Genomic DNA, 115,361 nt, shown 5'->3' on the forward strand with positions numbered 1-115,361 from the left:
TAATGAAAAAAAACATGTTGGAGAGCGACTGTGCTGTTTTGTTATTCTCATACCGACATTACTGGCATGTGTGTGTTGATGTGTGTCCCTGTGCTGACAAATTAAGCACAGCTTGGGGTGTTGCACAGCTTCATCTGAGAGATATTCAGCACCACGAGAATTTCTCATGAGTTGTTTTCTGCAGGGTGTAATACAAGCAACAGATTACTGCTGCGGATGAGGTGACTGCATGCAATGTGAGCGAGCAAACAGAGAAAATCGTCTGTTTACAAATATCTTGTGCAGAACCAGGTTTTGGCTCTGTCCTGATTTGTTTTTGTGTTTTTTTTGTGGCATGTGAAATGAAGAATAACTCACATAATTAAAATTGTAATTCTGTTAATTTTATTAAGAAGAGAAAAAAAACGGTGAAAACGTGTTTCTTTTGAAAAAGTAGTTCCCTGCCAACCTAATAATTATTTGTTTTGTGCTTGGAAGGCAAAAATAACAATCTAGTGCTGACTTAATGTTTCTAACAACTTTGTGGTGCAGAGCTTCACACAAACCATTTAAATGTGTACATATTGGAGCATTTTCCATCTAAAGGACTTGCGAAACAGAACTTCAGTCCACAGACTTTCACTGGAGTACTCTAGAATGATGTCTTCTTACAGTTCACCAGTTGGGTTGTACCAGAGTCCCCAAAGTATGTATTATTTGGTAGTCGAGATCAGTCTGGTCCCTGGCCACAAGATCAGGATAGCACTGCTGCCATGACGAGTCTCACTGTTAATAGAAGGAGTACACACCGCCCTCTACTGTAGCTGCATATATGTTACCAGTGTCTGGGCACTGATGGCAAAAAGAGCCTAGGAAGAAAGGGATTGCGAGCAATCAAATCCCTGTGGCGAAGTCGGTACACCACAGCCCAACTGCAGTACTATTAGGAGACCCTTAGACTACTTTCTCCATTTACACATATCTTCCTCGTGTGTTTGGATCATAGTTCAGTTCATAAGTAGATTGGTTGCAGGTTCTATTTCCTCCTCACCTGCCCATGAGTCCTTGACTAAGACACAGAACCTCACATTGTTCCTAATAGTTACAGGTTTGTGCCTTGCATGGCAATGCAATTGAGCTGTCATTGGTGTGTGGATGTGTTTGTGCATGGCTGTGCAGTGCCTTGAGTCTTCATCAAAGTAGAGAAGCTAAGTATACAAAGAAGTAAATGTATTTTAGCACCTTTTTCTGCTAAAAACCCCAAGAGAATCCCGCAGATCTTTCAAAGTTCTGCTTCTTTCATGACCTCCTGGATGACTCCTTGTTTGGAGTCACATTGGTTGGTTATCCCTGAAGGTTCTCCACTCTTACAGGCTTTTTCTTGATGTTCTTTTTTCTCGTGGAATTTGAACACACGCTGAGGGGTTAAACCACTTGAATTTGACCAAGCAGGGACTCGGTTTAGGTACGAACATATGAGGATTGTCCTTTTCAAAACACAGAAGTGCCAACAGGTTGAAAAATCAATTGTGAAAGAGACATTATTAAGTGTTGTTTGTGCCCGGCTGGAATTAACATAACACCAAGTTTTAAATTTATCGGAAGAGAGCTGTGAAAGAAAAGGCCTGCAGTCAGATTCACCAGATTTGCACCTCTTTGACTTTTTTGCAACTGTAGGGTGACATACATCAACTAGTAAACAGTAGCAAAAGAAAAGAAGAACAATCCCCTCCCTGCATGCCCAGTGTAAAGTGTGAATGGCGTATACTTATATAGCGCTTTTCTACCTACAAGGCCCAAAGCACTTTACAGTCACAGACCCATTCACCCAGTCACACACACATTCACACACTGGCTCTGCTGCCGAACACAGGCGCCGGCCTACCACCAGAGACAAGGTGGGGTTCAGTGTCTTGCCCAATGACTAATCGACTCATGGGCGTGCAAGGTGGGAATCGAACCTACAATCTTACGATCATGGGTCGACCGCCCTACCTGAACACCGTGGGCTAAATGTGCATTCAAGAATGTGTATTTACACATGCTCACATGCTCAGCGTGAGCGTTGCATTACTGTGGTTCTCTGAAAGCTGCAGAAATCGTGTTGTCCCTTTCAGACTGATGCACGCTTAAACATTTTTTGGTTTGACAGTGATCAATCATATGAAGACCTCTTTTATCTTTGTGTCAAATTTATCAAATTTGATAAATATGATTTTAGCCAAGTGTTGTTTTTTTCTCTCACTACTTTAGTGTCAAGAGCTCAGAAATACAATGGAGTACTGTGGCATGTGTGTGTCTGTTTAGTTTAGTCTTCAAGATGTAATGCTGCTGTTATACCCAAAAGCATTACAAAGCTGCAAACTGCAGCTCCAAGGAACTCTGGGAGAAAACAGCAATGATTTAGATTTTATTTTTTATTTTTTGCCAACAGAAGCAGCAAAGCCTTGACACACTGTGTACACACATCGACCTGTTCTGCATCTGATCTTTACTGCTTTTTCAGTTAGGGATGGGGGTGTCATTCTGATCCCACAAACTGATTTTTGTGTATGTTCGTCATTAAAATGTTGAGTTGGATTCCATGTGTTTGAATAGTGTGCTTTTGTGTCTCCTTCATCAGTGGGCTTGAGTACACAGACTACTCTTACTGTCTCAAACACACACGCGCATGCGTGCGTGCGTGAATGCCTGGATACAAGGCACAGGATAAAGGAGACCATTTCCGTATCCAGGGGCAACGCAGGTAACAGGAGGATAAGCAGTGAGTGGAGGACACCTTTTTGCGGTAAGGTCTTTAAAGACATTGAAAGATTGTTATTGACTGTTTTTAGCGTTATGAAGCATTTCTCGTGCTTCAGTTGTTAGCATGAATTCAGAAAACTGCAGCTCTGGCAGTGCCTGAATGTGCTTCCATTCATTTTTCATTTCAGTCACACATAACAGGCGACTTTTTTCACTGATTAGTTTGTCCTGCCTGTGCCTTAATCACCCACATCAGCTGATGCTCCTGCAGGCAGGAGTTCAAATATGCAAATTTGTGGCAGCATGGCACACTGAAAACAATCTGCTAATGACATTCTTTCAGTGCTTTATGGAATAGAAGACCTTCAGTTAAGACCTTACAGTGAGCAGGCAGATGGAAAGAAAAAGAGAAGAAACGTACAGAGAAAACTGCAAAGAAAGGCACTTATCTAGAACCATCAATCAAATAATAGAGCAGATCTGGAGACTGTGCATCCACTTATTTATCTTAAAAAAACAAGATAACTACAATGCATGAGGAGAGTGGATAAAACAATAAGGATTTAGTAACTGATAAAATGAATCATTGGTTTCTTGTGAGGAACCTAAAGAGTTTTGACAGACTTTCAACACACAAGTTCATTAAGTGGTTTAGACAATTTGGAATTCATCCATTGTTTCATGACCTGCAGCAGTGCTGGTTTTTGCAGCTGTTCAGTAGGAAGCCACCGTTAGACTTAAACCTTTTTATGTAAGAAACTGAAAAAGAAATGGCAGGTGACTTACTATTGTCATCATTCTGCAATGCATGAGTATGATTTTGATTCATACAAGAGTGTCCTTAAAAAAGTCTTCATAGAATTTTTGTACGCACAGATTTGATCATGTGTATTTTCTAGTGCATTCACACTCAAGTTTGATCTACTCCTCCACCCAAACTCTGGCAAAGACCAAACATGAATATCCTGATCCTTCTGAGAACAGGGGGCTTGCTCCCCTCACAAATTAACTGTCTTCTTCCTCATGCTTTTTGTCTCTTCTTGTTTGGAGCTTCTTTCAGGTAGTACCATCTCAATTCTGGGGTTTTCCAAGTCAAAGTGTAAACTCAGAGGTGTGAAACAAAACCAAACAGGCATACAAAGAAAAGTACAAAATTGGTCTGTTCGAGTTGGGGAGAACTTTCCACAAAGTACAGAGATTTGTCAATTTAATTTTTGTTGTTTCAACAAAAAAGCTTCAAAACGGTGATTGTTGTCTGGACCAAATCACATTTTGCTTTTGCATACAGAAATCTTGAGTTTTTCTCTTCCGCTTCTGAGAACCGTTTTTACACTCTCCGTACCGTTCCTTTCTCACCGACCTTTCTACCTGTTTGTAGACACACCAATGTGCTTCTGCCTGCTCCACCTTTATTACCCATTCAGAATCCACAGATTATTCCTGTATTCATGTCTCTGGACGCAACAAGGACCTACTTGTGCTTGTTAAGTGATTCTCTAAATATTGAAGCTGGAATCAAAGCATTGTTCCACAGCCATTCTGCTGTAGATCAATACTGAGTCCTGCAGGTGTGTTCAAGTATAAGTTCAAAAGTGGTAGTGATTTTTTTTTTTTTTTTTTTTTTTGTGTATAGTCAGCAGAAAAGAGCAATCATTTGCTTTTGAGCCATTCAGTCCCATTTTGGTGGGTCACACTAAATGTGATTCGCACGTCAAAGGCACCATCACAACTCCTGCAAAACGTTTAAAGCATCAGGCACGGCACGTCAGTCTGGCAGCAGCATGATTTGAGTGTTGTGGCGCGTTTTGGGCGATGCAGTGCATCCAGAATTAAAAAATGTGAACTTTGAATGATGACGCCGGTTGAACTCAGCCATGATTCAGATGCAGCTCCTGCTACAAGGGGCTCACCGTTATGGGACGGTGAGCACATTTCATCACAAATGAACACATTTTTGGATGGGTGTCGAGCAGTGAATTTGTCCCCCGTCCAATTAGTGGAGGCCAAGGCGAATTTTTACGTGTAAATCGTGTTAGGTGTGAACACAGCATTAGGCAGCCGGAAATAAAGTCTACTTTTATTTTGTTTAAAAATATCAGTGAACTGCTTACATGTTGTATTTAATTCTTTTTGCAAAGCATTTTAAATCTGGATTCAAAATGGCTGCTGGTTTTGCACGGATGTTCCTCATCAGACCTACTCGGGACAAGTTGAACAGCTGTTTGAAACGGGATCTTATGTTATTTAGTTGCACATGGAAGATTGAAATGACTTACCAAAAATCTGCTCTGTTTGGATTTCAATTGGATGAAGATGGTCTTGTTTAACCAGATGGACTTTTAGAAGCCACTATACTATCGATGTGTTCCTTCATATCCCAAATCAAAGGTTAATACCTTAAAGCTCTGCCCTGGATTTCATAGACTGTTGGACTATTTTTTTTTTTTTTTTTTTTTTTTTTTATAAAAGCAGACAAAGGGCTATTTTGCTGCTCAAATCTTACAGAATGAACAATCCTGCTTGACTTCTAATAATAAATCATCTTCTTACAACTATGACAAGAAATAGTAAAAGGAATATTTTAGGATTTTAGTTTTTTTTTTTCAGTTCAATGAATACATCTCCCATCAACCTCCCCTTTTCTTCTTCATGGTCCATTGAAAGTAGTTGTGGGAAATTAGCTGCAAATCATAGCTGCACAATTTGAAGCTGTTGTATAAGGCAGATGGTGGAGAGCACAAAAGCTTTAAGTCGAGCATACATGTCTGAGAAAGTTATTGATCTGTTCTGAATACAAATTGACATTTTTGCCCATCTCAAGGTAAGCAGGATTCATTTGCTCCCACCTATTAGCAGACAAAAAAAGAGACCAATCCATATTTCTAATTGAACATTTAAAAACAGTGATTGATGTCCGAGTCATCATCAGTGGCTTCTAAATAGGAAAACAGATAGAAAAATAAGGACAAAAACTACCAAGATTAAAATGTAACTCATCAATGTTTGATACTTAGAAAAGCTAAAAGGGACAAAAAAATAAACAGAAAGGATAAAAAAAAAAAAAAAATAATAATAATTGACACACACTAGAAAGGAAAATTTTGAAAAAAAAATAATGGAACAAAAATGTAATGTAATTAAAATCAATAAAACATAAAAAATCATCTTATTTAAATAAATTTTAAAACTTGTTAAGATGCTCCCTACTGTCTGAAATAGCAGCGACAGACTCCTGAGTGGTTTTTATACTGTTCAAGCGACACGATTGTCTTTGGAATTAACTTTCAACATCATCGCACAGGTACATGATGAGGCAGAGGAGGAAGTGGTATGTTTGTCCACTAAACTGAAGCAGGCAAAACACAGTTCACCCTTGTGCTATCCTAGGCACTTTAACATTGGGAGTTGGGTCATCTAGACCCATTAGACAGTGCTCTGAACCTTTTTTCTTCAATGATTTGTGATCTTCACTGGTGTCCATGGATTACATGAAATCTTTTCACCTTTATCCACCTTTGTCATGGTAGGAATAACGCGTCAATGTAAGGGCAGGTTAATCTAAGATAGCACATGGGTTACATTCTTCTTGAGGAAGGTATCCCAATAATACAAGAAGACCAAGTGCACCTTAGGTATTTCCTTCCGCATGTCAATTAACAGGTTTGATGATCTCCATAGAGTAGGTCCACTTCTTTCCCAAACTGGGACACATAGCATACCTGTTTCTACCGCGGTACAACTTTTGCTCTGTATACTAGTGGGAATTCACAGCAGTGGGAATCAAAGTGGAAATAGCCTTTGTCACAAATGGACTTTACTAATATTGAAAACACTCAGTTGTAGCCCAATAATTCTGTGTTGTGGCATTTGGCAGACTCGCTTCTATGTGGATCTACTTGATATATCTGCCAGGCATACTTGAAGTTGATGGCAGTTCACTCTCACTTTCTGCTCAATTTCATACAGGACAGGGTAAATGTTCAACTTCTCAAGTCCTCTGTTCCGTCTTAACAACTCTGCAAGTGAGGTTAAAACCATCTTCCCAAACATTACTACTGGATCTGTTTCTTCCTCCAACTGTTGAGGACTTGGCTTGGCATATTTCAGGATAGCATCATCTACTAGATCCAAGGGAGCACTGTTTTTCTTTTTCTTCTTCAGCCTGGATTAGAAAGTTTTTTTCTGCTGCAAGCAAGCTCTACAAGCTACCTGCTCCTCTCCATTCTGATGCCTCCACTTGTAAATGACTAGATCCTTACGTCTTTGCTTTCCTTGTCAGAGTTGGGATCTGGCTCAAAACTGTATGGCTGGATAGCTCTTATATTGCTCCACATTTCCATTGCACCACTAATGTTAGCTCAGGGTTTTGAGGGGCTGTAAGCTAGCGGGAGAGAATGTTAACAAAGTAATCATGAAAAGTCAGCGTAGGCTTACCCTGCGCAAGCAGTCCCACAACTCAGAGATTTCATTTCTAATGAATTAATACCACTTTGCAGAAACTATGTCCTGAAAAACTACACAGGTTTTTTATTTTTGCTAAAAAATGCAAAGTCATAATTAAAATACCACTGGGAATGATTTTAAAATAGCTCAAAAGATAACTGTAGTGGGACTTTAAGATTATTGTAAGGCTATTATAAACATTTAAATTTTGTAATTTGGATGTGTCTCAGAGAGTTGACATAAATTAAGGCATTCAATGGCCTATTTCATGCTTTTATTAAACCTTTTAAAGTAAACTATATGATAATACATTCCCTTTAGCACATTAAAGATTTAAAAAGAAAAAAATATATATATATATATGTATTAGTTATCATGCCCGTAAGTATGACGACTTGATCTCTGAGGCTCCGCCTTTGGCTCCTTGTGGGTGCCGCCCATTTCATGACATCTACCTGGAGGCCTCAGCAGCATGTCTGCTTTTCGCCCATGAAAACAAACAACATTCAAACTTTTGCAAATGTGGATGTGCATACTGCGCAAGCTCTTCCTGGAAGGAGCTGCTCCTCACTTCTTTTCATCACAATGTGAGAACCCACTCATTTTCATGGATTTGAAGGGGCTGGAGCTCAGAGTGTAGGTTTTTAAAGGAATGCTGAGATGCTTTAAAAGTAAATGTAGCTTTGGGGTTATTTTTTTGTAAATAATTCATATTATATTACATTTAAAAGCTCAACAAGATGATTCTGCATGATGTAGGCCCTTCAAGGTGAATTTGAATTTGTTAAAAAAAAAAAAAAAATGAACATCCTGTAACTTTACATGGTTAAATATTACACATTTTTGTTGACATTAATATGTAACCCGTACCAATGTAATGTCAAATCTTTTTTTTTTTTTGGTTTTTCTGAACGTGTTTGTCCCAACTCTCAACAATCAGTATGTACCTTGATACACTGTTTCCATTCGGACAATGTTGATAAAGGGTTCCAGAAATCAACTGGTTACAAGCAGACTTCCAGCCTTCATGACAGTTCCTTCTTCTCCCTGGTAAAAATGTCCCGCAGATTTTTCCATCTTGTTTTCAAGTCACCTACGATATTTCCTAACTTCTTCAATTATGTTTTCGTTATTTCCAATGTTAAAAAGACACAATTTTATGGATTGTTTATCCTCCGCCACTATGTATTCTAATCACTTGAAATAAGTTCAGGTTAAATGTCACGATATGCACGTAATAATACTATGCACGTAAAATACCAATCGCGGATGATGTCATCAGCTTGTGCCACATTCTGCAAAGACCAGTGTGATTCCCTATAAATGGCCTTGGAACCAATCCAACCCAATCAATTCATGAATTGCTATCAAGTATACACTGGGCCTAATACTTTCCTTGGCAAAATCTGCTGCTTATTCTACGTGTTTTAATGTAATATTTATACAGATTCCATGTAAATATGTGTATACCTTTAAAAAAGTCAAGGTTCAAATTCTTTGCATCCCATTTTGATGCTGTAGGATGCATGATGCTGAAATGAGCTGCAGCTCCACTTTCAACTCAAAAGATACAAGCAGGATGAGATTGAAAAATGATTCCCGTTGGGTGTGTCTAAAACCTCTCAAAATCCCTTTTTTCACTCCCCAACGGTGTCCTACTTTTTGCGAGATTGATGTCAGCGCAGATGCAGGGTATTTTTTGAGCCGAAGGATGCTGTGAAGCAAAGGTTTTTTCCCTTCCTAAATAGCAACTTCAAAGGTATGAAAGTTTTGACCGTGCCGCAATCACAGTCACATCTTTAATGTTTAATACCAGGAATCTTCTGATCATAATTATATGAACAGGTCTTTCACTTGTGTACCACTTTTGCTGAATGGCGTGTTGATTCCGAAACACAACCTTTTTCCATTTCACTCAAACAGTTCACATTGTCAAACACACAAAAATGAACTCAATATTTTCTGAAAGAGGTTCAATCTGAACTCCTATAGCTGTTCGTAGAAAATGGATGTTAGATAAAAACTAAAAACTAAACTTTTAGAAGTTTGCATCAAATACTGAGAAAGAAAATAGTTTTATATGTTGCTGCAAAGTTTTATGTTCACAAATGAACCAGAGGGATCTTTTCCGAGATCTCAAAGCTAACATTTGTACATGTAATGGTACATTTACACCAGACGCGTGTGGTGCAATCAAGAACACACTCTAAGCTGTTTCGAGAACGTGCATTCAGCTGGAGGTGTTCACACCAGACACGCAGGTATAACGGCAGGCAGGGTGATTCTTCTTTTTTTGTGTTTTTACTGTTTTCTTTTACTGTGTTGCTCGTCCACCACTTACAATTTGTAGAGACTCGGTGTACAAAGTCAAAGCAGTTCAAATCTTCCTCCAGGCTTTTTTGGTTTCGCAAATCTGTTCCGTTAGTTAGAGTAATTTTAATCAGACAGAACCCAATTATTAATTTCTCCCTTGTGATCAATTTTACAACGGTTGGCATGCTGTGCACACGTCACTATCAAATCTGAGTCCCTGATTGGTCACAGTGTTACATTTCCGCCATTAAGTGTGAAAAAGTTCAAACAGTTGATGGGATCAGTGAATGCCCAATTTGTACGCAACCAGACTTAAAAACTTGCTTTGCAACACGTGAGCATAAGCCTTCATGACGCGGAAGCCTGGAAATCTGGTGTACGCACATTTGCTTAAACCTTCATTTAAACTGGCTGCTTAAACATGAGTCCATGAAGCCAGTCTGAATGCACCTTTAGGGACCTGATCAGTAAGTCTGTGAGTAAACTACCATGTTTTCCGCACAATAGGGCACACCGGATCACGAGGAGCAATTTGAACCAAAGGTCTATTTTAGAACTTACGCCACTGCATTAAGTGAGAAAAAAAAGAGTCAAAAATAAATGTATCAGTTAGTCAGACTTAATTAACTCACAGTAATATTAGAACTTATCTGTAACATGCTAACCGTTTGCCTAAATAGCACATTCACAAAACCTGTATCTCTCAACCAAGTTTGTGACACATACAAAAAGCAGACTGATACCACTAAAACAAACCTGCGGCAACTCCCTACCTTGCTAGGAACACACAACAAGAAAGGGACCATTCGAATGTAGATTTCAAAATACGTAGGGCCAATGCTGAACTTTTTCCTGAGCCGCACAGAGGAAGGGGTTAGAATTACGGGTTAGTGTTAGGTTAAACCACAAAATGATTTCTAAGCGAAACTGTGTCCCCAGTAGCGGTTTTAGGCACGGGCCATACGGGCGATCGCCCGGGGCGGAAAAATGACGGAGGGGCGGCGCCAGCGGCTCAGCTCTTGTAAAATACTTTATGAATCACTATTGGTTTACTTATATCACAGAGTTTGTAACAGCCTGAAACCTGGCGGCGCCCCCGCCCCGCAGCTGCGCTCTCTCCTGTCTTTGAGAAGTAGACGCAAATGTGTTTGAGAAGGAGAAGGGAGGGGGCGCGGGGTGAAGAAGGAGAAGGGAGGGGGCGCGGGGTGAAGAAGGAGAAGGGAGGGGGCGCGGGGTGAAGGATGCAGGCTGAGAGGTGAGCACGGAGCGCAAAACGCATGCGCAAACCTGGCTGGATCTTCTTCCAGGGGGGCAACGGTCGCGGGCCGCGGCTCAGTGCTTGATGAAAAAAGAAAAATAAAAATTGCGCCGCCATGTAGCGAATTGGCGCCCCTGGGTGCAGCTGCACGCGCTCCTTCTGGAAATGTATGACGAACGGGGGGGGGGGGGGGGGGGGGGGGGGGGGGGGGGCTGCGGGTATAAAAAAGGTATAAAAAATCATGCTTTTTTGGTTATTTTTGTGTGAAATGCCCAAATAAAAAATGGGAAAACAAAAAAAATTCTTCACTTAGATGACAGTTGGTTTAGTCGACAGACTTGATACCTATTTCAGGACATTTATGCTAAATGCAAAAACATCTGAAATATGGAGAAAAAAGGTCAAAGCTGGTGCCCAATTTAGAAAGAAAAGAGAAGAAGAGGAGAAAAGAGACAAAGAAAAGGGTATTATCACATAGCTAGATGCACGTTTTCTAAATTCGAATGCTACCTGCCCTACAACAACAACAACGTTGCAGAGGAAAAATCTCTTGTTTGGTCTATCATGACCAAAACTGAAGTAGGCCCAAATATTGCAAATAACGTCATTTTTAAGATATTTATTCTTAAATGTTTGTTCTGCCTTAACTTGTAACATTAGTTATGATTCGTGTGTCTGTCTGCTCTGCTGTAACACAAAGTTTTTGTTGTGTTTTATTGTTGTATATTAGTTCATAATGTTAAATAAGCTGTGATGGTAGCATGCTGCTGCTGCTGCTGATGCTGCTGCTGCTGCTGCTGCTGCTGTAGCTATAGCTCCTGCTGCTGCTGCTGCTGCTGCTGTAGCTATAGCTGCTGCTGCTGATGCTGCTGCTGCTGCTGCTGCTGCTGTAGCTATAGCTGCTGCTGCTGCTGCTGCTGCTGCTGCTGCTGATGCTGCTGCTGCTGCTGCTGCTGCTGCTGCTGCTGCTGCTGATGCTGCTGCTGCTGCTGCTGCTGCTGCTGCTGCTGCTGCTGCTGTAGCTATAGCTGCTGCTGCTGCTGCTGCTGCTGCTGCTGCTGCTGCTGCTGCTGATGCCGCTGCTGCTGATGCTGCTGCTGATGCTGCTGCTGCTGATGCTGCTGCTGCTGCTGCTGCTGCTGCTGGTGCTGCTGCTGCTGCTGCTGCTGCTGCTGCTGTAGCTATAGCTGCTGCTGCTGCTGCTGCTGCTGCTGATGCTGCTGCTGCTGATGCTGCTGCTGATGCTGCTGCTGCTGCTGCTGCTGCTGCTGGTGCTGCTGCTGCTGCTGCTGCTGCTGATGCTGCTGCTGCTGCTGTTAGCTTTTCAAAACTCCAGTTGATCAAGTCATACCTGAGATCACCAATGTCTCAGGAGCAACTCACTAACCTGCTGTTGTTAGTATCAATCATTCAGGGGGGGAGCAGATTTCATATGATGACGTTATTGACAAGCTTGCATCAGGAAGGCCACAAAGGTTAGGTTTTAGTTAGTGTTTTCTGTTCTTAGTGCTGCAGTCACATTTATTCTAGTGTATTATTTGTGTGATTTGTAGTTTATAATATTTATTTCAGATTATTTGTGTTTATTAAATATTTCCTAACTGTATTTTCAGTTACAATAAATGGACAAAGTGACTCTATTGGGGGGGGGGGGGGGGGGGGGGCGCCAGAGGAGGGTCTCGCCCGGGGAGTAATTCAGGGTAGAACCGCCACTGTGTGTCCCCCAGGGAGTGGGTCAGAGAACAAATTTCACACACCTAGGTGCCTGACACCTAATGGGATTTAATTATCACATAATTTTGAATACATGCAACTAACAACATTTAGCCTTGGACGCACTTAAAATACGTGCAGCCAATGCAGCAATGTGCATTTTGGCCACACTTATGTGTGGCCAAAATGATTGTAAGGCGCAATGGGTTACAAGCCAAAATGTTGTGGTTTGAGAAAAAAATAATGCTTTCAAGGGAATAAGCAACAAAAAAGGCAAAAACTGACTTTTGCCTTAAAATAATTTACAGAATGATAGTTTTTTTTTTTTTTACAGTAAAGCAAGACTCAAGTGGTCAATCCACTCAAATGACAAAAGCTAACATCAAACACTTTGCTCCCTGCTTGGTATATTTGGATTAAAGATAGGTGATGTTTTTGATAATTTTATTATTTTTCCATTGCTAAAGCTATATAAAACCCAAGACCAAGAATCGTTCTCACATTCTAAACAAAATAAAACATCCCTTCAAAATCTGTTGTATAAAAAACAAAACTAAACGCTTTTTTTTTTAAATATATCAGTCTTAGAAAAATGAAAATTTTGTAAGGAACTGGCGTTGTAGGAGATAGGCTTGGTGGGGAAAACTTAATCATTTAATAAATAAACTTATACTTGACAAAACCAAAGGAGCGACAAAAGTACGAAAAAGCAGATCACCTGAAAAACAAAACACTTATATAAGTGGGCAATTACCAGATATGAAAACAGCTGTGGATGATTACTAACATGAAGCTGGAGTGACTGACAGGGAGACGAGTCAAAGCAAAACCTGACTAAAATTATTACTGAAAAACCAAACAAAAGAGCACAAACCTCATAATTTTTAAACATTTAAATCACTATTTTCTGGATTTGTCTTCAAAGTTGTTAAAGGGAAAACAAACTGTGACACAGTCAAAATAAGACAGAAATATAAAGCAGCATGTTTTTGTCCACTGTGTCTCTTAAACCCACAATTTTACTGTCCTCTGGTGTCTGCGAGTGAAAATGTAATACTTTCATTTTCCTTCCGCTCCGGTTTTATGTTACTGCCTGAAAATGAAATTAAAAATAATCATCTCCAGAGTCTTTCATGTCTCACTGCTGTTGTTCTCCTCTGAGGACTCAGCAATCTGCAGTCAGAGACACCTCACCTGCCAAGAGGAAGTGACAGCGGGGTAAACACACTCCACATCACTTCCAGTGAACAACATTAGAGCACAATGCACCGTGATGGCTGAAAACAAGATGACTGCAGCCACCGGATCATTACTAGCACAGACCATAAATCAAGGTGAAAAGGAGAGACGTACTTAAATAAAAACGTCTTTCTATGTTTAGAGGACCAAAATGATCTCCTCAATAAAGTTTGATATATGCAAGAGTCACAACAGTAATTTAAAGATCTTTCAAAAATATAAAGTACATTAGCGTCTCTGTTTTATTACCAAACAAAAGCAACATTTATTCCACTGACTCTGTTGTTAGCTCTACATCTATTAGCCACAAAGAGGTGTTTAAGGATGGAGTTACAGCTGTATGTGTGTTAAAAAATGGAAATGTGCAGCCGTTTGAAATCTGCCGTGACTCACTGATTAAACCATAGGATCTTTTCTATTCCTGACATTTTCCAGGCAGTCATTTTAATTCCAGGGTGATCATCAAATGTTTTGCTACTTTAGGTCTGTCACAGCGAAGCAGGCTTGTCCTTTCTCGGGCTGAAATGTTTCCAGTCTGAGAAGACCATCCTGTTATCCTGAAGGATGCGTGGAGTCCCTCAGTATGCAAACCTTTGTGCTGCTGGATGAAATTATTTACAGATTATTTCAGAAATTGTTTACTGCAATTCATCCAATTCACTTGTAGCCATTGCTGTTGGAGATACAGTGATTTAAAACTGCCTCCACAGGGCCGAGGAGACTACACTGCTAAAGAAAGTAAACAATGATTAGATGGAGGGATGGTTATCAGGAAAAAAATGTGTAGAGAATTGAGGGATGGATCGACAAATAACTGAAATGATTTTAAAAAGCTGCACCGAGGAGGAGCATACATAAACAGACTGATGCATGTGCTGAAACAAAAGTCTGTGCTTTTGAGTTTTCTTTTTTTAAGTCTTTTTTTTTTTTACTCTAAGACTGTGAAGAGGAGTTTTATTGTTTGAGTCTGAGTCCAGGCTCAGTGATGGAACTGCACAAGAGATCACAGTAAAACAACATGAACATTTCTAAATGTTGGGATGTGTCAATAGGAGAGCAGGCAGAGTTTGTTCACCTTTTTTTTTTCAAAATGATATACTGCCCTAATAAAAAATAAATAAAACATTGGGCACGAATATATATTTTTTTATATTAAAAATTTAGCTTAAAAATAATCTAAAAGCACATATACCTGAAAAATAACACGAGAATACCTGTTACTTAACACTTTTTTAACATAGTTGGACTGATGCCATTTTGGTTAGTTATTTTCATGTCTTTTACATTATTAAATCATGTGTATAAATCTTTCCTTTGCTTTTCACAATAAAATATACTTGACCTTTTATTTTCCTTTAATCGAATTTAAACAAAAATGAATCATACGCAAGACTTTTTTTTTGCTTACTAGTTTGACGCACAAACCAAACACACACGTGCACACACAAACACTCAAACAAGTCAGCTGCACTGATCCATAAACTTATCGAGCAGCTGCTTGGTATTGATCTGAGTTTAATGAGCTGCAGGGACCCCATATGTGCAGCACAGGAGCCCAGCATGATGCATCAAACACAGGGTGACTTTTGATGGACAGGTTGGCACAAAGGAGCATTATGGGAAACTTTACAGATTAAACACTTGAGTCTGATCTATAAATGATTGACAATACACTTTCAATGCATTTGTGTATTGACATGCAACACCAACCCTTCCTTCTGGACTCTTTTATTTTTGCTGAATTCAATTCAGACAGTGTTTTATACAAAGAATTCCCCCGTTAAGATGTTTTTTTACAGGTTTACAGGTCATGGTTTCTTTGAGAAAAAGGTCATTTTCTACCTTCAAACAAATTTCAGATTTTTTTTAAAGGAAAAGATGAAGCATTTTTAGAAGGATTGCTTTCTTTATCTGCAAAGTCTAAAGTTCGATCCCTTCAGAAAATGCTCACAAATTTGGCTCTATAGATGTTGGGTACAATCTGCTAAGAGTTGAGATAGCTTCCTTTTCTAGTATTTTGAAATGTGCAGACAAAGATTGTTAATCCTTTTAAAATGATTTATTAACATGTTTTGCATCTGCTCTATCCAGGAGTAAAACCTACATCTTGATAACCTCCCCTGCTAAGACGTATTCACCCATTCACTGACTTTCCACTAGAGTGCGCCAAATAGAGGTAAAATATTTGGGAGGGCACGTTTTATCCCAGCAGCAGCTTTGAAAGCTCTTTGCTTTTGAGGTTCAGTCTATTTGACTGCTAATGCAAAATGATAAACACTAATGTTATATTTTTTAATGAAATAAACCAAACTGCATGCAGGTGAGGTAAAAGAGTACCTGTTCAGGTGAGGTTCTCTCACTCTTTCACACATAATCATAAATTCTTTTTTTTTTTTTTTAATCATAAATTCAAGTCTAATTTCAAGACTTGAACTGGTTGTTTGCTGAAAATAATTCAAGATTTTATTTATTTATTTATTTATTTATTTTTAAGACAGAACATGTCCTGCTTTTGTTTCTGATAAAACAACAAAGAATGTTGGATCTTCTACAGGTAACATTAGCAGGTATGTCATTTTGAAACAATAGTCTGTGCTTTTGAGTTTTCTTTTTTTTTAAGTCTTTTTTTACTCTAAGGTTGTGAAAGTGAGTTTTACTGTTTGAGTCTGAGTACAGGACTCAGCCAGAAATATCCGGAATGCCCTCTCTGGGTAACTTTCCTCGGAGCAGAAGTTCAGGTGTGTGGAAGCTCTGATCACCAGCGGAGTGAAGATGATGGAGTGATAGACTTTTCTGTTGTGACCTTAGTCAAAAATGTCATCTCTCACTTTTTTAATCAATCTAAAGTCACCTTTGACCATGGACGAACTGTATAGGAATGGAGAGGATTATGTTTACTGGGTTTGAAAGCAGCAGAAGCAGAATAGTGACTGTTGGATCTGCATTTGTTGCAGAAGTGAAAAATAATTCACTTTTACATGTTCTGTATCCTTTTTGTATGTCTCGTCAACAACTCCAATCCCATTGGCTCTCTGGAGTCCAATGCCTTCTACGTAATATTTCACTAAGTTGGAACATTGTCTATTTAGTAATCTAAAAGGAAACTTAAAAAAAAAGAAAAAACCTTCTTGGTGCATGACGGTTGCATCATCAGTCCACCTATTCGTCGTCCTCTGCTTGTTCAGCACACAAACTATGAGGATGTTTGGAACTTTAAGTTGGTAAAAACATCAGTGTTTCATTTTTCAGAAAATTGTCAGCTTAAAAAGATGGGAAACAAGAAACCCCACAGACATCTTTGCCTCAGAGAAATATTACAGACAGCAGTACAGAGGTTGAGTCACAGCTGGAGTCCTGCATATGCAGCAGCTGATGAGCTGAAGCTCTTAAAGGGTTTTGAAAGGTCAGTTTTTACCACAGTCAGTTTTGACTCAGTTCATTTTAACCGGAAACACCTCTGACACTTTATTTACCTGATCACCACCTTAAGCTCTACTTTAAAGATTAAATGTGTTATTTTTGATTAAATGATTCAAATCTCAACATTTTGAACAAGACTGTGAATGGACTTTTTGTGATCCACACACCTGTTCATCAGGTCATTTTCAATCTGTGCACTAAGGCAGCATCTCCCTGTGTTTTCCAGCTGTAAAAAAGGAAATTAACCGACAGATGTTTGTGCATTGCACTGATACATTCTGATGTCAACCATAGGATTCGGAATAAATATAAAGCTTGCAAAGCAGAGCTAGAATAAAGCTTGAAGTGGGATATTGAATTGTTTAAATACATTTTGAGTCATGATAGTCCATGAGCTCTAACATGAGTAAAACATTATGTATTTTTTAATAAACAGAAGATAAAGCAATAAGTTACAAAAAAGTGTAACTTGCTCTTTTCTGAAGCCAGCCTACAGTGGTCATTTAAGGAACTGCACTATTTAATACTTTTACCTAATTTAATTTTGTTGAAGGCTTTGTTTCAATTAAACACTTGTGTTTAGTTTTTTAAAGGGAAAATTGTACTTTTTTGAGTCAGTTGTTGTTGCTTCTGTTGGTGTACAGCTTTTTTTGTCTCACTTTTGTTAAAATCAAAAATACAAGCTAGCTCTGATGAATCAAAGGAGGAATCTGAAGGGATCTGCTGCTTATCTTAACGACCATCTGACCAGAAGGAATGCTGAAACATGCCAGGGTTCTCAGGAAGCGTGAGCAGATTGAGAACACTTGGGGTAACCCTTGTGCTATCCTAGGCACTTTAACATTGGGAATTGGGTCATCTAGACCCACTAGACAGTGCGCTGAACCTTTTTTCTTCAATGATTTGTGATCTTCAATGGTGGCCATGGATTACATGAAATCTTTCCACCTCTATCGTGGTAGGAATAACAAGTCAATGTAAGGGTGGGGTCATCTAAGATAGCACAAGGGTTAAAGGCTGCAGGAGGACTTGGAGAAGTGTTTGATCACGGACGTCTGAACCAACATGCCGTAATAAATCAAAGAGCCAAATAATTTCAAGAAAAATGACGCCTGAATTCATCATTTTCTCCAAAAGTCAGAAGTGACCCTGATTTTAAACAAAGTTCTGATCTGCAGACAACTTGGCCTCAACTTTCAGCGTCACTGATATCAGCTGAAGAAGGATATGGACCTATATCTTATGTCTGCAGACAAAACATCGAAGAGAACTAGAAACTCTGTTTAAAGCCAGAATAATGGCTGTTAATCAGCAAAAGAAGGAATACCAACCTTGGTCATTCGACAGATTATGGACCCTTTTTTATTTTTACTTCACAGCATTACCTTATTATAAAAAGTTAAAATAACAATAATAATAAAATAAATGATTAATCAATTATTGAAAATGGTTAAATTGATTGATTTCCAATGATATTACTTCACTTGCTCCAGGAATTGAAAAATTGATTCATGATTTTTCCTAATGTAACATAATGTTGCACATATTTTAACTTTTGATAATTACATCAAATTTTGCTATGAAAATTTTTAAACAAGTGTTATGTTTATTTTACTGATATAGTATTATTTTTATTAATCATATACATGAATTTTATAAGTAACCTAATCTGCATACATTTTTAGATAAATGATCTGCATTTGCAATGTTGATTTCTAAAAGTTATTTTTTCCAAAATAATTTAAGTAATTCATCTTTGTCATGTGCTTTATTGATACTTCAGGTTTCTTAATTCTGTCTGACAAAAGACGGTAAAACAGGGTTGGGATTATATAAATTTGCTTCCTTCCAATCCCTTTCAGGCAATATTTATTAAAATGTCTAATTATCCTAAGTTTGATTAGTTATTGTATGAATGGATAACTGATGATTGTATTGTTGTTGTGAATTATTCTTATTTGATTGCTTGAAATAAACCATTTCAAATCACAATCCCAAAAAATTAGCTACTGTCTGTCTCCTTGTCTTTTTTTTAAAAGTGTTTTTAAGCTTTTCTTTTTTAAACAATACTGACAAATATTGTGAATCTAAACTTCTGCATTAAAAAAAAAATTGAAAACAGAAATTTAAATCCATAGAAACAGATTTTTTTTATGTAAATCATGGATGACTATAAATTTACAGATTACAAAATTACTTATAAAATTACAAAATACTGTTGAGTTATTTCATGATTTGGTGCTTGGGCTAAAATAAGGATCCATTTCTTCTGCCTTTTGGACAGACAAAACAGGGAAAACATTTGAGTTTCTCAAAGGCAAGAAGTTGAACAGTCCTGAACAGAAGGTTGTCAAAGGAACATCCATCCCTTTCTGGATAATAAAGTGAGTCGGTGTTGGAAAGTTCCCAGCAGAATACAGTGTCACCATGGGAACCGGAGATGGTGTGCTCTAGAGAGACAGGCACTCCTCTCTGGTCAAAACATTTGATGAGTCTGGTGTGCCTTCTGTTATCCTGAGCCAGTAATATTTCTCTTGTTTCAAATTCTTGCAGAAAAATGTGCAAGAAAAATAAAATCTTAAACCTTATTGTTGCACGATTCATCAATTGAATGGACTAAATCCTTTTTGAATTGTTGTAAAACACTTAGAAAAAAAAGGATTTTTTTTTTTTTTTTTGATTGAACTTACCGGTACTTGTCTTTAATTTTCCAAGAATAAAATCAAAGTCTTTATAATTTTTTTAAATCTGTAAATTTCACTGTTATAAAATGCGTAAAACTGAATTATACTTGTATTTATGTTCATCATTAAAAAAGGCTTTAAATCATTTAAAAAAAATGTATGCTTATTTTCTTAAAAAAATAAATAATCAGGAATCTTAAGTTTCAGTCTCCAACTTTCCTGCATTCTACTCACAAAGCTCTCAAGTAAGGAGATGTCTGCTGCCAGCTAGTGGAAGCACATGGTCACTGCAGCTGTAATTTATTCTTTACATTTTTTGTGATCATTTCTGACTGAAAGGTCAGCATACAATTACGCATTTATAAATATTAACACAAACCCTCAAAAGTGTTATGAATGAAGCTGAAGGGTGGCGCCTGAGTCGGTCAAGCCTGCATCCCATCACATGCGCGCCACAGCCTCTTATCTGTCTGCAGAAGGGCCTAAATGGGTCAGAGCGATGGCAGCCCAGAACACAGATGGGCAGCGGCGCTCTCGCACGTCATAGGTTGGATTTCATAAATGTCATAAGTCTCGTTTGTCATTGCAAAGTTTCCATCACAAATCTGGGTTAGTCATTTTGACAGCAGAAGCACCATGGTGTTTTTTTTTTCTAACAATGCAGAGGCGACAGCTAGAGTGGGCCTAATGCAGCTGCTGGCTTGCATTAATGCATCACAATGAGCAGGGGAAATATTATCCTTCCTTGTCTCTGTGCATGTGTTTTAGTCAAGGAAGTTGCTTGGATTTGGGGGGTGGGGGGTTAAATATAGTCGGTTGGAGGGGAGAAGTCAGTTAAATGCTCCAGGCCCCTTCAGGCCGTGGCAGCCTCTGCCAGCTCAGTGTGGCTCCTGGCGTGTTTCTCACATGAAGCAGAGAAGAAGTGAGCTGCTGCATCACATTTCTATTCTAGGAGGAATCCAAACATCTGTTTTTTTTTTGTTTTTTTTTATAAGGCAGGAGATGCATCCTTCTTGTTATCTAGGATTATGCTCATAACTGGTAATGCCCTTTTTGACAGACAATTATTGTCAAAAGGGGATGTGACATTCCTTTGATCAAGTCCTAAGGTCTGATATGTATGTCTTTTTTTGTTATATAAAAGTTTTAACCCTTGTGCTATCTTAGATGACCCCACCCTTACTTTGACGTGTTCTCCCTACCATGACCAAGGTGGATAAAGGTGGAAAGATTTCATGTAATCCATGGACACCAGTGAAGATCACAAAACCTTGAAGAAAAAAGGTTCAGCACACTGTCTAGTTGAGTCTAGATGACTCAACTCCCAATGTTAAAGTGCCTAGGAGAGCACAAGGGTTACAGGTGAAAATAATCTTTTTTTTTTACTGATTTAACCAATTTAATGTCACACTGTACTGCATATGTAGAGAAAAATATAATATGTGCATTAGTGAATTAAGTGGGAAAAAACATGAATTTATCAGAAGAGAAATGTAAGGAACATGTCTGTCAAAAGAGAACTGCAGCTCACATACGTTTGTAAAATTCATTTTTGGTTAGCATGTCTTTCTAAAGTGAGAACTGTAACCAACACATGTTTGTAAAAATGCGAGAAACTTGTCAAATGAAAGAACATGTATTTGTAGAATAACAAATATAATGGACACGAATCAGTGGGATAAATGGTATAGCAGATTGTGTGGCTCGCTCATACACTCAGTTAAATAAGCAAATGCAACATGATGCTTTTGTTGCCTTGCATCATATTAAACTATTGCTATGACAGTTCATACTCAAAGTCATGAAATGCATTTGGGGGTGAGGGCATGCCCACATCTTATGTAACTCTAAACACGTCAGTGCGCTTCATCTTCCCCTCCAGTATATGATTGCTGCCATATTTCTGTGCAAGTGTATGTGAGCTCTGACAGAGACCCCCCAGGCTGGCCGCTGCTGTCTCCAACAACATTTCAACAAATTAAAAAAAAAATAAAAAAATCACCTTAAAGTGGAAATATATGAGTGCTTTCTGCCCAGACAGTGACATGGTACAGTCTGCACTTACCTGACCTTAAACTTCCTTCTTCACTTCATCAACACGTCTCCCATTGTAAAGGATTCAGCCGTGCATTTCTACTGCTAGTTACTTCCGCACTTTTATAAATTAAGAGGATTCTTGCTGTTGTCCCTTCTGAGATACAGTAAATGGAAGCTGGAAGGATTAGAGGAAAAGAAAAGCCTTCCCAAGGACATAATGCCTCCTTGAAATCTTCATGCAGATGACTATTTTTCTTCTTTCCTTAAATCCTCTCTAGTTTTAAGTCTTCCTCTGTTTCTATCTCACTGGTGGTTCCTTCTTTTTGCTTCAGCTGCTGCTCTTGATGTTTGCGTAAATCCTGTTAATATCCTATGTGATGTTTTTACTCCTGTGAAAAAAATATGTGGATGGTGATATAGGAAGAGAATAAAAAAAAAAAACAGTTCAGTCTAAAAATAGAGAAAAGAAATGGTGACAAAATGACCAGAATCCATTCTGTCAATAAATTTGACAAAGACTAAGCCTCCATTTCATTACTCTTCTCTTGGCAGGCGCTTCGCCGTCTGCTCTCATTATTTTCTCTGTCCTTCTTTCTTGATCGCCTCTCCTTCATGCCCCATTCCCCCACCACCTCCACCGCACGCCCGCCAAAAGACACACACATTCTTTCACATCTACAAAACGATCGCATGTGGTGAACAGGTGAAAATTATTGACAGTTTGCACAGCAGCAACTGTGTTAAGGTGAAACCTTTAAGGACAGCTGATTCTAAACTTTAATAAAAGACAATAAATACAAGATAAAAAGACGGATCTACAGGTTTTTGTTTTTAGGAAATGAGTTTTATGCTGAAGGAAAAGGTTAGAATACAGAACACATTCATTTATTAATAATACCTGTTTAATTTAGGGTTTTGGGGGTCCCTGGAGGCCACCATGCCATTTAAGAGCATGGTGAGGTACGCCCTGGAAAGTGTAACCCTTGTGCTATCCTGGGCACTTTAACATTGGGAGTTGGGTCATCTAGACCCACAAGACAGTGCGTTAAACCTTTTTTCTTCAATGATTTGTGAACCTCACTGGTGTCCATGGATTACATGAAATCTTTCCACCTTTATCCACCTTTGTCATGGTAGGGAGAACACATCAAAGTAAGGGTGGGGTCATCTAAGATAGCACAAGGGGTATTCACTGTAAGTTACCAATGGTTAAGTTACTAACACATTTAACAAGTACACCCAAAGGCCCACTGTTCAAGGAAAATCACAGCTGGTAAACTTTTTTTTTTTCCTTTTCAGAGTCAGTGGTTGCCGTAGCCTCCAGACCAGCATTCCTTTGTGAGTCACTTTTTACCGGTCCACATACAAAGACTAAATAATTTTCTTTTTTAAATTTATTTTTTGATTGTGATCAACATTTTATTTTGAAAAACTACCGATTGTTCCTCACGTCTGTCTTTGACTGACTTGATGTACATCAGCATAGTTGCCTCAGTCCCATGTCTTACCCAAATCTTCTACCTTCTTAAAGCAGCTGCTCCGGTCTGCAACACAAAGAACATTGTTGTTAAATTGAACCACAACCCCCACTCCCCAACTATCAAAGTTAGCAAAAAGCAAACGTCAATGAAAATTTTAGTTTCAGTGAATAAGAGCCAGTAAGGAAATAGAAACAGAGAAAAAAAAACAGGAATTCTACTTAAAATATAGAATTGTTACAACAGTTGTTGCTATTTATTAAATCCACTCTACATAATAATAATAATAATAATAATAATAATAATAATAATAATAATAAAAACTTATAAATAAAATATTAAAAATGCCCATACAGACCAAAGTGCTGTTAAATAGCAGATAATAAAACATGTAAATAATCAGGTAAAAAAAAGATTCAACGTGTACAAGGAAATTGTACATTGTAAAAAAAATCTATCACAAACATTATATAAAAGAGAATAAATTGAAATTAGGTGGGATAAAAGAAAGAGAGAGAACCTCTTCATTGAGTATTAAAAGGTAAATTGAAAAGTGGGTTTTAAGAAAGGACTTAGGTAGTGATGTAGCCTCTCTAACATTAATTGGAACATTCAGTGCCTGGCTCTCTGTGGACACTGCTAATAAAGTTGCACACACTGTGGATTCATAATTGCATGTTTATACATCAGAACTGCACTTCAAAAAATACTTTTTTTTTATGTTGGTCAAATCCTTTTGATTTGTACTTCCTTCAACCCCTTATAAAGACCCACTTCAATAAAAATCCTGTTTTGTTTTGTTTTATAACATGTTCTTCTGGCATTTTTCTGATGATAGAGGACATATATAAAGAAAATTAATATTAAAATATAATTCCGTGATGGATCAGAAGCAGACACAAAAATGGGAATTGGAAAAAGCATGAAAGCTGACGGCACAAGTTCCCTGCGCCACTCCATCCTGATGCATCCATTTGCAGACAAATAGATCCATGTCTGTCTTTGTTTTCCTTGTCCAAACTGACATCTGGCTCAGAACCACACAGCTAGTTAACTATAACATAGCCCCTTATTTTTGTTGCATTGGTAATGTTAGATTGGGTTTGTGAGGGGCTGTAAGCTAGCAGGAGAGCATGTAAATGGACGGATGATGGAAAGGGGGCAGGCTCACTCTGTGCCAGCAGTCGTGCCCGCAACTTAGAGCCAAATTTCTAATGAATTTGTGTTGCTCTGCAGAAACTATGTCCTAGACAACAGGTTTTGGGATTTTGGCTCAAAACAGCATCATCAAAGTTAAAAGACAACTGGGAATGCAAATACAATACATCAAAAGATGAATGAGTGGGACTTTAACCCCTTGATGCCTGAATTTGATTCCAGAATTAAAATAAAATCATCATTTTTTTGCTTTCAAATTCAGGTAACTTTGGAGCCGAAGTGGTTTGATGCATATTTACCTTTATTGGCGTCAATGAATTGGAATAGATGTAAAGGGTTTGAAGATGACGATGCAGAATTAAGGAAAAAACGTCATCGCATGGGTTAAAATTCATCTCTCAACGGAAGTTTAAACCTTCTATAAATATTTGACAGACAGTGTAGATTTTATAAAACTATATTGCTGATTTTTAAAAGCAGGCACAGCCCTATTTGGGCTCCACATGTCTGCATGTTGACAGGATGGCAATCATATATCAGCATGAGTCCCCACATTTCTGTCCCCTCTTTTTACCAACCACATCCACACCCTTTTTTTGATGTCAGATGTATTCTCTCCCTCTAATCTACTTCACTTTCATCCTTCATCTCCTGTTATTTTCCAGGTAGATATGCTCTGATTTACAGTTGTCACAGCAACTGCAAAAATGGCTTTAAAATTTTCCAAACAGAGGCAAATCTGAGGGTGGGTCCAGCCAGCAAGGCTCGCTGCATTTCTTAAGTCTACCGCTATTTCTAAAAGCCTTTTTTTAGAACAATTTAGGAAAACAGTGTTACCAGGAAAACCTATATATATTTTTAGTTCTTTCAGGCAAAAAAAGCGATGACGACACTTTCAATAAAATGCAGATGAAGATGCTCCCTTTTCTGCATTCCATTGATGTAGAAACCCCTCTTTTCAGCACTATGGTGTGCAGATCAATGTACTGCCAACTATTTATAGCTCTCCTCGTGAATTGGATTTCCCTGACAGGGGGCTAAAAATAGCGTGGAGGCAAGAAAGCGGGGGTGGGGAGGGATCCCAAAGGAATGAAGAGAAACCTTGAAGGATGGGAGGAGGTGGAGAGAGGCAATCTATAAAGGCTCTGCTTTCAATGCAAACGCTGCAGGTTTTTTCCTCACCCCCTCTCTAGCATTGACATATTTTTCCCCTTTTTTTGGTAATTAAATTATGGTTAATTAACAGATAACACCTCTAATGTTATTCCACGAGCTTACAAGATGCTTGAATAGTGATGATACATATGCAAACTGAAAAAAAAAAATCTGATGACGATGCTGAGAGACAGAGAAAAGGACAGTTACATTTGTGGATCGTTCCCCAGTTATCCCTTAAGCATCTTGGTGCCAGGAGAGTTTTACTTCAATTACCCCACAGTGGAGCTAAAAAAGGACGCCTCAGGCAGAAGCAGTGGCTTTCTTTGTCCACTGGGAGATGCTTTTAAGAGTTCTGTGCCGATGGAGCAGCTTTGGTCTCACAATCTTTACACACCTAAACACATCTCCAAAGTTGGACTTTTTGTGCACTGACAGAAGCTGTAATATTTATTTATTAATCTATTTTGGTACCAAACGAAGGTTAGAAAGATTTTTTACATTTTAAAAATCAGCCCAATTGAGCTACTCAGGAATACAGCTGACAATTGTTTTTTTATGATGTAACATTCATTTCTTATTTTACTTCCACATGTGTAGCAATAAGGTTGCTGGGTTACATGTTTAGCTGTAAATGTCCACACTTCCGGTTTACTCTCTACTGTGAGAGTTTTAATTTAATTTCCAGAATGTCTTTTATATATTTTTTTTGCTTCTTTGTACACTTTTAGTCTCTGTGATTCAAGCAAAATAAAGACGAATCCCATCTTTCTTTTCAAGGCTCCTCTTAAGTTTTTTCGTGGCTTTTGATATTTTTCTACATTCATTATAAACACCAAGACAAACAAACGATAATTATCTTTTATCCTTGTCTGCATCTAAATGTTGCTTTTATATTAGCTGTTGTCTAATTCAGGACTATTCCTCTTTTTACTTTCTATGTTTTTGCCAAATTCATCTCCATTCGTCATCTTTCAGATCTGCAAAGAATAATACTTAAAGGGAACTTTTTAAGCTTCTAATTCTTTCAGTGTCACGTTTGAGGATTTGCCCGTTTTCCACACCAAAGCTTCACCTTGTTTCTTTTGATTTGTTGTCTCCTGATCTTCAGTCTATTACTACTCTCTGAAGATTAGTGTTTTTTTTGAGTGGATTCTTCTAATGTTTGTTTCCTTTAAGTCAGTTTGCAATCAGCTTGCTTCTGTTTTCGTGTTTTCTGTTTCCTCCCATTAATTCTTTCAGTTAGTCTTTGTCTTTTCCTCTATTTTAAGTGTCCCTTCTTTTTAGTTTGGTGATCTTTGAGTGTGTGTATGTTTGAGTGTGTGTGTGTGAGTTCATGAGCTAGTCTCCTCAAGGTAGATTTTTAACACCACCCTCGTCATCAGCCACAATAGGTTGAACTTCTTTCAACTTTTTTCAAAACTGTCTAGAAGTTTCTCACATTTTTTTTTTGAGTGTGGCTACAAATCTAAGCAGAACTTTGCACTGAAGTTCAAAACACCTGGAGTGGTCTCAACACATTTTGGAAATTCCAAAAAAAATGTACTTTGTAATCATTTCCCAACGGTTGTTGTCCAGCAGAAAAAAGAAACTTCTCTCTGAATGCAGGTTCCCCACAGAGTCCAAATCCATAACTTGACACATGGTCCATACTGCACCATGGTTGTTTATTGTGCCATTATTGTAACTACATAGCAGGAAAACGAAATTGAATCATGGTGGAAAACAGTAAATGTTTTTACATGGCTTTCCGTGTCTTGCCAACATTTTTTTTTCATCACTACAATGAAGGTGTCAGGATTTGACAGCTAAACACAATATTGTTCTTGGGCAGGACTAAAAACCGACATCTACTAACAGTTACCTAAAATTCCCCAAAGTGTACGGAAGCTTTACATTTTTGGATTTCAAGCAGATGTGAATCCATCCCAGTCCTGTGGTGACTGAACTTGTGGGTTTTTTAGCAGTAGAAGGCATTTTGACTCAAGACCAGTTGGCCTGACGCGGGAATAACCACTAAAGTAGGTCGTGTGCTCCCTCGCAAGTATGTTTGCGATGACGAGTCACACATTTCACCAAATTATGCACGAGATTTCTTCACCCTCTAGTGTGGACTCCAGTAGAAAAGTCATAGAATTCTATAGGATATGTGAGTCTTTACCCAATATGAAACATAAGGACATTTTAAGTGTTTGTAAAAAAAAAAAACTCCAGTTATTAATGAAGCACTTTTACCTCCACTGGAAGACGACAGACTTGTAGAGTTGAGACTGAAACGCCCACTTAAAGTGACCCATTTTTAAGCTCAACATGGCTGTTCAAAGATTTCCTTCAAGAAATAGAAATATAGGCCACTGGCAAAGGTTAATGTGTCTCTAAGATGTGACCACCTCTGAATGTGCACCCTATGGAGGCGCACCACCTGTCTGAGCGTATCAGGGGGGTTGCCCCTGACAGGATAAAAGAATGCAGTTACAAATGTTTAATCTAATCCAGACCTGTCCTCATAAACTGTTTTAATATATCCACATTTCATTTTTTTATGCAGATGATACAATTCATTTATTTAAGCTTGTTTGCATTTCTATGTTAGGGCAGGTTTGGTAACGCCATGAGCAAACTTCCTGAAAACATGAGGCATTAGTTGGTTAGATACACAAATTAAACTAGAAGGGGCTGCATTTCCAGAAGAAAATGCAGGATTAAATGCTATATTGCTGAATAAACATAAAACTTAAAGGGTAATAATTAGCAAAAATTAAAAAGTAAAAAAATGTAGAAATGCTCAAAGTAGCTGTATAGCATTCAACCAATTAAATTTAAATCATTAAAGGATTTTATTCAAAATAATAATGTACATCCTTTTTATTCATCTGCTAAAATATTCAACAGACTCAGGATGTCAAAGGTGCAAGCAGTATGTACCTGTGTCTATTTACTGCAAGTGGGATCAGTTTCCATATGGTCTTCACATAAACACATGCAAACACGTGCGCGCGCATGAACGTGCACCCTCTGAGTCACGACCTACTGTATCAGTCTTTGGGTCGCCAGGAGCTGATAGGGCCATTCACCCATGAAAGAGGCAATGGAAGCAGAACAAGCTCTGATAAACAAACAGGCATCACATGCTGGAGCACAGGGGGACACAAGCAAGCAGTGCCTTTTTTGAAGCACATCACTGACCTCCCTTTAGCTCACACAGTATACAGTATCCACTTTGATTCTATAATTTGCTGACAGATTTTACTAACATTTAAAGTGTTTTTTTCTGTGTGTGTTTTCATCTGAATCTTCTGACTTGCAAGATTCTCGTGTGATTTTATTAAATTTTGGTATAAATAATTTAGCTTGATTTCTTTCCAGTTTTCCTATTTATTTATCTACAGTTTGTCTTTTCCATAACAGTTTGTTTTTCAACCAGTTTCCGTCATGAAGGACTAGTCCACTTATTGGGCTCTTGTAAGACATTGCTTTGCTGTGGGTTCATCACAGGGTATTGCATCCCACTCCCTGCCTTCTCCATATTGGTCCTCAGAAGGGTCCCTACGTGCTCGGCTAAGGTTCCCCTACCGGTATTTGCTCTGCCACTTACCTGATCTCTGTATTCTGCACTCCATCTTGGTCTGTGTTTGACATTCTGACCCTCCTCCAGATCATCTTGTACCCAACATTAAGACCTGGAGGATCAAACATTTTTAAACTGATAGAAGAGATCAAAACTTGACTTTTACTGAGATTTTACCTCAGTTTGTTTCCACTGCACATGAGGCTTAGAGAGAGAGAGAGAGAAACGGGAACAAGTGAGCCGCTAAAAATAAATTCCATTCAATTCCATTCAATTCAATTCAAATTTATTTGTATAGCCCAAATTCACAACAACAGTCGTCTTAATGGGCTTCGTACGGGTAATTGTAAAGTAACATACAATCAAAAGGATCATAAATGCATAGAAGTCAATAGGAGAATACTAAAATGTAACTAAACAGACTAAACTAAAAAGGGTATTCCTGCCCTTTGACCCTTCCTTCACGGTAAGGAAAAACTCCTAAAAAAACGGATTCCGGAAAAAACTAAGAAACCTCTGGGGTGTCCACATGAAGGAGGGATCCGACCCCAGGACGGACAGGCGATTACAGGAACTCATAGAGAAGAATTAACTTATCCAACTCTACAACTACATCGAGTGAGAGGTGACCAGACCAACTTTAGAACCTCCAATGCTGGTCACCAAACTGCCATATCTTAACAAAAACAACGCATGAACTAAACCCTGAAAAGAAAAAAAAACAGAAAACGAGAAAACAGAACCTTCATCCCCACAATGTAAAGCCAGGAGTACATGACATCAACTAGATTTTCGTCATGATCAGGACGAGCGCACAGTACATACGCACGCCGGAATACAAGACAGAGCAAGGTCGATCCATGAGCTGAAAGAAAACGCTGCTCAACGTTTTAGAGGAGAAACGGGGATTCCTTCATAACTGGTTCCCCACTGGCAACTATGGTAACCAAAAACTATCAAATCACTATGTGGGGTTTATTTTGTATTTTGAAGCATAACATGAACCTGTGACAGTGAAGAAGGCTTCCCCATTAAATTATCCCAAACTCACTTTTTTAAATTGAGATATGTGACCAAAAAAAGGAAAATAGGAACAATTTATGTGTTCTGAACACCTGAGTTTTGAGGTGTGGCCATTTAGATAAAATTAGGGGGAATCAAGAAACTGTCATGGTGCCTCTGTCAGCTCTCCTCCCCTCCCCTCTCTGCTTGGCTCCTGATTCCTCTCAGCTGTGTCCACTCATCTCATCTACCACCAGACCTTCAAAGGAGATCCAGAACCAGTATTCATCACCAGTTCGTTACCCCTGATGGTGCCTAGTTTGGTCTCATCTCTAGTGCAGTCCATGTGCTCATGTTCTCGTCTAACGTTGTTCATGCCTCGCCTTCAGGACCTTCATATCACGAGTGGACACCTGAGTCGCCTGTTTACCCGAGCCAAAGAACCTCACGGAGCTCCAAGAACCTCAAGCCACGCCACAAGCCAATTCAGACCTCCAGCCACGGCACGAGCCATACTTCCAGCAACTTCACCCGCTGCTCTCAAGCCTCCACCCACATCAAGATCTCAAGCAACTCCGAATAACATTAAAACTTCACTTACCAACTTACTCACCTTGTGTTTACCCTCTGGGTTCCAGCACCTGGGTCTGCCTCGCCTAGCTTGCCATGACAGAAACATTCTTAATCCCCCCAAAAGGTGGAAGCCCAGGCTGATTGTTCTTAGCCTTGTGGTTTCTATCTTTGGTTTCTATCTGATTCAATAAAATAGGCCTGGAGTACAGACCTAAGGTACCTGTTGGACCTGGGTTGGCTGCAGCCAAGTATTTCAATGTTGGCTAAAATGTAAAGTTATGTTATGGTTCGTATCTCCCAATTGTATCCAAAGGTGACGGTGTACTTAGTACTATCTGCCTTTCCTGATGCTTTAAAATGAGGGCTCCTTTTCCCCGCCAGCTTTACAAGATCAGTTTCCATCTTGTAAATGGTATGTATCATGTGGTGAAGAATAATCGTGTTTGCTTGGGTTGCTCGTTAATGAGTTACACGCAGTTAAAAGCTGATGTAGGTCTGAATCAGCCCTGCTGTCATCTCGCATGATGTGTCCTCAATTCCTGCGCTCCCATGCTATGCTTCTTTTAATGCGCGTGTGTGAGCGCGCGGGAGCCTCCTTCTCCCTCTAGCCTACATCACTGCAACCCCACCACCACCCCCCACACACGCACCAGTCCCACCTCCCTGTTCCCAAACTAGCGAAGCCAATTCAAGCTATTCTCCGCAGTGCTGGAAGAGCGGAGTGAAGAAGGAGCAGAAGCAGGAGGAAGAGAAAAGAATCGCAGAGGCGCTCCATAAGGGAGGAGGAAGAGCAGCACATTTTGGTGTTGGGGCTCGTCAGCGCGCACAGCATCTTGGCTGAAGCGTCCAGCTCTTTTGCTCTGCAGAGTGAGTACCTCCTGCTGCTTCATCTTTAAACGCGCCCGCAGCTCCCCATCCCACCAGCGCGTCTTCCATGTTTCACACCTCTGTGCGTTTTAAAAACCCCACTTTCTTGAAGCGTGTTTGGCTGCGTGTGTCAGGACCCCCCTCGTCACGCGCGTGACAGCACAGTCGGTTACCTTCAGTGATGCGCCGTGGCTCGCTTCCAGCTGCTGGCCAGCGTGCGCCTCAACAGTCGCAACTGGAAGGATGAGGTGATACGTAAACGCGGGGAGTCTGATGGGAACAGAGCTTTCCTAGTATGGAAGGGGAGCACAGGAGAGCGTGTCAGGAAGGAATGGTGGCATTGGAGAAGAAGTGCGGGGAATGTTTGTGTGCGCGTTTGAGAGCGTGCGCGCTCTGGAAAATTACCCCTGGCTCAGGATTGTGGGGAAACCGTCCTGTGATCCTGCTCCAACAGACTGCAGCAGTTCTGAGCCTTCGTTTCTTTTGTCCTTCTCTTACATCTTCATAAGTCTGAGGAAACTCCTTTCAGCTCTTATATTGTCCCCAGATCACACCTCTGTTGGTGCTTTTTGATGGTGTTTACAAACTTTTCTCTCCTTTATTTTTTCATAAATGGAGCCTGCAGTCAGACACAGAAAAAATCTCGTCCAGATTTTTTTAACCTTCTCAATTAACAGATGTGCAAAAAATATACAAGAAATTTTTAAAAAATGTATTTTTTAATTCCAATTCCTTGTCTGTTGTAGAAATGTATATTAAAGTTAAAACACAAAACAGTTGTTGGTTTGGTTAGCCGACATTTAATCTTTTCTTGCAAAATTGACACGTTTTTGTATTTGCTTTAGATGGAAAAGGAAACCTTGCAGGTGCAGATGAAATGTGAGGAGCTGCTAATCAGTCCTTGCCATCACAGTCATTACAAATGAACAGTGTAAACAAATATCAGAAATGACCCTCATCATTATTACTCATCCAAAACGTCAAGGTTTTCAGCAAACAAGAACAAGAAAGGATTTTGTTTTTTTTGTTTTTTTACTTTAAACACATGAATATAGGAATAATAGTAATTATGTGAAGCTTTTGGATTCCTGAAACCCTCATTTCGTGTATAAAAGAACATTCATATAGGTAGATAATTCCGGTTATCAGTTTCTTAATAGATGCATCATGTGATGCTTTTAGAGACTATTTTAACTAAAAGGGCTAAACATCACTAGCCTTATTAAGCCAATTGTTCCCAAGTTATACTAACCTCATGATCTAACGAGTGCTGACAGAGACCAGTCCTAACTGACCAGTGAAATATGCAACACTGTTACTGTTATCTAGTATTCTAATTTGATGAAATCCTCTTTTGTAGGCTGCAACCCCAATTTGTGCAAATAAATACATAAAATCAATTAAACAGAGGGCCCTGAATCTATTTTCAGTGAAAGTATTTTTTTATAGAATTGTGAAAATGAATACACCTTCCATCAAATTCAAATTTTCTGGAAATGGTGTGTATTTCAAAGAAAGCAGACGTTTGTTGTGGCGCAACTGAACCCTAAATGTGTAGAGTTGCTAGATACACATTGCCGTTTTTTTTATTTTATTATTATTACTGAAAGGGCAATAAAAAGCTGCAGCATGTATATTTATAATTAATTTTGTCTACTTATTTATTCACAAGTAAAAGTCAGTAGTTTTTGACTATTGATCTGAGTTCAACTAATTAATCAGATGTCAGCCTAAAAGTCCACAATTTATTTGTCCGGTGTTATAATTACATTAATATTGAAAAATAGAGAATAGAATAGGATAGACCTTACTGTTAATGCCAGCAGCAAATAGTAAGTAAAATTGCAAAAATGCCAGGAAGAATGCCAGCAGATATAAAACAAATTCAATCTCTGTCATTTTGACGACACATTTTCAAATGTAGGAAACTGCACCAACATTCGACACATTTTTTTTCCCATGCAGATATTTTATATTAGAACTGTTTAGTTAATACATTTTTATATTATGCACATAAATTAAACCACTAAGGTGGTTGCAGTGATGCCATTTCTTTTTTTTATTAAAAAAAAGAGAAGTAAAATGAGGTGTCTTGTGTAAGGAGTGAGGTTCTGGTGATGAGAATTGAGCAGATGCTGGGGATCCATGGGTCAGGTAAAGTGGACAGCTGTTTACTTAATTAGGATGTTCTCACGTCTGTGAAGTGCTTGTTGAAAATGTGAGCTGCTCCCTGAGGTGAGAACACCGGAATTACACACTAACATTGCTTCTTTTAACAGCTCACCGTCGCTGAAGCTCGATAACAGCGGCGACATTTGTCAGTAATAGATGGGTGAAAAAAGCACCAAGAAATGATGCTGTGCTATAACCTCTGCTAACCTGCAGAACTCCTTTAGAACTCATGGGAACCCTTTCAAATGAGGACATGCATTGTGTTGCTCACAGTATGGAAATTTGACTTTATAAAAAGAAGACTGAAAATAAAGTCTTTAAAGTCATATTTATACATTTGGCCTGTTGATCTTTGATCTCTTTGTGTGTCTGTGATTCAAATTTTCAACATTTTTTTCTGTTACTTGTTATTGCATTCTGATGTTGATGAGGTTTAAATAAAAAGTAAAAGTAAAAAGAAAAATATGAATCATAATTAAGAGAAATGCAGTTAAAACACAAATAAGTTCACAATTGAAAATGTAAAAATTAATGTACTGAGACATTTTGTTGAATTACAACAGTAGTCTAGGTAACACGCATTAGTAATGCATTCAACTTTAGAAATGTAATAAAGATGTAGCCAAACCCACTTCTTCGTGGGTGGGGGAAGTGGATGTGGCTTACACAATACTGTTTTATTGAGGGGTGGAGGGGAAATTATCAATGATAAATGATTTCTCTATTTCTTTGTTTTTTAACTTCCATCTTGCACCTATTCTCCTTTTTTCTACTGTCGTCCCTCACAGATTCGTATCGTTTTTTTTTTTGTTTTTTTTTACTTGTCAAGTCTTGAAATCAAATTTCAGATCTGATTTAAAGATTTTATTTGGGGGTGCAGGTTAGCAGTTAAAGGTCAGCAACTGCAAACCCCACCCCCCCACCCCCACAGGCTTGTTGGAGCCAACTGTGACCTCAGACAAAGATTACACAAAGTGAGTGAAGGTGAAAGAAGGAACTGTTTAAGCCTCTGTTAATGCTCCTGTGCTGCTGTACAGGTATTTAACACATCCTCTGTGTGTGAGTGCGTGTGTTTGTGTGAGGGTACTTGGTCTTTCCTCAGTTTTTGGGCCAAGGTCTTCTCCTGTTTTCTGTCTTTGACAGGCTCATCTGTTTTACCATAAATGTTTTCAAAGTAGCTGTGTGAGCCGATTATCCATCCGGCCGTCTTTGTTCTGATAAGCTTTTGCTTCTTGAAGCTGCATTGAGCTGCTGCTCTGAGAAATGAGACTCTGAAAGACTGATGCTTACTTTTGTACTTTTCCAGCTGCATTATGGAAAGTGTTGATATTTAAATCTTTTATTAAAGTAAATGCCGTTTCTGGTGCTTCAACTGGAAACATTCCCTCTTCTTTTGTCTTTTGCCCTTTGCTGACCTTCTTCCACTCCTCCAATGCCTTCAGCATCCCATTGTTCCCCTGAAATTCTTTTGACTTTCATAGTTTGTTCCATTATTTTCTTTGCTCATAACAAAAATTTTATATATAATTATATTCTACCCTTTTAGCTTTGTAACCTTTTTCTTTTTTTTTTATCATTGGCATCTCTTCATCAGCATTTCTTTAAATACATCCTCACCTCTTCTGCCAGTTGGCAGATGCCCCCCTCCCTGCTGACAGAAGGGCAAACTGCCTTCTCTGCAAGAAAAACAACAACAAAAAACGCCCCACCTCTGATGGCATGGCAGGAACGCCATCTGTGGAACTCCGCCCGGCACCATGGGAAATGTAGTTTCTCTGCAGTTGCTTTAACCCATCCCTAAATTATATTTTTATTTATTATACTTTTTTAAAATCTGTTTTATCTCTGTTGCAGTGACCAAGATTTCATATTTTTAGATAAATTCTCACTTTAGGAAGATACTATTTTTTTCAAGGGATTTAATTCTTTAAGTAGTAAGAGTAGTGTCCTCAAAATTACGGTATTAATGGTTTTCAAATTTTCTTGGTACCAACATCTATGAGTTGGAATAAAATACAAAAAAAATCATAATATATTGAATTTTACTGATAAAATGACTTAAAAATTTTCTTTAAATCAGTTTATCTTTAGGCTTTTTGCTGAAGAGAAAATTACCTTAAAGTAGAAAAACACCAAAAATAAATGTAAATCTACTTTAGTGGAGTGAAAGTGGTCTTAATGGGCATTGTGGGCTTAATGGGCTTTTTTGAGTTGAAAAATTTCAACATACTTAATTATTCTTGCTTTTCAGTTATTTCGTATCAAATTTTTACAATTATTCATTTTGTGTTATAGTTATAACGTTTTTTTTAATAGTTTTTAGGATTCATTGACATTTACAATCATTTAATGGGAAGTCTGTTAGGCAGAAAATGGCCTGGTGTTGCTGGGAATCCTAAAAATAGTAAGAAAAAGCTAATTATTAGAAAGGTAAAACTTTTGTAAATGTAAAACCTGTTAAGATGACTGAATTGAACTCAGTTGTCCTGAAAAACTTGATCAGTTTTTTTATGAAGTTGTTCAGTTAAATATTATTTGCTCAATCGGCTGAAGAAACATTGATCTGTAATAGTAGCTCAATATTGTTCATCTATCGTGAAAAATACAACAAAAATGGGATTTTACAATAATTACTTAGTTAAATTCTTCTTGTTGAAAAGAAATTGAATCTGTTTGAGTGGAAATTTATTAAAATGTCACATTTTGAAAATACTTTCTGAGGATTTAAAGCTTTATTTTCAAAAACAAAAATACCAATAAATGCACTTTACCATTTTAATACATTTTTTGGTATCTTCAGATTAATAAAAAAATAGTTTTACTTAGATAAAAACCTTTAAGCAATAAAGAGCACAGTGAAATGATTTACTTTTCTTCTTTCGAAAGGTTTTAAACAACTTTAACCTGTTATATAATTACCAAATGTTCACAGTTGACCTTAAAAAGCAGCTTAAGTTGTTAGAAAGTCTAAGATGGGTAAAAGTATATTTGATAATGTTGATCAGTTGTGTGATGGAGTCAAAGATTAAATGGTTTTGGTGTCACTAGGTTATTGATTAATGTTCTTGATCTATATCTCTGTTCTAAAAATTGTCCATTTTAATGTTCTTGCTATTGCAGCATTAATCTGTGTATTCTGTTATAGTTGTGTAATTTAATTTAATACTGGTTAGCAAAAACCTAGAAAGGTGTGGTTGGGATTCAGTTTCAAAGGCTATGGGTTTTGTGAAGTCCAGATGGGTCTTAATGGGTTTTTTGAAGCTCACTTTTCTCTTTTCTTGCTCATTTTCTTGGAGCACTGTTGTAGCTCAGTGGCGGCTGACGAAAACAACTAAGTTTCACTAATCAATTTTGAATGAATGGCTGGCATTTGCTCTTTTGAGGACACTTTAAAGGATATTGATTGCCATATGCTAGAAATCAACATGACCTAGTTCAGAGAGTGATTTGAGAAAAGGCCAGCAGTAGATCTGGATGCCAGCTAAACACCACACAATGCAGATTGACGCTCGGAGCAGATGCAACATCCTTTGAGATGCTAATTTTGAGATGTTCACCAATTCACTGCTTCCCTATAACAAAAAAAAAAAAAAAACAGCATTTTAGACCCTTAAAATTCATAAATCCTGTCTTTTAGGGAAGCTTGTGTCTCATTAAGAGAACCCATGTGTCGCTCGGTGTGCCCAGCAGCCTCAGGCGGGAAGTCGCCCTGCTGTGCCGACTCCACTTAGTTGAGCACACAAATTGACCAAAATTTACGAAGACAATTACCAAACAGAATTACCGCAAATCCTTCCATTTCCATTTGAGCTGTCTGCTGGCTCTGTAAAACCAACAGAATGTTGCAGATTTCCGCCTTAGTTCCAACCATTGGAACCTGGATCCATTTTAAGGCCCCAAAAAGAGAGTCTTCATATTACTGCACTACTTTATGGTGTTTGAAAGCTTTGAAAGGATATTACATTTGTTAAAATACATAAGGGATAATGTCCGACAAGGTGTCTAATATCAGAAATTAATGGATGATGCGGAGGCTTTAACCGCCCGACGCAAAGCAGATTATCACTTTTTAATGAACACCATGCAGCCAATAAGAGTTGAGTATTCACCCGAACCATGGTATACATTTTTTTAAAATAAAATCGTATGAACTTTTTATTTTGCTAACAGCAATCACAACATGATTCATTTGTTTGAAGATCAAGGGGACACAATTACATCAACTACAGTCAGAAAAAGCTGTCCTCCAAAACTGGATGATAGTCTGGAAGCATTCACCCTGTAGTGAACCACGGCAGGGTTCACTTATTGGGCCCTCTTATTCTGACGGCGGACAAAACTGTTTAGTTTAGTTTTCATTGTAGTGCAGATTAGCTTTTTTCACCAAGTAAAGTGGACAATCCAAGGAAATTACCTCTGGTTTGAAATTTACATATACATGTTCACGTGAAGATCTTAGCTTGTAGCCCCAGTTGAAAAGAAACAGTTATTTTGTCCAAGTAAACAAACACTGCTGATGGACCATTCGTCCTAATTTGGTCAGTCTACTCATTTTTTCCACTTACGTTTTTCAAATATTGGAAGTGACGTCCTATAATAGTATGAATTTTGTCAGAAAGAATCTTTTCCAACTTTTGTTTTCTGGCTTGAACTGCATTAGTATGCATAAAAACACACAGCACAGTTTGTGGCACATGTGCCAGAAACTGGGGTGGAGATTTTTCAGTGAAGGATGTTTCACTAAACAAAACACTTGTAAGTGACTCTTGTCTAAGTGAGACAATCCTCTGTGACACTGCTGAATGTGCTTTGCATCATTTAGCTTGACTGACAAGGTCACGCCTCACTCCTCTCCTGCCTGACAGCCCTTTCTTTGTGCTCACTTGTGATCTTGTCAGCCAAAGTTGCACTGCTCCTGACTGCTCTTCTGTCAGCTTCTCCTCGCACCGTTCTCTACCGGTAAACAACATTTTTGAAGAATTCCTGAGATTCCCTTAATGCACCAGAGTTGAAAAATTTTTGGTGTTTTGGACTTTGACTTGTGAATTTCAGAGACAGAAGAAATGTGTTGGGATTCAAATTTGTCAGTTCTGAAAAAAACATGATTCCTTAAGTGTCCAAACATTTTTTCACCAACAATGAAACACAATTTCCTGTTTGTGTTTTGTTTGGTTTCAACATTTTCTTCCAACAAAACAACAGTTTTAACAGACTTACTTCGCTTAAACGCAACAAAAAGCGCCATGCCTCTCTCCGTGGTGCTGAAATCCCTCTGAAATTGTGTTTGCTTTTCTTACTAATTTTGTTTGGATTGTCTTCAAATGTGTGAAGTATTGAACTAAATAATGTTAATAAGGTTTAAAATAATTTAAAAAAAAAGCACATAAAGTAGAATAAGGTGACAGGACCTGTTTGTAGTTGCTTCGATGTTCGGTGATCTGCAACGTTTGGCATAGAGTTAGAAGGTGGTGGTGTTCAGGGTGGATCCACTGACATTCCCCCGTCTTACGTCCTGACTCCACGCAGGCACAGGTTCTGTACTTGGAAAAGTCCATGCTGGTAGTCTCCTTCAGGTGTTGGGAAATGATTGAACCCAGGAATGTAATGTTTCTGCTGCCAAAAGTGGATACTTAGAGGCAGCCCATCTCCCTTCATCAAGCAAGCTCTTGCTCCAGGTTGTTCTGACAATATGTAGGACCTCTGTGTCCCCTGAATTTCTTTAAGCATCTCCATCACACGTTAGACTGATCTAAAAGATGCCATCAGCATATTTTAGATTAGGCACCCCACTACTCCCCCTGTAGTGTGAAAGAAGCTTTTAATGAAGTGTATTTTCTGTAATATGTTGTTTGTAAAGATAAAACTGTGTTCACTGTATTCCACTTCCAGGCAATATGTCATGCATTATGCTCTCCATACATGCACAGAAAGCCTCTGGCACGATCCAATTAACAGCACTGTTAGTGTTCAGCTGCAGTTGAAACTGTTTGTTTTGTGTACTGCTGTAGGTAGTCCCAACCTGCTAAATAAAAACAGAACAAAAAGGAGGAAATCTGCTTCTTTTCTTGCAGACAGAGGTAAAACATTATTGGTGAATAATCAGAGGATTTGTTTTGGTTTGAAGTTGTTTCCCAGCCTTCTGAAAGGATACTCAGCTTCCTGAATGCCCTGGAAGCATCAGATCCGCATCACCTTGGAATTGTCACTTTCGACAGCCCTGTGAATGAGACCTCCATTTTGATTGGCTGGATGAGGCTTCCTGTGTGTGTTTGTGTGTGTGCATTTATGTGTGTGTCAACAGTTAATGAAATGGAAGACAGAAACTGCTCTTCTGCCACCAAGTGAGTGAAAATGTGAACTGCATTGGAGTCTGTCTGCTGGATTTTAGAGGAGCCCATCCAGAATAATTTATCCCAAATCAGAATAGTTCCTGAATGAGCTCTGCTATGATTTAAACCGAATGTTTGACAAACTGAAACTCTTCTTTTTTGCCATTACTTGTACTGAGAAACTTTGAGGTGGACTTCCAAGTCTGCTCTATGTTGCCTGTGTAGAGCATCATCCATCTGAGAATTAGATTTCCCCCAGGCTGCATGTCTGTGAAGATTCTCAGTCATTGAGATTGTGTCATCACAGCATTGTGTTCTTCAGGACAACTGGAATTTCAAAGGTTGATCTAGAAGATGTTTGTTTGCTTATCCAAATAGCTTCTTCAGTTCAAGCCTTCTGTCTTTTACCCTCTTTGTTGCATTTTTTTTCTATGTGTTCACCTTTAATAGCTGCTGCTTATCCTTTCAGAACTTGATTTTGCCTCCTTTAAATCTTTCCTGTGACATAATCTTATGGTATGCCCTGATAGAACGTGAAGAAGTAAAGATGCCACTGAATGTTCAGGATTTCAACTTCACATCATCTTATCCGGCCAATGTGGAGCAGGGGTGGCCAGTGAAGGCCCCAACCATAATAGTTTTCTAACAGAATCAACCTCTGAATCTCTTATTTGACTGAACACAAAGGAGCCGGGCGAAGATATCTGATAATTATGTGCAAATCTTTAATGCATTGGTAAAATATGTGCTTCACATTTTGTTGAGCCTGCCCCCTTACAAACTTTGAAGGAGTTTATTCGATCCATTTCTTTTTTTTTCTTTTTTTGCGTGTGTTCTATACTGTGTTTTTGTGTAATTTTGCCTGTTTTCTCCTGAAATGATCACAAACCCATCAGATGTTTTTTTCTGCTCTCTTTCCCTTAGATGAGTTCATTTAGTACAAGGGCGCTGACGCTGCTCTCTTCGGTTTTTGGAGCCTGCGGCTTGTTGCTGGTGGGGGTCGCCGTATCGACGGACTACTGGCTGTTGATGGAGGAAGGAATCATCCTGCAGCAGAACCAGACCACTGAGGTCAAGATGGCTCTGCACTCGGGTCTTTGGAGAGTCTGCTTTGTGGCAGGTTTGCAGAAACAGTGTTTTATTATTAAAAGTGAGTTTGAAGATGACCAGATTAGAGATAATTAGAGTTTAAAGTCCCATTTTATAAATTCTCTATGGCATTGACAGTTAACCCACTTGATATTTTATAGTTTTAGAAGGAAATATGCAACAAGCAATGGTTTTTAAAAATTATTATTTTAAAATGAATTTACAAGATACTTATTTTAAGTTCAGGATTCAAAGCACTTTAATGTTTAATGTCATCAACACAAACGTATAACCACACATACTTTAACACTGGAGCTGTTGCTGGCGACACCTAAGGAACCTACGGTCTTTGATGTAAAGTAATTCTGATTTTTTACGTGATCAGCGTGAATCAGCTGATTCTAACGAGGAGAAAAGCAGATTTTCTGCAATCGGCTTTGCACTATCCAAAAACTGCTTTTCTCTGCGAGGCAATCAGATGTTTTACATTGATTGCGTAAGCACTTCACTACTGTAAAGTGTTGCATACCATTGATTCCACTGGGTTTTCATCAATTGCGTAAATGGTTGAAGAGCTACGCTAGTCGAAAGAATGTCAGTCCTGGAGCTAAAGCTCAGGTCTTAAATGGCTAAATGCACACTTACTGTACTGTATGCCTGAGTACTTTATGCATAACTTTCATCCATTTTCTTTCAAGGTTGAAAAGTTCTCTTACATCATCAACTTTTGTTTGTGCTCCAACGATTGACTGTACAAGAGAACAGGACCAAGTCAGTGAGGGGTCAACTATAGAAAATGGCTTACTTCCATTGCATTGAAATGAATCTCGCAATTTTTCGGCGATATGGCTGTTGCCATGTTGGAACCAGACTTCGACAGAAAGCAGTGATTGGTTTGAGTCGGTCTGAGTCTAAATTTCTATGCGAACCGCTCTCGACCAGCAGGAGGGAACTTGTTGGAAGACCCCAAATTTTCCACTAAAAATGGGCTTGGGAGAATCTGTCATTCAAATACTTTGAATGTTTGACGTGAGACCACATAATTTTACTGAGGCATCCGATTGGTCAGTTTAAAACTTAGATAACTTGCACTACAGAAAAATTATGACAAAAGATAGGATTAGCAAAAACATGTTAAAAAAAAGTAGCAGAGTAAGGATGGTTATTCTGACAAATAGAATTGAGTAACACCTGTTTATTTCTCTATAGAAGTCTATGAGATTTTGGCTTTTTGTAACCAGCAGGCACTTTCTGTCTGGAAGGCGAGGGGGGAGGGATCACTCAGTCTAATAATCTTAGCTCCAACCCCACTAAAGAAAACAAAACTGTTTACTTTTACTTTCATGCAGAGTCTTTGTAAAATATTGCTTTTGTTGTGCAGTATAGTTAAGCGCAGTAAGAGATACTGTTGCATTAATTTAGAGAACCTTGGGAGACGTAAAAATGGCATGATAAAACGGTGGTTTATTTCATAAACTATTTTACACCACCTGACACCAGAACCTGCAGGAAGCCACCTACACCGCTAATCATGATCTACAGCTGGGATTTTTATCATACCTGAGAGACTTCATCAGCCATTAGCAAGAAAGTGGGGATGTTAAGTGTGTTTGATTTATGAGATTGTTGATGTTTTAGCTTCTAAATCTGATCAGAGGAGACAGTTTCATGGGTTGAACATCCTCAAAATAACAGTGACTGCCAAAGTTGCAGCGATAGAAAGAAGTTGGTATGTTGAAATGAAAAACATACTGTAATTGCTTGTATTTTTGTGAGTTAATGCAATTGCAACATTGCAAAATCCTTGAGGGGCTAAACAAAACAATACAAACATTTTAAAGCACTGAGTGTGTGATGGATTTTCAGTGCAATGGTTGACTGTAACAACTGCATTACAGCTTTGTTTGTTATCTGTAGGTTTAGGTCTTACTTCCATGTAAAGGTCAATTAGCCTTGTATACCTTTACAGAACTACAGTTTGTGGGTTTAAAGTTTATCGTAGATAATCTGCGTGTCATGGCACCATCAGCCTATAGAACATTTTGCTTTTATTTACACAAAACAGCAGATTGGATACAAATCGCCAAACGTTTGGCAACAGCAGTCTGTGTGTTTGTGGTCACGACCCTGTCGCTCTGGTGTTCTTCTGTTTCCCTGTTGTCCGACGCTCAGCACAAAAGGTCAGGGGAGGAAAACTCTGATGGCATTTCAAACGGAGACAGGAGCCGTATCACATTCGTCTGTGCATGCACTCAGCAGTTTGTGAGGGATTCGTTTGTGTTGATGTCTGCTCTTGAAATGTGTCCTGTATTTGAGTTTGAGGTAAATCGTTCTGTATTCAGTTCCTTTTCTCTCGATGTTCGGAAAAGAATTTCATTGCAAACCCTTCATCTCTATCTGTCATTGTTTGCCATTTTCCTTCTTCTGTCCTCTATTTTTTTGTGAGCGTCTTTATTTATTTATCTATTCATTTAATTTTTTTTAACTTGTCCTGTCCAACGGCTTAGTAGGCAGATCAGAGCTGAGTGCCTCTTGTATTGGACAGATTTTATTGTTACAATTGGGGTTTATGGATCTTCAATTGTATTTGATGCTAAGGTTTATTTATGAAAATTATATTTGTACGCATTCCTTGTTGGACCGGACGGAAAAAAAGGAACAAAAGAGGAGAGAAAGAAACAGAGTGGGATGTCAGAGACGGGGGATAAGGGGTTAGAGGGGGGGTAGTCGATATTATAAAGTTAAAACATAAAAGTGTCGTAAGTAAATTAGATTACATAACTTAGTTCACACAGCAACAAAAAAAAAAAGTAAAAATAAAAAAAAAGTCTGCTCACAGCTATTTACAGGTTAGAAGTATAATCATGCAGGTAATCATTAATGATTTTTCACCCAAGATTTCTGCATATAGACAGGTACCGATATTAATGAAGAGGGGTGTAGAAAAGTAGAAAAAACAATACCCATACCCATATTTCTGCAAAGGTGAGTAAGCAGGTGGGTTAAATGAATGTGTGCCTCTTGGAGTGTACCTTGATTACACTGAATGCTCCAGCAAAGGCAGGAGGCCCGGCACCCTCCACCCCAGAGCTAGGGGCAAACAGCACAGCAACCCGGCCGATCCAGGCATCCAAGAGCCTCACCGACAGACAAAGATCCAGGAGCAACCACCCAGGCGCTCTGGTTCCCAGGCGCCTGAACCCCAGACCCATCAGACGTCCCCCGCCGACCACAAGCATCCCCATCCCCCCCAGGTAGCCAAGTCTTCCACCACTACCCCCCCCCCCCCCCCCCCACATCCCCGGCCAAGCCAACAGGAGGCACAGGCAGGCCAACCAGGACGGCACCAACACCCCCCCGTGACCAGAGACGACAGGGGCCCAGCCCCGGACGCAGACGAGCCCCCCGCCCAGACCAGGCGCAGTCCCGAGAAGCCGGGGTAGAGGCCGACCCCAGCTACACCCGGGGGATGTGGCAGCAGCCCCCCTGAGCGGGGTCCCCCGCGTTCACACAACCCCTGATCCCCAACCCAGAAACCCCAGGGGCAAAAACCCCCACCCCGTCCCAGGTAGTAATCCCAACCTGGATGGCGGAACTCCCAGACCCCTGCCCTGTAAAAACCCCAGAAGTCAGACCCAGACCAGACCACCACAGGCCCCGGAAAGAAGCACATGGGCCACCCCTCCCCACTAGGTGACGGTGCTAATTACAGGCGACCAGAGGGACTGAAGTTCTCCTGTATTGTTTTTGTTCACTGCAGATGTTAGGTTCTGGTATTGATTATAACTGATGCTGTTTTTACTCTTCCAAATAACTAAGATTGTTTTTTTTAGCAATGCAAAGGGCAGTAAAGATGACGGATTACGATCTTTCCTCTATACTGATGGCGCTCATATCACCAAGTACACAAAGAGATGGCGAGGCTGTTATAGGGATGTCGAACCAGGTTGACAAATCTACACACACTTCTGCCAAAACCAGAAGACTGATGTTCAAAGCCACAGTGCGTGCAAATAATGATCTGGGGTATTGCTGTTACCAAACCCACAAGTGTCTGATTCTCTGAGACCCATCTTGAACATCCTTTGTCCTGTGTAGTGAATTCTATGAAGAGTTTTGAACTGAATTAGTTGCAGATTCAGACTTTTGGTTAGTTTAAAAGTGTTTAAGCAAATCTGTTACCAAAAAGAGTTATCTGTATCAATCTCCAAGTCTGAATACGACTTCTCTGTTGGCCATGTGTCTTGGTCTCCAATATTACTTATAAATATATACATTTTAGACATAATTTTGTATGATGTTAGTTTCAGAAATGTATTCACTGTATCAAGGAGTGTCAAGTTTATATGACTTGGATTAAACCTTGCATTTATTATGGATTTCAGTTGCTGATATTCTAAAATTTATTACGTAATCCGTCCTTTTAGGTTTTCAAAAGATACAAATGTTTTATCTTGAATTATATGTTCTAGATGTGTAATTCCGTTAGCCTTCCAGGTTGGAAAGCTCAGTTTTTTCTTGCGTATCAGGATGTTCCAAATGGTTGTCAGTTTGCTTGGTGTGAGGGAAGAGTTATTTATCTTAAGGAAATCCCACCAGGCTGTTAACGTGGTTTTGACATTAATACTTTTAAAGCAAGTGTACCGCTTGATGGAGCTGCTATAAAAGGAAGATCTGAAAGTTTAATCTCTTCAAATAGTGACTGTTCTACATCTATCCATGAGTGATCTGCTGGATTTTTACTATGCCATTTTAAAATATATTGTAATCTATGAGCTAGGAAATAATTATAAAAGTTAGGGAATTCTAAGCCACCGAGGGATTTTACATTGTCAAGGTTTTTAAAATGATTTTTGGTGGTTTATTTTTCCATAAAAACTTGGACATGGATGTATCTAAATATTTAAACCATGTTGTGGGTGGTTGTATGGGAATCATAGAAAAATAAATAGTTTAATTTGGGTACTATTTTAATTTTAACTAAAGCTATTCTGCCTGAAAGTGACATGGGCAGGTTGACCCATCGCATTAGATCATCCTGAATATTTTTAAGCAATGGCACATATTTCAATTGCACCAAGTCTGATAGACTGGACGAGTAAGTGACACCTAAGTATTTTATATTTCCGGATTTCAGTGGTATGTTTAACGTTGGCTCTACATTACTATTGAGTGATAATAGCACTGATTTATTCCAGTAAATGGAGTATTCTGAGATGGATGACAATGTGACAATAACTGCCACTACTCTGTGAGCGTCTTTTTGAATCTTTCTCTTGTTCTACACTTTCACCAAAGGCTCATCTCCTTTGCTGGTTTTACACCTACATTTTTTCCTCTTTCAGGACCTGAGAAGGGCAGATGTGTAGCATCTGAATACTTTACCGAACCAGAGATCGAGATCACCACTGAAAATACAGCCAACATACTCAGTAAGATTCACTTTCACTGGACGAGATGAATTATTTTTTAAACTTTGTATTTTGGAAATATTTGACATTAATTGACAGCCGGAAAATGTTTTCTTTAACTTACAGAGGATAAGCAAAATGTACCGATAAAATTATACCACCCAAAGTTGAACTGCAAGCTACCATTTACGACATGCAGGCAACCTAACAATGTCTCAATAACAAAAGTAAAATAATGCATGAATCTTATAGGAAGATGTACATCTTACAATCGGTTTTTCATTAGTATTTATAGTGCAGAATATGATGTTGTGTTGTTTACTTTTCTAAATATGTGACTGAATGTCAATGGAATTTTATTGTCCATGTTACATGTCACAATAAAAGTCTATTCTATTCTAAAATATAGTTTCTTTCTGTTAGGATAGAATTGAAGTTCAGGATGAGCTTAAAAGCTTAAAATATGTTAAGAAATATTAAACCAAGTACTACAAAATATTTAATTAAACAGTAGGCATTGATTTGGAAGATTTTTATGAATGACAATTACAAAAATATTGAATTTTATTTACGTTTTGAATTGCTCATTTTTATACATTGAAAGCCAAATTAGCCAATAGAACAATGTGATGAACATGTTCATTTTGGCAGCTAATTACAATTTCTGCAAAACTCAAATTACAGGAAGTAAAAAGAGCCTTGTTTCATATTCTCTGTCTTGCAAGGAAAATAATCTTAGTTTTAAGAAAACGTGTCAGTGACGAGGAATTTTTTCTCAAAATAAAAGGCAGCATTGGCAGATTTATATATATGTATATATTTTAACATAATTTTCAGCTTATTTCTATTTGTATTGTATTTGTATTTGTATTTATTTATTCAAGGAGCAATGCATAAAACGAACAGTGTGGAGTGCTCTAAAAATAGTGAGACACTGTAAATATGCAGGATTGTAGCCTAGGCTAATTTCCATCCTCTGTCCCGTTCTGACCATGGCCAGCCACCAAGAGACTATAGATTAGATAAAATAAAGTAAAAAAGGACATTAGTAATGATGAATTGCATAAAATAAAATGACATACAGGTAACATAACTTAGATTACATTTAAAACAGTTTAAAATACATAGTTCCCCAAAGTATACATCAATGAAATCACCAAAATCTGAACAACACTATCACTTTTTCATCACCCAATGATTTATTTTGACTTTAGTTTAACAGTTTTCTGGCATTGTCCCTAAAGTTTGGTCTGCTTTTGCAGTGATGAGATGATGCACAATGGTGTAGTGGTTAGCGCTTTCCCCCTCACGGTAATAAGGCCCTGGTTTGAATTTCAGCTTGGACCTTTCTGTGTGGAGTTTGCATGTTCTACATGCACATGCATTGGTTTACTCCAAGCGTTCTGGTTTCCTCACACAGTCCAAAAACCTTCTTCATAGGTTAATTGTTGATACTGAAATTTCCTTGATTGTGAATGTGAGTGTGTGTAATGGTGATGCCGGCGACAGACTGGCAACCCACCAAGGAGTGGCTTTTGCTTTTGCTCAACAGTCGCTGGGTTAGGCTCCAGCAACTCCTTGACCCCAAAAGGAATCATGGGGGTTTGGAAAATGGATGGATGCTAAATAAGACAAATAATTCCTACAAATGATCAAATTCAAGATTTAATTCTAAACAATACAAATTCATTTCTAAATGTCAACATAGCCAAAAACAGGTTTTCATCATGACAATTAGTTTGCTTCCAGATTTATAGCTCTTATTGTGTTATTTATAGCTGTTTGCAATAAGTGTTATGTGCAGCAGTTTGCTAGGCACTAAAACTAGCGAAAGAACTTTTTATTAAATGTTAGGATCTATAAATAAACTCATATATAAAATATCAGGTACGTACGAAGAGAAATAGCATTAAGTAAAAAAAAAAACATAACCCTAAATAGGGAATAAAACAAACTTCCTGTTAAAAGTTAGTGGACTACTAGGGCTTATTTTTCTGAAAATGAGAAAAGGTGGATATCAGCATCTCAAGATGTAAGAATTCTAAAGGACAGTAAGATTTACAGTTAATTGACATGTGGAAGTGTGTGGAAGTAATCAGCTTGATAACACAAGCAAGACTCAAATTCAAAAAGGGACAATTCCAGAAAACCGAAAAGAAATGTAAAACCTGACAAACATGAAGGCCTCGAAAAAATGTTCAGAGGTTTGAAATCTCTCTTAACTGTTTAAGTCAAGGTGATTAGAAAATGTCAGAAAAGTTTTTGGGTTTTTTATCTGTTAGACTTTTGCTCTAAAAGAGTCATGTCAGAAAAGTCAATAGCAGCTGCTGGGTGTTAATTTAAAATAACCCACAGGCGCAGCATGAGGAAATAACATTTGGGAGCAGAGCGCCACCCACACCCTGCAGCGCATGTTCTTCCCTGCAGCTCCCTGCTTCCAGCTGATGCTGCATTCAGCAGTGACTGCTGCGCCTTTTTCTGTTCCTTGAGCACATTTTGAATGATTTAAAATGTTGACACTATTTGTTGCAGACACCATTGAGAAGATATGTGCTCTGTTAAATGCTGCACAAGTGTCCCGATGAGGGCACAACTCTCACTGCAGTGGTTTGGTGGAACAAGCTGCTGAATAAATCATAGCGGTTCCTGATGAAGCAGTGAGCTTTAAGGCAGATACATGGAATTTATCATCTCCCAGAGTCACGTCAGGTTTTTCTACTTTCACGTGACTTGAAACCTTGTTCTTAATCCCCTCTCCCCCATTTGCAGAAATGGTTCGAACTGCCACTCCTTTCCCCATGGTCTCCCTGCTGTTCGTCTTCACGGCCTTCGTCATCAGCAACATCGGTCACATCCGACCTCAGCGCACTATCCTGGCCTTTGTTTCTGGCATATTCTTTATTCTATCAGGTAAATGCAGACATCACGAAACTGAGTGGTTGACACATTGAACTGGTGGAAGGTTGAGTCCTTTCAAAAAAGTAATTTGGCTTTTTAAAATACTCTTATTCAACTGTTTATACCTGATTGCTGAATGCAGCTGCCTGTCAGACTATGCAATTTAAATTTCTATGAGACTAAGCGCAAAACTATTAAATATTCAGCTCGCCTACTCTCCATTTAGCTGATATGACATTTGCACATCAGCTTCTCTCTGGGGTTTCTAAAGAAGTTAATAAAGCTCCGAGCTGCTCCTGGGTCACCGTCTTTCAGCTTAATGTTAAACTGCAGTTCTTTAAATCCATCATGGTTAATATGTATATCTTATCTCTGCACTATACAAAAATCAAAGAAAAAGAAAAAAAGCACCTTATTAACTCTCCCTAACGAGCTTTCTCTGTGTGTTTGTAGAAATGCATTAAAGACATGTTTTAGCAAAACAAAAACATATTTTCCACATGAAGGAAGGATCAGTAAAACAGTTTGCAACTTTTACCATCTAACAAAATTAGGATGGCACATGAAACCCTTTTTTGTCTCTTCCTGAATAATCCACAGATTCACACAACGATTTCAGATCATACATCCTTTTCATTTTACTCAGCCTACTTCAATTGAAGCACACTGCATTGAAAAGAAAAGTTTGACCACATTTAGTTTTTTTTTTCTTTTTATGCTTTAAAAGTGAATTATTAGATGCTAATCATTTGGCAAGAATAAAATTATTCATGAGTACAATAAAAGTTTCAAATTCCCAGCACTTAGATGAATGAGAACCACCACGCTCTAAAGGGGTTGTGTTTTTTTCTTTATTAATATTTTTGAGCACAAAGCACAGAATCCAAGCATAAAAGACTGAAAATAGTCGCATGGCTGTGTGCTAAAGATGAACACTTTGCCTAGCTGCTGTGCTTCTGTGTAAGAAGTCAAAATTAACTTCACACCTCAACTGAATTTAAAAAAAAGAAACTTCTAAGATCCACTATCATCCATCTGTCGTAGTGATTAATGTCTTCCCTCTCTCCTTGCTGGGAGGCTGGAGTTGAAAAACATTTTCCTTTGGGCATTTCTGCCTGATTAGCGTCAGAGTCCTGTTGGGTAGGGGAGTCGCTTTAGCCAACGGGGTGACGTCACCTCCCACTATCTCTGCAGGACAGCTCCCTGACATTGGTCAGTTACTTCAGCACTGAGTCAAGTGTTGCCTCACAGATGCCAGCTTAGCATGGTGGCCTGCTGACTGGACGCATGATGTCAGGGAATGTCACTGAGCCAAGAAAGAGGCGGGAAGCATGGCCCATGCAGAAATAACAAAGGGACATGGTAGACTGCACACTCACTTCCATGTTAACAACATACACCTCCCTTCAACGTAAAGTATCTACCCCAACTACAAGAGAAATGCAAGTTTTGTGAAAATCATTTTAGCTTAAATAAATTCCTCGAACAAGCATAAATTGGTGAACTTTGTAAAAACTGGGAGAATGGAGCATGCCACAGATATAACTCAGAAAAGAAAAGCTATAGCCCATCATTCCAATGGTGCAGAGGTAACTGAAATCTCTCAGAACTTAATCAGCCCTTTGACATTACAAATAATTTTACAATCCTAATCCTTTGTGTCAAACAAGAATCATCCAGTAATGTTTAAAACAGCTGGGTTCCAGATTTAGGCTTATAAACCTGGTAACATCTGGGAAAGACCCATACATAAAACAGTAATGGTCATAACAATTAATTTTAACAATTCGATTCATTTAATACGGTAATTTGTGGTTGCAGATATGATTCAAAGTCAATATTGGTTCATTTTGAACAATCCGATTCACTGATCTAAAATCAATCCAGGACATCTTTAGCAAAAAAGTCAGCCAGTCTGAGTTTTCTAGATTCCTCATATTTTTTGCAAGATAATCAAGTGTTAATTAAAATATGTGTACAAACAAACACGTAAACTGGAATTATTGCCAAATCCATTCACATTTTAGTTCACAAAGTTCAGCCCACTGTTGTTTTTCCATATGAAAACAATGCAAACAGATCATTATTAGAACATTCCACTATACTATATGGTTACATGTCTTTGCTAAATTAATAGTGTTTCCACACATTGGACTGTAACAATGTATTTCTTGTGATTGCATCATAAATTAAATGTTTCATTTGAAAAAGGTCAATTCATCCTTCTTATTTCAGGGAATCCATTAATGTGTCCGTCAACCAAATTAGCCGATGGGTTGCTGTCAGATGCTTGTTTGATTGCTTGATTGCTTGTTTCTTTAATGACTATGCCTCATTAAAGCAAATGCTTTTGGCTAAATATGTGAACAGCAGCATCTGGCACTGATGTGCTAAGAGAAGTTCAACATTTTCTTTTTACAAAAGTATTCCTCAAAATGTCTAAAGAAAAAACCTTCCATCCACCTAACAAAATCAGTATTTTTGATTAGAGTAAATTAGGTTGTTAAAGGATATATTTCTTGCATTGTTGTTATTAAATTTATTATGAGGAAAGCAATGGATTCAGGACTCTTAAACAAGTGATTCTCTTTAGGAAAAGACAAACAAACTACAAAGTAGAACCACCTTAAGATAACATTTGGTTGCACATAATGAGAATTTTTAGCAAACCCGCAAACATCTGTCGCGTTTTTCCCAGGTCTGAACAGATGGTAATTACAGAGCTCTGAGAGGGGGAAAAAAAAGTTCAGTTCCTTTCAAACTACACCGAGTCAACTCATTAACAAAGTTTTCAGCAGATCTAAAGCACTTTAGATATTTATATATTTATTTATTAATCAATACAGCCTCAACTGCTGGGGTAGTAAAGTGAGCAGACACACACACACATGCTGCATGTGTGTCGGTTTTATTACTTCTACCACAGACCAGCTGTCTTGATCATTTGTTTTCTCTCTTCTTATCCTCTGCTGTTTGTCTCTTGTTTTTCGGTGGCCTACGTTGATGTGTGCTTTAACATGCACATGTGGAGCTGCTGCACACAGTCACAGCACTGCCATCTGATGGCCAGGCTCTAGGAATGCAACGTCCTCTGCCCACATAACCAATTTCACTCTAGCAGCATGACTCATAATACACAAACGGCGGATCAGGAATAAAGGGCAAATGAGAAAACTGAATACGATTTTTTTTCCTGCTTATATTTAGTGTCTCTGCTAGGAACTCATTTGTAAAAAAAAATAAAAATAATAACTAAAATATGCCGGTTTTACTTCAACTGTGAGCAGACAGGTATAATAATAGAGTAAGACTGACTCTGTTTATCTGGGTACCACAGCAATGTCTGCTCCTGAAGATTTCCCAGCCTCCTTACAGCATTTGTGTTATTAGTATTCCGGCTGCAGGGCTCACAGAGATTTACATGCAAACACAAGCCCTCGGCTAACATAAGACCTAAAGCATCCTTTTTTTAATTTTCTTATTTATAAATCAAATGTTACTTTAAGTAATGGTCATTTTTGGTCTTCTAATAATGTGTGAGTCAAATGAACTATCTGTAGATGAAAACATTTTATTATCTTCTGTCCTAAAAGAACACAGCATGAACAGATTCCACTTGTGCCATCTTGTGTTAAAGTGTGACTTTACATATATTTGTCTTGACTGCCTACAAACATTTGTACCAAAAACAGCAACAGACACCGGCCTGACACGGTGGATCGTTTGTTAAAGTTCTCAAAACTGTACAAATCAAACCCGGCCCAAAAACAGAATTTGGGAATAATTGAGGTAATACAGTGTATGTTGTAATTACTTGGACAGCTGAGGTGAAAGAAAACAAACAAAGCTCCAGACTTCAACTGTTTTCACCTCTTCTTCAAAGTCTCAATAGAATCATCTTTTGATCAATTTAAAAGCAATCCAAGTAGTCTTTTTACATTTTTAGCCAAAAAAATAAAAAATTAAAAAGTCATTTTAAAGGGTTCATTGGAAATTTGCATCTTAGTTGTGGACAGGGCTGTTGGCTGCCCCCCTTCTCCTTCTCTCTTCAGTGAGAGCTGTCTGTTTATATGCTTACAGCCCCCACAACACCAACCTAACATTAGCAATGCAACAAAAATGGCGAGCAATATAGGAGCTATCCAGACATACAGTTTTGAGTCAGATACCAGCTCGGACAAGGCACACAAAGATGGATGTCATCGTCTACAAGTGGATGCATCACAATGGAGCGGACCAGGGACAATGTGGCCCGCCCAGTGTATTTTCTATGTGACAAATAAGCTCTTTTTCCAACAGCATTTTTTTTTATCTGCTCCTGATTCATAAAGATTTGAAGAGAGAAACAATTAGAAAAGCAATTTTAAGGTTAATTTTCTTTATATATGCCACATGAACATGTTAAAAACACATTGGAGTGGCTCTTTAAGCAAAAACATGTTTAATGTTTTATTTGCTTAAAATTAGGATCCAACAGTTTAGTCATAGCTTTTAATATGTATTTCTTCTCCTGATAGCCACAGAGAATTGCATTTTAGATCAATTATGCAATTAGAACAAACCTGCATGTCTGAATTATGCCTGTAATTGAAATTAATTCTGTTTTTTACTACTTCCCGCTTGGCATCCTTGTCCATTCGTTATTTCTCAGCCATGTTCATTTTTGTTACTGTTTTTTCTACATGCTGTATCTGTAGTTTTTTTTTTAAACAAATGTATCATAGTTTCCTCTGTTTACTCTGTATTTATGTCAATCTTCATGCAACTTAAGACCAAAGTTCTACTGATCTTGTAACCACCTCAGAAAACATCTCAGTACAATTGCATCAAAGCAGACCGCCATCTCCGACGAGTCAGATTCAAATAATTTAACTCTTTTTTGCAAATTTGTGTGTTTGCAGGTCTCAGTCTGGTGGTGGGGTTGGTTTTATACATTTCGAGCATCAACGACGAGGTGATGAATCGGCCCAGAGAGCCTGAGCAGTTCTTCCACTACCGCTATGGCTGGTCCTTCGCCTTTGCTGCGTCGTCCTTCCTGCTCAAAGAGGTGAAACACTGCAGCACAGCACAGCTCCACACAGTGACAGACAGCCGGTGTACGCGCTCAAGCGAGCCAAGCTTGATGAAACGCTTTCCACATGTAGAAATATGCCTGCGTAGGTGATCGTCACCCCACCTGCATCAATATTCATAAATGTTAATAGCTGGAACACTTGAGGGCAGCAGCTCTGTCACAGCATCTCTTTATATGCATAACAATATTCCTTGCTATGGCTGTGGGCGAAAGCTTTTTCTATTCTAATGTTTTGTCTTTCAGATCTGCTCTCTTTCTGTCATATTCATCTTGTTTCTCCACTGTTTCTTTCATTCACCTCTCAGTTTTTCTTCTTCTTCGTTCTCTTTTTCAGTTCAAGGTTTGCACCTCTCCTTCTCTTCTTGTTCTTTCTGCATTCTTTGCTTCCCTTCAGTCCATTCTTCTTTTTTTGATTTACTACATAAGCTCCTTTTTTCCTCAAACCACATTCAAACACACCATTTTTTTTGTTTTTTTGCTTTTTGTTTTTCTCACACTTTCAGCAGCGTTTCCCTTTCCGGTGTTTTGTAGCAATGAGTGTGAATGAATAGTGAATGAGCTTAGAGAGCTCAACGGATGCCCGAGTGACTAAATGAATACATTACTCAAAAATGGCTAATTTCTTCTCAGCAACCATGATCCTCGGCAACTCTGACTTTATGTACTCATTTCTCTTGAGACGCAGTGGTTATGTTGATGAGATGAAGGCAAGGCAAGGCAAGTTTATTTGTAGCACAATTCGTACACAAAGTAATTCAAGGTGCTTCACAAAACAGAAAAATGCATTAAAATCACAATACATCATAGAAATAATCAACGTAAAATTTACTTTAAAAGAAAAGAAAAAATTTGAAAATTGATTTAAAAATAAAGGAAGGAAAGGAAAGAAAAGTGTAGATAGGACCAGATAGGACCTTTCAGTCATATACACGGCTAAACAGAAATGTTTTAAGTCTAGATTTGAACATGAACACAGAAGAGGCCTGTCTTACGCCTTCAGGGAGGCTGTTCCAGATTTTAGCTGCAGAATATTGAAACGCTGATTCCCCTTGTTTGACTCTGGGAATCAACAGGAGGCCGGCCCCTGAGGTCCTCAAAGTACGAGATGGTTCATATGGCACTAACATGTCAGAGATGTACTTTGGTGCTCGGCCATGGAGAGACTTGTACACAAGCAGAGCTGCTTTGAAGTCTAGTCTTTGAGGTACAGGGAGCCAGTGCAAAGACCTGAGCACAGGACTAATGTGATCATACTTCCTGGTTCTGGTCAGGACTCGAGCAGCAGCATTCTGAATGTACTGAAGCTGTTTTACAGCTCGTTTGGAGAGGCCGGTGAGCAGGCCGTTACAGTAGTCTAACCTACTGGAGACAAATGCATGAATAAGTATCTCCAGGTCTGGCTTTGACACTATGTTTTTGATTTTGGCAATGTTTTTCAGATGGTAAAATGCCACTGATGTTACTGACTTGATATGGCTGTTAAAGTTTAGGTCAGAGTCCATGATTACCCCTAGATTTCTGACTTGATTTGAGATGAAGAAATATTAATCCTTCAAAGCCTTTTTTTACTCATTTGTCCTATTGACTTTTTAATTATTATTCAGCTGAGGGAGAATCCATCTTAAAATAACACAAAACAGTTTCATTTTCTGCAAGATTCTGAAAGATATCATTTTTTTCAGTGGTTGAGCTGCAACACATAACACATATTCCTTGAACTGCCATAAATGTGTGACCATTTTTTACAACTATTGTAATTCCAGCAGATTTTGAAGCCAACAAAAGCAGCTTTGCAAGGTTGAAGAGTTACTTTTCTCCATGTCAGAATCAGCTGACTCAACTCATGTAACGTGTTGCATATCAGCACAAAGTTGCTTTTCTCAGATTCAGAATCCATATGATGTATATTTTGTAAACAGTTGATAAGCGATGATTATTCTAAGAATGTCAAAACCGGAGCTAAAACTTCCATGTATAAGAAAAAAGGTAAGAATGCTTTACCAGTGAAGTTTAAGTTAGCTAAAAAAGAAGATAAGATGCTTAACTACCTGCAAAATGCCAACTTAAAGCTAGATCAAACTAAGAATTCCTAAAAAGTTTAAATACGAAAATGTAGTAATTCTCCAGCACCATGCTACAGATAATAAATTGTCAAATGATAGTATATAATAGGTTAAATTTTTATATAACTAACTAACAGAGCAAATAAGCTCTAGATCTAAGACAGCTATGACTATATGATATTTTAGTATTTCGAATTCCTGAGTACCAGAAGTGAATAACATTAAGAAATAATAAAAATGCTTAATTCAGTGAAGAAAATGTTAAAACTGGAAAAACTCCACATCCTGAGATTAAAAAATAAAACATGTTTACTAAGTAAAATAGGAAATTCTTAACCCTCTCTATTGCAAAAAGGGTTAAGATGAAATGCAGAACTAATGCTAAACAATGTGAAGCAAAAAGGGCAAAAAAACAAGCAAATGATAATTTCTCATTTTTAAAACTGTTTGGTCTTTTTTTGGCACAAGACTTAATTGTAGCATTTTTTATTTAAATGGGAACTTTTTTTCATAACAGAAGATTTTTTTAATTTTTTGGTAACAAAGAAATTTCAGATGACCAATACTGGAGTGATAATAAAAATAAAAAAGATGTTTTTTTTTACAGCAGAGACACTTTTTTATTCCAATAGAAAACATTTTTTATTGAAGTCAAAACAAAGTTTGCCTATTAAATTGAAACTATTAAGCGGACAAAATAAGACCACAAAGTCAACCCTCACACCTAAACTGATGCTAAACCAGCAGATAAGGACCAGCAGATGACTCATCCAGTGAGCTTTAACCCTGTGAGTTCCTCCTCCCCCTCCCTCAAATCTAACATTTCAGAAGATTACCCTCAGAGGGATTGGTAAAATGTCCTTGTGCTTATACATTGCAGTGAGAGCTCTTTATTTTCTCTATTACAGGGCGCTGGAGTGATGTCTGTCTACCTCTTCATGAAGCGTTATGCTGAGGAGGAACTTTACCGCCCCCACCCTGCACTCTATCACCCCCGTATGTCTGACTGCAGCGACTACAGCGGCCAGTTCCTCCATCCAGATTCCTGGGCCCCACCGCAGCGTGGCCGCAGTGCCTCTGACGTCTCCTCCGATATCTCCATCCAACTCAACCAGACCCCCCCGCCGCAACAGCATCTCAAGGGGGGCAGCAGCTCCCAAGCGACACCTTCTTCCTCTGGACCGTCTTCCGCTGCCAGCTACCAGTTCAACCCGGCCTCCTCCTCCTCCACATCCTCTTCTTATCCACACCCCCTCCACCCAGGTGCCACCTCCACCCTAACCAGAGCTTCCCACGCACACGACCACTATCAGCCTCACCCCCACCCAAGCGGGCCTCCTCCTCAGTCCCTTCCTATGGCAGCACCTCCCTCTGCCATGCCCCCTCCTCGCTACCACACCAGAATGAGTGCCTCACCATGCTAGAAAAAAAGGCAGCAAAGGGGAGAGGGAGGTGTACTTAAGATTTTGAGGTGGGGGGGGGGGGGTTGCTGTTACAGCTCCTACACATTACATACCAAGATGAACACAACCACAGGTCCTTTCCTCTCTACAGACTGTGGAGGAGGGTTTCCAAAAAGGAGGCTGAAAGGACGAGGATGAAGAGCATGAAGAGACGAGGGGAAGGTGGAGGAGGGGGGACGGGTGGGTGGATGACTCACCACTGAACCCCAGATGAAGAAAGACCCTTTACAAAAACATTTCAGACACAGACAGGGAACATAAGGGTTTAAGGGCGACAAGAAAAGTGTGTGGTCTGTGACGACCACATTCATCTTCAGGGTCGCGATACTCAGGCAACCAGGAGAAGCAGCGCTGGAGGCGGGGAGCTCTTTGACAACATGCTAGCTTCTCTCAAACTGGAACTAGTCTATTTTCATCTGAAAAGTTCAATTCTTCTTGTTAGCAGCTGTTTAGATATTTATTTTAGACTCAAAAAATTTCAAGAAACGAGAAAATGAAAACTGCAGTAAGCTTTGAAAGACCCACACCTTCACTGTTAGTAGCTGTGGTGGCATAAATTTATATTCTATTCAACATAAAACCGATTTTTATAAAACGTGTCATATTTAAAACAATAAACCATAAGGTTTTACTTTCAATTTGAGACAAACATTTAAAAATGTTTCAGTCGACACATGCGTGTTCCAAGACTGTTAAATGTGCTCATTTTGGTCGCCTAGATACAGAAAAAAAACGATCAAGTGTCCTAAAGATCCACTCTGATCATCTTGCGATTTATTTTAAAAGCATCCCCATTGGTCTTTTAATTATGAGTGCGCTGTTATTAGCCAAAACCCTAAAACTTGTGTTGTTTTCTAGAACATAGTTTTTGCAGAGGGGCAGTAGTTCATTAGAAATTTGCCTCTGAGTTGTGGGCGGGACCGTTGGTGGATCTAGTTGTCTAAAAGCAGGTGCTTTAGAAGCTTATGGAGCAGGGAGCTTGTGGCTTGCCGTTGTAGCTTCTACATCACAGCTGCAAGCTTTTCTAAAGCCATTTTTTTGTCTGCTCCTGATTTACAATGATATGAATAAAAAATACTCAGAAAAGCTAGTTTTATTTTCTTTATATTGTATATGCCATCAATCATGAAGAAAATGCCCGAAAAACATGTTCACCAAAAACTAGATTTTAATCAGAGGGGTCTTTAATTGGGCTGAGTGAAAGAGGCAAATCTGTTGGTGCAAATCCCCAAAAACACAAAGTTCTAAGAGTGTAAAACTCATGTTTGCAAAGAGGTTTTGAATGAAGTTCTCATGTTCTAGAAAGTTCTTTAAGGTTGTTTTTTTTTTTTGTTTCTTGTGACATAATTCATCTACACCAAATTTGGTAACTGTAGGTATAAAACTGGAGTTGTCTGACACTACAGGTCTCAAACTCCAGGCCTCAGGGACCAAGTGTCACTCATGTTTTCCAACTGACTTGTAGCTTGAAACTCAAAGTGGCCTGAATTAGCTTCAGCTTTAGAAATAAGTGGTTCAGGGGATGCATGGTTCTCAACAGACTTCCAAAGTCTAGCTCAAATGGGCATTCCATAAAAAATGTTAAAATATTTCTTTTTGCTGTTTTGGGAAAAGTGACTGGACTAATATCAGTGGAAACAGATTAACTCGTGTTGCGTTTATTTATTTTTTCTTCATCAGAACATGACAACAAGAGTTTTTTAATTCATTTTAATTTTTAACAAGTGTATCATGACCTTGATGTGAACTATCGAATACCCTCTAAAGACAAAACTGTGATGAGTAGACATTTTTACTCCAGATGTTTAGATTCCTGGTACCCCTCTTATAGATATGCATCCTCTTCCACCAAGAAGTCCAATAAAAATAATGCTTTTGGGCTTTTAGGTTTTCTAGGTAGTTTGTAATGTAAGAAACATGTTTAGGAAATGAATGTTTGAGGTTCTCAAGAGAACTTCTGTGGGAGCTCCAAATAATTGAGTCTCTTTCAGCTAAATGGGATTGATGACGATCTTCCAGCAGAAGGTTTTGTTTAAAATCTTGTGAATTAATATTCAGTTTTTGTTGTTTTAATTTATTCATCCATTACAGAGCAAAAGAACTCTTCCATAACTCAAATTCCAACTCAATGCTGATATTAGCTACCAAAAAAACGAAATATTGGTGGAATGTTGTAATAGAAAGCTAACAGATATGTATGTGAGAGGTTTCTATTGTTTACTAAAATAGATTTATCTTGAACTTCCTGATGTACTTTAATGAAATAAAGTAGCACATGCTTCCTACATTCAAGGATTAGAGGTGATAGGTCTGCAGGAAGAAGTTTCGAGAAAGTAGATTTCCTTATTTTTGCATATTTGTCACACCTTTCCTATAAATAAACCAAAATAAGTCAAATAAATATAAAGGTTTATGGTTCCATGGGATAAATCAAGTTGTCCAGGTCTCAGGGGGTGCCTTGCAACCCCACACCATCACACTACCACCACCATGTCTAACATGTGCACCTGTTTTATTTTTTTGAATGGCTACCTGTTTGGTTTTAAATGTTAACAGCATACCAAACCTTTTTTTAAAAGTTCTTCTCGATGTATAATTACTCCAATGCATCCTCCAGATGTTTTTATCAAATCTCTATTCTTTCTGCTCAGCAGATTCCTTCTCCATGAATCCATTGTGGTACAAATGTCTCTTTCTTCTTGTGGAATCATAAACTCTGACTTTGACTGAGTAAAGTGAGTTTTGCTGTCCCTTCCATGTTGGCTTGCTTCTTTTAGGATGTCCTGAATGAGTTTTTGTTTTGTTCTTGGACTCATTTTGGTCGTTTGGTCACCCCTGAAATTTCTCCACTCTTCTAAGTATTCTCCATTTGTGGAGAATCATCAAGTTTGAGTCCTAAAGTGGCAGAAACATCTGTTTTTATTTATTTTAGACCAAAACATGTCAGTTTGGGGATTTCTTGTTTTTAATTGTTTTGTTTGTTGTTGTTTTGTAGTCACAAAATGAGTTTCTGAAGATTTTCCTCTATCATGGAATATTTAGGTCTTGGTTTGGCTAAACAAAACTCATCCCATCTTAACAGAATCAGTATTTTTTTCAAACTACATGACATAGGGGCAATTATTTTTTTAACATGCACAAAATATGTCAAATCCGCTTTCAAAAATGACCTTTTCTATTGACCTATACCTTTGGTGTGACATTTATGCAAAAAGACTGTTAGAAATGTGTGTAAGAGCTGGAGCTTAGATGAAAAGCAAACTGAAAATGTGTGTTTACCTCATCTATAATGTAGGTGAAAGATTCTAAAGCAGAACCGTGGTTTCTGTCTGTGTGACGTAGCTGTGCAGTGATGGTCTCCACAGTCTGTTTTGACAGCTTCTTGTCGGCTCATTGTGCAAAGTTTCAGTAAAACAGAAAAACCTGCTTTTATCCAAACTGTTGTTTCAGTGACCGGAGAGATTGCTTGTTTTTGTAGCACAGTAAAAAATCGTGCATAAATTAAGGCATTTTTTGGAGCCATTTTTAGATTGGTGGGGGGCATTATGCCCCTTGTCTGTGGTTCCGTTAGAGATGTAGCAAATGAACTGCTTTGTTAATAGCATATTTTATGATTATGTGTCATGTAATGATTGAATAGGGAAATGTTTGGCTGCTGATAAGAGCTTCTGCAAATGTTTTTTTATTTATTATTGCCAAAGCTGAGCAACAATGCTTCTGTGTACATCACAGGTTTATGTAGCTGACCTCAGAACCAGCAGGGTTTCCATGAGAGAAAGTCTTCAAACTGTGATTAGGGTGTAAATACTTTTATCTCTCATACACATTCAACCAAGGACAACTTTTCATTAAAGTGTGGGATAATTTACACAGTTGTGTAAATGTATACATGACTCAGTTATAGTAGGTTTTTGTCCAAAATGAACCATAAAATGTAAACATGCTTTTATGTTCTCTCCATTCATGAAATTGTAGCATTGCAGTGTTATTTGCAAGCAGATTTTTTTTCTTAACCTTGAACTAATAAAATTTGCCTGGGTCCTGAGTGTCACGTGTTTTAGTGTGTTTTAATAAGCCAAGTTTAGAGGAACTCAGAAGACCAAGTTCGGACACAACGCTCGGTAATGCAGCAGGGTGGCAAAAACAATGCTTCACACTAAGTGAGGCTCAGTACAGTGCCTAAGTATACTGTGAGTGACTGTAAATGAGAGTCAGATGTGTGGCATCCAGAAACTGCCTGCAAAGAGGGGGGGGGTTGTTACACGCGCAGCAGCTTCACGTAAACCAAGTATGAGGGAGACAGAGACAGCGCCAGGTGTAACAACAACAAACTACATCAACACAAAAATGTAAGGTAGAGAAAATGAGTAAGACTGGAAAAAGAAACAAAAACCTGGAAGCATTTCACTTTTATTGATAATACAAAAGGAAGAGTGTGGAGTCTGCAGGAAAATAATTTCATCTAGACTCAGCTTCACAACCAACCTGTACAGGAACCTGAGAGAATCTTCTCCACAACAAGGGAGGATCACACTAACAGAAGAAACCAGATCATCTCCTCAAAGCTGAGACACTTTTAAATGCCAACCTTTACTGTGAATAAGTCTTTTTTGTTTTGTTCCATTTTGTTTTGCACATTTTAATTTGTACCTTGTGTTGTGGTGTGTTTTCTGTTGCTTTGTCTCAAATTTATTTAAAAAGGAAAAAGCTCAAATTTTAAATACCAGTAGTTAAAAGTTGTATTGTAAATAGCTGTTTTTTCTTCTTATCATTTATTTTGAACATTTTATTTGGAAGGAACAATAGCATATACATATCATACACTTGAATAAAAACACATTTTTTACATTCGTTTTTTATTTTATGCATAAATTTATATACCCGTGATTTCCAGATGATAGAGCGCACCTGATTATAAGCCGCACCCTTTACATTTGTAAAGGAAAAACCGTTTTGTGCATACATAAGGCACACCTGTCTATAAGCCGCATGTGCCCACATTGAAACGCGTAGTAGAATGAGGATGTGTATGTGCTGAAACCGTGCCACCTGTGTAAGAAAAAGGGGAGGGGAAAGCTCGTGCAGCGCAAGAGGGAGCGCTTTCGCTCCCTCTTGCTCTGCTCCCCGCTCCTTCTTCTTACACACGCAGCGCACTGACACACACACACACACACATACTCATTCTACAACACCTATTCAGTTAGTTCATTAGTTAGATAGTTAGTAGTTAGTTGTTACTGTTATTTGTGTCATGGTTTCAGTTTGTTCTTTTGTTTGTTCGCATTAAACCCCTTGCCCTTGAACCGTGTGCCTCCGCCTCTGCATTCTGGGTCCTACCGGCTCTCAAGCCACCCCCGCACATGACAATTTGTTAATAAGGAATAGTGTGTCTTAATTATTACTTGTACCGGTATTCATTTGCCGCACGGCCGCCAGGGTATTTTGTGTTGGGGGGGGGGGGGGGTAAGGGGGGGTAAACCCAGACGCCGCAACTCCTGCTGCTTCATCACCACGGTGATCAAAATTCCCACACCCTCACAGCTCTATTTAAAAACAGTGCCTGTGACGCAGCAGTAACACCGCAGCAATATGGTAGTAACAGCACTAACAGGGCTGGTTTAAAAAAAACGTACTGGTTAAAGTCGCTGAGAGAGAAAAAAAAAGTCACTAAGAGCAGCAGTGACTTATTGGCGCGGCACACGCCTCCTGTGCTTTGAAACCATGGCAGTCTTCCTCCTCAGTGTCGGATTGGAATAGCGTCAGATATTCTTCGCCACACACTCTCTCAGTGTCTCTTTTGTTGTCGCTGTCAGTGTCACACTCATCCTGAGGCAAATTCTCTTCTGAGCTTGCGCTGTCCTCTCCATCATGCAGCAGACCGGCTTTTCCGGTGGATTTTTTCCCACTGCTTTTAACGATTGCTTTTAACTTGAAAGCTGCGTCATATGCATTTCTTCTTGTATTTTTTACATGATGAGGGTCTGTTCGTGCTATTCTTTTACAAAGCCGGAATTTACTTGTGTCTTCCTTGACACATGTACCGTATTCCCCCTGTCTCACTCTTTCCTTTTTTGGTCGAACGCCCCTAGCGGCCATTAGAAAAAATGCATTAAAAAAAGAAAAAAATGCATAAATTAGCCGCATCCTTGAATAAGCTGCACGGTCGAAAGCGTGTGACAAGAAAGTAGCGTCTAATGATCCGGAAATGACGGTAGTTGTTGATAATAAATTACATAAAGGAACAAAACAACCTAAAGAGCCTTTTGGGAGTTGAAAGAGACGGTTCTTTTTAGTAAGCTAACCCAAGAGCCAGCTCTCTAAGAAGAAGCGGAATTCCCATCATTAGTGTTCACACCGAACAGAATCTTTGGACCTGACTCATCCTACACTAATGATGAAATTCTCTCATAACTTGTTCTGAGCTGTGAAGGATGTTGTGCTGTCTGCACCGCCGAGGCCACAGCTGCACATTTAGTTGGAGCAGAAGGAACAAGCCCTGCCTATCTGTGGGCGAGTCTCCCAGCATTCTGGGGGAGACTGGTTGGAACATCTGGCCTGTCCTGATTCAAGCAAGTTATATACAAGTCTTCAAAGAAACTTTTAAAAACTTCTGCAATTGAAGATTCTCCCATGTAATAGTAAAAGGTAGAAAAAAAGGAAATCCAAAAGAAAATGAATGCCCACAAGTAAGACATCTAAAAGAGTCAGACTAACTTGATTATTCTTTTTACATTTATTTATCACATATGTATAATAAGCATGGTCTAAATGAATTGACAGTATCCAGAGGATGTCCAGAAACTCTGATGTCAGAAAATCTCCAGCTGGGATTTGCTCCACATGGGGGCAGTCTAGGCAGTTTTGAACCGGGGAGCAGTAGATGCAGTTATCCTCCAAACAGGAATATGTTTTTTGGACTTTGTAGCTTTTATTGCACATAAATTACCCCCAAACCACAATTTCTCTTCATATTTGTATGTTTTTATCCACACTAAGCATCTATAAACAAACAACTACATGGTAAACAGCCAGTTTATGATGGCAATGTTTTAAAATGGACAAACGCCTGTCAACATGTCAGGTTTCACAGCTGGAATGAGTGCTGCAATAAGCATGTAATCCACAAGCCTCTGGTTTGATTCCAGGTCCAGTCACTGCCTGGCTGCTAAAGGATGAACATCTGGTGTAAAATAAAACTCTCTGCCAAAAACATTGCAAACATTATTTTGGCAGAGGTTTTGTGTGGAAAACGCAAAACTGGGGTGAAGTCAAAGATGAAAGAAAAAAAAAAAGTCAAAGGAAAAATGATCAGTAAAATCTTCAAAGACATATTCACAGCTGAGTATGGAGAAAGCTGCTCCCACATTTGAACAACAACATCTGAAGCAGTCAAACAGACTTTGCAACCCAAAATGTACAGAAAAGAAGGCAGAACTGGTCTAAAGTCTTTAGTAATATGTGCAATGATTAATGCTAATGCAGAGACGTAAGAAATACAGCTATAACATACCGTAATTAGATTTATTTATTTGGTTTGCTTTGCTTTATTTATGCTATTATCGTTAAGTTTGATTGAACTGTTCAAATATTAAGATCTTATTAAATGGAATTGCATTTATTTGCACAATGACAAACATTTTGAGACAAATGATGTGGAAGCTTTCAAAAGACAGTCAGTTCTTCAGAATTAAGTCACAACCTATAGATTAAACAAAAATCCACATGGTAAATCTTTGTAAAGCAGCATCCGAAACAATATTTTTTTCCTTTCTCTTTTTAATCAGGCAACTCCAGTTACCGCAGAGCAATAATCAGCCTCCTGCAGGCTCAGGCTTAAAACACAAAGCATTCAGATTTTAGGTTCTCCCCCCCACTGTGACTAATCTGTATGTTGATTGCCATGACGACACTGAGATGAAGCTTAACATTTGTTGGCATAGACTGTCAATGACAAAACAACAACAATACTAAAGTAAGGATAAAAAAACAGCTGGAGGTGGAGCCTTTATTTTTATAAATATTTTTGTTTTGCAATTACATAAAAAATAGAGACGATTAACGTGAGATTCATTATCTTGTTCAAATGATTGATCTACTTAGAATTAAACATAAAAGTGATGAAACTTCATCTCAGTTGTTGAAAACTTGGAGTCACTGAAATGGTGAATCAAAATGAAGCAACAATCATGGTAGGTAACCAGCTGTGAGTCAACCTCCCCCCAAAACATCACTCACACGTCTCCTAAGGGCTGATGCAGAGTCCTGTTGTGATGCTTCACTCTGGTTATGTCATGGCTGACGTCGTAGACGTGACTGACCCAGACGCTGAAACCCGGAAGTAACTCACGATCCGAGATGTGGGTTAGAAGAGGTTTATTTTTACAAAGTTTTGTGGTCGAATCCTCTTCGGATGGAGACTTATAGTTCTTGGGACGGGCGTAAGGCGAGGCGTGGACGCCGAGGACGGCGGAACCAGCTTGGGGCAGGACGTGGACGCCGAGGACGGCGGAACCAGCTTGGGGCAGGACGTGGACGCCGAGGACGGCGGAACCAGCTTGAGGCAGGACGTGGACGCCGAGGACGGCGGGACCAGCTTGAGGCAGGACGTGGATGCCGAGGACGGCGGGACCAGCGAGGGGCGCGGTGGAGAGCTCAGGATGATGAAACCAGCGAGACCAGTGGTGAGGGAACCTGAAGGATAATGCAGAGCGTGGTGAGTCAAATAACTTAGCTTGGAAGGTAGATACTAAAAGGCCAGACATAAGCACCGGAGTGAGTATAACGAACTGGCGCTGAATTCTGATGAGAAGATCCCTTAAGAAGGCTGGCAGGGTGATGAGGAGATGAAGGTCAGCTGGTTCCAATCAGCAGAGCAGGTGCAGGAGCTGAGGGAGGGGGAGGTGAGCTGACAGGCACCGTGACAGTACCCCCCCCTCAACGACCGCCTCCAGGCGGTCCAGGACGGCGATCAGGGTGAGCCCTGAAGAAATCGTCCAGGAGGGAACGGTCCAGAATCATGGAGCGGGAGATCCAAGAACGCTCCTCCGGACCGTAACCCTCCCAGTCCACCAGGTACTGGTGACCACGACCCCGGCGGCGAACGTCCAGAACTCGACTGACCGTAAAGGCAGGGGCGCCGTCGATGAGCCGGGCGGGTGGCGGGGAAGCGGACGGCGGGCAAAGGGGACTTTCCTGGAGGGGCTTGATGTTGGAGATGTGGAAAGAGGGGTGTACCCTCAGAGCCGCCGGGAGTCGCAGCCTGACGCAGGTCGGACTGATGACCCGGTCAATGGTGTAAGGTCCGATGTAGCGAGGTGCAAGCTTGCGGGAGGTCGCCTGCAGAGGTATGTTCCTGGACGATAGCCACACCTTTTGCCCGGGTTGGTAAGTGGGACCCTCTCTCCTGCGCCGATTGGCCATGCAACAGTTACTGTCCCGAGAGCGCTGGAGAGCAGCCCGAGCCTGGCGCCAAATGCATTGGACACGTCGCAGGTGGTGTTGTACAGAGGGCACGGCTAAATCCAATTCATGAGAGGGAAACAGAGGGGGAGAATAACCAAGAGAAGCTTCAAAAGGGGACATACCGGTGGCGGCAGAAGGGTGGTTGTTGTGAGCGTATTCTATCCAGACGAGAAACTTGGACCAACTGGAGGGATTCTGGGCCGAGAGACAACGGAGAGCGGCCTCCAACTCCTGGTTAGCCCGCTCCGCTTGTCCGTTAGACTGGGGGTGGTATCCCGAAGTCAGGCTAACGGTGGCTCCCAGAGCAGAGCAGAAGGACCGCCAAACCTGGGAGACAAACTGGGGACCCCGGTCGGAGACAATGTCCTTGGGTATCCCATGGTGACGGAAGACTTTGTGGACTAGGACCTCAGCCATCTCAGCGGCCGTGGGGAGCTTCGGCAGGGGAATGAATTGGGCGGCTTTGGAAAATCTGTCCACAATGGTTAATATAACCGTGTTACCTTGCGACGGAGGCAACCCGGTGACGAAGTCCAGGGCCAGGTGGGACCAAGGGCGTTCGGCGACGGGCAGGGGGTGAAGGAGACCAGCAGGAGGTGAGTTAGAGGACTTGGATCGGGCACATACCGCACAGGCGGCGACGAACCTCCTGACGTCTTGCACCATAGTAGGCCAAAAAAACCTGCGTCTCAGAAGATTGAGAGTCCGGTGGACCCCTCCGTGGCAAGACACCCGGGAAGTGTGCCCCCACACCAGGACGTCGGAGCGGAGAGAGGAGGGGACGTAGAGAGTGTTATCGGGAGGAGGAGGATGGTCAGGCTCCTCATCCTGGGCCTGCTGGACCCGAGTCTCAATGTCCCAAGTGAGATTGCCGATAACGTATGTGGGCGGAATGATGGGGGCTGCTTCCTGATGGTCGTGGGCACTAAACATACGTGAGAGTGCGTCAGGTTTAATATTGCGACTACCGGGTCGATAAGTAATGGTGAAGGAGAAGCGGTCGAAAAAAAAGGCACCAACGGGCCTGACGGGAGTTAAGGCGTTTAGCAGCGTGGAGATATGCGAGGTTTTTATGATCGGTCCATACGATAAAAGGGTGCTCAGAACCTTCTAACCAATGACGCCACTCTTCTAAGGCGAGTTTGATGGCAAGGAGCTCGCGATTACCGACATCGTAATTTTGTTCCGCGGGGGACAACTTCCGCGAAAAGAAGGCGCACGGCTTGAGTTTACCAGAGTGTTCGTCGCGTTGGGACAGGACGGCTCCGACCCCGGAGTCAGAGGCATCGACTTCCACGATGAATTGGCGTTGCGGATCGGGTTGTATTAGGATGGGTGCGGTGACGAACATGGTTTTAAGTTTATTAAAGGCGTTATGAGCCTCGGGCCCCCAAACAAACGGTTGATTCACCGAGGTGAGTCTGGTAAGTGGTGCGGCGAGACTACTGTAGTTTCGTATGAATCTGCGGTAAAAGTTGGCGAAACCAAGAAAACGCTGTAATTGCTTGCGTGAGCTGGGAGTCTCCCAGTTAGCGACTGCGGAGACTTTGACAGGATCGGGTCGGATGTTGCCGGCTTCAATGATGAAACCGAGAAAGGAGACGGAAGTGACATGAAACTCACATTTCTCGGCTTTAACAAATAGCTGGTTCTCGAGGAGGCGTTCGAGGACCTGACGAACATGAAAAGTATGGATTTCCGGATTGGGCGAGTAAATAAGAATGTCGTCCAGGTAGACAAAAACGAACCTATTTAGGAAGTCGCGAAGGACGTCGTTAACGAGATGCTGAAAGACTGCTGGGGCGTTAGTGAGCCCAAAGGGCATCACCAGGTACTCAAAATGCCCCAAGGGTGTGCTGAACGCAGTCTTCCACTCGTCCCCCTCCTTCATGCGAACCAAATGATAAGCGTTCCGGAGGTCTAATTTAGAAAATATGCGCGCTTCCTGTACCGAGTCTAAGGCGGAGCTGATGAGGGGCAGAGAGTATTTATTTTTGACAGTGATCTGGTTCAACTCACGGTAATCGATGCAAGGACGCAGAGATTTGTCTCTCTTTTGGACGAAGAAAAATCCGGCCCCTACAGGAGACGAGGAGGGGCGAATGTGGCCGGAGGCGAGAGACTCGTGAATGTATTTCTCCATGGAGAGCTTTTCAGGACCGGACAGGTTAAATAACCGGCCCTTAGGAAGAGTAGCGCCGTTTAAGAGCTCGATGGAGCAGTCGTAGGGACGGTGTGAGGGCAGCGCATCGGCTTTGCGCTTGCTGAAAACATTCTTAAGGTCGTGATAACAATGGGGTACCTTTGAGAGGTCAGTCTCCTCCGGAGTGTGCTCGTTATCGGGGGAGACAGGAGGGATGGCGGAGCGGAGGCAGTTGGCGAGACAGTGGGGGCTCCAGTTAGTGATGTGGAGATTAACCCAGTCGAACTGAGGATTATGACGGCGCAACCAGGGGAATCCTAGAATTACAGGAGACTGAAGAGATTTAGTGATATAAAACTGAGTGACTTCATGGTGGTTGCCCGAGGTGATCAGGTGCACGGGTTTGGTACGGTGAGTAATGTGTGTTAGTAGTTGGCCACCCAGGCCAGCAGCTTTAACGGGATGATCTAGTGGTTCAATGGGGAGGTCGAGCTTGGACACCAAACTACAGTCCATGAAGCTCTGTTCGGCTCCGGAATCGATAAGAGCCCGACAATCATGGTTACGAGAGTGATGACTAATTTTGACAGGAACATAAAGGAAATTATTTCCCTGAGAGTCCGTAGGGACAGCCTCCCGCGGCCTGTCTTCTAGCGGGGGGCTCTCGAGTTTAAACGTAGTGTGCATTGCTGTACGTGGTGACCTGATCGTCCGCAGTAGAAGCAGGTACCCTCCTCCATGTGTCTGCGCCGTTCCTCAGGAGTGAGTTTGGAATGGCCGATCTGCATCGGTTCCTCCGGGGGTCGGCTGGTGTTTTCTCGCAAAAGGGAGGGTGGCGGCTTTGACACGGGAAACTGAGGAACAGAGTCAGCGATGGTTCTTCCGACAGAACGTGTGCGTTCGTTCTGACGTTCTCGGAGCCGCACATCCGAACGTAGGGCGGCGGAGACGAGCTCCTCAAAAGTGGTAGCTTCGGGCTGAGAACATAGATGGTCTTTGATGTGATCACTTAACGATTGGTAGAAAACGCCTTTGAGGGCAGTGTCCGGCCAACCAGCCTCAACCGCTAGTATGCGAAAGTCGATCAGATGTTCACTTACAGATCTGTTGCGTTGTCTTAGGCCCAGAAGGCGGCGAGTGGCTTTCTCTGCTTTGCGGGGTTGGTCGAAGACCAGACGAAACTCCCCAATGAAGCGTTCAAAAGGTTCCTGGAAGATGGGGTTAGCTGAAAGATACGCCTGGGCCCACTGAAGGGCTTTGCCACGTAGAGAGTTAACAACGAGAGTAATTCTACAGTGGTCTGCGTGGTAATACCGCGGGGCGTGCTGGAAAATCAGTTGACATTGTAGCAAAAAACCACCACATGAACTCACGTCTCCTTGGAACGGTTCGGGTTGTAGCCGGAAATTCTCCTGAGTCCATGCAGTGGTGGCTGGGTTAGAGCTACTGGCAGCGGAAGCTGTGGAGTTGGAACTAGTGTTAGCCGTTTGTTGGCTAGTTAGCTCAACCAGCGTTTGGAAGATGCTGTCCAGACGGCGAAAAAGATCTTGCTGCGCCGTGGCCATCTGGTTGAGTGATTCAGCCTGACGTCCGAGGGCTACACCTTGTTGTGAGACGGCGAGGCGGAGTCCTTCCGGGTCAGCTGGGTCTGTGTAAAGGCCAGTTAGTTCTGTCATGGCTGACGTCGTAGACGTGACTGACCCAGACGCTGAAACCCGGAAGTAACTCACGATCCGAAATGTGGGTTAGAAGAGGTTTATTTTTACAAAGTTTTGTGGTCGAATCCTCTTCGGATGGAGACTTATAGTTCTTGGGACGGGCGTAAGGCGAGGCGTGGACGCCGAGGACGGCGGAACCAGCTTGGGGCAGGACGTGGACGCCGAGGACGGCGGAACCCGCTTGAGGCAGGACGTGGACGCCGAGGACGGCGGGACCAGCTTGAGGCAGGACGTGGATGCCGAGGACGGCGGGACCAGCGAGGGGCGCGGTGGAGAGCTCAGGATGATGAAACCAGCGAGACCAGTGGTGAGGGAACCTGAAGGATAATGCAGAGCGTGGTGAGTCAAATAACTTAGCTTGGAAGGTAGATACTAAAAGGCCAGACATAAGCACCGGAGTGAGTATAACGAACTGGCGCTGAATTCTGATGAGAAGATCCCTTAAGAAGGCTGGCAGGGTGATGAGGAGATGAAGGTCAGCTGGTTCCAATCAGCAGAGCAGGTGCAGGAGCTGAGGGAGGGGGAGGTGAGCTGACAGGCACCGTGACAGGTTAACCCAAAAAAAAAGTGCAAAAGGCAAAAGAAACACTGGAGATCCTGCAGGCTATTTACTGGTATTCTATTCAAATATACAGCTTTTAGCAAATGCTACAATACCATAACTGTGACTGAGTCCTAAATTTTGTTTTTTAGTCCTCAGTTGGGACTTTCTGGGCAGAAGAACAAAAGTCAAAATAAGATCAAAATCGAATATTTATTATTTATGTGACTGTGAAAATACAACAAGCTCAAACCTTTTGTTAGAGCCTATATTGACCTGCTTATGGTGTTACAAACATTCATATCAAGGAACCCGTGGAGTAGGACCCAAAATACAGGAGACCAGACATGGTGGCAGAAACTTAAATATTTAAAAACTTAAATGCCACTAAAACCACAATGAACTAAAAAATCAACACATAAATGACAACACAAGTGGCCACTGAAATACACTGAGGGTTAATAACTCATAATGAACAAAAAAATGAATAATGGTCAAATGGACCTGGTGTGATTGACAGGGCACTCAAAACAGAATATAACCAGAACCAAGATATACAACCGACAAAACCAAACCCGATCCTCAAAAAACAATATATAAATATCTATTTTGCAGCTATGGTTCAGTTACTCATAGTTTGAAAAACATTTGTTTAGGATATTCTACACTAACATAGAAAAAATAGATCTGTTTTTACACACTGATCAACAAAAATAAGACCTTGCTAATCACCAACGGGTAATATAACAACCAAAATAAATGCCTGTTTTTTTATAATTATTATTTTGTGTCTTTTGTTTTTGCTAATTCCCATTTTTAAATGATTTTAAAGGAAAATCGCCTTAACTTTAAGTAATGGTTAACTATAAAAATGTTATAAATATTTACTTAAGCGTATATGTGCATAATTTGACAATAGCTTTTCATCTGTTGTTCTAGCTACTAATAATAAAATGGTGTTTGTTTTTTTTTAAATAATAAACCAAACTAAGAGGAAATGTGCTTTTTCCCCACATCTTCTATAAATCCATCAACAATATAATACAAAAAAACATGTTTTTCCTCTATTCTTTTACTATTTTACCAAAAAATGTAAAGTTTTTTAAATCGCAGACTTTATGGCTATACAAGACAACTGTGTATAAGTCTTTTCTTACTCCCATTAAGATGCAAGTTATAACAAGAATAAATTAGCATTACTGGAGTATAGTATTTGTTTTCGGAAAAAAATAATTGTTTATTGAATGCAGACAATTCCACTGTAAATATGAATTCACATTTTTCCACCTTTTTCTTGGGGAGGGCACAGCAGTTGTACTGAATTCTGAGGAGTTGCTGTAGATGAACTCTACTGTATTTTTTTTTGTTATTTTACTCATCCAAATTTGGAGAGCAGTTTCATAGAACAGAATTCTTTCCAGTTAAAGACGGCTGCATATATTTAAAAAAAAGGAAATGAATCACCTTGAGCTCAGCTGCTGTCAGTGTGGAGCCACACAAAGAAATCTCTGAAGCTCACAGTCCTGATTAAGCTAATAAAATCTCCCAATTTCATTTTTAAGTATGTGGACTAAAAGTCTCGAGCATCAATATTAAAACCATGTGGAGAGCTAATTATCTGGTGGGTACTGAGCTAATGGTTCATCAGGGTTCTATCCTGGAGTTTTCTTGATTTTTCTACACTTTGTAATGGTAATAAAATAAGTAACGACCACAAACTGATGTAAACTTTATCAGCTGTGATCAGTGGTTGGTTAATCTTGATGTACCTCCGAGCTCCCAGATCGGTTCTGTGACCGCTTTAAAATTTTAGTATTCTGAAATATTTCTTTTAGCACCGTTTGTTTAGGAGGAACAACACAAAGAAATGAAATAAAACTATGAAGGAATGGTTTCTGCAGAAGGATGGCTGCGGGGCACTAACTTAACTGGGCTAATGAGCTTGGACATGATGGAAAAACTGCAAAACAAAATTTAAATAGATCAATATTTACAGTAAGACCTTTCCTTATATATTTAGATAGACTTTTGATCACATCACATTGTGGCAGCTCACTGCAGACATTAGCTCCTGAAACCAGTTTGCATGTTAGCAGCTCTGTTTTACAGTTTTAATTAGAAGCAGGTAAATGTTCAGCCTTGTCGTGTTGTGAAGTAACTGACAAATGAACGATGCTCCGTTAGTCCTGATGATCTCTCCTCAGAGCCGCCCACACTGAGCTGCAGTTTGTCTGCTGGAGCTCTGCGTTTACCTATTTTTATCGCTGAATCCATGCAAAGCATGTGTGATTTCTCCTTGAACTTGCTTGGCTGTGCCTTCCACCCTTTTAGCATCCATGTGTTTGGAGGTGAGCTGCAGAATTCTGCTCAACAGTTAAGGCTGATGAACCTGTAACAACACCATCACATGTCCTTCTAGGGTTTTTTTTTTTTTTTCGTTTGCCTCTGACCATAAAGAGCCTTTTGCTGAGCTTTCACTGGCTCTCCAAATGAAAAAAAATATGTATGAACTGGGCAAAAACACATGCACGCATTTCCTCTTATGACCACTAGAGGGCCTATCAAAACACAACATTTAAAGAAATGTATCTCAGTTGTTCCTTTTTTTGTTCCCCAAGATGATGATGATTTTTAAATTGTGTTGCGTTAAAACAACATGCAATATCAGAATAACTACATAAGGAAAGAAAGACAACAGACCAAGGGTACCTTTAAACGAGGAGAACGAACAGAGATCATACCCAGCAACAATCTCTCTCCGCTCTGGCGCACGTTCGGTCGCCTCCTCTTTTATTAAGTTTGTAGGGTATTCCCTAATTTACATATGCGCTGAGCTCTAAGGAGAGGAAACAGATAAAACACAGCTGCAGCGCTATCAGAAAACATTAATTGCAACATGTCCATCCTTTCTCAGTCTTCCCAAATCATCTCTGGCCCTGCAAAGCCTTTTCTCACGGATAACTGACACAGAGCGTCCTTTGATTCCGGTCTGGAAACAGAAAACATGCTGATGTTGGGAAGACGCTTAGACAGTCGGTTTCCTCCCAAGAGTTTCACCTTCACCTTCCTGTGAAACAGAACTTGGACACACACACTTCTGCATGCATGATTATATAGCTAGGTAATGCATAAAAGCAAATATGAGATAACTCATCTACATTTTCCAACAAATTCAAAACCACTGGATGATTTTCCTGTGTGAAGAATTAATTGGGTCATTGAACAGAATCTCAGTCAGATTTCAGTCTAGACTTTAGAACCAATATGGATCCTTTAACCCTTGTGCTATCTTAGATGACCCCACCCTTACATTGACGTGTTATCCTACCATGACAAAGCTGGATAAAGGTGGAAAGATTTCATGTAATCCATGGACACCAGTGAAGATCACAAATCATTGAAGAAAAAAGGTTCAGTGCACTGTCTAGTCAGTGGGTCTAGATGACCCAACTCCCAATGTTAAAGTGCCTAGGATAGCACAAGGGTTACGAGGAGAACTCTGTTTTGGGATCAGTTGTCTGCCTAGATTACTGCTCTGATGCTCTTTTTCTGCTGTTATACATATATTTTTTCAGATGTGTTAGGATACGTTGGGCTGCATGGTGGCGTGCTGGTTTAGATTTTTGAAGAAAAAAATCAATGTGAAGAATTCCCACCAGCAACAGAACTAGTGTTTACAGAATCCAAGATCAGGGAAAAAAAAGCAGGACCTGAAAGCAGAAACAAGGACAACATCAGCAATGAGGAAAGGAAAGCAATAAACACTAAAATAATAAACAATGCAATCAATTCAACTTAATTATACAGCCCAATATTACAGCCATCTCAATGGGCTTCATACCGGTAATTGTACTATAAACATGAAATCATAAAGAACATGAAGTCATAGAATTCAATAGGCAATGGCTAAACTAAACAGACTAAACTAAAGTGGGCATCCCTGCCCTTTAGGAAAGACTCCTAAAAAATAGATTCCAGAAAAAAAGAAGAAACCTTAGGGATGTTCACATAAAGGAGGGATCCTCCCCAGGATGGACAGGCGATGTACCAGAACTCTTGAGGGAATTAGCTTATCTATTCAGTAAAACCACAGAAAAGGTCGCTCAGCAAAGTGTTTCAAAAAGTTTAGAGAAAGTCACACAAAAAAAAAAACTGCAGATAAACCGTAGAAATTAAGAAACGCCGAAAAATAACATCATAAACCAAGATGGGGGCTTGGTCACTCCGGTAGACCTGACAGGTTTGTTTGGCAGGCCACCATCATCACAAAGGGCTGATGGTGCACACCATGACCTTCTGAGGAAAAGTGCAGGCTGAAGGTCGAAAGATCATTAGTTTAGTTTTTTGATTAAGTCAGGTCGCTTCAGTTTAAAGCAAATTTCAAAGGTTCACTGCTAGACAGACATGACTTATGTGGATACAGATGCTGTTTCTCTCTTTTGTCATTTTCTAACAGGGGTTTGGGTTCAGCTTCTTGGGTGAGGCTTTTAAGAAACAGCCGTCATGGGAAACTAACCCTAAATGAACCTAAAATGAAGCATTTTCACATCAGAAGGCATCGCTTCTGGACTTACCCTTGGGCAAAAAGGGGGCCAAATCACCTCCCTTCTCTTAAATCCTTCAGTTTGGAGGCATCAGCAGTGCTGAGAGCTTGTTGGATGGATGAAGCCTGCAGAAATGCTGTGGCCAAATGAGTCAGGAGTCTGTCATCTCTCAGGAATGTTCATTCCTCGTCCGTTTCACACTCATGCAGGTTTGCAAGTCAGTGGAGTTCTCACACTTTTTTATAATCTCAGAAAAACCCTGCTTCTGACACACACACACACACACACACACACACACACACACCATCACACACAAACATGCACAATCGCCTGCTCCACCAAAGACTTCAAATTCACTGTTGCCATGGTGATGGGTTAGAGCACGCTCTCTCTCGCATCGCCTGTTCTTTTCAGCTCCTCTTGTGTGATGAGGGCTTGTTTTTGTCATCAGGTTTCAGATGTTTGTTTGTTTGTTTATTTGTTTGTCTTCATGGAAATATAGTTTCCTTAATTCACAGGAAATGTTGTTTGTTCGGGATATGCTTTTGTGCCAGAGCATCCCTGCACTTCAAGACTCATGTCACGTTCGTTAATCAAATTCCCGCCCACCTCATACCCCCCCCCCCCCCCCCATCTCATCTTCTCATCTTTCAGCTCTTTCAGGCTGAGCTTCCTTTCCTTCATCTTCCTTGTCCTTTACTTCTGTCCATCCTTCTTTTTTTTTTTTGCTTCTCCCTCACTTTGTCATCTTGAACCTCCTCGCCTCTCCCAGCAGCAGCAGAGGATGACGCTTCAGTGAGAGGAGAGGAGGGCGAGCGAAGTGAAGCAAAGGTGTAATCCAGAGGGAGAAAAGGACAACGAGGAGGCGAGAAAGGGTCGAGGAGGGGGAAGTGGCAGAAAGGGGCAAAAAAGGATAACCAGTGGATGGAGGCGGCGCGGACTGAGGCTGAGGAGCACTCTTTACTGACGAAGAAGAACAGCAGCAGCAGCCGCAGGGGGGAGAGGAGATGGAGACCAAAGGGAGAAACATGCCCCCAGGTAACACACTTTCACAGACATGTGCTCCTCTTTACATGACCAGGCTGGAACACATTACTCATGGCATCAAACATGTTATCTCCAAATCTAAACTCACATGCTTTAACCTCTGAACAGAATGAAACGCTACCCTTGCACAGGTGTACAGATGTATGAGTTCAGAAGACAAGAAGCTTTAATGACTTTGCTCAGACTCAGGGGTCAGATGCTCGATTTCAGACCAATTATTCCCATTAAGACTGAATCTTGCCAAAACTATATTTAAATTTAAGCTGGATCACTTTGCATCTTCTCCCTGGGCGCTTATATGGTTTATCCTCTCTCCACAGTTTAGGCACACACAGGTCACTTTTGCTGGGGATTCTGAGGTGGCTGTTGCATGCTTCATCAATTCTCAGTTGCTTTGTTTCCTCTTTTGCCATAAAGTATTTCAAAACGACACGGGGTGAAAATATCTACTTTAATTAATTGAAGATTTTGAAAGGGGTTTGTTTGAAAAAAAAAATACATTTCCACATAATTTATTTAGTAGACTGCACAAAACCCTTGGCCTCAGTCATCCATTTCAGTTGTACCTTTTTGTGCTGCGACATCTCATAACCAGTTAGACACCAAACTATTGAAAAATATGCAAAATGGTTAGTTTTCAAATGAGATCACACTGAGTCGCTATTTCTCAAATGTCAGACTAACACTTGGTGAAAATTGGGCCAAAATCTAGGTGGTTGTGATCTGGCATGAAAGTCATTTCCAGAATATCAGTTTTAATTCTTGCCAGAGTTTAGTTTCACAGACTACAATCATTTTTTAGAGGTGGTTTGAGACAAATAGAAGATGCATGAAACTTCCATGACTACTTGTAATAAAGATTAGTTTTTCAAAATTTGAAAGGTGTTTTGGTGTTAGAGCAAAATTCTCTCCTTGACTTAGACTGGCTCTCTGAGACCTAAGCTTTGATTTAGACCCTGTCTTAGATACCTTCATTTGTCTAGTGACTGTAGACTTCAACTTGGTTTAAAACTCTGCACCTGATTTGGACTTGGCCTCATGCAAGCAACCAATCCCGAGCGAGGAGGATCACCTCTCCAGATTATAGTGATAAAACAACAACTCTAATTTCCGCTAACGTATTAAAAATGTTAGAAAAATTGGACACGTTATTTTATTGGCATTAGAGGGGTAAAAACACTGAGGTAAAAAATCTCCATCGTTAGAAACAAACCATCAAAATGATATTGATGGTAACTGTGAAGAAGAATTCACAAGATCTGTGCCAAACAAGAAATTTCAAAATTCTAGTTTTGAAGTAAAGTAATTTTCATGAATAGTATATTTTCTGAGATGTCTGTTTCTGATGAAGCCAAAAAGGAACAAATAAAAGATGCTGTGCCTCTCTGGGGCTTCTGTGTATAAAATGAGAATGACCAAAACAATACATTTTGCAATAAAATCTGTAAAAGACAACAAAAATCCAAAGTATGAAAAAAAGTCTTATAAATATTGTTGTTTTTAGTGGAGTGTAGGGATATTGTGATGAATCTATGTGACACTATGGGATTCACCTTTGCATGTTCCAGATTTCAGGTCCTCCTCGGGGTCATAGCTGCATCACACTTTGTTAGTTTAAAAATGTGGTCTCCATGGAAACACCCTACAGAGCATCTGAATAAACAGTGTGGTTCAGAGCTCACTGCAGAGTTTATATTCTTTGCATAATTCGTTGTTTTGTTTTGCTCGTCCACTTAGCAGTTCGTAATCTTAAACCAAAGAGGAAGTAATTTTCATCACTGAACAAGAAAAGTGGTCTGTTGTACAAAAATAAATGAAGAAAATAAAAAGAAAAACACAGAAAAGGGGTCCTTTTTGAAGACCCTAGGAACAAAATATTCTGTGTGTGCACATTTAATACCTTTGGCACATTTTGAATCGCCTCCTGCAACTGTACTGGATTCTGTGTGGGTTTTGCTGTTGCAGCTGGGTCGACATTTTGCCTCTGGCTTCACACTGCCAACATGTTTTAGCCGCTCCAGGCTTTGTGTTTTGATCAAAAAGACCCCCAGTGGGTGGTGCCACAAGGGAGGTTTCTCTACAAATCGATGCTAAAGAAATGGCTGCATTTTCACTTTTACAGTGGAACTAGGAATATTTGACTATCTGTATACAGATTTTCCCCACACGCTAAAGGAAATAGATGAACCTCACCTTCTCCCTTCCTACCTTGGAGACTGCGTGGTGAAGCATCCTGGGAGAAGTGATCAAAACAAACAGCAGTGTGGGCGCCTAAAAGTGAAGGTCATGCTGGATGTTACATAATGTCCTTCAAGACACTTTCTTTTAGGTGTACTTACTGTTTTCTGCAGTGGGGGAGCTTTTACCAAAAATACCCATCGGCTTAGAGACGTCCATTTTTGATGACGCATCACTCTCTGATCATTTTAAAGTTTTTTGTTTTTTTTTTGTTGCTTTTGTTTTTTCCAGACATTAGTTTTCTTCCACGACCGGCAATGATCTGGTGTGAGCGCGGCATCCAGGTGCTGCTGACCACCATGGGTGCCTTTGCCGCCTTCGCCCTAATGACGGTTGCCATCGGTACTGACTACTGGCTGTATGCCCGAGCCTTCATCTGCAACAGCACGGCTAACTCATCTCAGGAGGACTCCAACAACAAGGACAAGAAGGACCCCGGGGCCCTCACCCACTCTGGCTTGTGGAGGATCTGCTGCTTGGAAGGTGAAGCTGCCGGATTTGATGGAACGCATGTCCATTTTTGTGAATCTTTGCCACTGAGGTTTAAGTTTCTTCATGAGTCTTTCAGTCACGTTGCTCATTGAGCTAGATTCTTTTTAAACTACCGGTAGGTTATTTTCCTTTTAATGTACCATAATTATTTTTAAAAAAAAAGCAATCTTTGCCCTGAGTTGAACTTTGTGAAGCGCCTTTGCTTAAACTATGATCATCTTTAGCTGTATTTTAAAGCGTTCCCAGTTGTCTTTTAACTGTGATTATGCAACTTTTAGCCAAATCAAAAACCTGTCATTTTCTGGAACATAGTTCCTGTAAAGCAGCAGGACTTAATTGGAAACTGATCTCTGAGTTGTGGGTGTGACTGTTGGCGTGGAGTAAGCCTACCCTCACATCCCAACATCCATATGTGTCACACGTACAAGCTTTTTCCAAATGCATTATTTTGTCTGCTCCTGATTCAACAACCATTTGAACAAATTAGAAGTACCTTAATTTTCTTTACATGTGTCCTCCGTCATGATAAAAATACCACAAGATCATGTTAAAAACATGATTTTCATTGGGGTTGGTCATTAAAATATTTTGAGTCCAATTGAATACCATTAAAAAAGGCTTCAACTGAGTTTATTGAACCCAGTCTTAAAAATAAAAACCAAAGTGATTTAATGATAACTTTTATGTAATAAAAACAACAAAATGCAATTAATTGATGCATTTTTGTCTTAATGTTTTTAGGCCCCAGTGGACAAATCACATTCCACAAAGGTTGTTTTGCAACCTTAAGCCAAGGCCCCATGTGCAGCAGTAAACACTGTGATAATATGGACAAACGTTTCTCTGAGAGCACAGAGGACGTTTCCATCCATTCACTTCTGGTGTGTGTTCAGGAAGAAATAAAGAGATTTCCAGAAATGTCATCTCTTCAACATATTTTTGCCACATGTCCGTAGTACAACATCAGGACAACCAAGATTCACTCTCATCTAACTTATCATGCACGAAAAGCTGAAAAAAGCTGTTTAGGTTTCAGCAAAGCCACTGGGATCACTGCATTCTGATGTTATCTGAATAAAGTAGAATGTACTTCTGTTTGTTTCGCTTAGTTTTTTTTACTATATCTTCCTCTGAACTGTCCTTGCACCTCTCAGATTAATTCATCTGTTTAACATCTTTCTATTGATAAAAACTTCTTTCATTCTATTAACCTAAAGAAACATTTTAGCATTTGAAAATGTGTGGTTTTGTTCACATTTTTGTTCCCCTTTTTCTTTATCACCACTGTGTTCAACAGTCTTCTCCTTACCTGTTTTCTTTCCTGTCAGCTTGCTCTTCCCTCTGGTACCTTCAGCATCTGTTTGCAACATGTGAGGAATTAAATTTGCAGCATTTTGGCTGTAGGGTGGCTTGTGAACAGAACAACATGCAAGCAGCTTCAGATTTTGATCAAATGGGAATGAGGGGAAGCTTTTTTCCCAATATCTTGTCTGTTCTTCTTGTTTAAAGGCCTGAAGAGAGGCGTGTGCTCACAAATCAATCATTTCCCAGATGACGCCGACTATGACCAGGATGCTGCCGAGTATCTGCTGCGTGAGTATCAGGCACACGCCAACAAAAAGGGTTTGCAGACAATTAGATTGTAGTTTACTGGGAGACACACCAAACGGCACAGGTGTGCACACCACAGCCTCCTTCACTCCTTCACACAAAAGGACAGAAGGGGAAGGTGGGTGGACATCAATGCATGGCTGTCGAATTCAAGTAAAATGCTGGTGAACCTGCGTCTATATTTTTATGGATGCTCAGGTGCATGAGGCTAAGATTCTGAGGGTGTACAGAAGGCTGTTTTTTTCACAGATGGATTGAAAGAACAGCCTTCACTAATGGATTATTTTCAGTTTAGGATCACCCCGGGCATCTATTGTGTGCAGACTCTACTTGCCTTTATAGTTTAGTAACTGTGTATAATTATTATAAACCACAGTTTCTCTGTAAGAGGCTGCAATGATAACTAAACCTTCAAATTGCAAACTTGAACAGAATTTAGAAATGATTTCCTTGCGTCGTGGGATACTGCACTATGTGATTACTTCCTACATTTTTTCTTCTAGCATGCACATTTAGAGTATTAAACAACAGTCTATTTATTAAGGAAATGAGATACAAAAGCAAAATGAGAATAGTTTGAAACTTGAAAAAATATGTCAATTTAAGCAACAGTTCAGCACCAGAAGGATAACTCACATGAAACAAAGTGAAGGTAAAATGTTATGTTAGAATCTTGATAACTTGTTAAGTAAATCCAAGCGGCGCACTACAGCATTCATGGAGTAGTGATCATAGATCCATTACAAGCATCCTTTCCTGAGTCCAAAAAAAAAAGAAAGAGAAATTGGTCAGTCATTTTAATAAACTGACAAAAATATGTTTGATCAACCAAACCTTTTGATCAACCAAACCTAAATGTAATTTAACATTTAAAAAGCATTGATAAGAACAATAATTTTGCTCATGTCTTAGTATTTTATTTTGTCTAACTTGCAGCACAAATTTCCAGTCACAAAATGTACATTTTTGGATGGACTGTTAATGTCATGAATCATATCTTGGTCATAAATAATGTTACATCAGCTGACAAATAAGTGAATGTGGAAAAGTGTAAATGAGAATATTCAAATTGAATAGGGAAAAAGAAAATATTTTTCTGTTATTAGGATCAGGGTTTTCTCTTCTAGAAAATTTCTAGAATATTTTAAACAGTCCTGCGGGTTTTTAGTCATTTTCTTTATGTTCCAAAGTTAATCTTTAAATACCGGCTTTTGTTACATCCTGCACAATCCCTAACATGGACAAAAGAGATGCCGAAAACCAGAAACACCTGGTAAGAGAGCATGCAAGGTGTCAAATCCATAAATAATAAAATAAAAGGTCATAGTTTTTCCCAGAAATGTGAAGTGTAATGGGTGGGGCTGGGGTTTTCATAATAAATTAATAAAGAAAGGCTCTCTTAGAGGATCTTTAAATCTTGTATCAGTGTCAAATAGATCATAAACATCAACACTTCACTCAATTTATTCAAAAAAACTTAATGTGCCTAAATCTTTAAAAGATCTTAAAAAATAATAACTGCCAAAAAGTGAAATCCAAATGACTTTGAAACAAATAAAAGTGTTAACTATATCAGCAACCCAGAAGTACAGAGTCCTCCCTGAGACTGGAAGGTTGTGGGTTTAAATCTGACACTCCAATGACTCCAAAGATGGAGACCAATGGCGGCCTGCTTGACATTCAGCTTTTTTTAGGGTTAAACCACCAAACAAGAACAAATTTTGTACATACAACGAGGTGTCAGAAAACATAATGGGACTTACATTTTAATTTTAAGTTTTAAAAATATGTCTAGCTGGATTTAACACAAATCTCTCTTTTCCAATCAGCTTTCTTTGTCTGTTTTTTTAAAAGGCTGCAATCTTCACCTCAAAGCTCCTTTGCAGTCTTTGTTTAAGAGAATAGAGGTTTAGCCTTTTTCCTTCAGTGCTTAATAAAAACTAAGTCATCCAGAAAGGACGCCTTGTAAAAGGAAAAGGCTCAGCAATTTTACACGACTGCCTGAGATAGAGACTTTCAGCATTCTGATTATCTCTAATCTGCTGCTCCTCATGCCTTTCAGGTGTCCTCAAAGTCAAAGATCTCTAATGATGTATAAATACTAGAACCATCTGGAGCAACTGGAGTTTTGCTTTCTTTTTATTGTAAAACATGAAGAACTTGTGCTGAATTGATGGACCTGATTCCTGTGCAGGTGTGGTGAGAGCGTCCAGCATCTTCCCCATCCTCAGTGCCACATTGCTTTTGATGGGCGGTGTCTGTGTTGCCTCTAGCAGTTTCTACAAAAGCAAGCGGAACATTATTCTGGGCGGGGGGATCCTTTTTGTGGCGGCAGGTAAGGCTACAGTTTACACAAGCTTTTGGGGGGAAAAAACATGCAGCTTATATCAGAGAATTATTTTTATCTTGATATTTTTGGAAGGTGTCATTGATCGACCTGTTGCTGGTAACTTAGACAATGAATGAAAGTTGTTCATTTATATTGGAAACAGTGCAGCCAATTGCATCATCTGCTGCTTTGGTTTTTTATGAAAGGGGAGGGACTCATTTCTAGAAGCTCTAACTAAAGAAATATGTTAATTAAGCTGCAGGTCGATGTGTGGCAGAGGAGCATTTACAGGTTCTTTGTCCTTCCAGGTCTCAGCAACATAATTGGAGTGATCGTTTACATCTCAGCAGCTCTCAGCGACATTTCTCCCAAGAAAGACGAGGACAAGAAGTGGCACTATTCCTATGGGTGGTCATTTTATTTTGGCGGTCTCTCGTTCATTCTGGCTGAGATGGTTGGCGTTCTAGCTGTAAACATCTACATCGAGAAGAATAAGGAGCTCCGCTGCCGCTCTCGTACTGACCTCTTCAAGAACACCACCCATGCTGTGCTGCGCCTGCCCAGCTACCGTTTTAGGCGGCGTTCCCGCTCCAGCTCCCACTCCACTGACCCACCCCGCTCACAGGAGAACTCACCTGTTGGAGCTTCCAAGACCTTCAGTCTGCCGCCGTCTGCGCCGCCCTTCTCTGTGGCCACCCTCCCCAACCCGCACCACACTAGCGGTGGGGGTGGTGACATCTCCATGTACACCTTATCAAGAGACTCAAAGCTGGGTAGCCTCGGTGGAGGAGCCCCACCTCTCTACGGCACGGTGGACCGCGCCACGCTCTATCAGCTTCATAACTACTTTCCAAAAGAGTCCAGCGGCAGTGGTGGGGGCGCCGGTGCAGTGATAAGCAGTGGCACGCTTCCATCCCATTCCAAGTCCAACCTGGCAGCGGCACAGAATACGGCACCACTGAATACCTCGACATCCGCAGCTGTGCCAGCCCAGTCAGCCCCGATCTCTACTGCAACCATGGAAAGGGACAGAGGCAACGTGGGAACCCTGGATCGCCTGACAGCCAAAAGGGACAGGGATAGCAACTCAGACACGCTCAACAGGAAAACAACGCCAGTTTAAAGAGAAACCTCAGAAAAAAGGTCTGGAGTTTAAACACAGTAGGGCTGAAGACATGACGGTGACTTTTGAATGGTTCTGTTCTTGAGCCTGGAGTGTCCAGCCGCCATAGATATAATCAATATCATAAACAGTCATAAAAACACAGCATTTTACCTGTTACAGATTTTAAAGGCATCAGCTGTTGGAGATTCAAGGTTGCATTTTTTCAAAATAGTGACAATTCATCACAAATTCAAGATCCTATTGAGCTTTTTGACCCTTGGGTAAAAAAAGAAAAAGAAAATGTATTTTCCAACAATAAAATTCAACTGTTAGTTACTCTTTAATGTAATTTGCTCAACACCTATATTGGCTGTTAAAGAAACTCATTTGAGATATTGGCTTTTGGTATATGGAATAGGTTCTATGAAGTGATAAGGGGTGTCACAGTTAACCAACTGTAATTGATTTAAATTTCTACAATCCAACCAGACTGAGGTAAATTGTTAATGAAATTGATCTATACCCTAAAAAATCATATCAAAAATGACATAAAATCGATTATAGCAATCTTGGAAAATACCATTTAGACTGAGGTGCTGTAGGTTTATTTTACTTTAATGTAAAAACGACCATGTTTATCACAGCGGACAATACATGCATTGTGGCAGCAAAAACAAATCAACCATTATTACAGTCCAATGTGTGTAAAAACTTTGAATTTAGCAAAGACATACAGTGTGGTAGAACGTTCTAATTATTATCCCCTGGGCTGAACTAAAATGTGAACGGATTTGCCCTTAATTCTTGTTTACTTGTTTATTTGTACACATTTAATTTAGACATGATTATCTTGCAAGAAATACAAGGAATCTGAAAAATGTCACCTCCACATTGGTGACATTTTTGGATAAAAAAGGTCCTGGATTGATTTTTAGGTCAGTGAATTTGATAGCTCAAAATTAGGCAAGGCAAGGCAAGGCAAGTTTATTTGTATAGCACAATTCGTACACAAAGTAATTCAAGGTGCTTCACAAAACCACAAAATTAACCGATATTGACTGAGAGTCAAATACTCAACCAAAAATTATGACATGAATCAAATTGTTAAAAAAAATCATTACACACCTGGAATTGATTTAGATTATAAGAATGTTGGCTGAATGTTTCTTGCTTTTTTTGCAAAGCACCTTGACATAATCTTGGTTGTTAATTGGCGTTTTGTGGATGTACCAAATCAAAAATGAGCTACTTTTTCCAAGTGTGCTTGTTGTGATGAAAAACACCAAGGACCCAAATAAAAGGAAGGTCAGTGTCCACAGAACATTTAAATCAGCAAAACTTGAAGCACGACACCCAGCAGAAAATTCCAACTGCAGTGACATTGTAAGGGCTCCCTAAATACCTGCAACAAAATAAAAACAGCTGCAACCAATCAGGAGGACAGAAACCTGCAACAAACAAACAGCCAAGACAGTGACATATGTGATAATAATGGGATGTCAAAGTAATACAATGACATTAACACAATTAACGTAGGTCTAAAAACACAACTTGAACAAGAAAAATAAAATATATATATATATATATATATATATATATATATATATATATATATATATATATATATATATATATATATATATATATATATATATATATATATATATATATATATATATATATATATATATATATATATATATATATATATATATACATATACACACACACACACACACACACACACACACAGTGTTGGACAAAATTGTTGGTACTCCTCAGTTAAAGAAAGAAAGTCCACAATGCTCACTGAAATGTCTTGAAACGTTCAAAAGTAACTATAAATTATAAATTAAAATTTATGGAAAACTAAATGATCAAAATCAGCCATTGAAAAAGGGCTTGACAATAATATTTTGTTGCACAACCTTTTGAGGCAATCACTGCAATGAAACGGTTTCTGTATTTGTCAATAAGCCTTCTGCACCTGTCCACAGGTATTATGGCCCACTCCTCATGAGCAAACTGCTCCAGTTGACTAAGGTTTGACGGGTGTCTTCTCCAAATGGCAGGTTTCAGCTCCTTCCACAGATGTTCAATGGGATTCAGATCTGGGCTCATAGAAGGCCACTTCAGAATAGTCCAAGGCTTTTCTCTGAGCCATTCTTGGGGGTTTTGGCTGTGTGTTTTGGATGGTTGTCCTGTTGGAAGACCCATGACCTGCGACTGAGACCAAGCTTTCTGCCACTAGGCAGCATATTTCTATCCATAATGCCTTGATAATCTTGGGATTTCATTTGACCTTGCACAACTTCAAGACACCCTGTGCCAGATGCAGCAAATCTGCCCCAAAACAGAACTGAGCCTCCTCCATGTTTCACAGTAGGGACAGTGTTCTTTTCCTTGTATGCTTCATTTTTGAGTCTATGAACATAGAGCTGATGTGCCTTACCAAAAAGCTCCAGTTTTGTCTCATCTGTCCAAAGGACATTTTCCCACCAGCTTTGTGGCTTGTCAACATGCATTTTTGCAAATTCCAGTCTGGCTTTTTCATGATTTCCTTTCAACAGTGGTGTCCTCCTTGGTCGTCTCCCATGAAGTCCACTCTGCCTCAAACAACGACGAATGATGCGATCTGACACTGATGTACCTTGATCTAGGAGTTCACCTTTAATGTCTTTGGAGGTTGTTCTGGGCTCTTTGGATACAGTTCCAACTATCAGTCTCCTCATTTTGTCATCAATTTTCCTCTTCCGGCCACGTCCAGGGAGGTTGGCTACTGTCCCGTGGGTCTTAAACTTCTGAATAATATGTGCCACTGTCGTCACAGGAACTTCAAGCTGCTTAGAGATGGTTTTATAGCCTTTACCTTTACGATGTTTGTCTATAATTTTGTTTCTAATGTCCTGGGACAATTCTCTCCTTCACTTTCTGTTGTCCATGTTCAGTGTGGTACACACCTTTTCACCAAACAACAACGTGACTATTTGTCTCCCTTTAAAAAGGCAGACTGACTGATTATGGGTTTGAAAACAACTGTGATGTCAATTAAAGGACATACCTGAGTTCATCATGACCCCCTGGGCAATTAGTTCTCAGTCTTTTATGAAGGTACCATCCTTTTTGTCCAGCCCTATTTCATTAGTTTTTTTTTTTTTTTTTTTTAAATAATCATGTTAATCAACAACTCAAGAGTAATGGCTGATTTTGATTATTTAATTTTCAATAAATTTTAATTAATTGTTACTTTTGAACTTTTCAAGTCATTCCAGTGAGCATTGTGGACTTTCTTACTTTAACTGAGGGGTACCAACAATTGTGTCCACCACTGGATATGTATCATCAATCATCAATCCCTTAATAGACTTATAGGACTGGATCAGAAAATGATTCTTTATTTTTATTACATCAGGGTTTTCATGACTGTTTATGACTTTGATATGACCCAAGGCAGAATCTAATGAGTGTTCATACCAAGGGCTGAGGGGGATAGGGTTAGAAACCGTTTACACTCAGGTGGTGGAAGTTTATTGGTTAGAAAACTATAAATAACTGTGCTGCTGCATAATCAATTAGCTTTCCCAACCATAGTATACGACAGAGTTTTAGAGTAATCTCAAAGCACATTTAAGAAAAAATGACCTTTTTCTAAAAGTAAGGTTTAATACAAAGCCAGCTGAGGTTTTGGATGAAGCTATTTTCACTGATATTCTGAGATATTCCAAAGGGAAATGGTTCTGAGAAGTACGTTCTGCATTACTTCCGGACTGATGTGTTATAATATGTGGCTTATATATCAAACTCTAATTGCACTTCTTAAGATGAATTGTGTTCTTGGTAAAGGTTAAAGAGAAGAGGAGACAGAAAAGAAAAGTTCCGGATTCTCCTCACAGTGTCTACTTATAGCTATATAATGTTCAATAAACTAGAGTATAAAAAAGCATAATATTGATCCATTGACTCAAACCAGGAGTGTCCAAACCATGATAATTTAAACCAACGAACAGAAAGTGTTTAAACTTGATGGGTCAATTTTGAATATTTAAAGTGGTGGAGTTCAAGGTTTACTGAATTTTGTTGTGTAGTTTAAGTAAGAAGAAATGTGCATGAAGCTAAAGAGGCTCAAGACAATCAAACAAACCAAAAAGAAGCTTAAATAAAAAATAAATAAATGCTAGAATTACTTTAAATAGTTTGAAGCTGTTCAAATGATAAATCCTTCAATTCTCAAAGAAATACTAAAATATACATAGTTTCAGATTTATGATAACTTCAATAGAATGATGGTGGTAATCTTTAAAAAAACGTTACGAGTTCCAGAAAGGGTGCACATTGGTCCCTCGTTCACTGAGTTAAATCCTAAAAATTATTCACAATAGCCGAAAACCGAAAAGTTGTCAGCCGTCTGTTTTAAAAATGATCATAGGTGTTTTAAGGCTGTAATACTCCTTACTACACCCATTATACACTTTTCACAGATAGACGTGAACATTTTGAGATGTTTCTCTCTTGATTAAATGCTTAAAGTTCAGTCCTTGATAGAAATTAGTCCAGTATTATAGAATGAAAGCAAAGATCTGATCACGAAGATTTATCTAAATGTGTAAAACTGAACACATTTTATGCGGGAGACATAACACTTAAGTGGAGATTAATTGACAAGGTCTACAGCCAATCAGCCATTGTAAAAAAAAGTCAAGCAAAATTGTGCAATAAAAATCCTGATACTGCTGTGAAGGGTGAACCGCGTTATAGCAAGGGACCAGTGTGATATAAAATGAACATCAGTATTGACTCCAGTGCACAATTGCGTCTTAAAACTGCTGAATTAAATCATAAGAATTCTAATCTAGATCCTAAAACCCAAAGAAAGTGAAACAAGTAAGAAAAAGGTGTGAAACTTAAAAATTCTATTAAAAACTACTTTGCAATTGTAAAACTTTTAAGTTACTTTAATTGCAAAAAAAGCACAATAATATCAAACGGGTTCAATAAGGTAGCAAGGCTATAGATAATGCTATTCTAGCTGAGTGACCTCTAAAATTGATAATCTAATAACATAAAATCTAGAGTTTTTCAGAGTGGGATTTTAGAAAAATAGTGGGAGATAAAATAAATGATCATGTATTTAGAGCATAATCTGGTTGTTGGATTTTTTTAACCTTCTCAGATTAAATGTTTGTAAATCACTTTTACAAGTTTTAAGTTTTTGAAGGTTTCTTTATTAATTTTGATGGAACTCAAAGAACCAAAAAAAAGAGGTTTAGCAAAATCCGCTGTGTTTATTCCCAATACTAAATAACATTTTACATTTACATTTGCTGAGGATGAATGAAAAGTGGCTCTGACTAACAATTGTATCACTTTGGACACTCCTGGTGAAAAACAACAGCGCATAATGTCTGTAAATTGTTATCTTCAAGTCGATTCATCCTGTGTAATTGGCTATGATTTCCTGCTTTAGTGAAATCATAACTCCAGAGTACTAATATCATGTTGCTAGTGTTTGTTTGATTTTAATGGTTATGCAGGGTATTTATACATTTTTAATTGTTTTCTTTGTGGATTTCTTAAAAATAACTTTACTTTTAATATTTCTTTTGTAGGCATAAGTCTGTGGTGTCATGAAGAAGCCATGCACACAATCACTAAAGGATAGCCATGTGCAATTTCATTTTTCATTTTTTTGCATACAACATAATAGGTCACCCTTATAAGAGCTAGGACCAGAAGCTGTTCAATGAATATCAGTAGTTGCTTTTGGACCACAAGAAACTTCTATAGTAATTAGAAATTTAGCTAAATAGAATTTAGTGATGGCAACTGGTAAATATTAAATCTAGAGATCATACAGGTTTTTTTTTTTTTCAGAATCTTTCAACATTTAGTCGAAATGCGTCTGATTTCTGGGTTAGTTCAGGAGCAGCTTCCTTGGGAAATCTTTGGGTTGTGTGCCTTGCTCTCAAGCATTTTTCAAGATAGAGGTTTCTTTTAGTTCTTCCTAGTCTTCTAAATACAATAAGCACACGACCTTCTCCTGGATAATCTGTGTAAACTCATAAATTTATGATTTGTTTTGCTGTTTTACAATGTTTTCCTCAAAATTTTAATTTTTCAGATATTTGTAATTTTCACTTTTGTACTTTTCCTTTTTAAATTTTCAGACTTTAGCCTTCTACTCCTGTCGTATTCTCTTTGTAGTAAATTCATAGATGTTTTACTTTATGAACATAACCAACGTAGCCTAATACTTTGTGCTTTCAATGGTCCAAATAGTGTATAATTGTAGGTGATAGAATTCATATGAATCTATTTATTTTGGTGGTGATAATGTATAGATATTAATGATGTTATATTGTTTTACTCCTGTACATTTGGGCTTTAATGTACAGCCCTCCTTGTGAGAAACCTCAGTGAGCAGCCTCAGTGCTGAAAGTTAACCTTGAAACTGTTCAAGAATTAAAAACAGATGGAAATGTAAAATGTTCTTAACAAACATAATAATTAAAACTGACATGATAACATTCAGCAGCACATAAGATACAGACATTACACAGGGAGGCAATACAATATATCGCTTCTCATGGAAAAAGACATACAGTATATACAGTATATATATATATATATATATATATATATATATATATATATATATATATATATATATATATATATATATATATATATATATATATATATATATATATATATATATATATATGTGTGTGTATATATATATATATATATATATATATATATATATATATATATATACAGATTAAATAAAGTTACTAAATAAAAATGTGTTGCACATTGTTTGTTTTTCATTTCTCCATTTTAAAGGTTATATACAGATGTTTTATGTAAAGACTAAATGTAATTGTAAATAAAAACTTCTTTATATTAAAAAAAAACTGTTCGAAATTACTAATGTGAAAAAGTAACCCCATGTCTCCAAATTCTTTTAACTCGATTTCAAGTGGAGACCTTTACAGAACCGAGTGACTGTCTAAAACATCCCCAAGTGGACTGCTAAAAAATGTGGAAATAAGTCCAGGCCTCACTTATCTTACCTAAAGATTCTGATTCATCTAAGGCTGAGAGATTTTGGGCTGAAAATGAATCCATGAAGAAATTTCTGAGCAAAAATAACACAGACACTTATGACAAAAGTATCTGGAGCCGCTCTTTGATAAATATTTTATGGATTGATGAGACAAAATAGAAATATATAATCAAAATATCAGAACTGTGCTATAGTCACAACCACAAGTAATGGCCAAGCATGGGTGTGGTAGTTTGGTGATGTGGGGGTCAGTTTATTCAAATCAATTTGAATCAGGTTAAGATGTCAAAATGAAGTTTGGAAAAGAGCTTATTTGTGATGTCTAAAATCCGCTGGATGGGCCACAAGCTCCCTGCTCCACTCTGCTCATCAGCGGAGAGTGAAAGGGGTGTAGGGGTTGCTTGACACCTGCTGTCCCACAACTCAACTTTCTAATGAACTACTGCCACTCTGTAAAAATGTTGCTTTTTGATTTTAGCTAAAATAACGTAATCATAATTAAAAGACCAGTGGAAATGCTTTAAAATAGATTAAAAGATTGTCTGAGCAGATCTTTAACACAATGTCCAGCATTGATTTAAAACGCAATGTGGAAAAAATGCTTTTGAAACTTTGTTCGAAGCACTTCATACTTTTCAAAGTGGATGAATGATATGTCATGATATGTTCGCTGACATGCAGACAAACATGTCAGCGAACAGAGCACCTGTTCTACAAACCTTCTGTTCTGCTCAAGTTGGACACACTGATGAGAACAGAGCACGTTCTTCAAAAGCCGCATTTTAGCTCAATTTTTGGTAGACTTTATTATGGAAGAACTAGCTGATGATAGACTTATTTTCCACAAAAAACCAATGTGTTCAATGTATGTGCCTAATTGAAAATGTTTACAAAACTCGACCGAAATTTATTTATTAACTGGATCTTGTGTCAAACAGGCCAAATAATCCAAAAAATATGTCATAACACAGCCCCTATTGTCCCCCTGTAGATCAGCCTCTGATCCTGCATGTGAAGAATGTATAGGCAGAAATGGGGCATTCTTGGTTATAGTTGTTGATGCCAGGCAGTCTGTCTAGGTTTGCCAGGTTTTTAGAGGCAATTTTCATAAAAACAAAACAAAAAACATTAATAATAATAGTTTTCTGTTGAGTTACATCATGATTCCATGGATTCCATGGATTGCATGATGATGGGATTGAGGCCCTGCAACAGACTGGAGACCTGTCCATGGTGTTCCCTGCCTTTCGTCCACAAGTTGCCGGGTTCGACTCATTTAAAGGTGTAGTAATGTACAAGTATAAGTAACTAGAGATCCAGAGGAGTCAAGGACGTGTTTACATAGAAGCTTTCTGCACGGAAACTGCCATCATCATCTAAACAGTGATGCATGCAAACTGAACTCATTAGCAGTGGTGTCTAATAAGCAGCGTCTGACTCTGTGATGAACAGGTGCTGCAGAGACAAATCTGACCCTTCACAGGAGTGGGGGGAGTGCAGTGATCAGGCCTGCTGACTAACAGAAAACTTCAAACTTCAGCTGCATAAGAGTTAAGCCTCCTTCACTCTTTCAGGTTTTTGGGGAACTGTTAAAAAAAAGTGAATTCTCTGTGGTGCAGTGAACTGGATAGCGTGATCATATATTGGTCTGCAGTGTAGCTGAAGGAAAGCCTGTGCAGACGTGTGAATGTAAGCGTAACTCGTCTTCAGTTTCTCCTGCGACGTCAGTCCTGTTGGCTACGCTCTATATTTAGCCGGGATGCTGAGCCCAGCTGAGTGGGAGACGGTTCGGAGAGACGGGAAGCAGCTCGTGGAGACAGACATGTGCTTTCATCGGGACGCCAAGAAGCAAACCCCGAAACAATGGAAATTGATGGTCAAAAAGGGGTTCAAACCGCAAGAAAGACAATTGTCAGAAATACATCTTGTTCTTATATAAGAGGAAAATATTTGGCAGCATGCGGAGGAAACAAAGCACCACATTAGTCACTAGTTTCTTATCAAACCATGCTAAAATGCAAAGACACAATGACCTTGGAATGTTTTTTTTAGAGGTAGAGCAAAATGGAGAAAGTAAAAGAATATGACAAAGAATGATTTCATGTTTAACAATAAGATTAACTCCTTTATACTATAATCAGAAGAAATCTGAAGCTTGCTAAAATTGTTCAGTTTTCTATCGGCTTCAGAGATGCATTGTGATGTCAGAAGATGCCAATTACACTTTTTTTTTTAATATCTGTGCCTTGATTGCACTTGTATGAGACTATTTATTTCATTAACACTAGCTTGTGTTGATTGAAGGTAGAATTATCAGCCTTAAGGCCCGTACACACCGGGACGAATATTCGCCAGGCGTTATTCGCCAGCGTTTTTCGCCACGTTTTTTGTGTTCACACCCAGGCGATTTTCGCTGACGATGAGCCGAGCGAACATGCAATTTCCTTCCCTGACATTAGATGGCGCTTAATGTAAACAGAAATACTCCTGTACACAAGGTGGCGCTGCGCAACTTTACGCTTCTTAAAGTCGCTTTTTACTCAGAAGAAGAGAGCAAGTATTTACACGCTTGTCAGAATCAAACAAAGAAAACATGAATATTTCAAGCACCAGTTGCTCCAACTGGTGCTTGGTTCGGGGATATTTTAGAATGTCCGTCATTATTTCTTCGCGGCAGTGTAGACGCTACTTGGCGTCTATCTTCTTCGCTGGTATGTGTGCTCAGCAAGGCATTTTTGTGTTTGAGCGTCCCCAAGTTGTGTTTTACTGTAACTTCAGAGGCTCCAGACACGTGTGCAAAAGCGCCATTCTCATTGGTCGAATAGATTTCGACGCGATGCGTCGCAAAAAAAAAACGAACCCTAGGCGTTTTTTTTTTTTGACGCTTTGACGCGTGGCGTTTTTTCGCGTCGGTGTGCACACTCTCATTGGTGCCCTTTGTTTAGTCACGAGGCGTTAAACGTCGGCGAAAATCGCCGGCGAAATTCGTCCCGGTGTGAACGGGCCTTTAGGGAAAAAAAGTTTAATTCAAAAAGAAAAACAGGCCAAGAACAAATCTTGTTTTAACTTAAATCAAATCATTGCTAACTTGTGCTTTACATGGTAAATGGTGTATACTTATATAGTGCTTTTCTACCTTCTTTAAGGCCCAAGGCACATCACACACCCACACACACGCGGCAGTTCTGCTGCCAAACACTGGTGCCAGCCTCCCACTAGAGGCAAGGTGGGGTTCAGTGTCTTGCCCAGGGACACCTCAACTCATGGACGTGCAAGGTGGGAATTGAACCTGCAATCTTACGATCATGGGTCGACCACCCTACCGCTGCACCACAGCCACCCTAAGAATAAAAGCATGATGAGACAAAAGTTTTTGTGGGCCTTCTGTCAGGTCCATGCTCTTACTAAACACAGATTTGTGTTGAGTACAAAGTGTTACCTGCTGTTCACAGTTTTGATGCAAACCAGACTAATACCAAATGTCACAGTTCCTCAAAAGACCACTGGAGGCTGGTGTCACACAAAATAAAAATCTTTTGACCTATGGAAAAGAGTTTGATTGTTTTTTTTCAGCAATAATAAACATATGTACAGCTTGGCTTGAGGTCTAGGGGGTATGTATAAGGCATTTTAAAATACTTTTTTTTGTGCAGGACAGTATTTTTTGGGGGGTGTTTTTTTGTTTTGTTTTTGCAGGTGGGTGGACATACAGACAAACCCAATAGAGCTTCAAACCTCACCAAGCCAGGTCCACCGCTGCCTTCCTATTGTCAACTCTAACCAATGTACCAGGTTTCACTTTTGCCATGTAAATTTGAATACGGGCCATCATTGATTGTTAATTGAGTGCCCATGTTACACATTTGCAAAAGGTTTAGGTTTTTGCTAATGCAACACTTTAAATGAACCTTTTTTGATCTCCACATTTACAATCCTTATAAGGGGTTTTTATTTCCACACCCCCAAAAGCTAAATTGGGTGGATGTAAGGTGACTCTACTTGAAAACCTCACATAGAAACCATTTAAACCAGTTAGATGGGGTCTCGCTGGCTTCGACACAGATCATTTATGCAACAACACTTCACACCAGTGGGTTAGCTTTCCACTGCTTCTTCTTTTATCAGCTTAATGTGTTGTTATCTGTTATGTGTGCTATTACAGTTTTTCTCAGTCGCTTTAGTACAATTCTCAGATCAGAATTGAAGTTTGCAAATACGTGTGTGTATTTCTCAAAACAATTTGTACAAACAGCAAAAAACTATGGATTTCTTGGAAAAGCCTGTAACTTGCTCAAAATCTTTAGTTCATCTCTCAAAACTAAGTCTTTATGTCATTGAACATGTCAGTGCCATCAGAATGTCAAGTCCTTGTGTCATTGTCTACGAACAAGACAGTCAAATTACTTAGTCATGTTGTCAATATAACTGTGTACTTTAGAGGGAGGTTCTGATGTAAACTATGGCTAAAGTTTGGATGACAATTATTGTAAAATGTAAGTTACACCTTTTTTGTTTGATTGCAAGAGACTGGACAAGATTCACATTTACACTTTTATTGTTCCTATTGTAATTTTTTGACAGACCATGTCATACCAACATAGAAAAAAACCCACTGCAAACAGTAACACAAACGGAAAAAATAAAGATAGGACAATATTCTGTACAACAGTACAGGCAGTGCAGTAGGAATTGGTGAGGTCTTCCTACACCTCTTGTCCTTCCTGTATGTTAGGCCACAAATTCTCATCCACATCACAGCAAATATCCTCTCTTGCAATGCAGCGAAATATGTTTGTCACATTTTGACAACTTGGTCAACCATTTTGCAGTTAATGACTTATACGATGAACTAGTGACTAGGTGTTTTGAGGAGTAAGACTATTGCACAGTGAACTATATAATACATTTTGATCAACATGACATAAACAATTGATTGACAAGAAAAGAGCATAGAATTGTACATAATCATTTGCATTGATGTACCAAAGGAATTGCAACTTGTTCAAAGAAGTGAGAAACTGCTTATATGATGTGCAAAAGTGACATCATGATGTGAAGATTGAACAAATAGTTTTGGGAATTTCATTCTGATCTGAGAATTGTACTAAAGCGACTGAGAAAAACTGTAAGACCATCTGTTTCCACCATAGACGCTCCATCACGCACACTCTGTTAATATCTACAAAATAACAGAACAATTCCACTCACATTTCAGTTTAACATTGAACATGTCAGGTAAATGCCAGCAACATTCCTTTTTTTCCCTCAGAAACTCCAAATCCATCAACCCATCCTTGTAGCTTTTTATAAATGTTTCATTGAATCCATCCTTTTATTCAACATAGGCGCATGGTTTTGTTCACTTAGTAATCATTTCACAATTTAAAAACATCAATAAAATCATCAGTAGAATCGTGGGACAAGAACAGGAGTCACTCATGACAAATTACAATAAAAAATACTCTCTAATTGCTAAGTCAATGGCAGCTTAAGCATTTTTTTTAATTATTAGTTTTTAAATTAACATTTAATTTGGTGTCTTAGAAGGTCTAAAAATATGTTGGCTGCACTTTACTGAGTATATGGGTGTTGTATTGATTTCACTAATTATAATTTCACAGGCAAAGACAGTTACTTCCAGGAAAAAAAAGTAACTTTGGGTTGATTTGGTTTGATTTGACAAAGATTTCCCCGTAAAGATATTAAACACACAGTAAATATCTCATTTTTTTTCATTGTTTGGGGCTAAAACTTCCATGTAGCGTCAACTTTGAGTTCAAAGATTTTTTACTAATCCAATTGTTTACTTTTATGTATATTTTCAGGTAAATTTGTTGGCCAAAAATAATAACCATAAAGAAGTAACAGCGGGAGCTGAAAAAAGGGATCAGGAGCATCACACTTTAAAATAGAAAAAAAGAGTTTAATTTTTTTCTGCTCAGCAGATTCCTTGCTCTAGAACTCCCTATGGTTTTTGTTTTTTCCAAGTCTCTTTCTTCTCATTGAATCCTGAACCCCAGCTTTCACTGACTCGGGTGAGTCCTGCTATTCTTTCCATGTTCTGCCTCTTTTATGACTTCCTGGAAGAGTCTTGTTGTGTTCCTGGAGTCGTTTGAGTTGGTTGGTCACCCCGAAGGTTCTCCACTGTTCCAGGTTTTCTCCATTTGAGGAAAACAATTAAACTGGTTCTATGGAGTCATAAAGCCGCTGAAATGCCTCTGTGACATGCCAGGTACTTTGTTTTTGAAGTTTTTAGACACCTTCTGTTGAAGAGATTTCTTGTTTCTACAGGCCTGACAGAGATAAGGTTTGATTGATTAAGTGACTCTTCTTTGAAGATTCAGCAAAGGGGCAATAACTTTTTCACAAAGACCCAGTCTGGTTTCAACAGCTTTATTTCCCTCTTTATAAATAAAGTAAACATAAAAAACATTTGTTTTAATCTCTGGGATTTGTTCTGTATGTAATTACTAAAGTGGGACAGAAATTTTCATTTTTATTAAGGTAGCAAGGCACTTTTTGATATAAAAAATGAGAATAGGGGGCAAATGCAGGGCTGCAGCTACAATGGTTCAGAGAAATACTTATCAGTTCCTCTAGGGTCAACAGAGAAGTTGAACTCTGCAAAAACCAGTCTGGAAAACATTTAGCAGATCCTCTGCTCCTAGAATCCTCTGCAGCTAGAACTGTTTTCCCCATTTCTAGCTGCCACTGTCCTTGTGTGGGAAACACCTCTGCCAGGGGCTGCAGGGCAAAGCCAGCAGCAGGAAGAAAACGCCGCCCACAATGAGAATGGCTCCAGCACAGCCGATACATGACACGGACCAGGACAGCTCGTGGTGAAGAGGAACGGTGTGATCACTGGCCAGGAACGCCAGGATGGACTGGTGGAAGACGACAATGGCCAGGAGCACCAGAACCCCTAGAGGAGGGCCCAGACGAGGCGGGGAGGGGGCACATAAGCAACTCTCCGATTTCAAAGATTTCCTTAGCGGCTGCTTTTACTCACCTGACAGAATAAAGCAGATAGACGCGGGCTTAAGGAAGAACAGGATCTCCTTACTGAGAGCCATGCCGATGCATATGGTCCCCATCACCATCAGGAACAGACTGAACAGGGACAGCATTGCTGCCGCTACATTTAGATCTGATCAAGAGACAAGGACAGCATTAGTGTCTGCTTTTCACTTTATTGCCTCGCATAGCTCCAGTGAGTGTGCAGCATGTTAACATGAAGCTGCGAGCGGAGGGAGAGGTTAGACAGCAGCTCAGAAACACTTGAACGCAGCGTGGGAGGAATACATTCGAAGTAGACAGGCTGAAACGGCGCAGGGGGGAGGTCACAGAGAAAAAAAGAGAGGGATGAACAATGGGAAGGGGAAAAGAGGACTGTAAGCAACAGCGTGCAGAAGGAGGGGTACACTGAGGAGGAAGGAGGATGATCAAAAAAAATCAGTGGGTGGGTGGGGTTGGTGCAGCGGCTGCGGCCGGGAGAACCAAAAGAGTGGCATGACTCACTCCTCTGTGTTGTCTTCTGAAACATCACAGCGTTCTCTCCTGTGGTGAAAAACTTAAAGTAGGTGCAGTTTGATTCTGCAGAAGAAGAAAAATAGAGGAGGGAGCTCTCTTAATCTGCACAGTCTTATTGAAATTCATGGAGTCACATTTGTCAGACTCAAAAAGCCTTTCTTGTTCTCCATCAAACATTCACAATGTCAAACACAAGCTCAAAGGGGGCACAGCTTCCTGTTCATTTTAGCTGTCCCCCATGCCTTTCAGTAATACGGTAAAGCAGTCAAATGGATTGTGACACCTCCATTAGTTTGTTCCCTCATTTGCAAACACCAGCTAGGAACATGTGCACACGTCAATCCTGATTTGTGGGATAGGAGCTGATTTTTCTCCCGTTTATTTTAGCAGAGCAGCTCAGGCTTCTCCACACAAACCTGGTCCAAGTTCCAGATAAATGCACATTTAGGTTATTATAGTGTATGGAATTTGCCACATGCAGCAAAATAATTAAAAGAAAACACCATATTTGAAAATGTGGCACATTTTGTTTTCTCAGCTCAAGTAAAATCTGTAGTTTTGTCCCATTTTTAACAACAATCCCTGTGATCTTTTCTTTTTAAAGCCTCACTCCAATCATCTTTTGATCTATTGTAAAAACGTTCCCAGTGGTCTTTTAATTATGATTGTGGATTTTTTTGCCAAAATGTTTAGTTTTCTCTGACATTCTGCAGAATGGTAATAGTTTATCAGAAATTCACCTACAAGTTGGTGGTAAGCCTGTCCCCATTTTCTACCATCCCTTTGGCTTCACTCTCTCCTGCTAGCAAAAACGGACGGGCAATATTGGAGCTAACCAGCTGTACAGTATTGAGCCAAATGCCATCTCGGATGTGGAAAACGTAGCACACATGGATCTAGTTGTCTATAAGTGGTTGCATGACTGGACCAGATAAGGAGCATGTGGCCCACCGGCCCACCATCTACAGGCTTTTTCCAACTGCATTTTTTTATCTAATCCTGATTCATAATGATTTTTATGAAGAAATACTCAAAAATGCAACTTTAAGCTTAATTGTTTTATATATTATGTCCGCCATCATGAGAAAAATCCCGCGTGAACATGTTAAAAACACCAAAACACAATTTTCATGGGAGTGGGTCTCATTGGCTCTTTATACCCAATTTTTACTTAGAAAACATATTTTTTTCTCCAACAAAAGAAGTGCTATGTGCTCCTGAAGCGCTAGTCCTCTGATCAGTTTTACCTTTCAGGGTTTAAATGCTGACTTCAATACGATGTGTTAGAACCTTTCTTTTTTTTTTGTTTTCATCTTTTAAAAATAGAAATATAAAACAGATTAAAATTGGCTGTTCCAACCAGTCAAACTGTTTCTCTACCACTCACTTTCTCAACCACAGCTGTCCAAGCTTGTACGCTTGACACATGTCCAGTCATCCACTGTAACTCTCAATCACACTTTCAAACCTGCAACAGATCAGTCAGCAGACATAACAGACACAAATCCAGCCAAGCAGTCAGTGAGACTTCCGTCACCTCCCGGCAGCTCAGCGGGTCCGCAGCTCTCTCGTTCTGGGTCAATGTCAGCTACCCACAGGGTCTTGGTGCAGCCCTTCCACAGGCCCAAGTGAGCAGTTAAACAGGACTGCAAAGCAAAGGTCCAAGAGGAAAAGGTTCAGGAAACCGATTCCTTGCTGAAGAACAGGGGTCGGGAACCTATGGCTCGCGAGCCATATATGGCTCTTTTGATGGTCACATCTAGCTCGCAGACAAATCTTTAATTTTAAAATCTTTTTTTCAGTAGACCAGTCCTTCTCAGGCGCACAGTAGTAGCAGTGTTTGGAGAGAAAAAAATCTGCGCCAGCAATCAGTTTACTATTATCTATTATATCACAGAGTTTTTAATAGCCTGAAAACTGTGAAATGACGTCCCTGCAACTGCACGCTCCCGTCTCTTAGAAAGAGCGCGCAGCTGGAGGGACGGGATGTGTGAGGAAGAAAGGGGGGAGGTAGTGGACACAGGCAGCAAGGTGCACGGATTGTCATAACTTAAAACACGCAGCCCGTCACATACTGCAGCGTGTGAGTGTGTGTTTGGCTCCACGTATTCATGTGAGCAATCTTTCTCAAATCTAAAGAACATTCACACCAACCTACAATCACATCAAACGGATGGAAGTCTCAACGCCTGCATGAAGCTTAAACTCACCAAGTATCAACCAGACTAGACCATCAGTAAAACCATGCAGCACCAGAAGTCATAATAATGGTAATAAATACTCATCATTTATCAGCACCAGCATAATAATGTTATTTAAAAGAATCCACATATGTATTCTTCTTTAAAAGTGTTAAAATTATATCAAATGCACTCATTCACTTGTATTTTTACTTTTAAACATATTGTAGCGGATTGAGTTGGACTGGGTGGCTGTTAGGTGGGATTCTAAGTTCCGGAGTTCATTGAACACATTATGCAAAGATCTGATTGGCCCTCAGTTCTGTAGCTCAGCCTGTCGTTGGGGAGTTTGGACCAATGGGGTTCATCTATGGGCCGAATAAGGGAAATAGGAGGGCTGTTGCTGCAGTGAGGGAATTAAAAATTGGGAGGAGCGCTCTCGGCGGGACAGATTGAGGAGTTGCCGAAATAGTTGTACGGCGTTGGTTACAGTCTACAGTAACCAGAATAAAGAACCTTAAAGGAGGTTAAGTCTCCGTGCCTCAGTGTGGGAAAGGGACGCTTCATTATTGTATGGCTCTTTTGAAATTACATTTAAAAATATGTGGCGTTTATGGCTCTCTCGGCCAAAAAGGTTCCCGACGCCTGCTTTAGAAGCACACCAAAAATAATCCGACACCCGTGGTTCAATCAAAAAAACATGTTCGAAAAGCAGAGAGTTCACGTTCACCTGATTGTTGTAGAAACTCTTTGAGGGTGCCAGCTCCACCCAGAACTCTGTCCCGACACCAAGAACAGTTAGGACGACGCCCACAATGGCCACGAAGAACGCCAACTTGATCTGCAGAGAAACCAAATATTGGATTTATCCAATGAGAAAAATGTGATGGATTCCAATACAATAAAAATGCTTAAAAACAGGCAACTATGTGTTTATTTGGAATACATGTTAACATTTTGAATCCATCAGAACCACAATCAGAGTCTAGATTCCCCCCTTTATGTTGATTTCTTGGTAGGGTGGACTCTGATGTGTTTGTATTACTAACTGCTGTTAAAGTTTGAGCTCTTGCTGGCAGCACTTCATCAGAATTTCCTTGCAGAGACTTGAATTTGTTGTTCAATCAGTTGCAACAGGTTGTCCAGATCCTGATGATCCTGGATAAATCCTGGTTGCGTTCTTGGAGGAAGTTTGGTCAGCTCATCCAGAAGTTTCTCCATTTAAGGATAATAGTTCTCAGAAAAAAGTTTCAGAAATGTTTGCAATACAAGACGATGCAATGCAAGACTAATCACCTTTCCCTCCTGAGCCTCACTCATGCCATGTCCCATAGACGTTGTCCTGCGGCGCTTTCCACCAAAAGTGCTGCGACCCCCCATCAAGCTGGTCAAACCTCCTGCACCCGACGCCGGTCCTCCTCCTGCTAACCCTCCAGCTGTCCCCGCCGCCCCCGGGGCCACCATTCGGCCTTCTTCATCACTCACAATAAAGGTTGACCACATGTTGTGTGTCAAAGCAATTTAATGACAGATGATTGCTCTGATGGAATTTAAGTCACTGAAAGTATACAGGAAGGAAAGGAGACAAATTGTGTTCCTTATTCAGTCAGTCAGCATCAAACAACATCAGTCTATTATTTTATCCGCTAAAGGGCCAATAAATGAAATTTGATGAAAAATTAAATCCACAGCTTGTCTTTGCGGCAAAAAATAATGTCTGCAAAACTAAACAAGAAAGATCAAGGTGGGATTCTGGCTTTCCTTTAAAAACTGTTTCATAAAAAATGGAGTATGGTAGAAAAAAATTCCTACAGACCAATTCATTATCATGAAAGAAAAAACAAACACTTCATTGAAGAGCTGGGGGGGGACTCTTCTGCAAAGCTGTGAAGAAAAAAAGCAAAGGCAACAGTTAGAAAATGTAATGTTTTTTTTTGTTTTTTGTTTTTTAAGAAGCAAAACTTGAGAGTTTTGTGAAAAAATGTTAAGTAAGCAAACATCTGCAGATTAGACAGAAAAAAATTCATTATTATAAAATAAATTACAAAAATGACATTGCTCCAAATCATAGTAAAAAAAAAAATCAGTAGAGAACACAACCACAGACCAGTGAACAACATGGCTGCTTCCATTAACATTGATGCTTTTTTTTTGTTTGTTTGTTTGTTTAATGACAACCTGCATAAGCTTCATTGATGCAGGTCATGCAGCAGTAATTATTCTACCTACAGTAACAGACAGAAAAGGAAAAAAAATCTTCTTTTTCTAAGATGTTGCCATACATGCATATACAGTATGGCATGTGTTAAGTTTTAGATGAATGCCTTGGTAACCATAAAAAAAATGCACTTATCTGTGTCTTTTTTAAGGGTTTAGTTTTGCGACTTATTTTGGTCAAATGAAAACCTCACAAATAAGACATTTATTAAATGGTGGTATTCTTTACAAGTTGTAAAAATGTTGTATTCGTTTGTTTACAGTAGTTTGCAGTTTTCAACAATAAAACTTTCAGTTGTTTTCATTTCAAAATTTTTATATATTTAATCAATGAGCAGGAATTTCAGGTCCAAAGGGCAGCCTTAAAAACACTTAACATGATGGCCTTTGTTTAGACTTCTATTTTAAGATGGTATGTGACTGCACGCATAAAACTGTGAGTTGGAATCAGGTGTTGCTTTCTATTCTCAGAGGCCGCAGCTCTTGTCAGGTTCAAGTCATAAACAATGATGTGATCAGAGAGCCTCTGTATTTGAAGGGGATGCACAGATGCAGCGAGGGTGAGTTAAATCTTGACTGTGAATGAAACAGCTGCTGTGCTCCTCTCAGACAGAGTGACAACAGACTTGTAATCCCGGGTTCACGCCACGTCTTGTTAGCAAAAATGAAAGACATCCCATTGAGACGGCCCTTTGCAACAAGAGAGCTTGTTTTGCAAGCAAGATAACTAGCTATAAAATAATTATGTGAAGATACTAAAATAAAGACCAAAAAATACCATATTTATCAATTGTCTCCAGGAATGTTTATCAAAATGTATTAATTAATTTTTTTATACATCATGGACAAATGAAAATTACAACACCAAAGTTATTATTTAACAATTTGTGAAATCAAAAACAAAAATACATGGACTTCCATTCATTACAAGTTATTTTCTGTTAGTATAAGGGAAGTCTCATATCTGGTTACAAGTCATGTTCAAGTCATGAATAAGGAGGAAACCTGGTCCAAGTCTTTGGACCAATTCTTTACATCTTTGGTCACAATTGTGACTTGAAATGTTTCAAGTACCCCTGAAACTAATTTCTCACTTTTCAACCAAACAATCTATGATCTTAATAAAGAATCAATATTTAGCACGAGTTGAGACAAGCCTTGAGTCTTGATGGGGTAAACCCAGTTTACTTTTTTAGTCACAGGTCCTCAGGTCAGGTTTAAATTTTGACTTGAGTCGTGTAGTTAGACGTGCTGGTCTGGGGTAAATTATTCAATTCCATGTCCGAGGAACTCTTTACATCTTTAAGGAAATATTCAGTGAAACCTGAAGATTCTGGTTCCAGATCAAAGTTGTGTTACACAAGTATGAAAGAGCCAGGTCTGATCTTAAGTCAAATGTTAAAAGGATTGCTCAAATATTATAGTTAAATTTTATTTCATAGTCAAATCAAACACAATTAAGGCCAAGTCACGTCTTCCAGAGAAATAGTCAAACTTGGGTTTTGGGCCACAAAGCCAAGTTAGCTTTCTTTACATAATACCTTCTATTTAAAAAGTTTATATAAAGGGCTTTAAAAAGGCACAAAAACTTTCACAGGAAACTTTCAAAATAAAACAAAATCTAATGTAGCTACATTAGATTTAAAAGTGAAAGTAAAATACTTAAAGTAAAGTTTAAACCATCTCTTGTCACAAGTCTGAGTTAAACCTCAGGTACTTTAGCAAGAATTTAAGTCAACATCAAAAAACTTGTTGCCTTGTGTGTTCTTGGTAAGCAAACTCAACATGAAAGTTGATTGTGTCATTTCTTACTTAGAATGTGCCCCATCAGCACCGTGGTTTTGTCTATTTTAGATCATTTATTCCAGACAAGTGATGTAAAAACATTTAAGGAGAGAAATATCTTTTCACAGTACTGCACTATTCAAAAAACTAATATAAAATTGCAAAGCTTTGCCTAAAATTTATATTTCTTCTGCTGTCTGAGAAGATGAAATTGCAATGTGCCTATCAAACTAATAAAATTTGAATGTGTTTTGTTTTTTAAATAGCATAGCAAATGTCACTGAATAGCACAATAACTTTTTTGGAAGAAAAATCAGAAAATACCACAACTGTGATTCTACATTTATAGCACCTTCAGCAACGCAGGTTCAAGCGACCTGCTGCAATGAGAAGTCTACACTGCACACTTTTTCACACTTTTTTGCATTCACAACCCTCATGTGCATGCATCGCTACGGAAGTAACACGAACATTTTGGGGCTCTGCATACAAAACACATAGCCAATTAAGCCACGTTGCAAGTTAAACCAGGTGGAATTTTGACCAGTTATAGGGAGTTGGATTTGGTAGTGATGAATGGATGGCATCTCTTTTAATTTCCAGAAGGTAAATTGATAATGGAGCAGAAATTAATAATTAGGGTTTGTGCCTTGATGGAATTATTTGATACCAAATTTTTCATATGTTGGAATACAGCTGTGACAGATTTAGCTTGAAGCAAGATTCGTGAGATTTTCATCACTTCCACAACTGTACCTCTTCCAACTGTAAGTGGCAGACATGCGCTAGTATCGGGTAGCAGTCCAATGTGAACACCATTTGTTAAAAGTGCATTCAAAAACGCGTTTTCAGTGGGTTTTCGAACCCACGTCACATGCCCAGTGTAAACATCTGTCTTAAAGATCAACATGTCAACACCTTTCTAGCTCTGATTTACTACTGTGTCTCAAATAACCATCAGTAATCATTTCATGTGAGGGAAAACAGTTTCGGATTTTGTGAAATCCACATTCTAACTTCTTGAGTTAGTTAGACTAGGTTGCATCATTTTACCACTAAAAAACTATGTTGCTGCACAAGAAAACCGATCCAGAGCAAAAGTGATGTGGGAATAAATGTGTCAACAATCGTTTCCTGCTTAAATATTACACTCAGAAAATTTAGCATAAAAATCCAAAACATAGTGAACAACACATAAAAATATTGTGGAATTTTGAAAAATGCAACAAAGGCAATCATCAAGAAAATAAAAATGGTGTTGGTGCTGTTTTTTGGAGCTTTATAAGAAACGTTTCATGGCATAAGGTTTTTCACAAGTGATATATTTTGTTGTCCCTACTCATACACAGACTTCTTTTAAGGCTGTCAGTTGGGAACTTTGGAAAAGAAGCATGAAAATGCCACTAAAAAACACCCCAAAGAGGCTTAGCATCAAAACGTGGAGCCTGTAAAACCTTTCTTACTGTCTCTAAACTGCCCAAAAACACAAAAAGTCCTCAACTTCCAAAACTCACTGAAGTAGTCAGTTCAGCTTATTTCATCCTAGCTGAGCTTGGTTTCCTCAACAACCCCCTACCAACACACAGTTCAGCTGCCAAAGGAAAAAAAAAAAAAAAAAAAACCTGAGGCATTGGTTTCGTTTTATGTTTTCTCTCTTTAGCACTCCATGCGTGCCCCACAAAGCTCGCTGCAACTTGACAAACATCACAACAATGACATTAACAAGTTGCTGACCTGGTTGTTGTGTTTGTGGATCTGCTCGAAGTGACGGAGGTCGAGGTGAGGCGAGTAGGGGAGAGGGAGTGAGCTGTGGAGTGGAGAGTAAGGGGGTGGAGGGGGCGGAAAGGGGGTGGATGTTAGAGTTGGCTCCGTTTGGAGCTGTTTGGTAATGGTGGTGGGGGTGTGTGTGTGTCTGTATGGGTGTTGTCCATCTACAGAGAAGTAAAGCACACATTTCTAGGTTTTTCTTTGAGTTTGCAGGCCTTGTGTCTGTTTTGGAAAGAAAAAAAAGAGGGGAATTGTGTGTTCATGTCTTTATGTTTGTGGGATCTGACCCTGTTGGTGCAAACAGCACTGTGGAGACATTCATTGTCGTGAGGACTTTTTAATCACTTAAAAAAAAAACTCTGACAAACAGTGGTAAGAATAAATGGTAAGAACTAAGTGAAGTTTAAACACTTAATCATGATGGTTATAGCTGGAATGATGGAGTTCCGATCGTACTATGTAAATGTAGGCCCTCACAGGTTACGGAAGAAAAGAATGTGTGTGTGTTCCATAAACAAGTTTGCTTATTCTAATTTAAACAATTGTGCTTAATGAGTTTACTATTAAAATAAAAACTTAAGATCACTCACACTAACTCTGTCACCAACAGGGCATGTGTATTTGTGCATGTGCCTACTCTGTCTATTTTTGACCTCCACCTGTTAATGACATTAAAGTCAACTGAGAGGAAAGAGCCAGGGGTGGGGGGCACTTTAGCTCAACCCTCGTTGTGGTGCTCCCACTCTGACTGCGCTAACTGAAGAGTCAATTGCAGGTTTAACACCTCAGCTGAGCGGTGTTGGGCCCGGGAGGTCAGATTTCAGGGCCGTGAGATCCATTCCACGCGACAGTAAAAACCAGATACGGCTCTGCTGTGCAGACAGTGCAAAACCCGATCCAGTCCAGTGGTCATCTTGTTGCGTCCACAGGGCCTTTTTCTAGCATGTATGCCTGCTTTTACAAGCAACACGACACTAATGCATGTAAATATAGTATTGCACATTACTCTGTGTTTCTCAATACAGTGTATGAATACTTTCCTAAATATTCTGGCAAACTGAATGTGCTGATATCTGGTATTTTGAGTTGTTTTTCCACTAAACTGCAGACCAGATCTCTTTTCTACAGTAGAGAGCACTTGAAGATGTACACATGGAGGTATCTTTGCTGTGAAACAAGACAAGGACAGTTGAGTAAAATGAGTAAACCTTAATATTTACTTATTTAGAAAAGGTAAACCCACATTACCAGCCAGAAGGGAAATCTGTCAAAATCTTGAATAATAACTAGTTCAATTAAAATCACTGAGCTTTTTCTCCCCCTTTTTTCCATGTCGCTGGTGTTAGATTTCACCTTAAGTGTGAAAATATACAGATTTTTGTTTTTTTTATTTGGTGACAACTGATATTGATAGACATTAATTCAGGTTTACAAATATAAAGTCTCAATCACTGCTTTTGCCATTTTGCGTTTTGTCTGTGCTTCATCCACTCTTGGATTTAGAGGGTCGTTGGTCCTCCTGCTGCCCGAGAAAGAGAGAATACCGCAGTCAGATGTGCCCGGCATTGTGATAAGTGTTGTGTGTGCATGAAAGAAAGTCAAGTGGTCAGAGACACACAAAGACACAAAACTAGATGGGAAAGAGAGAAAAGGAAGTACATACCAATGGCAAAAACACATTCTTTACTTTAATATTTTCAGTAGTATCATTATGAAATGTTTTTTTTCTTGCCTTTATGTCAAAATATAATTTCTTTTCTGTTCCTTTCAGCCTGACAATGAGGCTTCAGGTCTCATGTGTTTGTGTCGTCTGAAGGATGCATAGCAGTAACTATTTGAAAACAAATGTTCACACACACAAAAAAATTATTGGAAAATTGGAATTTCAACTTCAAGCCTCTACAGGACTCTTCACTTGCCCCTTAATGCAATAGTATCTTCTGAGCAGAAGATGGCGCTACCTTGCAAAAAGATTACAGATGGAGAGAAGTAATGCTGCTTTTATCCTTCACGCTACAGGTGGTAAGGAGCCTTAATATGTTTGCTGCAAAAGGTAACTTCATCTCGACACAGATACCAAGTCCTTCATGGGGGTATCGACCAAGACATTTTTTTAAACCATGAAAACATAAATTTAATTACAATAAAAAAATTTATGGCTACATACTATCTTTCCTTGGAGACACATTAAAAAATAAACACAATTTAGGTAGTTTAGAAGCCATCATGTTTCATCAAGTCACACAGAAGAAAACTGTTTAAGGGATTCGTTTTTAATTGTCTTTATTTTAATTTTCGGCTATTAGTACGACAGAATTTTAAGGCCATTTTAAAAAAAAAAATTTTAAATTACGACTTTTAAGTCGTAAATTTACGAGAAAGAAAGTCATAACTGTTAAATTACGAGATTTTGAGAAAAAAAAGTCATAGTTTAAGGACGGAAAAAACCAGAAGTTTTCCTTTTATCAGAGCCTGGCTTGAAAATGAAATTTGTGGAGCCTTTTGTGAAGCTTTATTTCTGGATAGGTTTTAAAAACAAAGAGATTCTGAACCTCTTGGCGACTCAAAATCAGATTATTTTCAGTGGAGCCGGCTTTGCGGGGTCTGGTGTCAGTAAAGCGGAGTTTCATATGTAAAATAAGGAGCTCAGAGACACGTTTGGGTGTAGAGGACCGCTGCAGCCTTTATTCTCCTTTTCATTCACATAACCTGAAGTTCATCTGTCACCTTACGTCATGAACCTGTCATCCGAACACCTATGCGGAAGTAAACAGTGTCACATACACCCCCTCCTCCACATAAAACGTACCATTTCAACATAAAACAAAACAGAGGAATGAAAAGTGTCTGTTATATTAGCAGAAGAACATTGATACCTCCACAGACGGAAGCATCACATAAAACATAAAGATCTTGTCTTTGGTGGAGAAAGAAAGGGTGATTTCTTAATCAAAGGGCTGCAGAGATTCTGCAAACCACTCATCAATAAATAAAACATGAATAAATCGTAAATCAAACAAATGAGCTTCCAGACATGTGGAACGTTATCATTAAAATTCAGCTCACCTGTTCAATTGAGTGTAGTCGGTCTGCTCTGCTGCGTGTTTGCGCAGCGTTCACTTGCTGCTCTGTATACTCACTTCAACTTAAATCTCATAAATTTACGAGATTTTTTCTCGTAAGAGTAATGACTTAAAATCTCGTAATTTTACTTTTTTGGTGGCCCTTAAAACTCTCTCGTAAATTAAACATTGTAGTGAATGAGATTTTAATTGTGTAACAAACCCCAGTGGTAACTTGGCAAACTACACTCAGCTCCAGTTTTTCTCCTATTTCAAATGTCCTTCAATCTGAAAGTACGAAGGTTAGCTTCTTGGGCACAAAAGTTTTATGCAACTATATTTTATACAATACTATATTAAACAGACACAGCGACAGCAGCAAGAATTATTGAAGAAAAGACTGAAAAATTAAAGGCATCTTGAAAGGTTCTGCAACCGCTTTTAGGCTCTTTCATTGATCAGTGGTGTATGAGATGCATGTAAGAATCAACAAAGCCAGGATCTCAAAAATCAGTTAAAAGCAAATTAATTGGACTTAATTTTATTTGTCTAAGTTAGTGGAGATGAAAGAAAAGAATAGGCAAAAAAATCCCTGCAATGTTTTAGAGAACCAGAAACAGCTGGGCAAAAAAGTCCAAAGTTTTTGATTGAATGCGACACCTTGGGGTAATTGACCTCTGCGCCCTTCTTTCTCATGTTGCTTTCACTCAGGATGTTTTCATACTGGACACATTTGGAAAGTTTGTGGGAGTTTTCAATCTGAACACACCCAAGTGGACCCTGGTTCTCAGATCCTTCTTTCAAGATGGTCTTGGTTCGTTTCCATTGGACTGAGCTTCGGTTCCCTCTGAGTTTTCTCAGTCTGAAGGTACACTGATAAGTATTTATGACATATATATTGTCAGGAAAACAGTGTGAGAAGCAATATGTATAACGTAAAAAGTTGTTTATTGAGCCTGCATCTATCGAACCCAATTTCATTGAGTTGCTGTGTCTCATTGTTGCTTCACGTTTCTCTATGGCTCATTGGTTGCTCACCTTTCTACTCTGTTTACATCACGTGATGTCCGGCTACGGTGGCTGATTTTGTCCAGTGGTTACGAGCACGGAGCCTATTCAGACTGAGAAAACTCAGAACCTTGCAGCATGTCTTTACCATATGGGTAAAAAGTGTAGTACCGGACGTTGATACAGACTTTCTAAAAGCGCATTTTCAGGACTTGATCCGGACCAACAGACTGTTCCAATCTAAATCCACCCTCAGAGTGCCTTTCTGCTAAACTGTCAATCAGAGATTTGAATTATTACTGAATAAAAACATCAGTTGACATGTTTGTCAAACATAAATTGTCATATACTGTAACCATTTCAGTCTTGGTGTCTGTTTTGAGGCAAGGATACATATATATACTTACTTTTTATTTTTACAAACCACACTTGCTTTGGTGATTATCTAGAGTACTTTAGCTTTGCAGGTGTTTAAAGATGTATCGAGGGTACGTGAGGACAAAACAGCGTTATCTTTAAACTGTTTCATGTTTGAAGCCGGGATGACCTAACCGGACTGTCACCATAACAACATTAAGAGGTGAGTTTGCTGCTCTGGCATGACCAGAATAACAGGGGTCAGAGGAGGAAAAAAGGATTAGGTTCCTCACAGGATTATGAAAGTTGCTAAATATATATATCACTGAACTTAACCCTTGTGCTATCATAGGCACTTTAACATTGGGAGTTGGGTCATCTAGACCCACTAGACAGTGCGTTGAACCTTTTTTCTTCCATGATTTGTGATCTTCACTAGTGTCCATGGATTACATGAAGTCTTTCCACCTTTATCCACCTTTGTCATGGTAGGGAGAACACGTCAATGTAAGGGTGGGGTCATCTAAGATAGCACAAGAGTTAAAGGATACAGACATTTTTATTGTTTAACAAGTGGAATCTAAAATATAGTTTAAAATTATTAAATGTCATTCATTTATGAAACTAAATTGAACATTTTGTTAGTTCTGGACATTGCAAATTTTTTAAAGGAAAAGTAGTTTGCTTAAAAAATTTAAGATAATATTGTTTGTTTCAGAATCCAAACCACAATCAGGACTTCAAAGTCATTGTCTGAGGAACAAGATATAACAGAGGAACAAGATATAACATTTTATCCTAATCAATTATATTTTTTTAATAATATTTTTTTTTATCAAGAAACAGCAAATGCTTTTTTTTTCTTCTTTTAGTAGGGAACAGTGAAAATGCCCAGTAGTCCATGATAATCACAAGATATCACAAGAAAAATCACAGCTAGGAATTTCTTTACATGGAACATTTTTGTCTGTCTATGTTCCAGTAAAATTAAATTTCAGTCAGACAACTCATGCTTTATTAGAGAATGCTTTATTATCCGTATTTTCTTTTAGTTTGGCATAAGGCTCAGTTCACATACAATAAAACAAGATTTCCATAGAAAACTTCAGGTATAAAACTACGCCTAACGGAGCTCACAGGTGGAAGCCGGGACGAGGGTGGGGCGACAAACGCAGCGCTCGCGGAAATGGATGAAGAGAGCGTAAAGTGGAACGGGTGAGTTAATTGCCTGAACCGCCCGCTGGGAGATGTCAACGCACTGATGAGCTGCCTGCCTGAAATTCTCCCAGGGCCATTCATTCAGTGTTAAAATACGTATTTAAGAGTCCTTGATAGTCAGGGGCATGTACAGGATTTTAGAGGGTCAAAAGTTGGAAAAGGGCAACAAAAACATATTCTGCCACCAAGCTCAGTTTCCTGCATTTTGAGTTGTACCCTTCCACGATGTTGGCTTTTTTCAGAGCATTGTACACATAACTCTGATCCATCCGGTCGCTCAACTAGAATCTATTGCTGTGAGGTTCTGCAGAACTTTGGCCCGCTTGCTGATGCTCTGTGCATTAGCTGCTGTGCAGCTGCACTGCTTCACTCGTTCTTATCTGAGCCGAAAGATGTAGCTGATACTGGCAGCAACATGGCACAGAGTTTTGGTTCGGTACCCATCCTAAGTAAAAACTTAGTAGTGCATGTCTCATAACAACAAAATGAGCTGTTTCTCACTGAGATCTTTTAGTTGTTTTCCACGCTGCTGCTAAAAGAGGCTCAGTGGGTGGTGCTGCCAACTAGCGGTTGGAGGTTTAAGTGGAAAACAAGAGTCAGAGGCTGAAGGACGCTTATAAATAATTAAATAAACATCATCCTGACAGCATTTCAAATCGATAAAAATATCACCAAATGAAATATTGTGATACATTACTGAATTGATTTTTCCCACCCCTAGTTAAAACGATAAGAAAAAAAAATAGGACACTAGGGCCCTTTTTAATACAGGACAATGGATGTTGACTATTGCCAATCAATCTCCTCCCTGTCATGTCTTTTACTCAGAATGCATTAAGTTTGCCAAATCTACATTATTCATTGTCTAATACTGGACTTATTTTTCTATGCAGGTTTGAACGCTGAAAGTTTAAACAAGAGAGAAACGTGTGAAAACGTTCATGTCCAAGCAATGACTATAAAACTTGTATTAAGGAGTCTTACAGCCTTGAAATATTAAAAAAAATAGTAAAAGAGTAAAGTTTCACGGATTGTTTCAGCCGAACAAATCTGTTCTTCTTGTGTTTTAATTACACTACCCAGAATGCCAGGTGTTGTAATTAGGCAGAAAATCTTTAGGAAGAATCGATGAGAAGTTCTATATATTTTCTAATGAGCTGTTAGTGTTATTATTTTGTTTTTCTATGTAAAAGCCACATATATTGAGTCTTGACTTCCCACCTTTTTTAATCCTTCAATGTATAGCTCTCAAAGAGGCTTTTTTCCATTCATCCTCAACAAGCGAAATGTAGACTTAAAAGCCCTCCAGGTAAAGAAGCTGATGATCAAACTGCTGAATTCATGATGAGGAAGAAGAACGAAGGTAAAAGTTACCTTCAGTAACTTTAAAGAACGATCAGAACGATGCACCAGAATAGATGAAAGAAAACTTTAAATACTAATATTGAGGATTTCTTGGGCCAGAAGCTGAAATGAAAGTGGATGCCAATAGAACATCAGAAAAAAGATGAACTGGAAATCCAAGCCTCATCAAGCATCAGAATCTTTTAAATAAGACCTGCTGAAAACATCTTTGCACACTCAGATGTGATCCCGACGCTGAATATGCAAAAGGGGGTCAACAATAGACAGAGGTGACAGCAGAGGTCGAGGACAGGAAGCAAACCTGGAGCCAAACCTGTAGTTCTAAGAATGGCTCTCTATCACACAAACACTGAAGGATCTCCTGACATCAGCAGTAGGTCTGTCAGCCAGCCAACCAGGTAACTGGGACTTTCCATTGTAAATATTTTGCCCCGACGGAGCAAAA

General features: G+C 39.3%; 3 protein-coding genes and 2 long non-coding RNA genes across 8 annotated transcripts; 2 read left to right on the plus strand and 3 right to left on the minus strand.

The window, feature by feature from the left end:
- Nucleotides 1-23,003: 23,003 nt before the first annotated feature.
- LOC110015912 lies at nucleotides 23,004-32,217 on the minus strand. 2 transcript variants are annotated; one of them, XR_002874140.1, is made up of 4 exons: nucleotides 31,806-32,217; nucleotides 29,368-29,394; nucleotides 29,218-29,302; nucleotides 23,004-23,375 (listed from the first exon to the last, which is right to left on the minus strand). It is a non-coding gene; the product is annotated as an uncharacterized LOC110015912 (long non-coding RNA). The 2 variants fall into 2 exon arrangements; XR_002874141.1 differs by lacking the exon at nucleotides 31,806-32,217 and adding an exon at nucleotides 30,806-31,021.
- On the plus strand, nucleotides 31,525-62,177 carry LOC101173155 (voltage-dependent calcium channel gamma-7 subunit). Its single transcript, XM_004074256.4, has 6 exons — nucleotides 31,525-31,632; nucleotides 41,058-41,253; nucleotides 46,568-46,654; nucleotides 49,403-49,543; nucleotides 54,433-54,578; nucleotides 57,577-62,177. Exons 2-6 carry the CDS (start codon nucleotides 41,058-41,060, stop codon nucleotides 58,090-58,092), a joined length of 1,086 nt encoding a protein of 361 aa, XP_004074304.1. The 5' UTR covers nucleotides 31,525-31,632; the 3' UTR covers nucleotides 58,093-62,177.
- A 13,210-nt stretch (nucleotides 62,178-75,387) lies between these two features.
- LOC110015913 lies at nucleotides 75,388-77,150 on the minus strand. Its single transcript, XR_002291174.2, has 3 exons — nucleotides 76,570-77,150; nucleotides 75,989-76,069; nucleotides 75,388-75,705 (listed from the first exon to the last, which is right to left on the minus strand). It is a non-coding gene; the product is annotated as an uncharacterized LOC110015913 (long non-coding RNA).
- Nucleotides 77,151-77,164: 14 nt separating this feature from the next.
- On the plus strand, nucleotides 77,165-86,931 carry LOC101163260 (voltage-dependent calcium channel gamma-4 subunit). The gene is made up of 5 exons (XM_011480971.3): nucleotides 77,165-77,577; nucleotides 80,056-80,307; nucleotides 81,826-81,909; nucleotides 84,122-84,262; nucleotides 84,565-86,931. The coding sequence occupies exons 1-5, from the start codon at nucleotides 77,547-77,549 to the stop codon at nucleotides 85,377-85,379; spliced, it is 1,323 nt and encodes a 440-aa protein (XP_011479273.1). The 5' UTR covers nucleotides 77,165-77,546; the 3' UTR covers nucleotides 85,380-86,931.
- Nucleotides 86,932-98,804: 11,873 nt separating this feature from the next.
- On the minus strand, nucleotides 98,805-107,970 carry LOC101163670 (voltage-dependent calcium channel gamma-6 subunit). Of its 3 annotated transcripts, none has more exons than XM_011480973.3 (8): nucleotides 107,874-107,970; nucleotides 103,954-104,021; nucleotides 103,434-103,695; nucleotides 102,868-102,978; nucleotides 101,495-101,603; nucleotides 99,946-100,020; nucleotides 99,437-99,574; nucleotides 98,805-99,349 (listed from the first exon to the last, which is right to left on the minus strand). In XM_011480973.3, exons 3-8 carry the CDS (start codon nucleotides 103,638-103,640, stop codon nucleotides 99,129-99,131), a joined length of 861 nt encoding a protein of 286 aa, XP_011479275.1. In that variant the 5' UTR covers nucleotides 103,641-103,695; nucleotides 103,954-104,021; nucleotides 107,874-107,970; the 3' UTR covers nucleotides 98,805-99,128. The 3 variants fall into 3 exon arrangements, with proteins under 3 accessions (XP_011479275.1, XP_020562816.1, XP_004074096.1); XM_020707157.2 differs by having other exon boundaries at nucleotides 103,984-104,021; nucleotides 107,874-107,969; XM_004074048.4 differs by having other exon boundaries at nucleotides 103,434-104,021.
- Nucleotides 107,971-115,361: the final 7,391 nt, after the last annotated feature.

This window comes from Oryzias latipes, chromosome 11 (genome assembly GCF_002234675.1).
Source record: "Oryzias latipes chromosome 11, ASM223467v1".
NCBI lineage: Eukaryota > Metazoa > Chordata > Actinopteri > Beloniformes > Adrianichthyidae > Oryzias > Oryzias latipes.

Coding starts and splice junctions, on each gene's coding strand:
- LOC101163670 (XM_011480973.3), bottom strand. CDS start 103,640: ATGTGGTCAACCTTTATTGTGAGTGATGAAGAAGGCCGAATGGTGGCC. Junction 102,979..103,433: donor GTGAGGCTCAGGAGGGAAAG/GTGATTAGTCTT, acceptor GTTTCTCTGCAG/ATCAAGTTGGCGTTCTTCGT. Junction 101,604..102,867: donor AGAGTTTCTACAACAATCAG/GTGAACGTGAAC, acceptor TTTGCTTTGCAG/TCCTGTTTAACTGCTCACTT.
- LOC101173155 (XM_004074256.4), top strand. CDS start 41,058: ATGAGTTCATTTAGTACAAGGGCGCTGACGCTGCTCTCTTCGGTTTTT. Junction 46,655..49,402: donor AAATACAGCCAACATACTCA/GTAAGATTCACT, acceptor CCCCATTTGCAG/AAATGGTTCGAACTGCCACT. Junction 54,579..57,576: donor CGTCCTTCCTGCTCAAAGAG/GTGAAACACTGC, acceptor TCTCTATTACAG/GGCGCTGGAGTGATGTCTGT.
- LOC101163260 (XM_011480971.3), top strand. CDS start 77,547: ATGGAGACCAAAGGGAGAAACATGCCCCCAG. Junction 77,578..80,055: donor AGGGAGAAACATGCCCCCAG/GTAACACACTTT, acceptor TGTTTTTTCCAG/ACATTAGTTTTCTTCCACGA. Junction 81,910..84,121: donor TGCTGCCGAGTATCTGCTGC/GTGAGTATCAGG, acceptor ATTCCTGTGCAG/GTGTGGTGAGAGCGTCCAGC.